This window comes from Haliaeetus leucocephalus, unplaced genomic scaffold (genome assembly GCF_000737465.1).
Source record: "Haliaeetus leucocephalus isolate CR32 unplaced genomic scaffold, Haliaeetus_leucocephalus-4.0 Scaffold495, whole genome shotgun sequence".
NCBI lineage: Eukaryota > Metazoa > Chordata > Aves > Accipitriformes > Accipitridae > Haliaeetus > Haliaeetus leucocephalus.
The window spans coordinates 863,155-986,284 of NW_010972931.1; the positions used below are offsets into that span (position 1 = coordinate 863,155).

The window sequence follows — 123,130 nt, forward strand, 5'->3', positions numbered from 1 at the left end:
AAACAATGGTATCATTGCATAGAAATTCTTTAGAAATATTTCTGAGGCCACTTTGAAGAATTTTTTTGGCACAATATTAACAAAATTAAGGCCTTGTATTTTTCAAAATCAAGTAATTCAGTGTGTGAGTAGTGTTTGAAACCCTGAAAAATATTAAATACAGAATAAAGACTATAAGCTCAAAGCAGGATTTACTATAATAAACACAAATAACTATTAACCTGGGTTCAGTCTCTGCAACTTCAGCATTGAAATGGCCTATGTAAAATGAACATTTCACATCATATTTTGGCATTTAACATCTAATTCATGACACTGAAAAGAAGAAAACTTTTGTAAGCTTCTTTTTGAAATGATAAACTCAGAGCTTGATTAGCCTAATGGTTGATATCTATATAAATTACTAAAATATTTATATATATATTTTTTCTTGACCATTGCTGGATCATTCTTTATTCCACAGGAAAGTTTGTTCTACTGCATAAAGAAGCTGCATAGTACCAACATAGCAGAAACACTTACTTGCCTATTTAGGAAACCAATTTGGCAATCTCTTCCAGATGTAGTCCTATTAAAACCAACAGCACTAAAGACTACAAACAGAAGCAAAGGTTTGCAGGATGGCACTCTATGTTGTGAAAAGATGGTTACACGTTGCTTATCCACAGTCTGTAATCCCAAAACTCTTTTTTACAATAGTATTGCTTTGTACAGGAACAATAAGTACATACCCAAGAGTTTGGGATTTTGAGACACCTAGATAACGGTAACAACAAACTTATCTGGGGAAGAAAAATGAATCTAAATATATAATACAAGAATGAGAAAGGGGGGTCAAACAGTATAAGGCAGAACTGCATACCTCCTAGCACCTTTGCATTTTTTCTGGATAAACGCTGACTTTTTATTCTATCAGTGCATTGCATTTATATAAAAAATACATATATTTTGATCAAAAGTGCCATTTGGCATGTCAACATTTGAAGCTTATCTTTGTTGTCTCTTTTCTTCTTCAGCAAGGACAGGGCCAGTAAAGCAGTGTGTGTTAGTTATGCAAGTTCCTAAAAGGCACTTTACTGTTTTCATATTGGACAACAATGAGGTACATATGATATATGTCTAGGCTTCATTGCTGTTAAACAAATAGCACCATATTGTGTGAAATTAGTTGAAATTCAAAAGTCATTATGTTTTTCTCATACAGACTTGACAACGGCTAACATTTGAGCGCAGATCCCCTGCTTTCAAAGTTGAGGGAGTCGGTTTCCTATTAAAAATAAATAAAGGAAAAGACCCATTAACAATTGTTGATACAAACTGTTTTCAGGTTTATAATTGACAACACAAACTTTGCCTGCAGCCAAGTGCCTCTTTAAGCTGTGCTGAATCAAGATGGTGTCCCTAAGTTCTCCAATGTATATTCACTTTCAAGTTTGGTCACAAACTATCTCAAGATTACTTTTAAATATTGTCCACTTCCAGTTACTTGAGAATTTGGTTCTGTCATGAGGCTGAACATTTTCTTAACCAGAAGACACTACCTGTTTAATCAGCAGTTTGAAAACATGCTGGAATTTGGGTAGTAAAAAAAAGATTGGGCAAAGAAACTGAAGACATTTGACTGTTCAGGAGTTTCTGCTAACTCTTGTGACTTTACAGAAAAATGAAAAGCCAGCAAAGGAAATTATGTGATGCTGTATAGAAAGACAACCCAAAATCTTCAGTCTCTAACCTATCATAAGGAGTTACTCCTAGCAACTGGAAATAAAGCACTTTCAGACAAAAGTGTGCTTACATTGAATTTATAGGAAACTGAAGAGTATTTGTGAATTATGATAGTAGGACGGGTCCCCTGATCTGGGAATATTTTATTAATTTCAGGTACAGTTTGCAGCCAGAAAAGGGTATGAAGTTGACAGATTTCTGGGTAGGACTCAATGAATACAAACAACTGTAGTGTTGACCCCTCTCAATTTTCCTCTGACCAGCTTGCTTCTTTCCTAGGGAGCCAGTGCTTACCCCAGTGTTGGCAAATGGGCTCTTTCAGTAGTAGCTTATCTGGCTGATGAGATTATTGCAGCCCCAGTGATCATCAGTCCCGGTGCTCAATTTTTATACCTACTCAGTTGACAACTATCTCGTAGACAAACAGCCAAAACTGGCTAAACAACCTGCTTCATTTTGACTGAGACAGGCTAAGGAGCAGTCACAGATCTAGAAGACATGAGGAGATGAAGGGTACCAGCAGTGGCAGCCTGGACTGCGGTGGAAGAGGATGCTTGCCTGCACTCCAGAGGAATGTCTGCTGATCAGGTAAGCTATCCAGACCTGGGAACTGGTCTATATGCTAGCATATTAATAAAATTTGTATGGAACAAATTAGACTCTGTTGAAAAATACTTATGTGCAGGAGACCAGAACAAAGCCTACTACCACTTAATTCCTGAAATTAGAACCTCAGCAGGACTGAAGAAATGCCTAAGGTCTCTGCCCTCAGCTGCATTTTATTCAGACATACTTCCTCCAACATCAGGGAAAGGTAAATAATTGTTCAGCTCACTTAGTTCAACACCTGCATTAATTTCAAGTGGTTCTACTATGTGTTAACATCTACTAGGAGGAATATTATATTCTAACTTAATTTCAGTCCGTATGTCAGCCTATCCCAGTTACAACTCTGTGAATACAGTCAAACTAGTGGAAATGCAAACATTGTTAGATTATTCTGAAAAGCAAAACACTAGGTACTAATGACACACTGTAAACACTAACAGAAGATACATTCATTGATTCCCCCAAAAGCTATTATAATTTTTTTCTTTTTGTTACGAAAATCATTAACGGGATATACTAACCAGGCTGGGGTATAGCCAATACTTGAACAAGGTATTACATTCAAACAATACTCCTCTTATTTGGTGACAAGGCTTCAGTGAGTCTCAAATACTGATAAATAAATCATGAACTTACTTGAACATCTCATTCCTCTCTATAGTAGCAAGCCAGAAGCTGTAAGCATTTGCATAATAATTGCAGGTGCCCCGGCCATGGCATTCAATGAAGGGAGCGCTGCGAAACTCCTCTAGGCAGGAACCAGGGGATGCCAGGGCCTGGCCAGAGCCCTCCGCACCAGCACTGGTGTGCTAGAAAAACACAAAAGCATCAGTCAGAGAGGGACTCTTTACCTCTTCTGCTACAACATCTATTAACTCTCTTGCACAAATATTTCTTCACATGCCTCTCCTTGTCCTCTGTTGTGTCCATCTGCTGTTTTGTCCCTCAGCTCAAGGAGGAGCAAGAAGGAGGAGCTGAAGGGCTCCAGAGGTGGCAATGGGTTCTCTCTCTTAACGGCAGCACAACACACCAGCAACATCAACTTCAGGGCAGCTGTACCCACAGAAATACTTCAGGACTGACAGTAGGACCCAAGCTATCCCTATGCCAGCAACAGGTCAGGGCCAGCTCTCCAGCCCGGCAGGCATACAGACTGGTATGGTTTATATTGAATAGCTTAACCAAATTCCTGCCCCACATCACAGTGGCTACTCTCCCACTGCCGAGTGCTAACAGCTCTGGATCCGTGCTGTTTCTCAGACCATGCCCAGACATTGCCTCAGAGAGTGGCTGTTGATACAGGCTGTGACCATGACAGAAAGCATGCTAACAACTAACCACTATGGAGGACTGCAGAGTGGCTCTTCCAGGCCACTCCTTAGCCCTATTTATTTTACTAGTACAGACAGAGCTGAAGAAACCGGATAAAAGGTCTAAAATGCCATTTGAAAACTGAAGGCTTATTCACCAAAAACCAGGAAGAGGACAGGCACTGATATGCTACCACTCTAGGAAGCTACTGCAACATAGATGTAGAAGGACAATGGAAAATTGTGCTTATTTCCTCATTTATTCAGCACTTGGATCCTGTGCTGGAGCTGCAAACAAGAGAGCAAGCTGTGTGCATTTCCCCAGAAGTGAACAACTAATTGCTGTTGCATTATTCTCATTTAGTAATTCGCCAGGATCTTTTTAAAGTCACCAGAAAAGGTAGAGGTCTAATGCCCTTTTAAGGCCTGAAGTGACATAGTCAGATATTAACTTTCCCAGAGCAGGAGCATAGATCAAATGCCTGACACAAATGCTTTTCTCAGCTCATAGTATGCCCCAGTGCACTTACCATGACAAAGGAGTAACCAATCCAAAGTGAACTCCAGCCTTCAGGACACTGTGGTATTTGAATTGTTTGGCTGTGAACGGCTATTACCATAGCAGGAGCTTCACACACAGAGCATCTGGAAAGACCAAGACATGAATGAGCTACATGCACTTGAGGATTAATAGTTTTTCTTTTTTCAGAGGTTACTTTCTTCAAGGAATCTTGAATTAGAAAATGTCACCTTCAAAAACAAAGGAAAATCAAAATGTCCCATTTAGAAAAACAACCAACTGGTTGTTTTTTTTTTCCTTATTTACTTACGGACAGCTTAACTATTAAGTCTCATTCCTATTAGCTTTCCTATGAGCAAAGAACAAGAGACCTCTTATCTGAATATTTAAATGTATTTATCTTTTTGTAGTCCCATTTGTACTGTAGTTTCTAAAAGCGCTCAATGTCCTGAACATGAGAGGCAAATAGCCATACATCGTAACTCAGCAACTATCACTTAAAAGTGGTCTACTGTGATCAGAGACAAGTAACAGCAATTCATCATCCTAAACATAGCCCTGAGTGACTTCCAGAGAGAAAGCCATCTCTCTGGAAAATGTCTTACAAAGGTAATCACTGCTAACCTAATATAATGCAGACTCTTCCCCATGCATTTTCCTTGAAAGTGGCTTTTATTTACATTTGTGGTCTTTATCTCCAGTAAGAGATTTCTAGCAAAGTAACTTGAACAATGAACTTGAAAGCAACTCTTCAGAAAGCTATGCAGCACCAGTTCTTTTACCTTTGATAAATTCATTGTGTCTCGGAACTGCTAGGTTACTGAATAATCCAACGACCAACTGTGCCTTCACAGGAGAACGATAAAAAAAGTGAGTTGGCCTGGAAATTTTAATATGGGAGCTGGTAATAAGGAATTTGGTAGATATAATTCATTTTTTCTTGTACAACTCCTGAATTGGCTGCTGCAGTTAGCAATTATGAAAATGATTCAAAACAGATCCTTAGAACTAAACAGTCTGATTGCTGTTATCAGAGCATTGAAAAGAATCATGTGCAAAATGGATTAAGTTGGATTCTGGAAAATGCACAGAAGCAAAGGAATTCACAATGAAAGCCTATTTCTGACTTGTGAAGACTGCTTTCATACCTATTGCCTTCATCTTTAGTGCAGAAGCAAGACAGTTATTTTAAGAAACACATCAGTGGAAGAGTAAGTTAAAAGAATGTAAAGCTGCCTCTATTCTTGGAGCTCTGCTTTGCTTCAAGAGATTTCAGTGGAAGGCCTTACATGAAAAGAAGTCCCATGACCCAAGGCAGCAAGTGACACTTCTACACCTTTTCAACTTTTGGACAGGGAAAACTGTTGCTTTAAAAGCCTCAACTAATAAAATAAATTGAAACAAAAGTCTTTTTGGATTCCTTGCTGGTTTAAAAAAATGTATATTACAATTGCCTCACTCTCTGCTATGGCTAAAAGAAGAAAAAGCCATATGCAAACATACATACACACACACACATACATTTTTATGTGCAAAAGCTACTCTATATGCATAAGATAAGGCAAAATGTTGGTGGGTACCTCCTTGAGCAAGAGTTTCAGAAGTGATTGTTAAAGGTTATGTTGGGTGCTTGATCATGGATGGCATAAAAGGAATATGAATTTCAGAAGCTGGTCATTTGAATCCTTCTGAAATTCAAGCCCTTTCCATTCATATCCAATGAACAACCAAAAAAGTAAGACCAAGAAAAACCATAGTCTCTCTTGAGAATCTCGCCCTCAGTCTGCCCGCTCATTTTCAAGGCATACCAATTTCTATGGCACTAAACCAAAAATAGAGTACAGAGCACAACTGCAGACACAAGATGGATGGTATTACGCAAAATAAATAAAAAATGTCTTGCAGAAGAGCCAAATAGTTTTCTGAATGTACCAAGCCGTCAAGACTACAACCCACTGATGATGTGAATTGTCCTTTCTCTTGGGTGGTATACACAGACCCGAGAAAACAATAACAGCAATCTCCACTCCCATTCACTTTATATGGCAGGAAGAGGGATCAACAAGAGCTGATACAGATTAGAAGCAATGATGGGAATTGTAGTAATGCCTATATCTAATGATTATCATTTATGTTCTAAGTGGTACAGTTCACCACACTCTTGCTCACACCTCTGCCTTCAGCACTGGGCATATTATGCCAGGATAGTTTTTGCTAGTGGCCTTAAAATTTAAAATGGACCAAAAGTTCAACAAGTTGGACTGATGCAGAACAGTGATATCTGATATAAGTGCCACACTTTATGCTAGCTGAGAATCTGGAATTATTAAAAAATAGATGATTGATTTTGCAACTGTTTCCTTTAATTCAGACAATAATGGCTGTATTCAAGCAGTATGTCCAAAACAATGGAAGAAGCCTGGCAGTCTACTGTATGATAAATAATGCTACCGTTTTCAAACAAAAGGAAATTGAGCCCTAAAAAGCTTCTTAGCTGTGGCTAGTCAAAAAAAGAAGAATTGTTTTGGATGAGAATTGTGAATAAATTCAAACCTTTTTCTCCTTCAAAGTACATCATAGCTTTTGCAAAACATCATTTCAAAGTAAATCTTTTCATTTCAATTAGATTCAAAATAGACTATTCTACTTCTTTGGGTTTCCCCCAAAATGGATTTATTTTTGATCAAAGTCTAAACTGAAAACATGAACACTTTGAAACATTTCATCAAAGGAACTCAAACTTTAAATTTAAAAGTAGGAAATAAAAATATACAGATTAAAAGCCTTTTCCAAAAAAATAAAGTACCATACGCACTTTTCACAGGCTTCTTCATTTTACAAACACAGCAGAACTGAAACCGTACCTGCTGATGAATGGTCTGATATTATCACCAGTGATAGGAGCCATACTCATTGGCATGGGTTCAGGAGTGGACAGCCAGTAAGAATAGTCATTCCTTGATGCAAAGTTACATACATTGTTGATATTGCAGAATAAGAAAGGCATGGTACTAAATTTACGAAGACAGCTTCCTGCTGTGCCTGAAATGTTAAGTGAAAGGTTACTTGTTAAGTCATTTTTGTTAAACCATTGCCAACTGCCAAACAAATATTCCCAGGACCAGCTAAAAAGCAGATGACACTTGCTCCAGAGGGCCCAGTTCTCTCAGAAGTGACTCCTCTTAGCTCCATAAGGAAGGAACAGGGCAAGGCAAGGAATAGCTCAGTCTTGGCTGTAGAATTATGGAATAACTTAGGTTGGAATAGACCTCTAAAGGTCATCTATCCTAAACCCCTGCCAGTTAGATCAGGTTGCTTGGGTCCACTGCCAGTTGAGCTTTGAATATCTCCGAAGACAGAGACTCAACAAACTCTCTGGGGTCCTGTTCCAATGTTAAAGCATCAGCATGGTAAAAAAAGCTTTTCTTTATGTTTCACTGGAATATCTCTCATACTTTGCATCCATTGCTTCTTCTGACACTGAGCCCCTCTGAGAAGAGTTTGGCTCCATCTTCTCTAACCTCCCTGTAGACAGCTGTAGACAGCAATAAAGGCCTCTCCCTAAATTTCTGTTAAGTCTGAGCAAACCCAGTTCCATCAGACTGTCCAGACCCCACTAGCCATCTTAGTAGCTAGCTGTTGTATTCACTGTGGTATATCAACATCTTCCTTGTTCTGGGACACCCAAGTCTGGGCACAATATACCAGATGTGGTCTCACAACTGCCAAACAGATGGGAAGAATCACCTCTCTCCATCTGCTGGTTGCACTTTTGCCAATAGAGCCCAGTAGCTTGGACAGTGGAGAATGGGGTAGTTGCTGCAAGGGCACACTGCTAACTCATGTTGCTCACCAGGGCTCCCAGGTCCTTTTCTGCAAAGCAGCTTTCTAGCAGTCTGTACAGCTGCTACTGGAAATAGCAGTCAGTCCCCAGTCTGTTCTGTTGCATGAGGTTATTTCATTCTAGGTGTACCCCTTTGCATTTGCCTTTACTGAGCTTCTTGAGGTTCTTCTCAGCCCTTTTCTCCAGCTTGGCTAGGTCCCTCTGAATGGCAGCTGTGTCCACTAGGGAATCAAGCATTCTTCCCAATCTGGCATTACCCACAAACTTGCTGAGTGCACTCTGTCCCATCACTCAAGTCATTAATAAATTCATTAAACAGTACTGGCCCAGTACTAATTCCTGAGGGACATCACTAATCAACAACCACCACTCAGACTTTGTACATCTGATCACATCCACCTGAGCTTGATGGACCCACTGATATTCCACTCAGCTTATCATACTGCTTAGCCAGCCTGTATTTCACTAATCTGACTACAAAGATACTATGGATGACCATGTCAAAGGCTGTGATAAAGACCTTCTTAAGTAAACTGACACTGTTTCCACTGTACACCAAACCATTATTTGTACCAACCTAGAAGGCATAATAAAGCACCAGCTAGCCAAGAATAATTACACAGGCTTGTTCAATACAGTTCTACAAATGAAAGAAACATTTGGTTTGTAATGAATTCTAAATTTGATCTCTACTTACCCAGATCTTGGCCATGTGCTCTTTCATTGCCTTGTACATAAAGCAAAGAGTAGCCATGGTAAATCAGCCTTGTTCCAAATGGACATGACGGTTCTTCAGTGGTTTGACTGTGTCTGGTAACGAGGAAGCCATGAGCAACAGATGGTGCACCTGGTGGGCCCATAGCCCCAGGCAAACCTTCAGGGCCAGGTGGACCAGGGAATCCTCTGGGCCCTACAATACAGAGAGTCTCCTTTTATCTCCACAGATAGCAGTACTCTGCCTGCATAACTAAAGAAGTGAAATTACATACATTCACACCTGATCTCCTATGTTATTTTTCTGTGAAGGAATCAAGTCTTTGAAGAACTCATGGTCTTACCTGGAGGACCATAAGGACCAAGTTCTCCTTTTTGCCCAGGTTTGCCATCAAACCCTGGACTACCAGGTGGTCCAGGTATACCTGAAGGTCCTGTCACCCCTGTTGAAAAACAAGGAGTAGTTATTATTGGATATTACTTCATGTTAGTTCTGACTTTTTGGCTTTTAATACAGTATGGCACAGGCACACCTCAGCATAAACTAAACTCATGCAGATCCAGTGCGTACATTTCAATACCTAGAGCACATATGTGGGTTACTGCAGGTGAAGTGATTATAGTAGAGAAGAACAGAGCCGTAAGCAGAGGGTGTGCTTCTAAAATAACTAGTATTTGCCTGGAATATGAAAAGGAAGGCCAGCAATCTCTTCGCTCTCTGCTTATCATATGACTCAATCAAAAATAGACCATAAAAATGTAGGGTCATGAACAGTGGGAAAATCAGTATTCGCTTAGCTTCTTCCCAAACAGGTTTTCAGACATATATCATGTCTTCCCTTTATCAATTTCTAGGGACGCTTTGAGTCCTACATAAACTCAGTAACTCTGACTTTGGGAAAAAGAAGTTAACACCATCAGCACCACACCAACATTTCTGTGGCACATCAGAAGCTTTAGGTAGTCATAGCTGTCCTTTTCCTGATCACTCAAAAAGAAATATTGTGTGCATGTATTGAACTGATTACTAGAGAACAGCGACAGATCCCATAAAAGCAAACCCATGCTGTGTTCAATCACTGAGATATTTCATGGCTATTTCCTAGCGGACAGCAGTTGCAGAGTTGTAACCCCACCTTCAAGAGCAAACTTCCATATCTATTATATTAAATAGAAAGAAGATATTCATTATATTCCACTGTAGTTCCCCATCACCTTCTTATAAAATAGTCAGGAACAAAGCTTTCCCTTAGAATCTTAACAGCTTAAGAACACCCCTGAGCTCCCACTCTCCGTGTCCTGTCATTCTGAAGGACATGTGTCCTTGTGACAGCATTTCATTTGCCTTACCCTTTGCTCCATTCTATTATTCCCTAATATGTTTAATTTTTGCAGTTCACCTTCTCTTTATAAAAATTGCAATGTCTGGACTAAGAGACAAAATCTAGGACTATGGAACAAGCTTCCTCAGGAAGCACTTTCCACTCCAAGATCAAGGTGTTTTTCCTCATGCTTGTCTTCTCCCAGAGACACACAGTAATTAAGTTTGAATTCAACTCTAAAGACAGAAGATATCCTAACAAATACACCCTGGGGTAAGGATGAGCAGTGTGTTGCAAGTCATTCTGCTTACTGCTGATCTCAGATACTGATGTGATGACTGCAGAGTGAGAGCCTATAAAAAAATCACTAGGAAGGCATCTGTTTCCGGGACTCCTTTGGATGAGCTTCAAAAAGAAGGACTCTCTTCCTCATCGCTGACACAAGTTAAGTGGCTTACAAAAAGCTGGATAGTATTATACCAAAATCTTCTAGTGTCTAGCCTACCATTCGTCTATTTTTACATTACTTAAAATTTTTTTCTACTGGCAAGTTAGATCCTCTCACCTTGCTGTCCTTTGGGACCTGGAAGTCCTGGGAATCCTTTGAGACCAACTGGTCCTACAGGGCCAGGTAAGCCAGGATCCCCTTTAACAAGCTGAAAAGCACCTGGTGGGCCTGGTGGGCCTTGTAAACCTGCCAAAGTTAACAGAGGAAATCAGCACGTATTTAGTATTGCACAATAAAAAATTGAGAAAATAATGTTACCTTGTATTGCCATTTATGTAGTCAAGAGAATAGACAGAGCCTACAAGATACCAATGTGTCCAAGACTTTATATGTGGATTGAGTAGGGTCATACCTGTTCAGAAGCCAAACTTGAAGTTGACTGAGGGTTCAAGGCACAGTGGGAGAAAAAGCCTGGGCTGGGCCTCTGCCACTGACAAGCCTCTGGTAAGACCTAAATAGCTGCACACGTTGCTGCTGGAAACCATATTGCTACCGCCTACATTACTATCTCCCACCAGACAGGGCAGAGCAGGCCCACAGATGTAGCTCTGATCAGAAGCACTGCAACCAGGGTGTGCAAACAAGGAGCGGCATCTGTTGAGGGCAGTACTGGCAGTTTGGCGGCAGTTTGCTCAGACAAGTTGCACTCTGCCAGTTATCAGGCTGCTGCCTGCTTCGCTCAACAGCAGGCTTAGGCTGCAGCCCCGACGGTCATGCCAACTGACTGATGGCTATGCAAGCGTACCCAGAAGCTTGTGGTCTCCAGGGAAATACAATTGGAAGGATGACATCTTTCAAAAGAATTACCATTTTTTAAGTGGACTCTTTTTCTAAGAGCTGCAAGGAGACTCTGACCTGCTGAAAGAAAATACTGTCCACCACCACAACTGCAAGGCTGTGGCTGAAACCCAAACAGAAGCACTACAGCCTATCTATGCTGACATCTCCACCCAAACAGACCTCCCAAGGACTGAAATAGCGGTCCAGACCTTAGGTTTCATGGAGTTCCCTCAGCAAGTTTGTGGATGACACAAAGCTGAGTGGTGTAGTCAATACACTAGAGGGAAGGGATGCCATCCAGAGGGACCTTGACATGCCTGAGAAGTGGGCCAATGTGAACCTCACAAAGTTCAACAAGGCCAAGTGCAAGGTCTTGCACCGGGGTCACGGCAATCCCCAATATCAGTACAGACTGGGGGATGAATGGATTGAGAGCAGCCCTGCAGAGAAGGACTTGAGGATACAGGTAGATGAAAAATTGGATATGAGACGGCAATGTGTGTTCACAGCCCAGAAAGCCGATCGTATTCTGGACTGCATCAAAAGAAGTGTGGCCAGCAGGTTGAGGGAGGTGAATCTCCCCCTCTACTCTGCTCTCATGAGACCCCACCTGCAGTACTGCCTTCAGCTCTGGGGTCCCCAGCACAAGACAGACATGGACCTGTTTGAGTGGGTCCACAGAAAGGCCATGAAAATGATCAGAGGGCTGGAACACCTCTCCTATGAGGACAGGCTGAGACAGTTGGAGTTGTTCAGCCTGGAGAAGAGAAGGCTCTGGGAAGACCTTATTGTGGCATTTCAATATCTAAAGGGAGCTTTTAAGAAAGACAGAGAGAGACTTTTTACTGGGGTCTAGAGTGACAGGACAAGAGGCAATGATTTTAAACAGAAAGAGGGTAGATTTAGATTGGACTTAGGGACGAATTTTTTTTACAAGGGTGTTGAAACACTGGAACAGGTTGCCCAGAGAAGTTGTGGATGCTCCATCATTGGAAATGTTCAAACTCAGGTTGGATGGGGCTTTGAGCAACCTGATCTAGTGAAAGATGTCCCTGTCCATGGCAGGGGGGTTGGACTAGATGATCTCTAAAGGTCCCTTCCAACCCAAACCATTCTATGATTCTATGGTTCTAGTATACCATTTAAAGGTTCTAATAATGACAAAACCTCAGTATTGATTTTTCAGAGCAGGAGACAAATACATTCACTCTCTACTCAATACTTAAATCTGACCATTCAGATGCTGATACCATGATATTTGGTTTCATATTCTACCTTTTCACACTGAATAAAAGGCGGAGGGATATATCCATTGATAGTCACAAATAATCATTTTAACAACATCTGGGCAAAAAGCAAGTCTTTATATTATACCTTTAGATCCAGGAAGACCTTGGTCACCTCGCTCACCCTTAAGGCCTGGGAAGCCAGGGGATCCTTTTGGACCTGAAGTCAAAGGAAATATTTACATGAAAATTCAATAATTTCTTGATTTGGAAGGATATGTGCACAATAATCATGTACAACCCCATAGTCATGTAAGGGCCATGACTTCATTTGCACAAGTACTTTTTAACTGTTTGCAAGAACAAGATACAAACAACAGTACTAAGTCACATAAGAAATGATGACTGAAAACAAGTTTCTCTTACTTTAATTAATAATATCTTTGTCTAAATTATGGGAATTACATTTTTTCTATTAATAACCGCATTTTTTTATACATGCAGTGTTTTCATGTATACGATGGTGACAGTAGCAGCAACATAATCAACAATGGAGACATACTGAGCCTGTGTTTCCTCAAATATAGCTATGACATTTGCCTCTCCAATTCTCAAGAAAATCGTGACTGGTAATGTCTAAACAATTGATTTTACATCCACCTTTTAAAGCAAGTACACACTTAAAATTGGCAAAGCCAGACAACAGGCAAAAGGCAAAAAACCTTGACAAAATCTTGATATTCTTGCATGCTTTTTGACACAGCTTTCAATGTCCTATTTCAATAATTTGTAACATAGAGTCGACATTCTTTGAGCATCTTTTTTTGAGAGAGGAAGGATATGAAAGAGACATCTTTGCATACTTTTTAGGAACATGGTAAATTTCCTTCTCACCTGGAACGCCTGGAACACCTGGAGGTCCCAGATCACCCTTTTGACCAATATCTCCTGGTAAACCAGGACTACCCTGTATAAAAGAAAAAGTGAAGTATAGTTATCCTACACCATTATGATATGACTTTCAAATAGGCTGTGTATTTTTGGAAATGTATTAAAAAATGTTAATATGAGAGAAAAGCCATTAAGTTTAAGGAATGGTTATTCTCTACCATGATTAGATGAGAAGCTTCTCTTACAGGAACAAGCATGACACCTTGTTCTTACTAAACTATTTTTTGCCTTACAAAGATACTAGATCAGAATAAGGTCTCATTAACACTACAGATAATAAAAAGGTGCTCAACCACAGACTATATTGCTATGAAAAACATCAGTAAGCACAAATCTCAGCAAATACTAATTTCAGTGCAGCCCCAGCAGGCAGTTGCTAGTTAGATAACTAAATGGGGTAATTCTAGACCACAGCAGACTTGAAAATGTCTACATTCACATGTGGAATGAAATTAAACACGCTCAACAATTTATAATCCTCTGAAGATTTTTACTTTTCAACAGGGCTAAAATACTCAAGGACTTAAACACTTCAAAACCAATGTGAACTCCTCCTTCTGCCTTCACTATTATAAACTGCTCCCCTGAAATTAATGATAACAAGTTCATTGTAGCCTCCCTTCAAGGAAAACCAAGCCCATATTTCAAAAGACACTGTAAATAGTAATTTAAATGACTGCCAATTTCCTTTTCTTCTTTTGCCTGTTGCAGATCATCTGCAAAAAGCTTGTAAGTATAGTTTAGAGTTTCTCCCTGGCTGCAATATGGCAGTGATAGTCCCCTATATAGTAAAATGTGGAACACAGGCAGAGGAAAGAAACAAAATCCCTTTGCTAAGTAACTTACCGATCAGAGGTTAAGAGATGTGAATTGAGTACTCAGTGAAAAATAATACCAATGGTAGGATTCATCTCATCATATTTAGAGAGCAATAGAATAGACACACACAGGAGTGATTTTTCATTTGATATAAGTTAGATGTTTATATTAAGGAGAGAAGAATGGCTCCCTACTAACGTCTAGTTCTTTCCACTGACTATAAAGGGAGAAGAGATGACTAGCTCAAAAACTGATGTCAACAGTGAGACTTCCAAAGTTAAACAAAAGAAATGCTACCCTCGGAGTGGTAAGGGAGGTATTAATGAAGTAAGGTTCCCTGTTTTCCTTCAGTCACATAGCCACAGCATGCAGGATTGTTTAAAGAAATGGCCCTCTCTTTGTATCATAACGTGAACTTCTGTAGCACAAAACAGGAGGGCTAACATTCATTCAGAAGACAGTCATGAGTCAGAAAATCTCATTAAAGAAGGGTTTTTTTAGTAACTTTTTTTTTAGATTATAATTATAAAATGGAATTATTTATAAAAGGAGTTTATTGGAAGCTTTCCATCAAAATACTTTTTCCACAACAGTATGCAGTTTCTTAAACTTTTTTTTTCCCCCATCAGATATAGCTTGGCAAACAACATTTTGTTTTGGGTCTGTTCCAAACAAAACAAAACTATTTCAGTTTGTGAAAATTATGAAAATGTTTCTTATCTCATTTCAGCATTAAAATACACAGAAAACCCCATGGGATTTGTATTTCACCATCTGATCTCCACATTCACTTTTTTTGGATAGGATTTTTGGACAGGCTGCGTCACCCATGTTGTAACAAAATCTCCTTTCTGATATAGGTTACCATGTACCTGGAGACCTGTATGAGCAGCTGAGCTGTAATCAGGGCAGGACCCTGTCACACTGCGGAGGATGAAGACATTAGAAACTTGGTATGTATCACCAGAGGAAATTTAATATTGAAATAACTCTCACTGGACCATTTCCCACTGAGTTAACAACCCAATACTATGCATTGTGACTCAAGGATAATAACAAATTTTCTTCTGACTGAAGGCATGGAATCAAAATCCTTTGGCACTTCCCATTCTTGATAAACAAACAGTCTTGGACTGGAATATCAACCTGTGAAAAGTTTTAGAATTTCCTGGGGTATAGAAATTTAGCTCTCTGCAGAAGTACTGCAAATTCTTAAAACACAGAAAATACACTGGAATGTTATTTTGAAGTTTACTACCTTCAAAGCTGGTATGGTATGGTATGGTATGACATGACATGACATGACATGGTCTGGTCTCACAGATAAAAAGGCATAGCCAAGATCTAGTGTTAGAACATGGAAGCAAATCCTTAATGTCTCTGTGAAGCTACTCCTGGATGCAGAAAAGGATGCAACAGATCTTTGCATTATCAAGAATAATGTGGACCTTTCAAGTCCACTATCAGTATCCTGCTTCTCACATCAGGACCTTATTCCTGAGTCTTCCTTCTTTTTGCACACTAGGAATTTTTGAGTCATACCTACCTACTTTCTTATTCCTTTTTCCATAAATTTTAGTATTAGTCTTAGTAGGAAAGAGGAAATGAAAAGTTAAAATATAGAGCATATTTTTAAGTGTGGAAAAAGGCAGCAGACACTCCAAGAGAAAGAGTATAGAAGACCAACTATTATAGGTGACTGTCCTATTCTACTTCATTCTCCCTAATATACAGAAAAGGGACTGGTTTATACCAGGGAAAATGAATAATATATGACAACAATGTATTAATAGCATTGCCTGTTTGTATTTCTAAATCAGCAGCTATATTTCACCACTGACAGTACTGAAAGTGCACCTTATTTGAAAGGTTTCATAACAAAACCAAACAGTTCAGGTATTTTCAGAAGGCAATTTATCGTGAAATATGCAACCTTTAAAATTAACTACTAATGCATTTGCAGGATTTATGGATGTGCTGCAGCCATCCTGTACTGTTAATACACTGTAAATTATATTCGGGGTGTTGTATGTTACCACTCACTATCTATAAATTTCTAACAAGATCATTAGCTCACTGGGACTTACTGGTAGGCAGCCTTTAAAAGGAGAGAATTGAAATGTTTTCAAACTGACTTTACATCATCAGCAGTGAGTCCAAAGGCACTTTGAGCATAAAGTATCATTATTTTGAACAAGAACCATCTATGATTAATATATCCATTAATTACAAGAACCAGCTTTCAGCAAATCTGGAGCGTACTGAAAGGAACTTACTGGCAGTCCCTGGAAACCCGGATCACCTTTGCCTCCTGGACTCCCAGGAGTCCCAGGCCAGCCATTGCTCCCTTGCTCTCCTTTGGCCCCTTTCAGACCTGGGGGTCCTGGTGGCCCTGTGGGACCTGGTAAACCTACAAACCAGAAGAAGGGAGTATTTAGTGGCAAAAGTTGTTCAGAGCAGTACCTGATGGAGGACAAGCTGGCTCAATCTACAGATGGGCAGAATCAAAGTAATTATCGTAACAACATTTCAAGAAAATAAGTAGGAGAATCTGTTGCAGGGAGGTCCATCTGACTCCCCATCTGACTGGACATCTATCATTGATCAGCCTGTGGCTGATGGAAAATAGTGGAGAGTTTTCTATATGTGCAGAACAAACAGATGGTATGTTCTCAGGTATGAACATGCTAGAGACATATTGCAGCTCTGCTCTCCTCTCCTCCTTAGCCTCTAGCACAGGGCCACTGCCAAGGTAAGGCCACGCTGGGCCATTTTTAAACACATTAACACTCCAGGAACATGTATGTATGGGAACGTACAGCCATGGCTGCCTCAAAACAGTAACTAAAGTCCAGAGGGAAACATGGAAATGGGAGGCAAACGTCTCAACGTCGGAAGGACTTCTGGACAAAACCAACTGCCTGAGGACATAAAATCAGCCTGTTCTAAGACATAATGCCAAACTGCCTGTGAAGGGGAGCTTTTCTCTGATCTGTGACAAGAGGATAAGCAAGCATATGCAATATTGATGCTATTATTAATTAATTAGGTGAGCTTTGATTAACAGCAGTACATTAATCCTACAGATAAAGAATTACCTGGAAGGCCAGGTTGGCCTTGGGGTCCTCTGTCTCCTTTAGGCCCCTCAATTGCACTTCCTGGTAGTCCAGGGAGACCTTGGCTGCCCTTAGGGCCAGGCGGACCAGCATATCCTGGTTCTCCTTTCAGGCCTGGGATCCCCGGACTTCCGGGGGATCCCGGGAAACCCACATCACCTTTCACACCTAAGATTTGAAACAACCCCCAAAACATGATTAGAGAAAGGGTCACAATCACTGAAACCTTCTGCCTTATTATCCACTCAGAGTAAGATTTATTCCTTAAGAAAATATTGACCTTGTCTTTATACATTTGTGTAAAAATGAAAAACTTTAGGAAAACTGCATTATTCTCCACATTATGACATAAAGTATGAGGAAAAGAGTAGTTTGACTGACATATCTTTCCTTAGCTAAACTGGGCTATTTTAATTCACTCTAAAAATAGATGAACATTCAGCATCTCTCTGTCAGTCCTTCCACAAGGAATGTGAAGTCCCCGAACCCTTACTCCATTGCAATTATTGTTGTCATAGCTGAGTAATGGATGTTTTGCTTGACTAAGCACAAAAGGAGTTGCTCCTGGAGAAAACTGGAATTTTTTTTTTACTAAGATCTAGATTTAGACACTTAGTACTTACTTTCAGGCTTGTACGAACAGTTAACATTTGCAATTCAGTTGAATTTTAGATCATGATTGAGCAAAAAGAATATAGATTAGCTGATATAAGTACAATAATAAGAGAAATAAGATGTGTAAAGAACACTATCGCTGGCTCTTTGCCTAAACAGAACAGGGTCTTTAAATCCTGGACTTGTTTCTTTGGAACTGCAATACATTTGGAACACAAACGATGTCAGTTAGATATCTATTTAGTCTAAACCCAGATATTTTTAAATGAGCTGTGCTGACAAAATGAGAGAGATGGGTAAAGTGAGAGAAGTGTTCTCATAATCTAGCATTCTACATGCCTTACTGAGCTATGATTAGAAAATTTATTAAAGTTATTTCTCTAACATTAGGGCTTTCTCAGCAGTTAATGACTGTTAATTACTCTGAGATTGTAAATAGAAGTTATTCTACAATTCTGGTTTATCACTTTTGATTGTCCACACAAGTTTCCTGTATTTATAGAATGAATGAGTGAGGTAGGGCATTGGTACTTCAAGCTATGCAAGTTCTTCAAAATCTGCCATGCTGTGTTAATTTCATAGATGGACTAGTTGAATCTTTTTTTGTTTTCTGGAAGTTTAAAATTGAAAATCCTTTAATTGTACACAATTTCCTTTATCAGCAGCAGCCTGATATTTCTTCACTACTGTATCTATTGCAGTCTAGTGTCTAGAACATACTTATTTCATAAAATGGAGCATGGTGCATTACAGACACCTTGAACAAGCACTGACTCAAGCCAATCAAGCCCTTCTCACAGCACAGTGTAGTGACACACTTTGTGAAGATCACAAGTGTGCTTGAAATTGTGATAGCTATGTGCCTGTACCCAAGTTACTAAGTCCTGAGTCCAGGTAATAACAATTTTCAGTAAGATCTCATCAGGTCTCTGCTGTGTTTTGCATCTCTGCACCATGCTCCTGTGCATAGCTTAGACATGCTCTACTGAGCTATAGAGAATAACTATTTTAGCAATAAATAAAATTGCACCTGGGCTGCACAACAGACTCAGGTGAAAAAAAATACTGCAGTAACCTGGCCATGAAACTGCTATCTTTAGCTGTCTGGTGCACAGAGCCTCACTAGACTTTGATTCTTGCAAAATTAGTAGGAAAACAGAAATACTTGGAGTCAAAAGCACAGCACACAAATACAGGAGTTATTTATATTACCTCATCACAGCACAGCTTGCAGTAAATTCCACACTACGAATAATTACCTATTTTAGGGCATATCTAACTCATGTCCAAGATGCTGCCACTGTAACAGAAATTAGTATTTGAGCCTCTCAGAGTTTCTGCCTGCTCTGAAAAGGTATAGCATGTAAAAGAATGAAGTAGAAAGTATGTCTGAATTCCAGAATTATGTTTATAGTATGTTGGGAGGGAGGTTTGCTGCTTGTTTAAACAAGTGTTTTACCTTTATCTCCCTTTGCACCAGGAAATCCTGGAAGTCCTCTACCTGGAATACCTGTAATATAAAGGCAGCAAAAAAGTAGAAGATTAGACCGCACTTAAATTTAACCTGTAATGAACAAAACTCTATTAAGCAAATACAAAATCTAAATAAATGGTTTATGCAAAAGTTCTTCATCAAGGCAGAGACTGTCTTTGTTATGTATTGGTATTGTATCTAGCATAATTGGTCTTGTATGACTGAAAATCCTACCCTAAGAAAAGGCAAGCCTGCTCCATTATTTCACAGCTAAGTGCAGACTGAAATTAATTCCAAAACATGCCAATTCTTTAAAGTATTGCCAGATCTTGTGAAAAAAGTTCTTTCAAGATTACACTGATTAAACACAGTTGCTCATCCAAATGATCAGCTTTGCAATGATGGATGATAGTAGTTTGCAAGACACTATACTAACTTTATTTTCTAGGGTTCCATCCAAAGTACCTCAAACCGAGCACACCCCTTTACCAGCTACTCTTGTGTAGCCTGTCTCTGTGCATTTTTGTACCCCATAAACTTAACATGACAATGACCATACCTTGTTCACCCTTTGCACCAGCTGCACCTGGAATCCCATCATAACCTGGTTCACCCTTCTGTCCAATGGAACCAGCAGGACCCGGAACGCCAGGTTCACCTGAAAAATCATTGCCATTTTCATGTCACCTATGAATCATCAGTCTTTTTTTTTACATGTTTTTTTCCTCTAAAGAAAAGCTTTACTTATTCTTTTGCTCCCACAGAGATCAAGCAGATACTGCATGATGACTTCAGTGTGACTTTTTGCTGAGGTTAGTTCTGAATTAAATCAGTGTGAGACAGGGCTCAAGTATCACAGATTTTGACATAGCTAATTATCATGAATCTTAGTGAGTTTAGAGTGCAGGAACTCCAGCAAAGGCTTGTGAATAGCACAGCCCATTGTCCAATGAGATGTGTCCTGCAGCCAGTAAACTAAGAACACAAGGCTCCAAGTTAAAAAATGTTGTTATACTCACAACAGCAAAATAGTTCCTCTTTAACATCTGTGTAATGATGCTAATGTGGTGATTCAGGTTTGGGCCCATGGATCACTTTATTGTTTTTAAATGAACTCAGAAACCACAGAACTAATGGCTGTAGCAACAACCAGTCTTGTGGAAGGTGGTAAAATCTCTTCCACAAACAGTGCAAAAGTAGTATTAGCCCCACACTACACTGACTCAGATTTACCTGGGAAACAGCACTGTCTGGTTTTGCTTATGAAATGAAGAAATGTACCAGTAAATATCTGAGCCAAAATGAATGCAGAATGCCACAGTATTTGTTTTAGCCACTGCCTGCAGGTGAATAATACTTTAAGTAGCATTTAGTGTTTTGTATTTCTTTTCTACCTGGTTCTCCTTTTAAACCTGGAATGCCACTTAAGCCAGGAAGTCCTTTTTCACCCTTTTCTCCCTGGCGGCCAGGGCTCCCTAAAGAAAAGAAGACAACATGGGTTTACATGCAGGATATTTGGTGTAAGTATCACATTCACTTTTCACTGCAATTTCTGTTTTATTTAAGCATAAACACTTGCCTGGAAATCCTGCCATGCCAGGGGATCCTTTGGGACCTGGGGCACCCGGCATTCCAGGAATTCCTGCACTACCCTTTTCACCCTTATCTCCAGATAAACCTGGAGTACCCGTTCTTCCTGGTTCTCCCTAGAAGAAGCAGCACACATTATAAAATCCACACGTTAATTCTGAAACAGCTTTTTCCATTTGCAATGCTAGATGTCACCCCTCTTATCCATCATACTTATAAAGAATTTCATTCTTCTTCCATTTAGAAACAAAGTAATTTAGGATTAAATTTGCCATTAAATTCCACTATCAGAATTACTGACTTTTCTAGGAATTGCTTAATACCTACATATGAAAATGAGTAGTTTTCTATGCATTTTTATAATGGTTTTTACAAAATCTTTTCCAAATTAGCCTCTTAAGTTACTTATTACACTTAATAATCTTCAAAAAAATCTTTTGTCAAGTCTTCAGCAAGTGTGCTACCAGATTAGTAAGTTTTATTTTTACAATTTTTACTCATAAATTCATGATTACTGTTATTGTATAGCTAGGAAAAGGAATGTGAAACAAATGAGAATCCTATTAGAGATTAAATTAACTTTACACACAGTATTAATACACTTCTTTTTTCAGTAATATCTGAGCATTTTATAGTTTTTTCCATCTTCCCAGTTTCTCTGTAAAAGCACAGTAACACTATTTCAGTGTGATTATTTGCTCTGTTTGTAACAAGCCCTTTTCACTTTATTTACTTAGTATTTTTAAAAGTTATTCCCTTACCTCGCATTTCTAGCACTGTAAATTAGCCTATTCTGAAGAGACAGAATAAATAAGAACCCTAGACATAATGGTCCCATCAAACAGAATGCATCTAAACCTGCCCATATGCACACCTTTCAAGTTTTTAATCAGGTATTTAAATGAGCATAATAGAAAATATAATAAAATAGCTTAAAAGGCCAACAGCATCTTTTCAAATGAGTTACTTGGTAGACAGACAATTAAATCCTTAGGGGTGTAAATACCTTCTCACCAGGAGACCCTGGAAAGCCAATTCCAGGAAAACCTGGTGCTCCTTTGTCTCCTTTTTCACCTTTTTGCCCAGGAAACCCTGGTGTGCCTGGTGAACCCGGTACTCCTGGCAGACCCTTTTCTCCAGGTGTTCCTAGCAAGTGAAAAGGAAAAATAGGTGTATCAGAACTAGTGTACCCTGGCAGTGTTGACAATGATTTTTCAGTGTTGCCTTAGCTATTCAGAGCTAGAAAAGTAACGTAACTCACTAAAATAGCCTGTAAATTAACTTTTGAGATTCACTCTCTAAATGGGACTTTTTATGCGAAGATAAGCTCTCCTCATAGAAGGTTGTAATCTTGGATTCAGAGCAAACAGAACTCTTGCTAAAAATATGATTTGAATAAAAGTTTATGTTGATTTGAATAATTTCTAACAGGACCACAGTGAGAAAGGAACTCTGCTGTAGCAAATTTTTCTGTCCCCCTTTATCATTTCAGTCTTTCACCTTTGATTTCCTAAATATGCTATGCACAAGGCCATCTGAATGGAGACAAAGTTTCTGTGTTGAGATATAGGTTCTTCTCCATTCTATTCTTTACCAATCCCCTCCACAACAACACTCTTCCCAGACCACTACAGTTTGTAATTAACATGCAGCACACAGCAACTCACCAAACTTTTTAGAAGGGGGAAAATACACAAGAACCTTAATGCAGTTCACACGCTAGCAGAGACAGACACAGACAGACAAAAGGTATCACTTGAAAAACTGCCTGTCTGCAACAAATACACAAATCCTACAGATCCAGCTAAAGGATTTGTATGTAGAAACTTAGGAAACCATCCTATTATTTGTATATCACAACAGGATTGAGAAAGCAATGTCCCAAAAGCCTGAAGTTCAGACACTGCAAATAGTGTAACCGTTCAGTAGATCTACACCAACAAATACTCCATACAGGTGTCTCATAATGTTCTACATTAACTTTAGGAAAAAATAATGAGGAATTTCCAGCAATCAGTACCTGGCAAACCCATTTCACCAACCGATCCTTTTTGTCCTGGAATTCCTGGATCCCCTGGGAACCCTGGGGGGCCCTGATCACCTTTTGGTCCTACAGACAGCAGAGAAATTAGGAGTCCCATTAGTCAATGAGGTTTAAAATACCCGCTGAACAGTCCCTCTGTTGCTAGCTTCAGACATACCTGGATGTCCTGGAGTACCAGGTTCACCATCCCTCCCTGGAATTCCTGGTTCTCCATATTCCCCACGTAACCCTTTTTCTCCTGTTGCTCCATGGTCCCCTGGACACCAAGAAAACAAACACAGTGAGATCAGTTTTATCAAAATTTACTGTAATGCCATATAATAATCCTTCTAGTTAATTTTTGATCACTGTTGCTTCTCTCTGCTGAACAACGAAATGGCTGAATTCAAGCTTCGTACATTGTACAGTAGAGTCACACTTGAGTAAAACACAACTCTCCAGTCAGTAAATCAGGGCTAGGGAAAGGCTGCAAACTATTACAATTTTACAGGTGTCTGTGCAAATTTCAAGGCAAGTTATATCTTTAAAAGAAATTGCAAATGAACATGTGTTTGAGTTAGATTAATGAGTTACTTCAGAAGTGCCAGACAATATCGGGTATAACAGAAATGATTGACTTGACTGTTCTGCTGTCTAAAAAGGTACATATGAACAACCAGTTCACAGCCAGAAATTCGCTGTTTCCTCAGTTCTATCTAATGTTAAAGCATCTTCATCATTCCAGAAGGCTCCACCTCTTATTCTGTGGTGTGCCTCTTCTCCAGCTTTAAGGTCCAAGCTTTTTGGTCATAACTCTTTCTGGTAGTGTTGCATATAGGTGCAGGACAACAAGTTACTGAAGATAGCTCGCTGAATGTTTTTAAGTAAGTGGATCTTATTAAAAACATCCCAAGATGTCCAATACCAAATTTTTTCATTAAACACCACTGACAATCTCCCAGAAAAACACTGTGTCTTCTCTGCAGTTTGTATTTTAGAAGCTTTTTAAAACATTACTGTGATATTCAAGTCTACAGAGATGAAGGCAGTTAACAGATCCGCAAAGTTATGGAGTATAATTAGGTTATTTTTCTCTGCTGGTACTAAGTATCTTTGAGTTGAAGAGGATGAGATGGGCAGAATAACAGCAGAAATCTGCAGGCGGGGGTCTGTTTGGAACCTACCTGTCCAGGCTGTGTGAGCCAGGCCAATCTGTAGCCTGTGTGTGGTCAGGAAAAGGTAGAGCATACAAGTTTGCAAGCATGCATTATTAGTGTTGGATTGATGAAGAAGTTAGAAACCAAAGAAATAAACCATTTGAATTTCTCAGCAAAGGCTTCTTTATATGCATGTAACCAGTGTGCCTAATTTGGATTTCTGGAAAGGAGATAAAACTAATTATCAGTCAGTCAACCCACAGGTGAAGAGTAGATAAGAAAGTAATGAAAAACAACCTATGTGGATTTGTTTTAAAGCTTTCCATGCCACCATATGTATCAAGATCAGAAACAAATGAGAAAAATTAATCTAGATTAAATCTTTATAGGCTGGGAGCCTCATCAAATACAAAAGTGCTCTCAGAAGCCGCTTCTCAGCTTAGAGGCAGATACACTCTACACTCGCTCCTCCCCTCCCCTGCAGGCCCTGTGTCCTGGTTTCAGCTGGGATAGAGTTAACTGTCTTCCTAGTAGCTGGTACAGTGCTGTGCTTTGAGTTCAGTATGCGAAGAATGTTGATAACACTGATGTTTTCAGCTGTTGCTCAGTAGTGTTTAGACTATAGTCAAGGATTTTTCAGCTTCTCATGCCCAGCCAGGGCACCTGACCCAAACTGGCCAACAGTGTATTCCACACCATGTGACGTCCCATCTAGTTTAGGAACTGGGAAGTGGGGGGCAGGGAATCGCCGCTCGGGGACTGGCTGGGTGTCGGTCTGCAGGTGGTGAGCAATTGCTCTGCGCATCATTTGTATGTTCCAATCCTTTTATTACTACTGTTGTCATTTTATTAGTGTTATCATTATCATTAGTAGTTTCTTCTTTTCTGTTCTATTAAACCGTTCTTATCTCAACCCAGGAGTTTTACTTCTTTTCCCGATTTTCTCCCCCATCCCACTGGATGGGGGGGGAGTGAGTGAGCGGCTGCGTGGTGCTTAGTTGCTGGCTGGGGTTAAACCACGACACCCTGGCTGTCCAAGCTGGGAGGCACTGCCTATCCACATGCCTAGGTTTCTCCGAGACCAACGAGGACACAGGAGCCCAGGTCTCATTCTGACAAGTAGTCAGGACATGGAGATAAGAGGTACCTAATCTGGGCAACTCTTCTGTTCCCACAGTTCAAATATAACATGGTACAGTTACTGGTGATTCACTGTCAAACTGGAAAGTAGTCGCACGTGCTCTGTCCTGGGCCCAACAGAGAATACACTGATGAAACGTACAGATGACACTAAACTGAAAAGGCTTGAAAAGAGGACAGGATTAGACCGCAGAAGGGTTTTGAAGAGTTGGAGTCAAGGTTGAAAATCAACATCATGAAATTCAAAAAGTGTAATACAGCACATATGTGGTAAGGAGAAGTCAAAAGCATGCATACGAAATGAAAAACAACGGCATAGGCAGCAGTCCAGAAGTGAAGGACTAAGGATTATAGCTAATCACAGAGTTGGCTGTTGTTTCAAGAAAGGGAAATTTCATTCTAGCATGGCCTGAGTTAAGTACTTCACTTGTTTCAGCAAAATGCACTCTAACAAGGATGCAGCCAAACTGGGGGGAAGTCAGAAAGGCTAACAAGAATGATAATTATTTCAGAAAATGTGATATCCAATGAAAGGCTGAAGGATTTGGTTCAGGGGAATGGAAAACTATGTGATCTCAGCAGCTCTCTTCTAAGCCCTACAATTCTATTTTAACTAAACCCATTATCATTTATTTAAAAACTCTTATGAGATTTTTTAATAAAAAGTAAATCTTAATAAAAAGACAAATAATAAAAATATATGAAACATACACTATGTTTTCTTTGAAAATAAAAACAGGAGAATGATCTTAAACAACGAAATTTTCATGTAGCAGTAAAAATAAAAATCCAAGAAGAATGCGTTGTCTAAAAAAACCTAATATCTCTACCACCATTAAGTTTCTAAGTAGAAAGCTGATTGCCTTTCTCCTGCATATTTCCAGATGTTTCTAAACTGACATAAGCTGATCTCTTGGTATCAGTGGCATACATGTGTGCCAAAAAAGGCTGCCTACTTTTTCTTACAGTATCCGTTGGTCTTCATGGCCACAACAGTGTTTCCACTATATGTTTTACAGGAAAGACAGCTATTCTCTTCTGGCAAGCCCTAGTTTCTACTTTTAAAATTCCTTTTCTTTTGAGAGTCTTCTGGTAAGAGGTAAAATGGATTTTATAAGGGCAAATTGAACCTCCTCCATCCAACCAAAACCCCTTCTGTCTGTGATTAATCTTTGTTTCTACGGAGTTGAAAGACACTGGAAAAATATCTGCATTTGCTGTGTGAAATTCTTTAATCTTATTTTAAAAACTGTTGTCTCAAACTAAGATACAACTGAACTCAAAAGCATTGCTGCTTAACAGTATATGAGTGTTAATTACACTTATCCACAGTTAGAGATTAAAGTTACCTTTTTCTCCTGGATCTCCCTTTTGGCCTTTGAGACTAACCATGTCCATGGTGTCCATTGTTCCAGGTTTTCCTGGGAGACCAGCTTCACCTTTATCTCCTTTGACACCAGGATCACCCTGAGGTCCAATTACACCTTTGAAACCTTGGCTACCTATAAAGGGATAGCACAGAATATTATGGTGGCATATAAAACTTCTCAAAAATATGTAGTAGACAATAACAAATGCAGTTAGCTATTTATTCAAATTTTGAGCACTGAATACCATGCTCTGGAACACTTCATTTATGTAATATGAAGTTTTTTTATACCAGGACTTCACAATAGCTCTGTCAAAAAAGTTGACATATTTTTCTTGCTTCACAGCCATTAATTTTAGACTCTCAAAACAATAGGGATAGGAGTTTGGCAGTAATACAGGGCATTATTTGAAGGATTTAATTAAGACCTTCCTGCTGGCTTTTTATAATTTCAAGCACAGGGTTTTTCTTGGAGTAATACCTATAGCATCCTCGCACCTAGCAAAACCGTATGTTGCTGAAGAACAGATCAAAAATCCTGGCTCAGTGCCCAAATACATGACTGGTCCTAGGATATGGCTTTCTAAATTACACTATTTCTAACTTACAGGGAAGTTACTTGACATAAAACATTCCTTAGGCCAAGCATACTCCTTGTATTTGGTTATTTCCAGACTTGTCTTCTGTTGGGAAAAAGATAGATTTTACAATTCTGATTTTGAGAAAATTTCTCTCTTACCTTTTTCACCAGGCAACCCTCGATCTCCAACTGGTCCAGGAGTTCCTGGCAATCCAGGAGTTCCCATAACTCCCATTTCTCCTTTGGCTCCTGAAACCAAAGTGAAAAAGTGAATAACAGAAATAAAGCAAGCAGTGTAAAGAAGTACAAGAAATGGAATTATTTACTCCCTATCATATTAGGAATTGCACTACTAAAGGACAAATGGGACAAAGAAGGTGATTAATCTAAAATAGCCTGACAGAGAAAACAACAGTAAAAACAGTGTTATGAAAACCAGAATAAAACACCCTTTGTAATGGGTTTTTGACAGATTCTTAAAACTTCCTATGACAGTAAACAGTGCTGTCACTAACAAAGGCATTATTAAAACCACATTCTGTCACTGAAACTGTGCAGAATAATCGCCTTTCATTATTACAGGCTAAAGGCTAGTTCCTGCAAGTCGCTGGATTTGATCTACCGAAGGACTTGAGTAGCAGTTCAGTTACACATGCACAGAGCTGCTTTACTGACATCAGCCCATGTGGTTTCCCAAGCTTGGACTCTTTGATGGATCAATTCCTAACCGAGTGAAAGGGCATGCTACCACAGCTTAATAAAACAGTTGTCAAAGATGCTGGTTTCCGAGGGAAAAGACGTTTACCTGCCGATCCTTTCTGTCCAATGGTCCCCTGCGGACCCGGCAGGCCGGGTAACCCCACAGACCCTGGTACTCCCGGCTGGCCCTGGCTACCTTTATCCCCTTTTGGTCCTGGCATATCTAGACCTGGGATACCAGGGAAGCCCCTTTCGCCTTTTATTCCAGGAAATCCTAGGAGAAACAGAAGACACAGGATTAGTCCTTAACGGAGCACGGGGAACACCATTAACAAGAATATCTGATAATGTCCATCTGCGGGTCAGAAATTACATGGCATGAAGAATGCTTAAAGCCAGACAGCAGAAACAGTCCTCATTTTCTAAGTGAGGCTTTGACCCTATATATACTACCCACCAACGACCTGAGGAGACGGAAGAAAATGGCTGGCGTTTCCTCAGGAGGCCTCGCCCTGCGTTTTGTCCCGGACGGAGGCGGCCCGCCGACATGTCTCCCCGTGCACCCCCACCGACCTTGCACCACAAAACGGTTCGCGAGCAACGCTGTTACCAACGCCGACATCCATTTATGCCAGAAGTCTGCTCTGAAGCACTGTGGTGGGAGTATTTTCCTCTCACCTGGTGGTCCCTGGGGTCCCGGCTGCCCGGCGGGTCCCGGCAATCCCTGGGGGCCCAGCCCCGGCGCGCCCGGAGGGCCCTGCGAGCCTTGCAGTCCTGGGAGGCCGGGGTCGCCTGCGGGGAGACAGAGACATGGGCCGAGCGTCCTCCGACGTTGGCTGAAGATGCTAGACAAGGCGTTTTGGAAGCACTTGGCCAACAAAGACCTCATTTCAGCCTCTAACACCGCCTGCCTGGGCTCGGAGGAAGGGCCGCTTTGCTGCTAGCATTTGCTTCTGGTGGTTGGTAGGAGAAAACGAGGGGAAGGAAAAAGGGCAATACCCTGAGGTATCAGTAGGGTATCTCAGTGGTGAATAGACTTTTTTTCTGCACCTACAGGGGAGCGACTTTAAAAAAGAAATAGAAATACAGAGCTGTCTTTTTCAGGCGACATTACCTCTGAATCCTTGCTGTCCCGGGACGCCCGGGAAGCCTTGCTCTCCACGTAAGCCCGGCAGTCCGGGATTTCCCTTTTCTCCAGGGATGCCAGCTGGGCCTGGGGGGCCTGGCAACCCCTTAGGGCCAGGGAGACCCACACCAGGTTCACCCTAGCCAAAGAAACACAACAGACTGGGAATCAACACATCAAACCCAAGAATTCATTCACTGACTGTATTAATTAAATCACTCAGAGGCAGAGTGCTATACGTGACTTCTGGGGAGAGCCATAAGCCCGTTAGCATTAATGTCAAGCATTCATCCTTCTACTCTGTTCCTTTGTGTGCATAGTGGGAAACATAAGATGAAAGATGGTTTGGCCAACTTTTTTGTTTTTAAAGAGCAGGATCTTTGCACACACTTCTGTTAAAATGGGCGGTCACAGATAACAGTATGAGCAGCTGACACCTACTTTTTGACCTTGTAAACCTGGTGCACCTGGCAAACCATCCAGGCCACGGCTTCCCGGAGTCCCCGGCAGACCAGGAGAGCCAGACTGACCTTGGAAACCTATAAAACAAAAAAAAACCTTACATCATTACTGTCTCTGCCTGCAAGAGTCCTTGCTGTTTCTTCAAGCCTCTAACTGAACTATTCACACCCTCACAGGGACGTGTTTAAAAAGGTCTGTGTAGTCTTTTATGTCAAACTTCTAAGGATGCCAGCGCCCAAATGCCTCAACAGAGATTCAAATGCTGAGCTTCGTGCAGCATTTGGCTTCTGATGAGAAACAACTATCCAGAAGAAATAAATGCTGAGTGTCTCCTCTTAAATAAATAGCCTTGTGGGTTCATGTCATTGAGAAACATCCTGTCTGCAAAACTGGGTTCCCAAAGTCTTCTTCAGAAAAGGCAACTTAATGTGTGGGGCATCAGACTGAGGGATGCACAAAATCCATCTCTGAATCAACACCTTTTGTTTAGTATATGTCATGTGGCATGTCCTGCTACACATCCTGCTGTGGGTTGCACACAGAAGGCTTCTATGCCACGGCTGGCCCATGCACTGCGCCTTGGGAATGCAGGAAGGAATACGTAAAACATTCTGCAAATTGCTTAAAGATAGCACTCACTCAACACATGCACATGCTCAATAAATTGAGATGAAGCTCCTCTCCCCAGCAAAGGTCTCAGGGATTGGGAAATCCACCTTTTAGACTAAGCCCCAGGGAAGTCATTGGGCAGAGCTGAATTCAAGGAACGGTCCTTGAAAGAAACGTATTTGATATGCCATTCCTTTCTTGCTGGCATCAAAGAGCATATAGCAATCCTCTTCCAGATGCAATGGGCCTCTTCTGTTCAAGCTCATCCCACACCAGTCTTGGAGGAACTAGAGGTGGTCACAGGTAAAGATTTGCCCCTTCTCCTTATTAAGTCTTTCTGACCCTCCCAGTTCACTGGTGTGTGGAATCATAATAAATGAAATAATGAAAACACGAAAGAATTTTGGGGATTGAGGTGGCTGCTGAAAGCTCAGTCATCTAGTTCTAAATGGGTAGCAGCACTATGAAATACATCTCCCCAAAATCCCAAACTAGAATATTAACATTTAGACTCCCTCTAAGCTCTGTGCATACCCTGACAATGGCCATGCAGGGAAGACTGAACTTATGCTGAGTAAGCTGGTGTTCTAACCAAACCACTCTCAGCTGCCTGGGACACAGCAGAGCTGCTAGCTCTGGCCCCAAAATTCTATAGTTACGTCAGCATGGTTTTTTGACCAACGACCCACAGTGCTTCATCTCTCAGAAAGGTCGCCTCATCTCTCAGCAACCTCAGTTGCTACCATGTGAGATGTACTGTATCCCTTTCTATTCTGGCAGTAGCTTTGACACTGTCTGTACCTGCGCCAGATCACTGCACAAAGCAAGTGTGCATTGAAAGTGTGCTTATGGTGGTGCCGGTGGACTTTCGCAAGGGACGTTCTTCAGCTGCATCTCCCAAATGTCATGCAGCCATGATGGATGATAGCGCTGGCCTCCATCCACACTCCAGTTACACCAGCTCTGTTAGATGGATAACTTTATCTTACCTTTGGGTCCTGGAGGTCCAGGGAACCCTATGCCTGGCTGCCCAACAGCACCTTTTTCTCCTGGCAGGCCGGGTCTACCTGGAAGCCCAGGATTCCCTTTGTCACCTTTGCAAGGCAAAACAAGACAAATATTAATACAAAGGCTAGCTTCTGGGGAACAGAGCCATTATGATCATCAGACAAAGATTAACAGGCTACTGTACTGTACCTTGGGGTCCAGGGAAACCAGGTGGCCCAGGAAGGCCATCCGCCCCAGGAGGTCCGGGGAGCGGTACAGTTCGTCCTGCTTCGCCTTTTGCTCCTGTGAAGGTAAAGATGTATTAAATACAGGAACTGATGAAATTAAACAAGGGAGTTTCACCTAGCCAGCAATACTAGTCCATCCGTACCATTACAACTGACTTGTTACGAAGTTTTTTTGTAGAAGTTTCATAGGATGAACCTAAACCACCCTGTTTGGCCTAACAAACTCTTCAAGAAAATCACCCTCAAAGATTTGCAATTATACTGTTGAAAGCAAACACTGATTTAAATTAGAAAGTCTTTTTATTTCAATCTTAAATTCCGGTGATCCTCTAAGTTGTACCACTTAAAGGGCACAATTTTTTAAAATTTTTTTTTTTTTTTTAAAGCATACGATAGCCTTACCTGGAAGGCCTGGTGAACCTGGGATTCCAGCTAAGCCTCTGTCTCCTTTATCACCAGGTAACCCTGCAGCGCCTATCCCAGGAGGGCCAGGAAAACCTCTTTCACCACGTACTCCAGGGAATCCAGGTTGGCCAGGGGGACCGCGTTCTCCTTTCAAGCCAGCCGTACCCTAATTTTTGGAAAGTATAAGCGTACTTCTTGCCTGATTGGCAAGATACAACATGTCATCCTTTCTCTTTGAATATTTTGTAACTTTGATTTAGCACATGTCTCTGTAAGGCTGAAGAATGTGGATTTTTCATCACTGAGTTCAGTGAAAATAGAACTGGGTTCCACATGGAATAGGACATGGAACTCATACCTAGTGTGCAATGCAGCTAACTGGACCATGTAGGCTATGTTCCCAGTGGTGGATCTGGGAGCAGATGTGAGCTCCACATTCAGCTCCACATGCATATCAGCTGAACTCTCTATCAATGCAAGACTTTGAAGCATTAGTTTCCACAAGAAGAGAAGTGTGCTAGAACAGAGCTGAATCTTGTCTTAACAATCTCTACTCAGATAATGGCATTCCTTCAGTCATATCCAGGTATCAGCTAAATCATCCACACTAGTTCTCACCATCAAGCTGTGAGAAAGGGAGAAAGGAACAAAACTATTGTCCATGCCCACAACTTTATGGGGCAAGTAACCTTGCTCTACAGTCCTAAAAGTCCTAAAAGCCATGCTGAATACATCTGAGTCAGATCACTTATTTGCATGACATGCAAAAAGAAAGGGTCAAAATCTAACTCTGAAATAGTCTGTTGTTGAAGGACCATCCTCCTCACTAGTTCCAGGGAAACTGGAGCCTTCCTCTAAGGAAGAATGAACTACTCAAGGTAATGACAAGAAGTGGAACAACGAATGAGGCCAATAAACATAAAGCATATACAGGGCATAAAAGCATGTGAATTCTGATCTGAAAGACAGAATATATAGGACAGTATGTAAACATAAATAAACACACAGTAGGACAATATGTAAACATAAAGAAACACACATACCGATGCTCCTTTTGGACCCTGGAGACCTGGCAATCCATCTTTTCCCGGTCTTCCTTCTCTTCCAGGAGCACCTGGTTGTCCTGGGAAACCAGGTTCTCCCTTTTCACCTTTCAGGATAGAATCATAAGAAAAATCTCCTGGTTCTCCTTTTGCCCCAGGGCTGCCCATAAGTCCTGGAGTGCCAGGGGGTCCCTGAAATTTCATAAATTCAGATGTCATCAGTTGCTCTACCAACCTTTCAACTGACACAAAAGAAAACAAATCTTCAGAAATTAAAGACTAGACCCAAATCAAGTAAACCATTAAGTTTTCAATTGAGGAGGTCAAATGAGAATATTTTCCAGGACACAGCAGTGTGAATAAGGAATTAATGCAAATCTTCTTGTCTCGACCATTTTGTTACTTATCATATCACGGGTATATCATTTTAGATGGTGCATATAAACTTACACCACTTACACGAGAACTGCAAGCCATGACACCAAAAAACTACTCTGAATTTTCAATAGACTTCCCACTGGATTTCAGTTATACATATTTATACAACATCAAGGTAAATGGGGCTTTTTAAAAAGGCATTTTCAGAGTTATAGTGTCTGCCCAAATCTTTAAATGATGAATTCTGTAACACTGTGGAACTTATTTCCCTGACGCAAACGCAACAAAAGTATCTCTACACTTCCATCATAATTTACAATACCAGCAGAAGTAGTACTAGCACAGGAAAATAACACACTTCCAGTATGCAAAGACAAACTCAGTCAAACTTATAGGTTTAAATTGCTTATTTAATTGATTACATTTAAATGAACTGTAATATTAATCAAATACATAGATTGTCTACAAAATTAAATTAATTATCTTACACAAAACTCAAATGTTATTTGCACAAGAGTTAAGGCTAACTGAAGGCTGAAAGCTTCTCCCTGGGTAGTTTATTTATGATATTTAGCTGACACAAATATATGTTTCCCTTCATTACTAACATTCACTGATTTTGTGCAATTAACAATCCCAGTCAGCTGGTACTACCAGAATACTATGCACATGCTCAGAAAAGAGTTTTGAAGCTCTCCTGGGAAGAAATTATCTACCTAATAATATACCCATAGGATTTCCAGAATTCCAATTTTTCCCTACACATTTTCTGGGACTCAGATGAACTTTTCTCATAGGAACAGTCTCTCTCATTTCCAGTGAATCAGAGCTACTCACTAGGGTAGAAAAGCACAAACTTCATGGGCAATGTCCACTGCTTATGTGTGCCCTCCACTTAAACCTGAACCAGAACACGGTCAAAGGTAGTCTTTCCATTAGCTTTGGTGGGTCCTGGCATGATGCTCTGGCATGGCTCTAAACAATGTGAGCTTGCGAGGCTGGCCTCTATGTAGTTTTTCCAAGCTAAATGGTATGCTGGATCACCATCTGGCTGAACTTTGTGGAGCAAAACAAGCTTAAAAGCATTCAGAACAGCAGCCAGTCCTTGTCTGATGAAAGACATGAACAGAACTTAAGATGCAATAAAAGGAAAATACAAAGGTGTGGCAAAACATGTCCTGAGAACAAATGCCAGACATGAAAAATGCTTAAATACACTATGATGTCTTTTATTTTTCTCCACTGTGTCTTTCATGGATCCCATTGATATTATAGTTAATTCAGTTGCTGAGTAATACCATCTTATTTATCACAGTGGAAATAGAGAATGCAGTCCGCATCCCAGCTAACTTTCACTGGCTGAATTCAGGTATTTAGCCTTTATTTATACTCAAGGGAGAGAAATAGATTCCTTGAGTAAGGAATTCATACAGGTGGGTTGGTTTAACTTCTGAAGGTGCCTCTCTCTCACCACTGGTGATAGAGGGAGCTTGCATAACTCCAGTGTGTGTTAAAGCTAGTGCACATGAATGTCACTGAGAAGTTATGTTGCCAAAAGTGATCAGCTGGAAGGAGAAAACAGCTTTGGGAAAAAAAGTCTGGAAAGACTCTGACAAACTCAGTCTGCTTACGTTAGGAATGGTGTCAAAATCCATGTTATACTACAGGAACATGCATGCTAAGGTAGGTCTTGACAGCATACCACAGTGTATGTAGGCACACTGAAGTCACCTCTGAAAAGATCAAATGTGCTAGTACACTGCTCATCGAGGAGTAATTTGTGTTACATTTTAGACAAGTGCTATGCTTACGGCTGTTCTGCTTCTGATATCCAGCCTTACTCACTGAGAGTCGTGTTGCGCTGGGTCAGCATAATTTGTTGTGATCATATTATCAGGATGCTATCCACTTTCACAGCCTTCCTTTATTTCTTCAAAACTACTTAGCTTTCCTGCTAACTAATTATGTTTTATGGAATATGCTGCACACATTTCCCAAAATTCAGACAAACTGCCAAAGTATATTGCATGCTAACATTAGATTGCTTACACTACACTAGATGGCACTGTCTCTCTCTCAATATACGTACACAACAGCAGAGTTTTTGGAACGATTCATGAGGAGGTCAGGGCAGACCTGCGTTTCCTGCAAAATCCTACTTTTTACCCAACTCCACTGCTTAGGTTGCTCAAGCCAGAAGGTCGTGTGTCCTGCTGAGTTCATATGATGGGCAAACACAGAAACAGAACCCATTTCTGACAGCTCCTTCTTCCTCTCATAGCTCTAGTTTATTTTGCTAAGCATAGTTCCTTAATTTTATCATATCACTGGGCTGGTCTGTTTTTAAACAGAACTATTACACAACCACACTGATCATCACATGCTTTTTGATCACATGCCCCACAGGACACATAGCATTTGGCAAGGCATTACTTACAGGTACGCCCGGAAGGCCATCAAGTCCAGGTAAGCCTCTGTCACCCTTGAAACCTGATTGTCCTGGAAAACCTTATGAGAGAGACAAAAATACAATTCTGTTTATTACATGCTTTTACAAATAGTTCATTGTATGTGAATTCTTTGTGATCCTTCTCAAAGTGTCTCATTCCATCCCCAGTTATATCAACATAATCCTGCTAAAGTCAGTGAAGTTGTCTGGATTCATGTGCTCATGTGCTATATGTGTCCGCACTCATAAACTCAGAAGTTGATGATTCATTTGACTTAGGAATGAGTTCACCTTACTATTTAGACCTATCATACAACCCACCGCAGTCTTGAAACTATCTAAACCGTATTCATTTTTCTTAACAGCCACTAGAACAAACATCCAGTACTATATCACTGTTCGCATGTGGCACTTCTCTCATATGGTAGCAGAAAAATAACTGGTTTTTTCGGCCTCATTATTTAATACTAGGATTGGGAAGATATATATATGGGCCACTGCCAAGCCTGGGCACATAAGGCAAATGCTTCCCACATTATTTTTCACTTTCACAATCTTCTGTGAAAATATTTGGGCCACAGTTTGCAAAGACCCTCCGCTGTGGGCAATTTCTGCTTCCTTGGTAATTCTTGTTGATTGCATCAGAAATTTGGAATCAGGCCAAAAATAGGAATATTGCATCCTCCTTTCATTAGTTTCACAAACAATTTGATTAGCGGGACAAAAAGTAATTTCATCATATATGCTGCATGTTTATATTTTAGCCTACGTAGCTAATTCTCAGGTAGTTAATGAGTTTTTACCTGCTGGACCTGGTGGCCCCTGTGGTCCTGGAAGTCCAGGAGGTCCTACTTTATCACATAAGGCACAGGATTCACCTTTGTCACCTGAAAAAAAACCCCAGCAGAAGTAACAAATAACAATGAAAAGATTTAAGACAACTGCAAGTAGGTGGATTCAGGGGCAAATGTCAATTTAATACACTTCATATTGAAAGAATAAAAATAAATGTGCTACTTCTAATTACATGCTTCAAAGAGAATTTATCAGCAAACTGATATTCAAAATTCTTTAAAATTTTTAAAGGAATGGCATGAAAATCAACTTAAGTCTTATCCTAGGGATAATGTTTAACAGAACAGTTAAAAGGGACCAGGCTGAAGAGGATCAAAAAGAAGAAAAGAAATATACACTGGGTATAGAAGAAATAAAAATATTAAAGCAGAAAAAGGAGAATCTCTATAGTCACTGCAACTCTGCAGTTTTCGAAAAGCAGTGAGCAGAATGAGATTAGGAAGGATCAACCATCATGTAAATGACTGCAGCTCATTTTTTTATGTCCATTTATTCAATGCTGCTATAACACACAGTTGACAGTCCTATTTATAGGTGTTACAATTTTAGCTTCAATTATAGTCATGGCAATGATTCATAAGCCATTTCCACTCCCAACTCATCTGCCCCTCTCTAATTCTTCATCTCAGAATTCACATCTTAAATTGCCATGAACAGCTCAATTTACACTTAATGGGGCTATCCTCAACCCTTTCTTTCTTCCCAACTCCTCTTTCAGCCCTGCACCGCCCCTTATCACTTCCCAGCAATGTGTAGGCTAAGTGAAATGTAAGTGAAGTTTGTCACACAACTCAATATCCAATATCCTTCTTTCACTCACCAGAGATTCAAGAAATCTTCAATGTCCATGAACTATTTGTTTAACTAACTGTAAGTACACTTTTCCTGGATCCAGCCTAACTTGCTCAGCCTCTTTACATAGCCAAGCTCGAGAGTATAGACCACTACAAAGCAATCACTTTAAAACAGTATTACCTTTCTCTCCCATCTCTCCTGGAAATCCATCTCTTCCTGGAAGTCCAGGACTACCTGGTGCACCAGGTTCTCCCTGCTGGCATTGATCAATTCCATCTGCAATGGAAATGCAATAAAGAACATTGTTTGACAAGTGCAAGTTTCCATTATAGGGATGCATTTATGAATGTCCCAGATCAATGTATCTATGAATAGCTATATCTATCTAGGAATGTATCTATTCCATATATACTGCTTAAGAAACCCTGAGAATTACAGACAAAAGACAGGTTCTGGCCATAATAAGGTTACAAACAACTTCACATAAAATCTATTTGTATTTTAAGCTTTGGTTAAGAAAGGTGCTATGGGTGAAAAATTGGTGGTTTGACCCTGAAAAGAATGGAGAATATTGACGTCCTGAAGAAATTAATTAAGTAGAGTTTTTTTACCCTGACTTTTGTTTCCAATGTTTTAGGAAACTTTCTAGGTCAAGAGCAGCTTGTTAACATCTATTTAACTTCTTCACACTGATCAAGCTTCCTGAAAACAAGAAACCTCATATGTTAGGAACTGAAATAGGTAACAAATGAGAATATTTAGCAGGCTTGATATGAGAATACAAATTGTGCTTGTTCTGACCCAATACTATATGACATCATTTTGGCCAAAGCCAGTACTCAAAACGTTAATGTGAAGTTTGGCAAACAACAGTTAAATGAAAACAAATTGTTTCCCATTATGCGCTTGAAGAAAGCTAAAGAAGTGTCTGGGGAAGGAGCAGAATTAAGCAAGGACAGAAACATGTTGTATGAAAAACAGGAATTGCTCTTATTTTTAGGGCAAGGTAAGATCTGGCTATTTAATTCCATGTTCTAGGTGCTGGATTTTGTACTGCTTCATCAGCAAACACAGCAACAACTAGGCATCTTCAATTGTTTTTGAACAGCATATTTTTGGTTAGGAATTCCATAGAGAATAATGCTCAATAGTTTAGTACCTAAAATACTGTAATAGGTATATCATTCTTTATGTTGAAATCACAATTTAACTCACAATATCAGTATCACCTATAGCAAAAGTTTTCCTTCAACAGAAGAGTTAAAACATCAGTGGTAAGGAGCTGTTAAGCATAGACCACTTTCATATGCACTTTTTTCATTGCTTCATTGCAGAGCAAAACCAAAACATTTTTCTCTTTAAAAATGCTTTATCAGAATCTGATTACACATAGCTGTATAATGTTGTTATCATTATGACCAATATTATTATGTATTTGTCACATCATTACTAGCTTTTCATTTACGTCTATGAAGCATGTGTTGACCCCATTCTGTAAGATAATTTCCTTTTACAATAAAAACTTTTGGCAGACTAGTATCTCAGTCTGCAGTGCTTACACCTGTTCAATCTGTTACATCGATTGGTACTGTGGACTTGTAAATTGTGATATTGAACAGCTACCTTTTATGCTAAGAACAATATTAGTATCTGTTATTTTTTTAATTGAAAATCTACAAATATCTCTAGGTTGGCACATTAGGACACAGAGGAAACTAATATGTGTTAAGGTCAGTTATTTGGTTATGTTGTAACAGTCCACAATGAACTTTTAAAGAAATTTTAAAAACATTTATTTAGCAAAGAATCCTTGTCCCAGTAAGGAAACAAGAGGGTTGCTGCATCACAGAACAGCTTTTACTCGGTCTCTTAACAACTCAGGTACGTTTCTTCCACAATGTAGATGCATTCTGATTATAGCTTTTATATTTTATAAAATAAAATAAAATAAAAAAATATATTTTATAAAATAAAATAAAATTTATATTTTATTTTTATATTTATATTTTATATATAGCTTCTGATTATAGCTTGTCTCTTTTTTCTTTTTTATGTGCATGCAATGTACATTATTGTGAAAAGCAACCCAGTGCTTTACCTACCTGTTTTGCCTGGAGGACCTGGTGGGCCCGGCAACCCTGGGGGACCCGGGAAACCATCTCTTCCAGGGGGTCCAGGTAAAGAGAATCCCGGAGAACCCTTTTCACCTTTTTCACCTCTCTCTCCAGGGACACCAGGCGATCCTACCCTGTCTGGAAGTGGTCGACCTTTGGACAGAGTAAAACATACATGAAAAGAGTGACAAGTGAAAAGACAGTAACATTATCAACACATTAGCTTCCATTAGGTTTCAGAGAGAAATGGAGAAATGTTAGTGCAAAATAAAAAAGGGACTGTATTTTTAGTATTGGTGATTTATACAAAATTGAGGTTATATATGCACTACAGCTCAGAGTAACTCACTTCAGTTAGGTCCCTAGACAAACACATTTAATCTGTACTAAGTATCTTTCTGAGATTTAGTGGAATCAACTTTTGCTGGGTAGTAAATAGTGGGGACACAGGAGTTAGTTTAGTTATTACACTTAGAAACTATTACACACTTCCTTATTTCATAATAAACCAAATCTTAAACACACCTAGAAAGGGACAGCATGTCTAAGAACTTCAGTAAATAAATATTCAACACTGCTAGCACATTTCAGGAATGCTAAAACCAAATCCGTTTGTAGGAATAATAAGCAAACAACAGCCAATAAAGAGAAGCAGTTAAACGGCTAGAAAAAAAGCTACTTAAGATATCCTTTTAGGTATTTGCACAGTCACACAGGTCTTCATACTTCAGTGAGTTATTTCAGTTCACAACTAATCACTAGACTTGATCGTTAAACCATTTTGAGCCTTCTGCAACATTGCAGGAACAATGAAAGTCACACAAATCTCAATTTCGGTAGGGTGATGACAGACTAAGAGCTACCATTCTTCTTGTCTTGTCACACAGAATTCTTTAGGGACTATTACAGCCTGCAGTATATAGTATCTCATCCCTAAACTGTGAAAAATTTCCTGGAAACTATCTGACACTGGCTTACATTAATTTCATGTTTAGCTCACTGTCAAGATAGAAAATGCAAGCAAAGGAGGTAATAGTAGTATCACTGCAGGATGTGCTAGAGTCAGGTTTCTACACATGATTTGCTTAATTTCTAAAAAGCAAGTATCGTGGTTTAGTTCAAACACACGTACGTGTACATATATACATAATAGCAGTGTTGTCATAGATGTGAAGATGTTAAGACTATGAAAAAGGCAACATCTGCAGGCAAAAGAAATAACTTTTATTAGATCAAGTTACAGTCAGGAAAAAGCAGGAAGCCTTCAGGAATTACTTTGATCTAATAAATGTTATTATTTCTCCCTGCAAACCTTGTTTTGTTATATTTATGCAAACACATATAGAGCTGAAGTGAGAGCAAAACAAATTATCTACATGCGCATATACATACATAGGTACATATGCACATACCCATGCACGTATTCACATTTTTCAACTCTTCTTGCCCAATGGAGCCGTACTCTCTGGGCTATCTCTGATGACCTGTGCACACTACTTCTTCAATTTAAGCAGAAAGCTATCAGGGCTCTACACAAAGAGCGAGGCTGGATCACATCAGAGACAGGAGAAAAGCAATCTACAGGAGGGGTCTAGGGGGATGATTAGACCCCCGGAGAGGTCACTGCCTGGGTGTTCCGTAAGTCAGGCAGTAACTGGCAGCAGCTTAAGGAGAACATCTCTCAGGACTCTTCACCCAAGAAGAACATAGGAAAAATGTGAACAAAATCAGTGGCCATAATAAATTCATACCTGGAGGTCCTGGCATTCCTTGTATACCCGGGAAACCTTTAGAAAGAGAGGTTTTCAATTAGACAATGAAGTCAGCAATGCCAACATCAGTGAACGTTTAGCACATATTATTTAAGTACATGTTACAAGCTAGTATGCCCTGAATCAAAGGTTAAGTTAAATAATCTATAGATATCTGCAAACAATACATATAGGGAAAAGTCCCTGCTGTGTGCCATCTTTTCCACTGATCTTTCTTCAATAGGGTAAAGTGTGTAATGGGGAAAATGGGAAAGGGAATGCTTGATTTTCTCTGTTTACTGAAGAATTTCATAAATTATGCAAGACAATTTTAAGATTAAAATTTAGCTACTGACTTTTTTAAAGGAGTCTCAAGATTCTCTGCATTATTACCCTCTTTATGCTTGTGTTATCTCCATCTTTCTTAAATAATCTCACTGGATTATTTAACTGCCATCAAAACAGATCCCAGTTTATCCTCTTCCAGTCTATAACTGAAAGGCAGTCTTATTTATGATGAGAAGAAGCATTGTACAAACTACAACAAAACGTAATAACCTGAAAGCAATGAAATAAATAACTGGAACATTTCACTGTCATATAATGAGTTCCTGAGCTCACAGATAATGCAATTTTAATTTCCTTTAATAAGAAAACTAAAAGCATGACTCAGTCAAAAAGACAAGACAAAATACATACCTTTTTCACCTTTTTGACCTTTCAGTCCAGGCAAACCTGAAACTCCAGGCTCTCCTTTTTGACCAAAGGTATCTACTGGTCCAGTATCTATAACCTGAATCACAGGACAAAGACTAGGACACTAGAAACACACACCTGTGCCCTCAACTGTATCTCCCCCATCTTGACCTGATGGTACAGAGGCCATCTTCTTTTGTAATAACAATTTTGAGCAGTTTTGGTTATACTTGCTATTTCAGCGATACGCAACAACTGCTGTGAGAGGGTTGTAGCTGCTGAGGAATTATCAGAGAAAATAAATTTTTCCTACTCTACCAAAATTCCTTCATATCACTAGTAGGATTAAGTGGAGAGCTTTATAGCACCTTTTTGAACAAGAATGATGCCAAGAAACCTCAGCATGGTCTAAGCATTGACCCATTAGGTTTGTACTACATTTAATTTTAATATATTCTGTTTGGGCAATTTCTGCTAACACTGATCTGAGCTTGACATATAGGATACTAACATTTACAATAAAATATTCAGGAATTATGCACAATTTTTCAAATCAAATTAGCAGGTGTTGAGAATTTTCCCCCATGTTGGGGAAGGAGCACCATCAATGATCTATTTGTTGCTGACTAATCCCATTTTTTATTTCAAGTGTTAAAAAAAATTACAGACTATAAAGCTGACAGACTTACTCTTTTTAAACTCTCTCGGATACTTTGTATTGATTAACAATGCCTATAATTTTCATGGTCCAAAACATTTGAAATTCATATTCTTTGAGAGCTCTTTTCCCAAATTTCAAAGATAATTAAAAGAACTGTATCCAACTTTTGTTTCCATTAAGAAAAAATGAGAACATGACTGATTAGAATGTGATCAGAACATGCATAGTCTCTCTTTTTTTCCTCATTGTTTGAGCAGTTCGACTTTCACAAATTTTGTATTTTCATTTAAGTTTAAAATAAAACACAAATTTATTTTACTTACTCTTCCTGGAGGTCCTGGAAAACCTCGTTCACCTTTGTCACCCTAAATCAAAATACAATTTACACTTTAAATCCAGATCAGATTTTCTTCCCCACAAAATAGGACTTCCTTAGCAAATGAACACTTTGATACAGATTCATACAACATTCAAATGGCAAGTACCTGGACCATTATAATAAGCAGTAAGTAGTTAGTTTGCAGGCCTGTACTGCTTTACACTATGTAAAAAGAAACTGGAATTTTTAGGAAAGTACATTTGCACATATGCTGGCTGGGCAAAGAGCTTGTGAAAATGAAGCCTGCATTAATCAATTCATATAAGAGATCTAAACCAGGGATACCTACGCTACCTTAATTTTGACTTTTCCTAGTCTCTGAGTGATGACTTTACGATTTAGTAACATTCATTCAATACTGCTTTATGTGCATTGATTGCTTTAATACACATCTATGAACATGCCATACAAGCTCTTAACTCCTCATTCTGTGTGATGGGAAGCAAAGGCTGCTACTACGCACCTTCGTACCAGGCTCCCCAGGTCGTCCTGGAATCCCAAACCCACCAGGCAAACCCTGTGTGTAGAAGACAGCAAAACCAGAAAAAACAAATATAGTTGCATCTTAGTCCTGCCAGCATTAAAGTTTCAAATTTTCAAACCAGTCACTAATTCACTGAAAGCAACAACTTTAAGTGAACAATTCGGAAGGCTAGAAAATGTCAACCTTTTACAATACACAGACAGTTCTTTGTTTGGAATGGAAGAAACAGTACTGGAAATTCAGTAAAATACATACGGGTTCTCCTTTTGGTCCTGGTTCACCATCTTTTCCAGGCTTTCCCTGTAAAACACCAAGTTCCACTCTGCTTAACAGATGGCCACATACATGCAATTTCCAAATACAGTGGGTAAAACACTAGAACAAAACAATCACTATTGTAATGCAATAATTGAAGTGTGCTAACACAGCTAACAGTGCCGACAGTACAAAGCAGGCAAATTGTGAATGCCTAGTGCTTATGTTACTCAACATCCCACAAGCTGCAGAATTAAATAAAATCCTGCAAATCTGTTCCCAGATCCAGGAATAACATGGATTTCCAAGTCAAGGAGGCTTCAGGACAAAATATATCAACAGCACAGGAAACTGGAACCAGACCCAGAAACTTTTCCCTTCATAGCAATCCCTGTCTCTATATATACTCTCCAGCCTCACAAAACCTTTATTCGTAAACACTCGGTAGCCCAGTTTCAGCAGAAGGCTTGGAGCATGGTCCTGTATCAGATCGCGTGATAATCTAGTGGTAAAAAACACTTCCTCTAAATTGAAAGCTGTAATTTCAAATCACAAGGCGGATGATAACCTAGAATCCAAAAGTCCCTCCTCCAGAGCAAAATGATTCACTATTAGACTGCTGTGTTAGCCTACAGAGGGGATTAGAGTCCTTGGAGGTAATCAACAGGTACATGATAAATGACCTAGATGGACTAACCTACTTTTCAGCATTCCCTTCGTCTTCCCATGGACTACGAAGGGACCAGCACGTAGGCTTGTAGCCTAATCCACTGGCTTTTAGTTGGTGTCACAGTACTTAGATTGGATGCATATCATAAACAATATGAGTATGTCCCATAAACCCAAGAAAATGTATATACTTAATACACAAAGTAACAGTGCATGCAATTCAGTCTAAAATATAATCCCATCAGTTTAGGTAAAAAAATTCCATCTAAAACAATGCAATTGAAGGATAAAAATGATACAGTAAACATGAACAGGCCACCACCACCGAAGTGTGCAGCTATGGTGTCTTACAAAGAAGGGCTACGAGTAATTTCTAATGATTAATTAAAAATATGATCTGTAAAGTCAGGAGAGTCTTCAAATATGCACTGTGATTGGAATTAATCATATGATTTCATTCCATGAAATGAAAACATCAGATCTTAACATCTGTTCATCTTTCCAACTTTATCTTAATTTCAGAAGTAGCTATGATTTCCTTCAACAGCAACAATTATATATAAAATATCTCAGAAACTTTGCTCAGGGAACTCTGCAGAAACGGAAAGCTATATTTTTGAACAATTCAAAGATGCTCTGGTTTCCTCATGCAGAAGTTGTATGGATGAGACTACAATATAGGTCAGACTAGGCAAATGTAACAGACCTTATGGCCTCAAGCATCTACAGTCAGGCTAGAAACCAGCAAGCAAACTGGTGCATCTAAATTTTTTGCTCCATTCATCATCTTTGTAAGAAACAGTACCTTTAGGCTAAGCAGGATTATTTTGTAGATTGCACCTAAGAGTATTTGAAATAAATTCAACACATTCCTTCTTCCATTCAGCTAAAGTCATTCTTACAGAGTGATTTGTTTTGCTTTGCTTTTCTTTCTGTTCTGGAATGACTTAATCTTGCTTCAGCTGGGATCAATGGGAGTCTTGCCTTTGCCTTTAGCACTGCAAGCTACTGTTGGGTGTCTTTAGTTATCTGAAAGCTTGTTACGTACTAATATTACTGTATGTTATTACTTCCTTGTCTTGTACACCTGTCCTACAGCAAAACTTGCTTGTTTGAAATATACCAAATTTGCATGGTTATTAAGTTTAATTAACTTATGGAAACAATACAATGACTGTAATTATGGTATTGATAAAGATAAGCATACTTACACGTGGACCAGGCTTTCCAGGTTCACCCTTCTCTCCTTTGAAACCTGAACCCGGCAGTCCCTGGAAAATAAATACACACCAGATTAAAAATACTGCCAAATTCTAAAGTAAATTTGCTTTTATCAAATAGCTATAAAGATATTCAGGGCCATTATCAGATTCTTCACAATTATTATCGTAAAAAAAAATAAATCTACACAATACTTACTGGGGCTCCCTGTTCACCCTTTTCACCTGGATCACCCTAATCAAATGATAAAAAAAATGTAGATTAGTAAGCAAAATCTTAACCATTATTCATTTAGGTTGTAAATCATTTAATTCTTCACGTCAGCAAAAGCACATTTAACCCTGTTCTCCACTTCAAGAACTATGCCTAATAGTATGGTGTGCAAGAAGTTAGATAAACACAAAATGTGAATCCATTAAGCTAGCTTTAGACTGCCTAATAACTGAAAAATTCATTAGCACTCAGATTCCATGAATGTGATTCTGTATATGAAAAGTTCAGTATAAGCTACTTAATTCAAATTTTTAGAATATTTGGTGTTTACAGGACTATGCTTATCAATCCTCCTTCCTCAGAAAGTCCTCTGCTGTATGTTACTTATTTATACAATTATTTATGCATTTATCATATATCTTCAGAGAAACTTCTAGAAAGACAATCAAAATTCATTCATGACGTAAAACAGGGAGAAATTTTTGAAAAATTGGCTGTAGCTGACTTAATATTTTCTTTTTCCTGTTTTACTTTTGTTTCCTAATTCCTATTGATCATATTTTAATGAAGAGTACAACAAGATTAATCGTTTAAGGTCTCACCTTTTCTCCCCTTATGATTTCACTCCCTTTTTCCTTCATATGTGGTGCTGGTCCTGGGGGGCCTGGGGGGCCCCTTACCCCTTGTTCTCCCTGTCAACACCGGGACAGTCCATTGAAAACAGTACTGACACTGAGAACAAACATAACTAAGACCAATAACGTTAAAGAGAACTACCACTCACTGTTAAAAATATAGCTAAATGGTTTTTTTAAATTCTTATTTCAGCAAAATCAGTCAGAGAAAGGGTTACATACACAGTTATAGGAGACACAACTGTGTAATGGGTGACAGCCAGAGACTGCCCTGAAGAAAGATCTCTGAGTCTCCTGTTGGGGTGAAGATTGATTAATACCGAGTATTGTAATGGTACAAAAGATTTTAGTGCCTCCTTTAGGAGGAAGGATGAGAAGAAAAGAGGTCAGGTGCAGAAAGTTGATGCCTAAAGGAAAACTTTAGTCAAAGCTTATAGTGTTTCATCAGCTTTGCAACTGTCCGTAAAGGCCAACTTCAAGATGGTAACTGGATCGTACTTTTTTAGTATGTATGTGTCCATAGTAGGGTCAGAACCTCATCTCCTTATATAATGCAAAAGCACTATCTTTTACAGTAAAACACCTCCAAAAAGGCTTGATACATTTCTGTCAAGCAGCAATGCATAGCAATACCATTAATTTTTTGCTGAAGACAAACCTGAGGAGTCCAAGAAATCCCACATACTTCTATGACCAACATTTTTCAAGAAATTTTATGATAACAAGTTAATTTCAACAACATGCCACGTCACAAAAAATTCTATCCATTAGGAACAGTGTGGCTCAAAATACATAAATAAGGTGGTGGATAACCCCCCCCCCCCAATACTCAAAAAGGCTTCTGTCGATGACACTCATGAGAAGCCTCTGGAGAAGGGCTCAAGACACACTATCAGTTTACCAAATAACCCATGACTGCATGCATTTCTTAGCTCCTGAAAACACAACATAAGGCACTTTAGCCCAGACTTCTCAGTGGGAGAGGTAACAGATTAAACCTAACATGTTTTACCTCCCATTTGATGCTGGTTAAGAGAATAAATGGGATCCTGGAGCACATCTTTTGGCTTAGTCTCATTCAAAAGTAAACCAGTCTGTGTGCTCTAAAAACTGCTCCTGGTCGAGTCGAAACACAGTAAAAGGGGACAACTGAAAGAACTGCTTCAAAAGTATACACTTCCAAACCAAACTAAGGCAGACAGGCCCTCAAGAGTCCTACCACAATTAATTCTGATCATTCTGAACAGCACATTACATCTCATTCCTCAGAACTAAATCTATTTCAGATAAATCTCATGATGAGTCCTAATATACAAAGTAAATGTTTCCAGATCTGCCTACTGCAAACTAAAGTAGTCGGTACTTGTCACAGCTGGAAAACAGGATGACGACCTAAATTAATGTCAGGTATAACATCATCATGAACAAAGTCTGTAATGGTTCATGATTTTTGTTCATTTATGTGTAAATTACAGATTTACTCAAGTCTTCCAAAAATTACAATGCTGATTTTCTCCACTGAGTGATTCCAACAGTTTACTTATTTAAAACAAACTATCAAGAATATTTCTGACAGTTTTCTCTAGGAGTTTTCAAGAGACTTACCTTTTCACCTTTGGGACCCTGAAAGCCCAAGCCCATGTAGCCCTGAAAATATAAATTACACATACTTAGTCAATATTTATCAGCAGTGCATTACATGCATACATACACATATATGAAGGTATTTTGTACGCGGCAAAAGTTAAGAGAGGATATAAGGACAGAATACGTCTTTTAAATGTATGTGTGAAATAAATAAATAATTATGTCCTAACCCTCCCTGTTTTTTTAAGCCCTGCATCACAGCAATTTGTGAAAAAAATTGATAGAATGAAATTTACCAGATAATTTAATGTTAGTGTGCTCTTTTTTCAACATTTTAGTGAAAATTTTGACATTTTAGATGAGTTCAAATACTCACAGAATGTTGTAATTACTACTGATTTGATCAAGTGAGATAACAGATCTAAACAAATTTGAAAAAAAACTAAAAAATGTGTTAAAAATCTCTCTTTATGATGCCCATTAAGACATAAAAATAGATCCCAAAATGTAAAAACCCCAATCATGTAGGACCATTAGTTTCCAGATTTTATCTTTTGTGCCAAATAAATAAACAAATAGACCTAATCTTTATAATAAAAAGAGTCTTACCTTCTCACCTGGGGGTCCTGGTGGCCCTGGGGGACCCTACAAGACAGTATATTTTAGCATATATAAGTATATAGTACACTAGATGGAATAATGCCTTATTCTATAAAGATAGCAAAAATGCAAATCTTCCATTAAACCAAGATGTAAAGTCTTTTTCTGCCACTGTGCATAACTCACAACTTAGAATAAATAATAAAACCAAACAGAATCTGTCTAAGATATCTCATCAGACCTTGTTTTGCAGTTAAGAGTGTTGGACCTAATCAGCATCTAGACAAGAGACAATCAAAAAGAAAATCTACGGTACCGCACTATAAAATAACTTTATTGCTGACTTGGGGTTTTTTTTTTGCAGTTTTGCGTGCTAAATATTAGTTCTCACCTTTCTTTCATTAAAATTGTTCCTTTTCAAACCAGCAAGTGCAAATGCTGACTAAACTGTACTACCATTTTCCTTTACATCACTTTCAGTTTTCTTCAGAAGGGTAAGAAATCTCACACAGCTCATTAATAGCCAGATACACTGTGTGGACTTTTACCAGATGGATATAACTGATCCCTGCTAGTGTTACCTGCATCCAATACAGGAAGAGAAGATATTAGGTATCTGTTAGACCTGTCAAAATGTCAAATAGCTGAAATGTGTTCAGCATTTGGCAATTACCATAATAACATACAGTTGATACCCCACTTTCCATAGTACTACTTACTGTGGCTGCCGTAAGAACCTTAGCAAACATTTTGATTCAGATTTTGATTTGCCTGGTAGGCTGGTGCTTTATTTTCTGTGAATTAAGTGGGGGAAGAGGGGAAAGGAGGAATAACTATTGCAACCCCTCCCACACAAAAAAACCCATCAAGCCTGCAAGAAGAGAAGAGGACTGTAGGAGCGGCTGCTATTAAAAACCTATGTTATGTAGTCATTCCTGCCTTGGTAGAGTCCAGGAGGCTAAACATGAAGTCTGGAACCACAGGTTGTCTTTCCCAAATCCCACCGGCTATACACACCTTCTAGAACTTTCCTACAATAAAGCTTTGTAAGTAAAGTGCAAATCACCATGAGAGGAAACTTACTGGATCTCCTGGAGGCCCTTGTGGACCCATTGGTCCCTGAAACCCTGGAGTTCCAGGTGGACCCTATGAAAAATTAAAATGGCATAATTAAAGAGTGATATTTATTTGGTAACTGCATGATACTGATATAAATTTAATTGAAGCTCACTGCTATTCAAATATCATTTAGACTTACAGGTAGTCCAGGTTGGCCAGGAAAGCCTTTATCACCTTTTAGCACACTAGGAGGTAAAAGACCAATCACTTCACCTGGATCTCCCTATAATAAGAAAAGAAAAAGAAGAATACTTGAACATGCATTCAAATACATTCAAAACCACTTATATTGAGATGAGAGGAAAGTTGGAGCTATGCAAAGTTCAGACTCATTTGGTAAGCTGACTTAAAAAAAGTCACCTTACTCCTTTTAATTCAGCTGAAACATAGCAGGAGATACTAAAAGTTAAGACCTTAATTGCCAAATGTCCTTTAAAGCCACCTGGAGAGATTCCAGTACCAAATCTTCCTTCATACCCTTATTTTCTATACTTAATGGGTAATTAGAAAGATTTTCCCACCAAATCTATCACTACTACAGTGTCACCACACAACTGGAGCATCTGACCTGGCTGCTGAGAGAAGTGGTAACCTCACAATCTCTTTTCCAGGCTGAGATCTTCAGTCTTACATCTAATTTTGACATAAAAGCCATTTATGGCATACTTTTTCTTAAAAAAAAGGAATCCACTTTGTCTTACTTTAGAAAACCATTCTGATCGTTATCCACTTCTTTATGTCCCTTTTTTTTTGATAGCAAAAGATCCCATTTTTCCTGCATTTTTGTACAAAGTTGCAATATGGTAAGTGACTTTATTTCAGGAGTTGTGTACCTCTGCATACATGCCTAGGGAAGAAACATTTGAGTCCTTGAGTGTTTATAGACTAGGTCAGTTCTTCCCGTGTGAGAGAAAGAGAAAAGGGCATTTTGCGATTCAGGTAGTCATGTCATTACAAAACTGAGACTACATTTAGGCTTACATTTAGCTTACAGTTCCAAATTATATCTGTTCATTTAAAAGAGCAAAATCTCTCTGTTGGCATTCAATATTTCATTCTCCAGTTCGCAAAACACACTCAGATACCTAGTTAGTTAGTTCAGTGTTTTTCTTTATGAAAACTGTTTACTATGTGTTGGATGCTTCTCATATTGTGGGCTATACGACCTTCTTCCACAAACATTATCTATGTGAAACTATTTAGATAAGTGAAATGTCAATATCAAAACAAATGTTTGAACCATAAAACCTATCTAAATCTTTATAGACAATTGGGTGGCCACCATACTGTTTATAGATAATTAATGGTATGTACTACTTTTTTCTGTTGTAATCCATGTAATACTTCACTTTTAAGACCTGCATGGAACAACACGTATGTTCAATTTTTATTGAGTGGAGGTCACCCCACTGTCTTTATTTAGTGGGACTGCAGAACAGAGTACAAAGTGAAACATGTCGGTACATTTTTTCACTCCTCAAGTCAGGACTGCTAGTCTTAGAGGGTGTAGAGTTCACCCTAATTCTTGTTGTTAGAAGCAGGATATGAACACACTCAGAGTAAAATGTACCTTCATTCCAGGAGGTCCTGGGGGTCCCTGTGAAAAAAGACATATTTGATGTTATTGTTCCTCAGTATTGTATATTTTACATCTTATACTCTATATCATTTCACATAGTTATATTTGCATTTCAAGAATCAGGGTTGAAACAAGTGAATCAAGCACGAAAGAATCTACTTACTATGCTCCCAGTCAGTCCTGGTAAACCTGGGGGACCTACTGGACCTCTTTCACCCTAAGGGGAACAGAGACATTTGTTTTGTTTAGGGAACATATGCTTGAGGGATGTTTTTATTTCAACACAGAGATACTGTTATAAACATATGTAAATGTCACCTTTGTGCCATTACATCCTGGAATGCCAGGTGGACCAGGAGGGCCATCTTGTCCAGGAATGCCCTACATGAAAAGAAAGTAAAGTAATTAGCAATATTAGCAATAAACCAGGTCAGATGTCATGATTAAAACTTTGATGTTCTTTGTAAAAACACATATACTTCATACATACAGGAAGGCCTGGGTTTCCTGGGAAGCCTGATGCTCCTGGGGGGCCCTGCAATTGATAAAAACATAAACTGAAATGACAAACCCACAAAACAGGAACGACAAGCTGCAGCCCAAGTCACATCTCCAGTGGTGACAGTCAAAACATAAGTAACAGTTTCTTTTAAACTTCCTTGACAAAATAGCTCTAATCTTCAAAACCTCTCAAACATGGCACCTTAGTAATCGATAATTGAAAGCAGCTTTTTATATTTTTTTAACTTTTTAGTCGGAATATGGATTTCCTTCAACAGGAACTGGACCAGAGCCTTATGTACAGGTATTATATATATATATATATATATATATAATATATATAATATATATATTCCAGTTGTACAGGAATGCAGAGGTGCTGTCTTCTCACAACCATCATTCCCAAAATGAAATTTACTGTAAGCACCTCTTCATAGCAGAAGAGGATGTTAATGTACTGTAAAGAAGCTTCTCTATCTTTCACAATTCCCATCAGTGTATCAATTCATCCTTATTATCAAAAAACCTACTGGGTTGAGATAATTCTTTCTTCTTGAACAGCTTTTCAGTGTAATGAATCACGAATTTGACTTGGCACATCATTTTCATCCTACCAGCTTATTTATTCATGCAGTATTTCCTAATACATGTATTACGAAGCAGAAAAGATGTATGGGAATCCTGTGCTCAGATAATATATTTGCATCTTCTAAAACTTTATAATTGCTAAAATACAGTCTACTTGCACTCTAGCACACAAACACATTTGCCAGGAGATGCCAATTTACATTAACACTCAGGATACCCCAGGGTATCATGAACATCATGGACTGAAATAAGGATTTCTTGATCTAGCAGAATACCCCTTCTGTAATAGCTCAGAAACTGCAGTTGATTCAGTAAACTCTATGTGCCGCAGCAACTGCAGGTAAATGGAGAACAAAACCGAGACCGCATTTTGAAAATCTGTGGACAAGAGGGTATAGCTGAAAATGTATGCATCATTACCGGTCAAGCCATTTGAATCCTCTTTCATCCTTACATTACGAAACATGAAAATGCTCAGAATGAGCTTGGCATCTCACCAAACCCCAAAAGACATGGCCCTGGCTCATATAATGTGATAAAATAAGTGTTACATAAGTGCCACACGAAACAGAAATTACAACAGGAAGGTTACAGGCATATTCAGAGCCTCTTCTAGCAAAGTCAAGAGACCTTTGTCCCTGGCTTTAATTTGGCTCTCCACCTTGTGCACATTTTCAACATGTATGTGCTCATGGGTGTGTCAGCTTCTCTGCTGGAGTGCTTCAAGGAGGTTAGATGGCAAACATAAAGGAGAATTTTGCATGAGGTAATAAGGTTGGTTCATATTCAAGCTGGAAAAAAGCTTCTTGGTATGTCAGAAGGATATCAAAGACATATTAAAACCAGTGCTGTTGATGCAGTGCTAAGTACCAGGTGAAAATGCAAATGGGCAAAGGCACTGACTGCCTAATGCAGAAAGAACTTCAAAGGCAAAAGCAAGAACTTTGAAATTATTGTGCAGCACAAAGGGATGCCACTGATTAACTCAAAGAAGAGACCAACCCCATCTTGCACTTGAAGGCAGCCATGGAGGGTTAAAGACATATAAACCCACAGACATCAGAATTGAAAAAAAATAAGTTAGAACTCACTCTTGTTCCCTTTGTTCCTGGCAGTCCCGGTTCTCCAGTATCACCCTGCAAAGGAAAAGAGATAGCTTTGTCTTTCCTAGGGACAACAATGTAGGGAAATCTGAGTGTTTTAAATACTACACCTTAAGTTCTTACCTTAAGCCCTGGTGGCCCAGGGGGACCTTCAGGTCCTTGCATTCCAGGAAACCCAATCACACCCTGTAGTCCCGGCAAGCCTCTTTCTCCCTGTGGAAGAAGAAAACTCATTAGCAACTAAACAACTGAAGCTGCTTCTTCAAGCAACCCACATATTCCCTGTTTCTGTGCTCAAGAAACATGTTAGATGGTAAGAAGCTATATGTGACAGCAAACATTTCATGTTGGTATTTGAAAGTAGGGTTATTATAAACAAAGAAATATTTCTGGTTCAATAATAGGTTGGCAGAGGCTGAGTGTGGCATAATAGAAAAGCATTCTTTGAATGTCAATGAAACCTTTTTCCCGTCTCCCTGGATAGCACTGTTCGTAGCATGTTTATACCCCTGGGATAAGGAAGGCCACTTTTCTTCTATCTGCATTCCTGTAGAGATACCCCTAAACCCTGGTAGAAAAACTAACGCCGCAAATCAGCAATTAAATTCCTGAAAATCGCAAATATGACTGTGCAGTCACTTCTGTATGAATGGCCAGTACCACTCCTCTTCTTATATATCATTCACAACAGCAGATTTTGGAGACCAGGCTTGTCATTTTGTCTTGAATTTCAGGGTGGTTCAGAGACAGAGTACTTTGAGATACAGGATCTTCCTAAGAAGCTGAACACACAGCTTCTATGTGTCATTATTTAGGTTCTTCTTTAATGCTGTAGGGGACACCTGTGTGTTCTGTGCTGTCCCTCTCCCTACAACCCCAAATGTATTTAAATCAGAAAAATGAAGAGGCAGAAAATCCATCCACACTCGAGATCGATATTGCAGCTATTCACCATACTCGGACTCCCAGTGAAACCAGGAGGAATACTGTCTGAATAAAGGCTGCAAAATCTATGCATAGGGGAGAGGGAAAAAAATTATATATGTCAAAGTCTGAAAACAACAAATCAAGCAAACCAAAAGCCAAACATTCCATGTAGGAGGAAGTAAGCAGAGTTGTCCTTTCAAGGTGTGGTGTGATACAGGGAGAAACACTTCATATTGTCCAAAAAATCTGGGAATATTGAACGAATAAAACATTAGTGAGCAACTGCAAAAAGGAAAAGGTATATAAGTTTGGACAACAGCTAAAAAACATGGTACCTGTTTTAGAAACTCAAAACACAGACCAATTTTGAAAGGATACCAACAAGAAAATAAAATCAACAAAGCTCAAAACACACAAAAGGAAGCTACGCAGAGATTTAACTATTTTCAGCAAAATGGTGAGAGATGAGATTGCGATTTGTAAATAACAAACAATTTAGTATTTGGATTTTAGGAGGGTGAATAGCAAGAAACTTTCCTCCTGTTTGCTCAGGACAAAGATTCCCAGCAATATGCTGGTAACTTGCAGGGGTCAGCTGAGGACTGAGCACACAAGAGAAGAACATCGGAGTCTTGGAGAGCTCACTCTTCAAGCAGGTGTAACAGGAGTCTTACAAAAAAAGGTTATGATATGCAAGGCAGAGGAAACTGAGTGATGACCCACGGACACGGTGCCAGTTACAGTTTCGGAAGATGAGAGGAATTGGAAGATTTGTGGAGTTACTGGGTTGATGTTGGTTTTTAGCTCCTTGACCAGGATTTTGTTAAGATGAAGAGACAAGGGAGAAGAAAGGTGACTGATGGGTAGGAAGAGCAGGGCCAAGGAGGGAGGAGGGGAGAAAACTATAACTGAGATGATAAGAGCATGACAAAATGAAATCAAAATAACACTCATTTATTAAAATTTCCTGCCAGGAAAAATTTTCCTGCTGCTTCTCTTCTCCTTCCTCCCACAAAATAATTTTTTCAATAAAAAGATACTTTCTGAGGCAAACAATCAGTTTTTCATGAAGTGCCGAAATGGCATGATCTCCTCTATTTACTCCCCAGTATCCTTTGTCATGGTTTGAGAATAAAGTTTGCTAGTAACCCGAATCTGAGGCTGTGTGTTAGACCACAAAACACAGCAAAACAAAGCAAACAGCAGAACAGCTGAAGAAATATATTTCTAGGTCAGCTGTAATAGGTACAAAGTCCAAGTTCTAAAGTAACTAAAATGGTTTTGAAAAATATTTTAAGGAAGAATGTATCAGGACCCAGGCCTCTGAATAAACATTGAAGAAAATATAAATCTGAAGGCTATCTGAAATGTTGTTAAACAGATTACTGAGGTTCTTAAACCCATACTTTGGCTGGCTAATTGGCACTGCAGGAGTAAGTGTATTTCTACAAAATCAGATGTTGTGTCACGTCAGACCAGGATTTCACATGGAACCCTGGGCACCTGCTCCCATGACCTGCTGGGAGATGGACTAAGGAGGGAGAAAACACTCAAGTACACAGAACTGGGTTTTCCATTGCTGAAGGAAAGCACAAAACGTGCAAATGAGAAGAAAACAAGATTATTTTGACACCTATGGAGAAATATGAGTCATGAGTAACACAACTAATAGTTTCTGCACTCCGGAGTTCTGTCCATCTGAGGATTTCAACACACTTTGAACCACTGCACCCTGCAACTCAGGGAAATAGTTTTCCCTCCATTCTTACAGAAGATAAAACTGAGGTTTACAGATCAGATTTTCACTTAGTCTAAGGCTCCCTTAAGACTGTTCTGGCACTGTAAAAGGGCCTTAACGTGCTTGTAAATCACTCACTAAGGTAATGACCACTTTAGCTTGCCAAGGAGGTTAACTCAAGGCTTGAAATAAATAAAAACTTGGGCTTCCAAGGCAACTATAGTCAATTCTCTTAAGGCTGTCTTCGACCTCCCAGGCTGCCCTGTCTGAGGGGTAAAACATAGCTGCAGCAGCAGAGCCGAGAGACCATACCGAGTCACTTTGAGTTAAGACACATCCAGGTTTCCCTAGAAACATTTTATTTTACTGACTTGAACTGTTAGGCCAACAAGAAAAATAACTGGCTATTTGTCCAGGACTTCTGGACATCCAGTCAAGCTACTGGATGTCCCAAGGCCTGGAGAGCGTAACTCCTGAGCATGTGGAGGGCTGCACCACCCCAAATACTGCAGACTCACGGTTTCTCATACTGGAACTGAGGTCATCTTTTTGCCTGTGATCTGTCCAAGGGAAGTAAGGAAACGTAAAGGTGACTGTGTGTCTGAGAGCTGTCGGATCCCTCTCTCCATGCAGCCTGCCACCTTGGCCACTTATTCTAACAGGGGAGCATGGACTTACACTCTGCTTACACCTCTCTCTCTCTCCTCTGCCTTCCCATTTGATTTTACTGCAAAGTTAGGGGTAAGCAGTCCAAAGTAAGTATTGGGTAAGTAGCTCAAATTTGTGCAGTGTCAGGCTACACAGTTAATGGGACCTTACTCCTCCGTGCCATCCATGGAACCTCAAGAGAAATTAGGACAACCTACTCCACCAAGACCCAGTAACAGACCTGTCTCCTGGGTTCCAGTCCCTTTCTTTAGTCCAGGTATCAGACTGCCTCTTTGCATAACAGTCTTAGAAAACTAGTGTGCCAAAACTTGTAAGGAAAGAAGCAGTGCTAATGAACAAAGGTCTTGCTTCAATACTCCTGCTCCAGTTAGTACCAGCTTCCACCATGAGATATTTTTTTGACATCAGTGAAACTACAGTAAAATTTTATCAGTGTTAAAGTATCTACACTGAACAAGAGAATACAGAAACTCTACCACCTAGAAGCTGTAAAATCATGTGAATGCAGAGCTCCACATGTCTTAATGTCACTGGTTAGATAGCCCCCAGAGATCACTGGGGTAGCAACACTTGTACTGCTGCTTTCCTACCCAAAGTGGCTTATTTGGAACTTCAAGGTCAGATTAAAATACTGCTTATTATGCTGTGCAGTACAGAGATAAGCATGTCCTGAAGATGCCTTGCATTGCAAGGAAATACTTGAGAAGCATCCTTTCCCTGCTTGCCTGCCCAGTTCCTTTCTTCACTCAATGTTCCAGCCAAACAGCCCAACAGCTAGTGTTTGCACTGCACTTATGCTGCAACTCATTAAGCACCCACACTACATAAATTGGCAAGCACCAAATCACCGCTGCTACCCCACTTATTTTTTGCTCAGCACTGAGATTTCTAGCTGTGATGCGTGAAGAGCATGAGACTTTTGACTGCAAGGGTTATGTATTGTTCAAGTTCCAATATTCACAGCTGCAAAATCTTGGCAAGTAATATTGAAAGAGCTTCTGCTTCTTACAAATCAATTCATGAGACTCAAAAATTCAAACAGATGTAACCAAGTCATCTGTACCTCTGCTGATTCAATACAAACTGTCAGAAAGCACAAAGGAGAATTCATTACTCAGCTCACAAAAATGAATATTCTGCCACTCAGCTGTTGAAAATGCGGAGGTGCTACGTAAAAAGACAGCAAGTGCTCAGTCGCTGTTGCACTCATTTAATAAGCAAGATGCCTGTGTTCGCCCAGCTTTTGTGAAATGCATCTAAATGCCTTTGCATTAGATAGTTCAAATTAAAAGCAACTGAATGGACTTCTAAACAGAGGTGAACCTGTTAGGAGCATAACTGCATGGGCTGATACTTTTTCTGGCACCTACCCTTCCAAATTAGCCATGAAATGCTGCTTGACACATGGAACAACTGCAGATTGCTAAGCAAGAGAGTCACATGAAGTAAGTAGTTTCAGAAGATTCAGCTGTAATAAATTAAGTGCTGAGGGGGAGGAAATAATCACCACCCCATTATAAATTATTTCCCCTATTATTTTGTCTAGGGACTGCTGGACTGGGAGATTTTAGACTTGAGAGACTGGTAACATGGATATAAATCAACTGTTTCCAGAAGCGTGGGCTCACAGGGTGTCTGGGCCCGTACAAATATAATGTTCTCAGGCTCTCCAGAGGCTCAGGCACGTGGTGAATAACAATGTGCAGATCTTCCCCAAGCCATCTGAAAGATGCTTCACTTGCCTCTGCCAGTGATCGCCCTGCAGCTGAGATGGCAGGACAGACACGAGCCTGCCCTTCAGCCAAAAAGGCATAAAACTCAGTCTTAGGGAGAGATGTCAAAAGGCAGCTGAGCTGATCTACCCAGCAAAGGTGGCTCTCCTCCTCCTCCTCCTCTTTTTAAAGGGATGGTGCCACCTCACCCTTCTTTACACCGGCTGGTACGATTCCCTCAGCTCCACCGCACCAGTTCAGCTCAGCAAACGGACTCATTTTCTTTAGTGAGCGAGCTTGCTCCAGCCTCAGTGAGCTGAGGAGCTCTTCAGGTGGCCAGCCAGCTGCCAAAGCCGATGCGAGGAGGACGCAGCAACGCAGGACGCCGGGCGGAAAGGCAGCGAGAGCCGCTTCTCCCAGCAGCGCGGTGGGGTTTGCTGGAGTTCATCCCCCAGAGCTCCTCAGCTGTGCCTTCACTGCAAGGGGAACGGAGCTGGGAGCCAACAAATGCTTGACCTTGCCGGAGCAGCTGCCTTCAGACCAGTGCTGCTGCTGACTCCAGCGTCGTCACAAGCTCAGACTTTCTCACAAGCACACATGCTTCCCTCTTCCCCAAAGCTAGCGTTCATTGAACTGAAATGCCACCAAGGGCGCGTGTGGCAAAGAAATCCAACTGCTTCAAGATGAAAATTGAGGATGCAGTTGCCAAAAAGAGAGAAATAGGGCCTGACAGTTCAGCATTCCTTCCTATTTTTCTCTTATCCTCAGTCTGATTTTAGAAACAGTCTCAAACACTGCTTTTGAAAGAGATTAGCTTGAGGCCTAGGTGCATCTGTTAACAAGAAAACCCATCGTCCAAAACATGCATCACACCTTGATGCTCCAGTGTGACCTTGTAGAATCTAGAGCAACGCACAACAGCCTTGCAATGCCCTAGGAGGTTTCTACCCAGACTATCCCAAGCCACACGAGAGGTGAATGCAGGGTCTGCATTTGTTCCTTCAGCTGATGTAATTGTGAGCATTCAAGCGAACTAGCTTCAAGGTGTTAGGCCAGTAATTACGCTCCACAGTGGGAAACACTATTGTGCGATCTGAGTAGCCCTCTCAAGTCACTCTGTTTCTCTCCACACTCTTTTAAACATGTGTTACAGAATTATAATTGCCTCAGTGTTACATTAGCGAACAAATGGAGGTGAGGAATATCCAATTCTTTATTAAAAGAGTATCTTTAACCACCAGAGGGAGCACTGGCCCTGAATATCTTTCAGGATTAAAATAAACACCTACAATAAATATCATCTGTTTGTCCTCAGCTGCACTTACCATTTTCAGTATTTTATTGAAAGTGTGAAGTGGACATCAGTCAAACAGAATTATTGCTATATGCTCACAGTGCAAGCGTCCTCAAATGCACTAAGGATGTTTAACATTACAAAATCCCCACTGCACATTCTTCAGCATTAGAATCTATTTGTGCCATAGCTATACAATTCTGGAGCCACACCAGTAACGAGTAATTAATTACACAAAGATAACTGTGAAGACATGCAAAGAATCTGTGTAGGAGCTCTGCAAAGATCTTGGCTCACCCAGAAGTTTGGGGACGGAGCCCCTGCCAGTATGCAGAATGGAACAGGGGGGTCAGAGGGGAGGGAGGGGCGGAAGAGTCAGCAAAGTCTGGGTTCGTGCACTGCCAGGAAGCATCTGAGAAAGCTCACTCGCGTGGAAACACGAGTCCGGCATTTCTGGCCTGGCTAACAGAAGGAGCAGCCATGAGAGTTTCGCATCACCTGCACAGCTCCGCCATCGGGCCGGCTGTGGGCTGGATGAGTCCCCTGCACAACTCCAAGCATTACCAGGACCGCTCTACGTTATACGCAGACACGTACATCGACCAAGACCCACGCCAGCAGCCGCTGGGAACGGCCGTCTCCAGCCGTGCCCGCTCTGCTGCGGTGCAGGTCCTGCCATCTCCTGCCCCGGTGACCCTCCCCGGCGGGACTCCTTCGGACCAGTTACACCAGCTCTCAGGCTGCACTTCGAGGTGGGAGCACCGAGAAGCACCCACTCACAGTGCAGAAGGCCGTGCCGTACAGGTTCATGCACGCAGGGGCAGAATCTGCACGCTGACCACCGAACGATGGCATCTCACCCCGCTCCGGCTTTCCGCTCCCTGAAAAGATTACTCTTCCCACCATGAAAGTATCCTTCCCCGAGCCTCGTGAATTTACAGCACTGGGGAACCTGTGCAGCTTGATACAAAGTGAACCCAAACCTCCAACGGGGAATCTATCAGCATAAACATTTAATTAGAGAGCTGTTTGGGTTTACAGTTCAGGGACTGAGCCTGTGCCTCTGCCTCCTAAACACGAAAGAATGCTCAGACCGAACGCATACTTCAGTGTCACCTCGTGGCTGCACAGAGCATTCCTCAGGAAGCTGCTAAGTGCTTCCCAGGAGTATAAAAATAGAAACAACAATCTTTGATCATCCTTTTCCCTACATATCAGTATGTATGTGCTTACTTGGTGTGCAAGTAAGTGGGTGGATATACAGTGTGGCTGAATTTGATTTAGAAGCTGAATAAGAAGTAAAATAAGCTGAGCGAAGTAAAATTAACATTCAAAAGTCAGTCATGGGTACAGACTCAGCCTCCATTTAATTTGTGTCAAGCATCTGGTTGCCCATCAGCATCGTACAATTTCAGTTAGACCAGCTGCAAGTAATGGCCCCTCCCTACATCATTTACCAGGCCTTCTTCATGTAATTCCCCTTCTTGCTCACCCCATAGTTATTCCTCATTTTCCAGCTGCGGTAGTCAGTTTTTTCAACAGAGGTGCCCAGATTTCAATTTTTAGGACTTCTTGAGCCACATATACTCTTAACTTAAGCTCTCAATGTTTCCTTACATTTGTGTGTCTTTAGCTGATGTACTTTGTGTGTGATATTTGACTACAGTGTAGATAAATATTACAGAACCAGAAGTAGCCAGGATGCTGAAGAGGAACATATTTGCACTTACAGCAAAATATCATTTTGCTTGTTTTCTCTCCATGACAAAATAGGAAAAAGAAGAAAAACTCACTGAAGTTCAGTGAGGTACATGCACCTTTCGTTCATTCGCAAAAGATAACATGCATGACCCCTAGTTTGAACATTTTATAAGCCAGGAGTAGTCTACCTCAAAGCATGATTGAGGGCATGGCATATGAAGGACAGGAATACGAAGACTAGCAAGATACTAGGAATAGGAAGACAAGATAGCAGAAGCCAATAGACAGCAAGTGAACTTCATTCGCAACTGTGGAAGTCTGCCTGCACAAAGCTTGGCAGTTTAACACCAAGGTATGGTTCATTGTCTTTATGTTTAAACTTCTCTTGATTTTTGGAAAAAAAAAAACAAACAAACCAAACAACCCCCAAAAACCACAGAGCTCACAATGTTTGGGGAGGAATTCACACAAACCTTTTACCAAAGGTACGCAGGGGTTTTTTCAAACCAAAAATCAGACGTGGGTCAAGGTGCCTCTTTCCATCAGTAAGAGTCACCCTGGGGAATAGAAGAACCTCAAAGAACCACAAGGGAAGAGGACATTTGAAGGACAAATGTGTTTGCACTGTAAGAAAAAGGAAATTCTATCACCTGGAGACAGGTTGATTCAAAAGGGTGCTATATTTCCCACCCCTTCTAATCATCTGTTGAACTCATTAGGTCTGAGTAACTCTTCCTTTGTTTTATTGCACATTGTGTTAAATCACTTCCAGTATTGAAGGTCCAAGAATATAAGGGGTAAAAATGCTCCACGCCCTTCCTTCTTCATTAGTGAAAATTACTTAGCATTTGTTTGCATTTGGCATTGTTTAAAGGCTCACAGTTGAAGATGAAACAGCAGAAAAAAAAAGGTCTTGAACTTTTCAGGTTTTTTTAATTTATTTTTGTTCAGATCCTAGACCTGGAATGAAATGTGACGTTACATGCAAGTTTTATTCTCTTGCCAAAGGTTTGTCATGGACATATTTACAGAAAATAATCTCTTCCATAAATAGTAAAAACATGGGCAGCTGGTCCTAGACAGGACAGACTGCAATAAAGTTCTCATAACGAAGTAGCTCCTCTCTGAGACAGTACATGACAGACAGTACTTTCGAGACAGTGCTATTCTAGCTGCTTTTTTGAGTTAGGTTGGAAATGGCATTTCTGAAGTTGTAAACATTTTGGAAGTTGCATAGGAGTAAAATATTTTTCCACAAAAGCTAATGGAAATATTCTGCCTTCTGACTATTATCATGAAAATACCACAAGGCAGGTAACATTGTGCCTTAAAAGTGTAAATCAGTCAGTTTAATCTCTAGAGTCCCTTGACTCAACTAGATCCACTGGAGAACACATAATACAATGTAATTTTTTTGTAGTACCTCCACGGTTGCTCAGCCTAAATCAATTAAGTTAACGAAGATGCAATAATCATTAATAATGATGAAAACAAATACTTTCCTTACTTTGACACTGTGGAGGATATCAGCATCATTGTCAGTGAAAGCCAACCAAAAGTTGGTCTACTGCTTAGTAGATGTCTTTAAGGTTTTGACAAAAAAAAAAAAAAAAAAAAAAAAAAAAAAAAAAAAAAAAGGCAAGGATGCATAAATGGGCCTGTCAGAATAAATGAAATCCGTGATGTGTGACTGGCAGCCAGAGGAGCCTGCGGGGACGTGGATGGTGTGAGTCACAGGGCACACACAGCTCTTCCCTCCTGTGCCACCCGCCCCAGCATCCACCAGCATCGCCGATCAACCCAGCCCGTCTGGGAAGCTGATTGTGCCCAAAGAGAGGTAGGGTGCAAAGACAGTTTTGCTATCAAAAGCTTGTACTTTGCCTACGTTTGGAGAGTTTCACTTTTACAAACACTATATTTTTCCTTTTTTTCTGAGGTAAACAGTGCCCCTCAGTTCAATGCCTTGGCATCGATGCAAATTCATTGCATTTAATACCTAGAACTTCCTAAAGAGATCCCTCTGGAGGAGTTTCACGAGGCTGCAGGTGTCCTTACTGGATTTCTAGCATCCATCTCCATGCATTCGGACAGAAATGAAGTTTGGAGTTGAAGATTTGCAATCGCATCCTTAACTCAAATCTCATTAAAAGTGATGCATACAGCTGGCAGCAACACTGGTTTCTCTGTTCACTGCTCCGCTATACAAGCCTTTGGTTTTCTTCCCTTTTTTTCACCTAACTCCTGATGTTGGAGTCAGAGGGCACTTTAGACTGCCCCTCTGTACTAGAGTCCCTTCCCCCCATTACTATTAAACCCATTTGTTTTGCAGTTCTGCAGCATCTTTCAGTCTCTGCTTAGCAGTCAAGCAAACTCTTCTAACAAAATTAAGGGTCACCAAACCCCCCCAAAGCTCTTAGTATCCCGCTAACTAGCCATTAAATACTTGCTGCATGCGTTTAGTCAGTAACAGCGTCAAATAAGAAAAGAGTGAGAGGACATCCAACTTGATGCCAGCATCTGTGTTCACTCACTCACTCAACTCAGTATTTACTTCAACTGTGCACACTGATCTTTGACACAAGCCTTGTGAGAATTATTTCTGTTGGCTATCAAAACATTTAGAAATGTTCCAGCTGAACTTCAGTGGAAGTTGCTACATGCTTTCATAGAAACACAGAATCACAGAATGGTTTGGGTTGGAAGGGACCTTAAAGACCATCTAGTTCTGATTCCCCTGCCACGGGCAGGGACACCTTCCACTAGACCAGGTTGCACAAAGCCCCATCCAACCTGGCCTTGAACCTTTCCTTAAGAGCTATGAAATTTATGGGTAGGTTTTGCCATTCTAGTTAGTCTTAAATATTCTAAGGGATAGAAACATGATGTTCCAGATGGGAGTCTATGTTGGGTTTCCCTTGGCTTTACCTTAATTTTGCTTTTCTTTTGTTGTTAAAGGTGATATAGCCGTTACTGACAGCTAATAATTATTTTCATCATTTAGGTTAACTTTCTTTGCTATGTTGTCTATAATTCAATTTACTTATTGTTCTGTAACACTTTCTCAGGTGTTATACTTACCTGAAAGGAAATGTAAATCCTTTTTAACATCTCTTAAAAATGCTTTCTCAGCTGTTCTTGCTCCTTCTGTGATATTAACCTTCTTTCTTAGCTAAACTAAAGAGGTTCTCTAGCTGGTTGGGAACTTGCTTGTGTGATAAAAGTACTCCACTATCACTTTTTTAGCAGCTCCTTCAGGTTTCCTCTTTAAAAATCTCACGTTCATGCTGCTGCTTACTGTTCTGTCTCCTTCCAGTCATACATGGTTACAAGTTTTGTTATTGCTTCTGCTGAAGTTGTTTTGAGAATTTTGTATGAAATTTGGCTTTTTACCCTTAATGAAATCCAAACTTTAAGAGAATTCAGATCTGCTTTTCTGAAAGCCAACATCATATGGCTGAATGTTTTCAATGACTAATGTAAGTTACGACCTTTCACTGAAAACATAGGTCTAAAATCTGAAATAGGAGGTAGCTGAGCAAAGAGAAACAAACAACTAACTACCACTAGTGTGAGATAAAAAAACAAAACCAAAAACAAATCCCCAAAACACTTTTTGTTCTTGGCTAGAAAGACTAGAAAGTGACTTAAGGAGATTTCCATATTACTGTGGTTCCCTAGTAATAACTATGTATGCCCAAGCTGCTTTTTGTGAATATTGCTACAGAAAAAATGTAGGCAGAGACTGATTATTAAGTGCATCAAGTATTAAATTCTTGTGTGGGAACTGACATATCACAGAACTGTCAATTATAATGGCTGGCTTGGTCTGGGATCCCCAGCAAACACAATACAAATTGAATGGCAGAATGATGTAAAGAAGCCTAAGAGGTAAACTACAAAATGTAGCTACTGCTGTACCCCAGACATTTGCTGTCCCAGGCCTGTAATCTAAACCCACAAAACCCTGTCAGCATCATTAGTGCGCAATAGGATGAAGACACAGAAAGCAGAAGCAGACTACAGGTGCTGTCACGCATATGATCAGGTACTAGAAACCTGCACGCCAGGACGTAAGTTTTAAAATCACTGTGTAGTGAGCAGATACCGGAAGCGTGACTCTGTTTGCATGGACAAAATTTGAAATTTGGGAAGATTCCAAACTACACAAGGGTATTGCACGGGCACTGGGTAGCTCCACTTCCCAAGCATGCAGATTTCAGAGAAGTGGAGATCTTACAGGTCTTTTCTCATCTTACTTTGATCTCACATTTGGGAAACTTTACTGACTTCACTGGAGGCTCACATGCTTCACATCAAAATAAGGCCCTGTAATCCTTTGAGAAATCATAATGAAGACATACACTAACAGCAGTTGTACAAATGTAAAATCAAACTCTGTGAGGCTAGAAAGCATGCTTTATTCCATGAAGAAATGCCTGAGATTATTATACCGACACCTTTCCAAGCAAAGATATGCATCTGGCAACAGCTGCTTAAAAGGTCATTTTATGTCAACTGAAACACTACTGTGTGAAAACCTTTAAAAGTCAGCTCTGAAAACTAAATATGAGCATACGTCATCACATAATATTACTGGGATATCTGCTTTTATAGCAGTCTTTCCATAGAGATAAATTCATCAGTGTAATCCACTAATTTGTGTTAATCAAAGATACATACCGTACTGAGTGCAAAACTACATCTTAATACAGAAAATGTTGCCAGAGACGTTCGGTTCCATTTGGGCAAACAGGACAAATGGTTCAAATAACTATTTAAAATGAAGAAAATCTAATGGCTCCAGATGACACTTAGCAGTTTGGTCTGCCAGTTGGGAAACTGTAGAAAACTTTCAATACTTAGCATATCCCACTCAATATTATTCAGAGTCTTCTGACACCTTGTTCAAGAACAGTAGCTTTGTTGGTGTGCTCTCGTTATGAAACACAGATGTTCTTTTTCCCTGATTTGAATCAGAAGGATTATTTTACTGAGTGACATAAAGAAAGGGTAAATCAATAAAAATACACTAGTGTCACTGCAGAATTGACACAAACATTGTGACAACAGCCTGATTTTTGAAACTTCATAAACCACAGGTCTTCTCGAAGAATATCAGATCTGCAGCTGATGAGTATCTTTGCTTATTTTATTATGGTCTTCTGATTTCCCCCTTTCAGGAAGGATTAGGTGGTTTCATGTTATCTATTAGCCCTTTCCAGGCTGCAAACACAATCTTTCCTCCCACATTGCCCATCAGCCCTCTTGTCAACTTTATGTCCCTCTCTGGGATGTATAATTTAGCTGTACTTTCCTTGGTGTCCTCAGTTCATGGTCTTTCCAACTCAGGCATGAACAGCTGCTGTACACAAGCAAAGTTCCTACAGCAGCCACTGACACAGAAACACTGAGCAAAACTATGGAAGAACTGATTAAAACCAAATAGTAAACATTGAGATGAAATAGTGCCAATGGGAAGTGTAAAATCGAACATTTCTGATTAAAAAAAGTCTTGATGTTGCTAATACAGGTTGAACATGAAAAGCATAGACCTAGTGATTACTGATTTGCTCCACTAGAGGAACTGATTTGTTGCCCTCTGCTATATCGTAAAGGAAACTCAGAAGTACTTAATAGTGATTTTCCCACTGACTGCCGGAGCTTCTCTCCAACAAGGGGTTTTATATTGTTTTAACTCAGCAATATCACAAATATTTTTGCTCTATCTTTTGATACCTAAAATGACAGCAAAAGCCTTGAAGGCCCTCCCAATCTGATATACCTCAAAAAACCCAAACCAAACCAAACATACAGGGACACAGCCGACTGGAACAGTCAACTCTTCATTACACAGAGGAAATGGAGAAGCACAGTCACCTGCAGACAGCAGAACCATGCATGACTCTAAGACTGTATGAGAGAAAAGACTGGTCACTGCTCCTCTTGATGGGGGACCACAGAGGTGTCCCAGTGACTGTCAGCCTAAGCCAGTAACAGAGCTAGCTGGCTTCCAGACCCACAGTGGCTCAAGCAAAGCCAGTTTGCGTACTTCTGCAGCATGGTCAATGCACACAGGGATGGATGCATCCATCAAGGGAAACACAGAAGTGATTTTTATGTAGGTATAATAATACAGATACAGTCCCAGAATCAGGCAAACAAAAATATGCCAATATAAAGTGAATTGCTCAACTTTTCTTACATCTCAAACAAAAAAAACCTGAAAAGCAGCGGTTATGCAACAGTTCATTCTACTCTTATTTTCTATTTTCTTTCAGAATTTCCTAGTAGAGTTTGTTTTTTTTTTTTAAAGTGCAATACTTCATGTGCAATGACAAAATCACATCTGATATACTCTTGTGACTAACTTTTAATGGGTAATCCTGAGGCAGGGCAACCAGCATATGGTATCTATACTAAAGAATGAGAATTTATACCTTAATGCATTCTAACTGAAAAGTGTTAGAAGGTTAATCATTCTGTATTAGTTACAGCAAAGTTCCAGTGTTACCTCCATTTATACACATTTCTGATATGGAGTAAAAGGAGCGTAAATGGTCATGAATGAGAGAATGAACATTCTTGGAAAAAGTCAGTGCATGGAGAATTTTACTCAGCTCTATACAGTCTTTGTTCTAAATGGTAATTAAATGCTTAACTTGCTTTTTCTACACACATTAATGGCTAGCACTTCTTATCTCCCCAGCTGCTTGAAATTGTTCTCAGAATCTAGGTAGGCATAAATGAGAAAACATAGCTTCTGTCTGCTTCTGAGTAACCCAATACAATGTAGGCAAGCATTCAAAACTCTGATCAGTTTGAACAGATCTCACACTTCAACAAGGTTAGAAAGAACAGTCAGTTATTATGCAGAAAACCCAATAAAAAGTGTAAGAGGAAACAAATGAAGATGTTTTAGGCTAATCTATCTAATGGAAAACAGTAAGGTATTATTTATTATTGTATTATTTTAGCAATATTATGTTTTTCTAAAATTTATGCACCTTTTGTTTGGCAAATACTTGATACTTGACATTATATAGCTTAAAATAACAGCCTGATGTTCAGTGTAATAACAAAGGCTTTATAGGATAAGAGCCATCTGGTGCAATTACACTCACTTTCTGAAATTTTCTGAAAGGGATGAAAACCCTTAGACTTTGTCAATTATATGCCCTTGATAAAGTATGAGTCATCTTAAAAGAGTTTGGCATAGAAATGCAATTTTCATGGAAGCAGTCTAATGAGAGAACGTATTGAATGTATTCTCAATATGACCATCCAAATGGTCATACTGATGGAAAGATTCTCAAATAAGAGAGAAAAATACAGCAATGTAATTTACTCTTCCATGTCTGAAATGCTGTTGGGTAATATTTCTTGGGCATTTCACAGCCTGTAAGTCAAATACTATCTTCAAACCTTTTTCTGGTGAGATCATTAATATGATTATTTGGCCAAATGTATTTTAATTAAAGCCCACCCCCAAATCATAGGCTCTGGAACTTCTTCCCACACTACGGTAGGAAATATATCTCCAGATGTTAATAATTAAGGCATTAAAGGGTAAACCCAGCACCCACTTCCGCAGCTGCCGAAGCTCCCACGGCAGTAAACTGGTGTGGTTACGTTGCTGAAGAGCGTGGGTGGATTGGAAAAGGCCCTTCAGCGTTTGTGCACTTCTGCGCAACATGGAAGCCAGATCAAAAGGGTTTCCAGTGTAGGCAACATGTTGGCTGTGGATGGTGCCAGGCAGAAGGGCTGTGTGCTTCCCACGCAAGTGGCTACGTGAGAAGTGGAGAGCAGATGTTCTCTGACGTGGTCTCCTGGGGTACCACAAGAGATGGCCCTCCTCTGGCCTGGATCCTGGCTACAATCAAATCTTTCTAATGAGTCCTTCTCCGAGTAAACCACATTCACGTAGATCTCTGAGGTACCAGGTACCACTACTGATGTGCGCATTAATGGGAACTGTGTTCAGCAGAGACATACTTCAAATCCAAATGTGTTGGTTGGAAAGACCATTTCTAGAAATATTACCGAGGCAAGCGGGAAGGATGCTTCCCTCGTTTTCCCTCACCAACTTCTGTCTTCAGGCCTGGGACTGGGTAGCAGGCTGTCCTTATTCTAGACAGGCATTAAATGTAAAGAATTGGGACGAAAAGCTGCACTAGGCTAAAACAAGGGTGGGGGGCAGATGTTTTTAAATAAAACTCAGTTTTCTGTTCAAAATCCTAAGTACACGTTTGAAAGCCTCAGAGTGTTAACATAACGAGCAAGCATTGATACATATTGATCTGAATCAAGTTACTTCGAAATGCATTCCAAAACATCTCCAAATGCCTTTCCTGAATATTCTTTTCTAGGTGTAACTATTCATTCACCTGTCTAGATGTCTCTAATGTCAATAATTAAATTCCTACATAGTCTAAAACTATGTAAATACTTCACTATACACGTTTAAAGTCAGAGAAGTTTGTGATAGAAACCATTAGGAAGAGCGTGGAGTACACTGACTTGCGCGACAAGTTTGCATGAGATCTGGAATTTACTATGACTTCTCTTCCTATGGACTGGTAATTTTTCTCTCTTCTACATTTTTAAATAACTTACATTAATTTGGGGTAGTCTTGGCTTCTACAGTGTCAGACAAGCATCTATTTCTTTCAAAGACAACTTTTTGAGACTCGACTATGCAAATGAAAAATGCCAGCAAGAGCTCTAGCAAAGAGAGTCAGGATTGCAGCCAGAAATAAATGAAGCATAAGCTTTAATACAATTTATTTCCCCAAACTATCATTTTTTAAAATGATCTAGTTACAAGATGCTAGCATACTCTGTGAACTGAAAACTAATGGCTTTCAACAAGAGAGTTATAACATAGTATATCTCTCATTCTACAATGACTCATTTGTACTTGTTACTGGAAAATAAGATCAAGATATCAAGGAATAAGTTCAGAGTTCCGAACCTTTCCCAAATCTTTGCTTTTTTTTTTTTCTTTATATATATAGCTGACTTTTATTAAATAGATATTAATGGGTCATTAAAAAAAAGGAGACTCCATCTAAAAGATGTTTTGAACCTCGACACTTTTCATCTGTCTCACAAATTAATCTATGTTCTGTTACAAAGAAAACAATCTTTGCTTGGGTCTCCAATTAAGTAATTTACATTCCTTGTTCTGGCAAACACTGAAGAAAAGCCACCAACAAACATTCTTAAAGCCCTCATCCGTAAATACGTAGCTATCGCATGTGAGACAATGTAGAATACCAGCTACATATTTATTTAAAAAAAACCAAAACAACCCCCCCTAACAAAAAACAAACAAACCCCCCACCTCTTCTAAGCACTCCTTCGGTTGGCCTAAACAACTTACCTCAAAAAATGTTCCCAGTGCAATCACAGAATGGTAAAACCTTTGGTTTACACTCATATAATGGTAGATATACAGTACATGTGCATGCACAACAGAACACACTGTAGATTAAAATCTCTACAGCAAAATTGGAAGAGATAAGGAGAGCGATTGAATGTCTACAATATTTACAAAAGCAAGTAATTTACAGGGGGAATTCATGGAATGCTTAAGTACGCTATAATTTTTCTTCGCTGTTACTGCTTTAGAAGAAGCCTTTAAAGTGCCTTTTCTGTTTCATACACAGAAAGTTTAGATAGCCGAATGGGAACTTCAAAACTCATTTGCGAGGTTCTGTCACAAAGCTTTAAATATTGGGGTTTTTTTCTTGACCTCCAACACTTTTCTGTATTTAAGCTGATTACTAAATCTCCTTTTTCCTACTGCAGGTCATTGCCTCCCAGGGCTAACCCTGGTCAAGGTACATTGCTTACGACGCACCACAGCCTTCTTGGGGAGTGACCTGCACAGCGGGCTGCGGGGAGCGTTTCCGAACCGAACCGAATCACTCGCGGCGCTTCCAGCGGTGGCCAGCTGCCGAGCCGGGGGGCGAGGTGTAGGAAGGGAGAGCGTGCCGCGTCAGCATCCCACGCGATGGGGAAAGAGGGAGGCCACGGCCAAGCGCCGGGCTAGGGGCTTCAGCCCGCGGGGGGGGCGTTCGGCCCCTTCCCACCCCCGGCCCTCCTGCCCTCCGCTGCTGCGGACACCGAGGTGGCTGTCGTTGGGAAACCCTGCTGAAGGGCGGGCGGCTGGGCCGCGGCGATGCCCCGCGGCGGTGCAAGTGTTCCTGAAACCAACAGCTCGCCCGCCTCCCAAGAGATTGTACACCGTGTGGTTTAAGTAAGCAAGGTACCGAAGCAGAGAGAGCTGACCTACTCACCTTTTGCCCCTTTACGCCACTGCAGTCACATTTTCCACAACCGGAACAACCCTGAAAATGAAAGAGAAATTGAGAATTAATTGTCTGAACTGGGTGACAGGAGAACATACCGCAACGAGCCAGGGGCGTCAGCACTACCACCCTGACTGCAAGGCTGGTCAGTCTGGGGAACGTTCACTTCAGTCCAATGCAATACTTTGTTATCTTTATATAGGCGTACACCTCTGGTCTCAGTCACAGTCCAATAAAAGATGCCTTTGTAAAAGAAGAAAAAAACCTGCTATAGTTTTTAACCATAGAAAACTGTTGTATTACTTCTAAATTGTTGTCTTTTGGCCACCATTTAAAAAATAACTCATTTTTATAGAATACACACATACTCTGCCTCTAGCAATATGAATGCCTCAATTTAAAACAAGTGGATTCTCTGCTAGGATTCTATTCATTCAAAGCCCAACAGAATATTTAAAACAAAATCAATTCAGTCATAGAAGCATCTCTTTAATACTGTTTTTTTATTAAATGGCTTGCATTCTGCATAAATACCTAACCTCTATAAATATGTGCCATTGCTTTGAGGAGAAGGAAAGGGATGGTGAAACTGCAGTTCATGATTTATCTTCTGTGCTTAAGGAGAAAAATACCAGACCTGAAGAATACTTTTTTTGTTTCTTCTCTGTAGACAAAAAATGTTGTCTACACCCTTTGGTGTTTACCATGAGATCTCTTAATATTGATTTACTAAATTTTTTTTATCAGTAAGTGGCAATCTTCAGATAGGAGGAAAATAGTTTTTAAAGGAAGTTAAATATTGGTATAATTACCACAGGAAACTATATCAAGAAGTACATCTGGACATACTTTATGAAATCGAGTCAAACCACAGTCCCTCAGAGAGCAAACTGCTCCTAATGTTAGATATTAGATATGGAGGCAATTGTTAATGTTTACTGGCCAAGCAATGTCTAGCTCCAGGGTTCTGGTCCTGTTTCTTTTATCTACCACATTTTAAGTCATCTTCTTTCCTCCTTGCCCCCCTATAATGCCCAAATGCAATTGTCATTACAATGGGAAACCTTCCACTCAGTAAAAGCACATTTGTTGCAGCAGGAGAATGCATAGAAAACATGAATAAAAACATAACCAGTCTGAATTATTCTCCAGTAGATACCAGAGATCCTTGTTTTCTGAAAGGCACCACCTCATGGGGTTGCTACACTAGGGAAACTGAAGTCAAAATACAGCCAGCTTGTACCTCCAGAAGATGATGGTACTTTAGCGTGGAAGCTGACAGACTCCCAAGTCTATCTGGATTCTGTGATGCGAAATTCTGGAGGGCAGGCGGACAGGAGGGTGCGGGAGAGGGGCTTTTTCCCCTCGGGGCAAAGGAAGGTGGACTGCACAGCTGGCCTTGCCAGCCCCCACAGCTGATCCCATCACACGAAATACTCCCAAGTGCCACTTCCCTCAGAAGTGAGGGAGAGAAGATCTTGATGTAGGCGTTTGAGGAAGGGACCTTTATCTTAATAAATGCTACTAAAAGCTTTCATGCAAGTCTTAAGACGGAGACTTGAGAGATTTGGGTGTTGGTTTGTCTGGATCAAGTCACAGCAATCACAAGATTGGGATTTCTATGACATAATCATAAAGAGCCATTCATTTTTTTTTTGCGAAACGTGAAAGGTGATAACATATCAGAGAGGTCAGATTAACTGATGCACAGGTAAAAGCTTACAGTCGCTTTGTGTTACCAGAGTATTTCCGTGCACTTAAGTGCATCTGGGCTGCTCCTCACTTTTCCTCCTCACAGTCATGAAGCAACCAGTGAGTAACTCCACAGCCTAGTGCTTTTACTGTTGTCGTGCCCCTCAGAAACAAACTAGGAGGAAAACAAGCAAAGCATTTGTGTCACTGAATATTCCACCACTGCAGACGAGATCCTTCAGCAGCCCTGTTAAGCCGTTATCCAGAAGCAGTCAGGGACGGCACCTCTCCAGAGCCAGCTCTCAGCACGGGCACTGGGCACCGGTCCCTCCACACCTGTGGGCTCCACAGCCTACTGGGACCTCGGTACTTCTGGGAAATCGAGAGCAAATGTACCTAACCCATTTTGAATTTGGAAAACCTCCAATGAGACCACTAAACATCATCACTCTGGAAAGTTAAATAATACAGAAACATTTTTACTTGGTAAATACATTTTCTTTTAAAGTAAAGCGTTAAAGAGAAATGGGGCTTTAATACTGAAAATAAAGTTATTAAAGGCTGTCCAATAAAACTAAAGTACCAGCTCCTGAAAAATTTGTTGCTTCTATTGAGATCCTTTTTTTATATGTAGATCCACTGAATTTGTTGTTTGAAGCCAAACTTTCTCCATATTCACATAAAGCAAAAATAATCACATTTTTTCTCTTACATTATTACAGCATTTAACCATGTTATAAATGCACAGAAAGATGAAAATTCACACTGATTAGAATGAGTATTTATCATATACTGCAGAAAGAGAATTAGATCTGAAAATGACACCAACACATGCTGCAATGCCAACTCAGTACTGACCAGGAGAGAAAGTGCCACCCACTGAATAATCCGCTTTACTCCTTGCAGCACATGGCTATGCCTGGAAAAACATTGGGCCTCCCATTTCAAGAAGTGACCCAGTGTGACCTCTCTTGGTTTTTCAGACCTGATGAGATCACAGCTGGAGGACGCATGCTTGCAGCTCATACTTCCTCCTTCAGCATCATGTAGAATGTTATCAGTTTTATCAAGACATCCCTTAAATTCAGAAGTCTGTTTTATTTGCATCTGGGAATGTAATTAAAATACGTCATTGAATCATTATAAACATCTGTTTAAGTTAATCTCCGCATATTTCCTTCAGCCTGTTATTTAACATACACCATTTTAGAAAAAAAGTATGTTGTTATTTATTTTTAAGTTGGTTTTTGTTCTTAAATTTAGCACGGCCAGAAGAATGGACTTGTGCTTTCAGGTCTCTCTTTGTGCTCCCCAAATGATGCAATTATATTAAATTTTTCCTGTTTCTTAAGCCTCAAATTAGAATAACCAAAGGCAAGGAAGGTGAGAAAATACTGAGCATCAGGGAGCACAGCTGCATAAGGTCCTATCTGCAGTCAAGTGCTGCAGCCTGCTTTGCCAGAACAGGCCACCTGTGCTACAGAACTCGGCCTTTATTTTACAGTAGCATCGTCTCCTACTATCACTGAGTGTAACCTTTGCAGGTTGATGGAAGGTTGGCCAACCATGACAGCCACTACTGGACAGCATTATCCTCAGCTACTAAAATGTATTTTTGAATCCGAGGGATGTGATCACATTCTGCACATACTAGGAGGAAGTATGAGCTTCTTCCTCTCAGTCCTCTGAAAAAATGTGAGAGCCAGACTGGAAACTTTGATCCTTTATGGATCAAAGGTCAATTTAAGGAGCACAAACTTAAGTACAAATTTAAGGTACAAACATCTTTACTAGTCACTGCGGTCCCCCTCTATTCTATGGCAAGAAACAGGCACTTCCAGGCTGGGATCCATCTCCCCTATTTTGGATGTTTGCTTTCAATGGAGATGAAGCACACCTTGGAGGACTAAGCAGAAGAGAATGAAATGGGCAGAAAGGAGTATGGGCTACGTATGAGAACAAGGGGTAAAAGGGACAGAATAGTGGATACGCAGGATCAAACAGAGGGCTAGAAGTTACAGACGGAATGGGACAGAGAATAACAATAGCTCTTCCTTCCTTGTAAAGCGTTAGAAATTTAGTTGAGTATCTTTTGAACAGCGAACAAGGAGATCTGCATTTCTGGTACTCATTTAGGAATGACTTAAGAACCTTACACAACCAACTCCTAAGTGGGAAACTTCCCCCTGAAGGAATAAAGATAATCATCACAAGGTAAGTAAGCTGAAATTGTGCAAATTCTTATTTCTAAACTTTTATGATTTTAAATTGGTCTCATGATACAAAGAATCCAGTTCATGATTTCTCACAACACATGACTAGAGATAATGAGACAAATGAAGAGAAATAATTCTGTTCTATCTCCCAGACATCCTCTGTGAAACAACGCCTTCCCCAGGAACTGCATGGAGCTTGGAGCACTCACTGCTGTCCTCCAAGTGCCAAAACAGAGAAGGAATGGTGCTGGGCAGGAAGTATAATCCACGTGGAGGGATGAAAAGGCAGACTCTTTATCCCTTGTCTAGGAGCCAATTACAGACTAATCCAAAGACTTTGGCCAGGTGCACTGCGATACCTCACCTACTTTGCATGGTAGGCTAGCAGTTTTCAAAAAGCCATAGCGCTCTCGCACCACAGGCCAGCCCCTCATATAACATTTGATTACATTTATTTTATATTACTCCTCCCACAAAATATCAGTCAGCCCAGAAGCAGAAGGTCATTTTAGCAATACAAATTGCTTCATTTTTTGACAAGCATTTCCGTTCCATTTCATTCTCCCAGACTGTCTGCAACTGATAAGTTTAATGAATCACGCTAGCAAATCAGTATAAAACTATAAAAAGATTACATCCCTTTAACAGCGTGCATATTAACATGCTACATGCAGACTGAGCATTTGCCTAAAGGAGAGCGATTCATTTACTATCATATTAACATATAATTCTGAAAAAGTGCTGCTAATGAATGGGCGTCCCAACCTGGACATCTAACTTCCATGAATCACGTACTGAGCCATGTACTAAGCCCTGTGACTGACAGAGCTGGAAAGGCTGCTAAAAGTTCCTGCAGTGGATGGAAGAAACTCTGCTCTGCAATTCAGCCTGTAAGACACCTGTCAGATTGTGGCTACAGACTTTTGTTGCATTTTGCCCCATTTTCCCACGTCCAGCTACTTTCCTGGCCTTTGAAGACTATTACTTGGAACTCGCACAGGAACGATGCAAACAGCCAGATGAACAACCTAGCAGGGGAGACAACTGCTGTATTTGGAAATGCACCATTTCTGGAGGCTACAGAGATCAAAAAAGTACGAAGGCCAAGTCAGTTCTTGGGCGCTCCACTCTCTTACAGAAGTGCATTTTTCAAGACAAAACGTAGTTCTCTTTCCCACAACATCAGCTCTGACTCTGCTTGCTGAGTTTCAGTTGCTGAGCTGACTACCAGCTTAGGCTAATTGCATAGGTATCAGTCAAGTTCATATCTTACCCTGCAAAGCAGACACAGGTAAAATTCTCACTGTTTATTTAACTCTGTTCATGTTAAAGTTTTCATTCCAGGGAATGTAGTCACTTCTCCTACCCAAAATACAATGCCTTTCAAATGACTGAAAATCCTGTGAACAGGTGACTGGTGAGACTAGCACAGGTATCAAAATTCTCTGAGTATTTACAATGTTTCTAATTCATAGCTGAAATGCTTCAAAAAGTAAAAATAATCATAATCATTTCATCTCATGATTCATTCATTATAAAATGACATTTTCTGTTTAGACATGACACTTAAACTGGTGAAGTTTTGTCATGAAACAGTGTAGATTTTGCACTCTATATTGCTTTAGTTCAAACCCCAATTTGAGCTGAATTTCAATACCAGTTTCAAGTTGAAACACCAAGACTGGTTATGCCAATGGGATGGCTGCTTGACAGTGACAGCTTTAAGTCTGAATCTCCTCCCTCCATAAAACCCACCCCCTTCCATCCTTACGCTAACCTAGTCACAACAGGAATGGCCAAGGGAGATTTATCCCTACGTAGCAGACACTGCACTTCTTCCTAAGCACACATATGTACAAATCACGTAGCGGATGAGAGCTGGATCAATAATGTCTTCAGTTTCACATCCCACTAAATACAGGAACAGGGAGGTGATGCCAGCTGCAGGACACTTATCTCGCATTCCTCTCATACTTCCGTCTCTCTTCAGAATGTCAAAATAGCTCTCTAGCTGTATTACTATTCTTGTCCTTACCCTTTAGATATAACTGTACTGAATGAGCTGAACTGCTCTTTTGTATGTAAAGAACCATTAGAGGAAATCACTGCTATATTTCAGTTAACATCAATATTTTTATTAACTGATTTTGCAGTCGAATAACTTTAAAAACAATCATGTTGCTAAAACTTCTGATTTACACTTAGCTAGAACAAAGAGGATAACAAAAAAATCCAGACTGTCTTAGCAAGTTAGCAAAATTTAGTTATTTGCCTTTGTACTATTAGATTTACTTTAGATTATGGAAACAGATCGCTTCACTTTAACAGTATAAAATCCTTTTTTTTTTTTTTTTCTTAAATAAACATATCAGGATGAAAAGCTTCATTGTTTCTTTATCTGACCATACTGTATTTAAACAAAAGGATAAAAATTGTGATTTGCAAGAAACAAACTGTCACCTATTAAAAAAACTCCAAATGACAGACTTACAAACTTCTAGTTCTGCTTAGCCTACAGTAACAAGGTATGGATTAGTATTAACATACGTATTTTGAAACATTATTTTTGAAAGGTTAAGTTATGTATTGATACACTGGTTGACAGGAACTCTGTGGGGGAAAAGTAAATGTGTCCTGCCTAAACTAGGGTTTAAAAACATATTTGTAAAAATGTTGGCAAAGGAAACTGATTGCTCGGTGCAAGTACATCATTCTTCTTTGCCATGATTTTAAAAAAAAAAACAAAAAAACAAAAAAACACCACCACCACCAAAACCTCAAAGTCACCCTCCTTCAGAACACATTAACTTTGCATTAAGTGTTTGACCTGGACTTAAGAGTTGTTCTACCATACGCTATCTTCTGCCTCAGAGGGTCCGCGCTCACTGCTCTTAGAAGTGGAAACCTGCTGTGCTGTGGAACGTTTCAAAGGCAAGACTGACCCCCTCTCTCCCACTGAAATGATTTCATTTCACATGGCACACTGAAACCTTATTAGATCAGAGAGGCGAACCTGGGCATCTTCCTTCCTTAAGGACAATCCAAAGCACTGGAGTACAAAGGCATTTCCACTCGCGCTCATCCTGCATCCACAAGAGCTGGGTAGCTGGGCATGGAACTGCACTGCCTGTGCGTGACAGCAGATCTCCCAAGCACTGGCTGGTAAACGGGCACTCATCCACCAGCTGAAGGAGTGGATTCAAAGCCCCTCACTGCGCTGAACATGGGCATCTTTAAAATTCAAGGAAGCAGCCATCAGGAAAAAGCAACTCCTTTGTGAGCCCAGGTTTTTATTTCCTTTGCTTGTAACAAATGAAGAAAAATCAGAAAACTCAAACCGTACTATTTAAAAATTCCTGAAAAATGCCTCTCAAATTGTTTTTTTCTTAGTAATTTTATTATTCTTAATATTTTATCTTTCTCATCCAAAACCACGATCAATTTAAGTGCGGTGCCTGAAAAGAAAACATCACTTCAAAATGAATAAACTACTAAGGCTAGCTTGAATCATAAAGACTATTACATTTTATGACGAGTAGTACTAATTGGTAATTAGAGAGGAAACCTCAGCGTAAGCACTCGCACAAGTACTGCGGGAAGCACCAGAAGGCTAGCTGTATGCAGACAGGCTTCAGCAGGCTGCCGGCTTCTCGATGGTCAGAAAGGAAAAGAGAGCGACTTGGTGCACTATCTCTCACCTTCGGTCACTCCTGCACCCTCTGCGGGGACAAGGGTGACTGCGGCTTGGTGATCTCTGTGCTAAAGGACTGGCCTTGGTCAAATGCCTGAAGAGTGGGGAGGGAGTCTGTCCCTTGCAGGAGTTGACACAAAGCCAACTGTCCTGGACTGACGATTTGAACTTCAACCCTCAAAATGGTTCAGGAAAAGGAATGTCACCATGCCGTCATTTTCAGGACTTAAAGCAGAGAACAGAAATTGGACAGAGTTCTCTTTCATTTGTAAACCCATCCATTTCAGATGTCTATGGATAGATAAGTAATAGACAAAAGGGAATATTTTATGATTTTATAATGTCAGCAAGCTCTAGTCTTTCCTCCTTTCCCAACTCCTTTTCCTCCCCCATTAAAAAAAAAAAGTTGGCAGCTTATCTTCATGTCCTTTTTTTTTTTTTTTCCCCAGCAAATCATGGGTAAACTTCAACTATGACTGCTCAGGGAATTCCCTGAACCAAGGGACAGCTTATTGGTTTTACAGCTTTCACCTTCTAGGTCACCAAATTAAGTCCAGCTCTAGTCAGCAATCACTGGAAGCTTCTGTCATGTAGTAGGCTATTTAAAGTCCTTGGTTGTGTCATTTCCATTTTCTGTAGATCCGGTATTCACACAGCACAGAAGAACAGTGCCATTCAAGATGTCCTGTGGGATCCCACCTGCCTCCAGCTGCCAGGCCAGGTGGGAACAGCTCTCCCCGAGGTCCTGGGTCACATCTGCCAGGTCTGTGTAAATATCTCAAATGGCACCAAATGCCTATGTTTAAGCAGCGGAAGTAAGTGTGACCTAATAATCAGTAAAGGCTCCCTAAACCTTGCATGGATAAGGAGAATTAAAATACTAATTCTCCTGAAGACCTCCTTTGGCTGTAGGTTGGTGTACATGAGTAGGACAGAAGGAACCAGAAGAGTTCCCCACTCATTTCTCTGCCAATGCAGAGCTGTTCTCCTAATAAACCTTCTATGGATAGCTTTAGACCAGATGAAAAAACTCCTGGAACAAACTTACACAGTGGAAAACCATGGCACTTCACGGTTACTAGTACGTCAGTGTATCAGTTAAGTATCCCTGTTAGTCTGAGGAAAACTTTAAGCGAATCCCAAATTAAGTTATAAATAATATCTGAAAGGAATGGCAAGTTACTGTCTGAAATATCACTCTGCATGATGAAACTTGAACTAATCACTCCAGTTTTATTTAAAAGCCTTGTACAGTTTTCAGAAAATCAACTGATTTTAAGAAAAGCTCTATAGAATACAATCAGAAGAAAATTCATTATGGCTCTTGGGACATAGGGGCTGATTGTAGTTTTTGGCAGTGTATTTTGTTCGCCTGAGGGGAGGGTTGTTTTATTGTTGTTGTTTTTAGTATTACCAGAATCCTACAGGATGTTCATACAAAAATTGCAGACAGACTGCAGATTCTTATCGGAGATCTCCAGTATATTTTAGCCACTCAAAGGAATATTAGTTAATTTTTAAATGCTTAATATTAATTATTTCTGAAAATATTTATTTTGTAAATTAGCATCGTTTGGAAGTACTTCACTAAAAAGATGTTTAAAAAAAGAGTTACATCCTCTTAGTCAAAAGAATACCAGATTGTTGGAGCTGAAATGTTTTGTTGCTGGGACCTCATTTTTGACATTCTTTTCCAAATTCCCCAGGGGTCCGTCCTGGAGGTAGGGTCATGGGAGTCCCCTGAAAGCTGCTCTGTGAACATGACTTTCCTGTTGGTGATGTGAACACCATTTTCACAAAGCACTGCAAATCCAGGGGGCTTCCAGTTAGTTCACAGGAAATATAAAGTTATTCTTGTTGTTCCATATTTGGACAAAAGTTACATTTAAAGCAACTGTTTCCTCTAACGACATTCTTTTACAGGAAGTTCTGGCAACAATCAAGGTATTTGCTTACTTAGTGAAATTTTCAGAATATCACATTATACCACTCAGCTCCGCAGAGCTCAAAGCAGATAACTGGTTTGTGAATACTAACTAATGGCGTTATCATTAAAATATAAAGCCTCCCATCAGCATTATCTACTAGCAAGTTGATTTCCACAGACTGCCAAATCCTGCTTAGCCTCCAGCAAGCAGAGAATACTCTTATCTACCAAGTGACTATCAGCCCATTCGGTTTTGTACCCTTTTCCTATTTAAGAACTTTACTTTCAGTTATATTTTCAAAGAGGTGAAAAAAATTCCAGTAGGATCCTCTGGTGTTACAGTCACTGGTGTTCCTTGGCCGACAGCTGAGGATTAGAGCATACTCCAGGACTTTCTGACATCCAGCGACAAGTGCTTTCAGGAATACATTTCAAAGGGTACAACCCTTCCTAAATTCAATTATGGTAAACATCGCCAGTAATCCCCATCCTACTCTTCCAGTTCGTGAATGGGCAAACTGGAGCCAGGCAATACAGGTGAGAAGCTCCCATTCCTCCTCATCTTGCTAACTTAAAAAACATCAGAGGGGAGGACAGGAAAACTTGCTGCAGCACCACCATGGCTGTTGCAGAACTTACCATCCGCTTCATTCGCAACTGCTCTGGAGCGTACAAAGCAAACTGCTCCTTGTCCTGCACAACTCAGACCCAAACACCCTGCCTTCTCACCCGCCTTTTTAGTGTAACTACCATTAGCAGTTCCTAGGCATGTAACCTGAAGGGAAACCAAACATCAAACTTCATTCTCGTCCACGAGGCAGAGTGATTGCAGTCTCTGAAACAAAGCATGTGAGTTTGTTTTTCTTGCTGCCTTCCAGGCTGGATCTGCACAGCCACTTCCAGCCCCTGCTGGAGGTACGAGGCTGGATCCAGCCATAACCTGGCAAGATGGAAACGGTGTCATTACAATGGAGTCCCACAACTGCTGCCTCCGCCCGCGGTGGCCAGCGATGCCAGGGCAGGGGACAGGCGGCCATCTCCTTGCCGTCCTCTCAGTAAACCCACGCCCGCAGGGCTGAACTCTATCTAGAAATGCTTCGTCGCTTCTCTGGCCTCGGTGCCTTCTGGTGTTCAGCGCACACCCCCGTTTTCACAGGCACGAGGGTACCCGTAGGAAGCCCGAGAATGGGTGCTCGGTGCGGTTGAAAGCCTGCCCCAAAATGGCTCCAGCAGGCAGGCAAAACGCAACGCCACCGAAACTAGGCAGAGGCTGAGGGAGAGGCAGCGGTGGCCGCCAGCCCGTCAGGCGGTGCAGCCCCTCACGGCCACCCTCCACCTCCCAACGCTGCCCCGACCCAGGCCGGGGGCAGAACCAGGCCGAGAGGAAACCGCCATGGAGGACTCCCTCCCGCCTTCCCTCCTCTCACACGCAGCGGCCCTCTCTCAGCAGCACCGGGGAGCGCAGTGAAGGAGTGAGTCTGCCGGGGGGATGCAGTCCTACAGCACCCCAACCCTCCAAAGGGCTTTTTTGTAAACCCGAAGGCAAAGGAGATGCCTCGGGAGGGATACGCAGGAAGCCGGTGAAGCCATTTTGCAAATGTTTACAGCAGGTCCCCGAGTGGTGCTTTCCCTTCCGTTAGCTGATAAACACGAACATCAACATAAACAAATACATTTAAAAGTAACAGCTTTAAAACAACACAGCGCTAGGAAGCGGAGGGCTTCTTCCTTGGCCATCCTTGCCTAGACTAAATAAACGGAGAGGCGAAATCCTCTTAGTTGGGATGCACACCAAAGAATGTGAGAAAAGCACAAGAAGATAAACCGGACTTCTAGGCTTGGGGCCAGAGAAGAAACCCAGGTGACATACAATCCAGCACTGATACAGACTGCTGTGTCTGGAACTCACACTGCCTGAGCGCGGCATTCCTCCGGGTGGGCTCCGAGCACTGCATTTTCGCTTACGTGACTCCTAATTTCCCGTTAACACCCTCCCGCAGCGGGGTTCACCACCAGCGGAGGAGGTTGCCTGCGCGTGCAGGTAACACCGTCACCCCGGGCCGGATCTTGCCCGGAGGCCTCCTGCCTCCATGTCACATACGCGGCATGAACAGTGTCCATCTGTCCTTCCTTAGTCCTCTGCTCCCCATCACCGGTTCCTTCAGCCCTGCCCGAGTCGGACTTCGCATGGCTTAGGAAACGGCGTAGCTTTATGCGGGTGTGCAGTACCTGCAGCAAGGGCTCTGCAGGAGAGCCGGCAGCAGTTTGTCAGCGCAGGCAGCCTGCAGGCGCAGAGTCGCTCCCTGAAGCTGCGGCGGTACCTGCACGGCACGAACATCCCCAACACGCAGCCCCGTCTGACCAGAGGGTGCAGCAGCCTGTTGCCCCGAAGATTTGCCCCTATGTGTCAAATGCCGCAGTTTCCACAAGGGAAACCTTAAGGTACGTCCCCACTGACCTCCACGGCATATTGCAGGTATATATGACTTGTCATTAAAATCCTTCCAGGAGGACTCTGTCAGATGGTCTATTTAAAGACTATCAAATTTTACTAGACTGTATGCAATTTTTATTGCACGAATTTATCAGAACTGTCTAAATGATTTCTTGATTAAAACAACGCTCACATGTGAAGTTGTCTTTTCTTATAAAAGGAACCTCAACCTTTTCAAAAATTCTGACAATGAAATAATATATTAATAATGATTAACATAAACAATTTTAAATACATTGTTTGTACTTCGCAACACTAGATAGGAGGTTAGCTCAACTCATCTCCTCAATTAACACTGGGAGGAGGACACAGCTAAGGTAGTGATAGCCTTACTCTGGCCAGCAGACTCAACATAGAGTCCTACGATTGTTAATGAGCAATTAATTGGTACATTTTAAGAACCTGTCATATTCTGGAAACAACAGTAGTAACCACAGCAGTTCAACATCCTTGTCAAACAGGGGATTTAAAAAGCATGTAGCGTGTTTAGTCTACTTAGCAGCCAGTCAGCCAAAACACACAACGAAATTTCATTTTATAAACCTACTTTTCTTCCCCACAGATCTCAAAGCTCTTCCAAACAGGTTCATCCTATGACAATACCACTGCTACAGTAAAAAAAGCTGCATTTAATTGCTCTAGCGAAAGATTTCAGCCAGTTGTTGCAGACAGCCAGTTCTAAAAACTGCAGCATCACAGGGCAGGCCTAAAATTGGAAGAGTATTCCCTAAAGTGAAATCTGTTTTAGGAGTATTAGCATTATAACCCTAGCAAAATTTTTGGATTGGAAGCAGTACCAGAAGTTTACCCTATGCATTTTTCTCAAATATTTTAACAAATCGCCAGTCACCAATCTACCTGGGCATCTTCTCTTAAGCTCCAGTTTCAGTTCAGTTAAACTAATAATCTTTGCAACAAATTGTCAGTCATTTTTCTGCTTGGACACCTAAAAAGCCATAAGGGGGAAGCATTGTTTTCTCTGCTTCTTAACAGGCCACTGAATTCTGTCTTTTGCTCCTGTCAAGGATGCCATTGACTATGAGCTGCTTTCTCTTCAGGACGGTATTCAGTATCTTTTATCCTAAAGACTCTGCACACTTCAGAAACACTTCACTCGGTTCTAGTTACATTTCAAAGGACATTACTCCATATTTAAAGACCCCAGATGGATATGGCCCTGGCTGTTGAAGAGTCCCAATTTGCAAGAAATATATATCTTAAATGCAGAGCTCATGGTTTTACAAAAGCCCTTGCTCAGTAAAGAAGCGAAGACTCAACTACTGCTGAGAAGCAGAAAGAAGACTAACCAAAGGGCAAAAAAGCCTTTTCCTTTCCTTTGCTGTTGCAAACAAATGATCCCAAAGGCCTCTTTATTCCTCTCTGAGAAGCACCAGCTAAGTGGTAATAATCAGGGGCTTGTCCAAGTGGTGTTGTCCTTTAAGAAAGGCTCTAGAGATAAGAAAACAAGCAGAGGAAAAAAAAAAACCAAACCGAAACCCCAACCCTCAAACCACCTGTAAATTTCAGCAACCCGACAGATAATTGAGAAGCAACCCCCAAATCACTGTTTCAGTTCACAAGTCCACTTTGCAAGAACTTTACAATGCCCCATGCTGAGGCAGCACCTCCCATCTGGACCAAGGCGCTGGCTCTACATCCTGCAGAGGCAATGCCAGAAGCAGGGATGTATCTCCCTCTGTGAGCAACAGCCTCTCTCCTTCACAAACACACTTGGGCACCCACAGTTTATGATGGTTTATGACTCCCTTGTACCTGACTTCAACAAAAAGAATGAAGATGAGCTTTACCACAGCCTAATCTATGGATTGCAACACTCCTCTGAGAATTAGGAGCTATGGAGAGGAGTCCACGTCTTCTGCTACCTGATGAGCAGCATTATCACCACACTGGGATGTAAAAGCTAACCTTGACCTGTGTGACTTGACTTGCAAGAACTCAGAGCACTTGTGTGCGTGAGGCTTACAGGGAGTGGACGGATCGGATCCCTTTCGGGATGTTGCTGCCTCATTCACCTGATGAACATCAGACTTACATGGGAAGGAAGGGGGACATAGGTGCAAATTAGATGGTCTAAATCTCACACTTCGTCCCATTAAATCCACACTTGAGGTGGTTACACCTCCTGTTGGATCCATTTCTTAGTTAAGAGCCCTACAGCATAAAGGAGTTCAGAGAAAGGCAATGGAAATCATCAGTGTAGCATTTATTGCCCTGAAGTCCTGGAGCCCTAATCCTGTAATTTGCTCTGAATTCAACCCTTACATAAACACACCAGGATATTCATACTGGCAGAAACTATAATGTCAGCTCTTCCTATACAAATCAGCTCTTTAGTCCAGAAAACATTTTCACTTGCAATTGGATTGTGACATTCTAGATGCATGTTGCACTGCAAATAAGCATACCTATTATAGAACAACTTTGTCCCAAAATCAGTAACTAAAGACTAACCTAGACTGATTGTCAAAAGCTTATTTTCTTCTTTTTCAGCTGTGGAACTCACTTTTAGTAACAGGGCTGGTCAGTTGGATTCTTTTGGTATTTTTAAAACCTAGTCACAAGGAAAAATCAGTACTATCCACACGTATTCTAATTTACTTGTCTGGCCCAAATGAAAAACAGACACAATTTTCTCAAACCCATATTTTTCAAAATCAACATTTGAAAATCCAGTTTTAATAAAAATTTGAATGTTGGAACATTAGAGCAAAATAGCAGCAGGAAATATTATTTTAGTGTGCAACATTTGCCAGACGCAAAAGGAAACAAACTTGTCAGTCCTCTCTTTTATGTTTCTTTGTTGACTAGACAGGAAGCTGACAAAAATTGATTTTTTCCTCTTCTAAAGCATACAGTGTAATTTTTATTGTACCACTTCAGTTGCTGACTGCGTTTGGTAAATAAAAATATACTTCATGAGCATCCAGGGAAGTGTTCAATATCTGTCAGTTTACAAAAATGCCGTACTAATTAAGTACAAAAAGAAAAGTAAATAGCTTTCATTGCAGAAACGGAAATAGCGTGATTTAGAAGAGAAGCTGAAAATCCATTCTTTTCTATAGCAACTTCCTGAGCAATGGAAAAGCTATAGCTGAGTGAAAATTAAACATTTGCCTAACCTGCATTCCACATGTAGAGGTCAGAAGTGCAAATATTGATGAACATTGAGATATAGCTGTAAATATTTTGTGAACAGTTTAAAAATAGTAAGAAGGAGACAGATAACGTTCACCTATAAGATTTCTTCTATTTATTAATAACAAGCAAGCAGACACAAACAGGCTTCAACGTCCTTGCTTGCTATTTAGAATTAAAAACACTAAGCTCATCCATCCAGTAAAAGCTCAATACTAAAGATCTCATTCTTTGTCAAAAAATTAATCAAAATTTTCTGAAATCAATAAACATGCGTTATTACAGAAGAGTGCCGAGTACCAACTTCAGAGCTCTTCCAGAAAAGATCCTGCCAGTAAGAGGCTCGAGGTACCCAAAGGGCAAGACAGAGGACACAAGGAAGGCCATTCCTCCTGCGACTCACTGAAGGGCTGGTTCACGACAGCCGAAGAAGCCACAGAGCCCAGTCTTGGTGGGACCTGCCACAGGTTTGTCCTCTCCCTTCTGCAGCCCTAGCCCTACTCTTGTGCTGCCACTGGCACACATCAGACCCAACCTGGGACTAAACTACATGAGGACTAAACACAGTGACTTGTTTTCCCCAGTGTTTTTAATGGCCTATTTTAGCTTATCGAACTACCGCCATGCTGGGATCAATCAAAAAAATGCTGCCACAGTGGAGGGACAAGACGATGCAAGCAGGACCACAGGTCGAGCTGCCTAGGAACAGTGTGATGCGCAGAGTTTAAGACTGACATAGGCTTCACAAGTACTTTAATTATCAAAGGCACTTATCATTTTATCAAGCACTGAGATAAATTGGTAAGCTGATATATTTATGAGCTACTTCATGCTATTGTGACAGAAAAGGATGGAGATCCCCAGAGTTTATCTTTAAAATGAAGTATTACTGATTATATTTCTTTCTCCAATAGTGTAACTTCCATTTAGTAACAAAGATACTTCCATTTTCATTGGTATTGGTGAAAGGAAGTTCAAAGTATCTCCAAAGTTATGCTGGTCTAAATTCTTCTTGAATAAATTCGATAGTCACTTTCCATTTTCTATACCTGTATGACTTCTGTTTAATAACCTCATTCCATATTGGTTTGTAAGATACTGTGTCCTGGTTTTTTTCAAAATAGATTGACCAACTTCATATCATTATGGATATTAGCTGAATTCACAATAGTAGTTAGTTGTAATGTGACTGCCAGCTTAGCCAGGCTTCCTATTTGTCAAAAAAGATCATACATCATGGCGCTACCAACATGGCTTCATGCCATAATTTGCAAATTTCAGGGAACTCAGACAGCTATTGGAAAAGAGCTTCCCAATGCTCTTTCCTAGAGCCTTCCCAGCCTGTAAACACCTCTGGAAGACGTGTCATCCAGAGTACATCTAGCAGTACACACAGCTTGTAACTTTGCTAAACAAATTCTAATTATCCTTAAGTATACATCCTTGCGATCTGCAGTATGTTCCCAACACTAACATATAAGCATAAATCCAAGAAAATTATCCTCAGGTGATGAAAAATTACCTCAAATCATGTACAAGAGAAATGTGAAGACTCGCACAGTCCTAACTGACAAGCATTTTGCTTGAATTAAAGCTGTCGGTGAACTCTAAATTAGTCTAGCTGTTCCAGAACATTCTGAGTAGATTCATGAATGAAAAAAATGTTCAGTTTAACAATTTCACTACAGCAAGAAATGCAAATATTGACAATTTTGAGTAACAAGTGCCCTCAAAAAAACAGGAATAAAAGTGATAAATGTAAGCAAAACCACCCAAAGTCACATCACGAGACCGCCTTTCAATGCCAGCACATCTGCAAAAGTCATATTAAAACTCAAAGTTCAGAACATGTCATTCTCATGGCAACATCCTTACTGCACCAGATGTATTCCCAAATCACTCCCTAGAACAGACCACACTTTTAACCACACATCTAAATAACACTTAAAAAAAAAAAATCTCCTATTTACACTGCATGAAAAGTTAAAGAAAACCTGAAGTCATCAAAATCACTACATCTGCTTATTAAAAGTGGCTCATTAATCAAAAGGGCATCAATGCTGCCTATACATAACCTTAAACTTATCATTACCACCTTACAGATGTGTTGCAAGTATTCATGACTATCAGGGGTCCTTTCATTTTTGGCATTGTTCTTAAGACTGGAGTTATACGAGTTTATAGATATCTTCTAGGATTTTTTTTATTTAAAAAGTGTCATCCCCTTGACTGTCTCACAGATCAGAAATCTGCAAACTAAAGATAAAAAACATCAGATAAATTTCAAAGAAACTGAAGGGTAATTATTAAAAAACATTCTTTGTAAGCCAAAATCACACTTGCTTTGGGCCCAGCTCACATTTCTTGCACAGGGATAATGGTAACTCCAATTGGATTTGCTCATGGATCATTTTTCTAGCTGATGTAATTCAGGAGTTGAAACAGAAAAAAAAGTCAAATATTAAATAATTCAAGCTTTTAGGGCAGACTGAGTCTGTTTGATAAAGTTATCATTAGCATATTTTAACCAGACTTAATGTAAGCAAAAGTTTTAGAAGGGAATTAGTCCCTTAATTTCACTGGTGCTCACTTTAAAGGAGATATTTATTTATATTACGTTTTTACAATATTTATTGTTCCTTGTCTCTAACAGTTTATTTGATCATCAAGCAAAATAATTCGGGTTTGAAAAGTACCCTATTAAGATAAAGATAAAACATTTCACTGAAGTCATATATAGTGCTAGAAAGAAACAGAAGTTACTTTATTTAAAAGGATTTTAATAATCAAACTGTGCAACTTTCAGTAGTTCTCCGAGTCATCAGAAATGGAAGAGTTTACATCCCTATTGTCACACATGAACAAAAACGGAAGCCCAGGAAACCTGTAGAGCAAATGTGCTCTCACCTACAAAAACCAGTCAGGTAAGCTCAGCCTATTTCCCCAGCAGCCCACATCCCCAACCACCTTGACAGACTCTTGTATTTAACCCTTCCTTCACTTCTTCGTGAAGCATGACCTCTATGAGCATCACCCGAGGCTGGCACTACTCAAGAGCACTCAAGAGTGGAGAAAGGAAAGCAGAGAAAGGCACAGAGATGTGGGATTAGGAGTTCTGGTTGACAAATACAGTGGCATGAAGAACAGCAGCAGATTGTCCCAAGGGGGAGAAGGAGGAGGAGAAGCACACTCAGATTCCAGAACCTGCAGGCATCTCCACAGGAGCACAGTTAAGGTCATACATTGCAATTTTATTCTACCTGCCTTTCCTTTCAACTCCAACTAAGAAAAAATAGAACTAATTTCTAATCAATGGACTTCAACAGAATTCAGAATCCAAGTGTCTGTAGTCACAAACGTGCTCGTGCCACAGCATCTCCCAGAAGGAACATACCCCACAGCGATTTACGAAGTGTACACAGCACTACTCAAATCAAGGCCTGATGAACAGTAACTCGTATCACTTTTTAGATCACGGAATCACCATTTCATCCCTTGGAAAAACTCTATACAAAAATAGCATCTGTGGGAAGATGGAAACATTAGGCAATTAGTACCACAGAAGATTCTGCTATACTCATTAGGACAGCAGCCTTCTTCCTTTGGTCTTATTTTTCACATCCTTCCTTCCTTTTAGATGGCTGTGTCTCACCATTTTGTAAAGAAGCAAGCATCTGAATTTTATCTTCACAAAACCTCAAATGTATTACTTCCAGAATTTTTAAATCATTGTGGAGGAGTAATGGAACATAAAAAAATTATAGGTGCTGCAATATTTCATTCTTATCCAGAAGAACGTGTATTCGTTTAACAAAAACCAAAACACTTAACATAAATTGAAAATGCTTTGTTTTCTCTTAACAATGGTGACTAATTTCAAATACCGCATGAAAGTGTTCATTCTAATGTACAAGTCAGAAGGAACCTTGACTTACATACTTTTTTCCCCCTCCTCGTAAACTCTTTTTGTCTTTTCCATTTTGAGTGCTACTTCTAATACATGTACAACCTGCCCTGAAACATCTTAAATACTTGAATCACAAGCAAACTTCAATCACAGGCAAACTTCAAATAGGCTCTAACAAACAAGTGTTAAAGCACAGAAAGCTTTTGATTATTTCTGAGCAGAAGATACCTCTGGCAGTAAAAAGTTGACCTAAAGGTACTGTTGGCAGTGAAAAGCTCAAGGACAAACCAAACTGCTCTCCAAATGCTCAAGTTGTTCTTTTCTGAAGAATCCTTGGGTTGGCTTCTTTTACACACACGCAGTGCTGGACAAGCGCGCACCCAGTCCAACAGACACACTGCCAGCTCACATCCTAACCCGGCCCTCAGCTGTTTGTGGGGTGCCCCGACTAAGCATGTCCTATGTGGGGACTCTCACACCAGAGACAAGTCCCTGGAGACTTTATCTGAGTTTATAGCTTACTTGTACAGTAATACGACAGATGTCTTACACCTTGTAAAGGCATGCAGCATCACTAACGTTTGGTTCTTGGTCTACTCTACCAATTCACATTCTTTAACTGTGTGCCACAACAAGGTTTGGACTTGGATGACCATGAAGTGGCAAGAGCTGGTCTAGCAGTGCAAATGCAAGGCTGGTAACCTGGATAATGCAAGGGGAATTATGAGCCTACTACTTAGTTGGCACGACCATTCTCAAAGCAAAGTAACTTGCAGTATGAACTGTAACGTATAAATGCCTCTCTCATACGGGATTTATAAGTCAGTGGATTAGTTGCACAATCATAAGATTTCAGACAGCGGAGTTGCCACATCATAAATCCCAGTTTCAAAAACTGCCTTTCAAAAAAAGAAGTGGAGGAAAATCCTTGTGTGGAAACTATTCCTGAAGAAAAAAAAAAGTGTTTCACATGTATCTTACAGTGCCTGAAGAAGCCACTAAGGCTGCCCCAACAGTTCCTTCCCCAGGCAGGCTTTTGCAGGAGCAACATTTCAAACCACAGCACCTTCTCAGGCAAAAAATACTTTGGTCTTCAAGATTGGCCACCTTTAAAATGCAAGATGTAGTAAACTAATTTCAAATGCCTGTCAAGTAGAGCAGAGGTACCCTTTGACAGAAATATGATGAGGTATAAAAAGCAGAGTAAGAATAAGTTAGAATAGCAGCTTCACAGATATTTAAGAGTCATATGTAGGTCTAATGAAGGATTATCAGATCCAATTTTTAATGTTATCTGTTTATTCTAAATAAAAGGTGGCAGTAACAAAATAACATTTGAGAGGTGTATGTTGAACAACTGCTTTTCAGTGACTATCCTGAATACTGTATTATCTGTCATCCTATTTTCACTTCAAAATAGAGGCCTAGTCTACTTCACTTTATATTTTCACTTTCAAGCAAAACCAGCTGACTTTTCATGTACTTTCAGTTTTTGAAAATTAGCCTCTAGCAATGATTTAATCTCCCCTCCAAACCAAAAGAGATTAGATTACAATTACAAAGCACTGAAAACAGGAAATGTTGTAAACTCTGACATAGCATTAACTATGCTGGTTCAAATGACACTGAAATTTTCTTAAACGTGGTCAGTCACCACTTGTCTACATAGCTTTTTGACCCTTGACTTCTAGGAGAGTTGCGTGAGAAACAGCTTCTTTTAACGGTGAAGTCATCACCAGGCCATATGGATCAAGTAGAGATATTTAGGATACTTCCAAACCATGGCATACTTGTATTTCATTACTGAAGGAATTCCAGTAACAAATCTAGAAATAAAAAATAGAGAAATAATTCTTCACTGTGCTCTCTTTGTTGACAGTGCTGGAACTCCAGTTGGCCAGCTGGATATTCATACCAACAGAGGCAAAAATTTTTACTTACTGTGCGGATCCTCACAATACATACATTTCAATGAATTCCCCCAAAGACACAAATCAGATAGGCTCCCACCACCACCACTCAATAGACAAATGGACTATCTGGCTGTCTTGTCACCAATTTACCGAAACAGTACTCAGAGTAGACCACTCTCCATGAAGTTTCTTTTACACAGTTTACTAAGAGAAGAGAGAAAATATTTCGCAGAAAAAGTCAGCGTCCTTTAGAACAGCACCTTCAGCAGCAGGTTTGGGATGAGCTACTTCACCAACTGGGATGAGCTTTGCTCTCAGCCTAGCATCATGCATTCAGGCTTTAACCAGGCAATTAATTTTAAAAAAGAAAATACTAAATTTATTTTAAATATACATACATTGCAAGTACCAACATAATTCAATGACACGCAAATTAGCTGGGAAAATAAATAAATAAATAAAAAAGACAGCCCTTTAAAACCATGATTAAGTGGATCAGCAGATGAAATGAAGCATCCTCCCAGGAGCAGCATACATTGGGCAGCATGGCAAAGGAGGCTGCAGGGGCAGCTTCAGAACCGGGCAGGACTGATGGAGAAGAGCAGCAGCAACCAAAACCCTGGGGAGGCTCTCCATACTGGGAGACTGGGAGGACGGAAATTGGACAAAGTCAGAGGGAAACAGTTTTGTTTCTGTGAAAAAAGGGCCAGATAAGAGGACAGACTGGAGAAGCCTCCAGGACGAGGGCTTTAGGCCATGGTACCTAGGGAAAGGTGGAGGTGTCGTCATTTGCTGTGATGCAGGGCAGACGGAGCAAGGCTGGTCTCAGCAAGGGAACCGGGAGAGACTCCTGGTGCTGAGGCAGCAGAGGTGTGAGACCAGATATGGGGAACTGGAGAATATGAAGGAGTTTGATTCGTAGGGCAAGAGTGGTGAGCAGGAGATGTCAGGAGGAAAGAAGAGCTGGGAAAAAAAGAGGAGTCTCCCCAGAGGTGAGCAGAAAATTGAGACTGGGTCAAGACTGTGGATGGAAAGGAGAGGGGACAGATATCATAGGGAGGTCTCCCTTGCCACCCCTGGCCCTTCTAGTCTGAGTGTCCAGACACACACATAGGGCTGCCACCCAACCCTAACCCTCGGCTGATTTTTTGTTCTGCTATCCAAAATCCTTCTCAGCTTGGCTTATTCTCATGAATCAGCATCTCAAATTTCTGTAAATCACAAGTACAGGGGGAATACAGGCTAAGGTTTTCATCTTTTTTTTGGCTTCCAAATAATGAGGAAAACAACTTAAAAAATAAAATAATTGTTTGCACCCCTCTATTGAACTGTGCTTGCCTGCAGTTTAGAATACCAGAGATCTGGTTTTATACTGTTATAATTACACAAAGTCTAAGCTCTGAAAAGAAATGTCATCTCAAATTACAAAGACATGTCACTGTAACAATACGGTCTTCCTTTTCCCACTAGGGGAAGCATTATCTTTGTAACAAACACATCACTTAAAAAAACGCCTCGAAATACTAAATCCATGGCTCATGTAATTTAATGTAAGCCGCAGATACGTGCAAGGTCATATGCTAAGTAAATTAAGAGAACAATATATTGGCTCGGTCTTCTTGCTTAACCGCCCCAATACGTATGTTTTGTGTAAAACGTAGGCAGTGGTGAGAAGCTGCGCTACGTGGGAGGGCAAGCAAGAGGGGTGAGGAAAGAGCCTTTCAAAAGACACTGGAGTTTTCTTTGACATTGACTGCCATGTTGGCAACACACATCCCTTGCCCCGAGCAACATTAAAACTCCTCTCCGCTCCTAAACAGGTCCTCGCTCAGTCCAGCCACATTCAGTGAAGTTTTGACAAAATGCCTCATAACTCCCATGCGCATTCAGTCACAAAGATGATTAAAAGTTCACAGTTATGGGCAATATGAAGAATCTGGGAGAATGGTAAATTTAGATACAACAAAACGACAGCATCGAACAGACATAAGGCCCTTCTGTGAAGCGCTTTTTCAAAACTTCCTGTTTCTCTGATGAAAGAAAATCTTCGCTAATGTTTCTTCCTTAATTAAAAATCTTTTTTTTGTTTTCACTTTTCTTTGCTGAGATTTGAAAAAAATGTAAACCAAGGGTCAGGAGGAACAGGCAGCTGGGCTCTCCATCTGGTACACAACCCTAAAAGAAGAGCTAAAGGTCCTCTAAGCCTTTTGTACATTTATTTTTTACTCAGTTTGAGATGCACTCAAACAAAGCCATTTTGCTTATAACAATCTCCCATAGCCTCCTTCTTTAAACAAAAAAATGAATTTTTGAAAAGGACTTCCCTCTTGCATCCTACAAAGGGGGAGATGGGTAGCAAAGAAACATATCAATATAACACATGAATAGGTTTGATTAGTTTTCCAAGTGTTCACTGATGCACACCGTAACTGAGTTTAATTGCCAATGTTTGAGACAACTGTAGGACATCATAAATTGCCTAGCAGTCCTTCAGCTCCTCTGAAGCAAAATAAATTTCTCTAAGGGTATCTTGTAGCTCAGTGTCTACACACTGAATTTCTGCTGGTGTGTATTAGTAGTTAAGCACCATGTTTCCTCCTTAAGTTAAAAAGCTAGAAAATAGTATCTGAAAAGAAAACCCAAGAAGCTACTAAGCCTGCTGTCTCCAGGAAGGATCAACTACACCTGTTCCTCATAGCGCTTGGCTGGTCTGTCTTTAAACTTACCAATCTAATGACTAACCCGAATCCTTCTCCTAGCAATTTAATGATTCTTTTCTTACCTGCAGAACAGAGAGAATTTATTCTAATCCACTTCTCAACAACTTGTTATATAGCTCAAGACCTGTGCTTTTTCTCTTTCGTTGCAGACGAGCGATGCCCATCCTTTTTTCCAGAGAGGATACGCAAGCCTCCCATGAAGGACTATATGCTACTGTCTCCCTCTGTCATTTGACCAGACATTTGCATATGACATTTTCATCACGAAGTAGGTGAGACATGTAAAAATCATTACTGAATTCACTGTTATCCTCTGCTTCACCACTCACCACTTGTCATTGTGTTACAGAGCCGCTGAACTGATTTAATACCGCCGGTGCCAGCATGAGCCATGTGGGTGTTTGTTTACATGGGTGCTTCCACTCTGTTTAGTTGGCCAGGGATCATTTTGGGGAGCTTGAGAAAAACTGATTAGTCTGTATTAGTTCACGGGTATTCCTTCCCCACCTTTTAAAGAAAAGCAAGCCAAAGCAGGTATTACAGCTGCTCTATCCAGACTCCTACCTCACATCACTTCTCAAAGGCAACTGCTGATGACAGTAAGATTGCAGCAGCCTACTTGCCAAAGGTGAAGCTGAGTCCATCTCAGTCAATCTCAGCCAAATGGTCACTGCCACCACAAGGAATCGCTTTGTTCCTCACAAAAAAAAGACTATTTTAAAAAGAATAATTCTTTTTTTCACAAGTTAGTGAGCTGAACTGGCTCAGAGTAGGACAAACAATTACAGCAACAAGAGAAGTAATGAGAGTACAGTGCCAGCAGTAAGAAGATAGAGCCAAACGGATGAGGTGTAACATACAACTATGCTTCGGTAGCTCTTACAGGCTGGAAGTTCACGCTTAAGTCCATGGGGCAATGCTGTAGGTCCACCAACACTTGATATTAGCACAGCCACCAGAAGTAGAGCCCTCACTGATCCCCTCCCACCAGCAGCACAAGCATGCAGTGGACTGGGTTGGTGAAAGTCATTTTCCAAAACCTAACATAGCAAAGGATATTTAAAAGTCAAAATTTTTGAGCCAAATCAACTCCCTGCCCTGCTTCACCACGTAACTGGATGAATTCCCATGGCAGCCCAAGAGGAGGCAGAGTTCAGGAGTGGGAGTAAGCTCCTGGGAGTGGGCAGGGGCAGGAGAGAGAGACTGCTTCGTCTGATGGCTCTGCAGCTTAAAAAAACTAGACTGTGAGCACTGCCATGAGTCTGAGTCATGAGGGTCAAATGATTTTTAAATATCCATCTAATTTAAGCAGGTTCTAGCCTGCTCCTTCCCCAAGATGGTTCAGACTTCTGATGATGCATGCGTTAACCACCTGAACATGTAAGCCTCACTCATCATGAGGTTTTCATCTCCAATTACTAAGGCGCAACTTCTTTCCTTTGGTTTTCTCTTACCGTCTCCAAACACAAGGAGCATTCTCTCCTTATTATGCCCCTGGTTCATTTTATCTCATTCTGCCCTTTCCAAGTTTGTCCCTACATGCCGGTGGTACTTATTTATAACGGTTCCTAGTAATTTGCCCTCACTGCCATTTTCTGTATAGTGTGCTCCAACTCACTCAACCTCTTCAGTGAAGCTCTCAATTAGTTTCCTATTATGCTTTCTGTTTTTCCCATTGCGGTTATATAGTTTATGCTGCTTAAAGATACAACACTAATTGTTTAGTCTTGCTTCCAACAGGATCCTACCAAAGCATCCCTGAGTCTATTGGAGAGATCTATGTCAACTTCATTCTTCCAACTATTTTCTACTCCTTCCCCTTCCAGAAATTATGAGAACTGTAATTCACAATCATCACCAACCATAATTCACAATTCATCATCATTTTCATAATCTCTAAAAGTTCCTCTCACCAGGTGAAAATCAGATCTAGAAGACCAATACTCCTAAAGTACTTCCTAGATGTTTATTCCCTTTTCAAATTAAAAAGTTCCTCTGAATTTCCCATTTTCCTATGACAAATGCTACACCAGGCAATTGCTGTATCTTTATGTTAGGGCTCATTTTTGTAGGATGTATGTTAATAAACAGGATATGAAATAATAAAAGCTTTAAGACAAGAACACAAACTAGGAAAATATGCAGTCACAAAAAACAGCATTATGAAACTTCACGAAAATTGTGGCACGAATGAAAGAGCATTTTATTGTCTGCCCATTCTGATTTCTCTGCCACCCCCACAAATATCCCTGGACAGCAGACACATTATCCGTCTTATTCTAAGGACGTGTATCTAATCCATTACAAGGCATGCTTGGTTCCACAGCGCAAGCTGTAGTAAGCTGTTAGGTTAGCACCAAGCAAACATTAACTCTCAGCAAAAAGAATCGGACATGCTGGGCGGGGAAAGGGGGCGGATGAGAAATGCTTGCTGCATTACACAGAGCACTGGGTAAGAACACCACTTGAAGCATGTGAGGGAAAGAACCTGGGAGATATACCTTATCCTAGATGTTGTCGCTGCACTTCAGGTCTAGGTGTAGAGTTGTTTTGATTTTTCCCTACCATCTTTCACCCATTTCAGTACAGCACCAAACGAACAGGGCCTAGCTACAAGCACCACTTGCAATAAACGCATTATCCATATTAACCAGTAAATAAAAATATAAATAACTCTTTAGATTCAAAACATAGAAGCAGATACATTTGCTCCAGACTCAGTTTGCCAACCAAAAAAAGCCCCATTCCTTCAACGTAAGATCAGAGAATGCTGGTTAGTCAAGGAGGCTGTATGATCTTACAAGCTAAATAAGCTTTGAATTCTCAGTAAGTCATCATCATTTGTTCCACAGTAAGGACCCATTTAGTGAAGGGGAAAAAAAAAAAAAAAAAAAAGAGGACCCAATGGGAACTTACTTGCCTGTTTTTGGTTATTGAGAAGACTTTCATTGATATTCCTGGCTTGGCATATTTTTTCCACTGTACACAAAGATGACAAAGGTCACGCAATACAGCATTTAAAATTTCTCATAGAAAATAAATGAACCATGACTCATACATGGGTACAGCACGTTCTTTACTTTTTCCCTAAAGTAAGAGATAGTACCAAGTTTTTGTTTGCAGCTGCAAAAATGGAATATGAAAGTTATATATTCCTGAACATATGTTTCTAAAATTCACAGTGGAACAATTGTGCCGAAGTCTTCAAAACCGAGCATACACAAGGCAGTCTGGAAGAACATCAGTAACCTTCAACAGTAAACATCTAGTGACGCACATCTCCAACATGTTGCAATGTAGGAGATTAAGACAAAAGCCATCTTCAATTAACAGATCAAGGATGGCATCTGACCATTAGTCTTCCAAGTATCAGTCACATTTGGTCAGCACAACAAGGCTGCAAATATTAGGGCTCCCATATGTTACGTCTTCACTTTCCTCTTATGCTGCTGTCTAGGTAGATCTCTGATAATCACAGATTATTTTTTAAAAGCCTCTAGAAACAAGAAGTGGGCTTGGGAAGAAGGAGAGGAGGCGGGGTGAGCCTTGGCCAGCACAGCAACTGTCGGAGGATAGGGGAGCTGGTGAGGAGGAGGAGGAGGGCTAGCTCTCAGGTGGGAGGGTTTGGGGACAGGAAGGTTTGAGGGACATCTCTGTGTTGTAGAGATGTGCAGAAAGCGTGTTTCTGGGTGTACAAAGGTAGGAAAGATAACGGAGGGGTTGAACCTGGAGCAGAAGGGCTAAAAGCAGAGTTATGGGACCAGCGCCATCACAGTCACCTTCCTCCCCGCTGCAGCGCGAGGGTCCTCTCTCAGGGAACAAAGGGACGCAACAGAGGCTTACTGCTGTCCCCTGCTGCACTGCGTTTGATGTCAGAAAGACGGCAGCCCCTCTGAATAGAAACGGGTTTATCCTGTGCAGACAGAGGCCCCATGCCTCCCACTTGCCTAAATCTAAAGCAACACAGGGGAGGGAGAGCACAGCACCGCGCAGCAAGGGCGCCCAGACTCCCAGGTGAGCTCCATCACCGCGGCCGTCAGCCACCTGGGCACGGCTACTTCCTCTCTAATCTCTGTCTCAAGATAAGATTTCTTACACATGAAGTTCTCTGCTGTCAAATCCATCAGCCTTAAACTTTAGGGGTAACGATGGCCCACCTGATTTTGATGCTCCTGCCTCACCGAACATACTCAGATGCACAGAATTTAATTTACTGCACCTCGTATTAAGTTCAGTAACTAATACACTAACTTATTAACTGAAGAAAAAAAAAATCAGGGCAATGAAATATCCTCCATCTACAGGCTTAGGTAGCTTTCATTTGCTGAAGCAATTTTGTGCTTCATAAATCAAGTTGTATATTTAACCAATTTAGGTTAATATGTATCGGGGAGCACAGCAGAAGCAGGGCATGGGCATTTTGGCCAAATTCTAATCAACTCCTGAGCTTCTCCTGCCTTTCAACCCACACTGAGGATGATCCTGCTGTCCTCAGGCTAGCAGAAAGTTACAGTATTATGGAAAAGCTGAGGCAACAAGGCAGAAACACCAGCTCATTTCTGTTATATCATGTAAAGTTTTGTTTAGTACAGACAGGAATTAAATTGGCAGATTAACTTAATAGAGCAGAACACAAGAGTAAAACGCACAACAGCTTGCGTTCCATTTCTGTGCAACACAGCACTGCCCCTATTAACTTCAAATTATCTCCTTTTATGGACTCCAAGCTTTTTGTATTTTTCACAACTGCAACTGGATGACGGGTTAAATACTCGGAAGAGCGCAAGAATGTTTTTTTTCTGCAGCCAACACAGAGAGGGGAATCGCTGAATTCACTAGTTCTATAAAACAGGAAACTGTATTTTGGGTGCATCTGATTCACGCTGCTTCCCACCGTCGCCCTTACGTAGCCATGGTTTGGCCCCCCCCCGTCCCCCACCATGGAGGGAACAGGAAGCTCTGCCAATGCTTTTGCTTCCAATTTTCCACCTGGTTATTCTAGCACAGGCACGCTTTGTTAAAAGCGAAGAACCTTCCCCAAATTCATATGCCTATAGTTCGAAGCAGGTTGGTGAGAATTTTATTTTACAACTATACTCCCCCTTCCACTTTCCCATAAGCAAAACCGGACTGAAAATCTGCACAGAAGTATTTCCACAGCTTTTCAAAATTAAAATACCACTGACCATCAGACGAAAACAAGCATCTTAGTTCAAGCCCACAGGACAAACACCTCTTTCCGCATCCTTACCAGCAAAGAGTGGAACCGGTCCCTAGCCCAGCTGGCTTAGCTTAAAGAGCGGCCATGCTTGACGCTCTCTCCATCCACCACTTTCATTGCTGAGAAGGATACTGGGAAGGGGAATGCCTCTCCCTCTCTTGTTTCTACCTTTGATAAAAAAATCAAAGGTGAGGAGAGAGCTGAGAATCCATTCTCTTCACAACACCAGGGCCCAGCGCTGGGAGCAAGCAGTATAGAAAGCTCATTAAAGCTCAAGAGTGCATCTACAAAACAAATCGTCAGAGGAAAGCCTACACAAAGGCATCTTCTTTTCTCTCCGCATCTGCTGGAGCCATCTCTCACCTACAAAAGCAACTCCGCAGGCACTATTGCAGCCTGTAAGTTTTAACTTTCTGTGCAATTCTTTCATCTAAACATAAAGAGGGGCTCAAACTACAGAGGTGAGGAGGTTCAGTGAAACAAAGAAATCATTTGCACTTAACTCAGACTGTTCGGAGCTCAGGCCCCTCAAACAGTTTTAGAAGCGGCTGCTCTTCAGAAGACCTTGGTTCTGTGAAACCCCTTTCAGGCCCAAATGTCCTGTTTCTCAGTGAAATTAGGCCTGTGCAAGATTCAGATTTTGACCTAAATTTGTAAAAATTTTTCACTAAGCGATGATCCATTTAAACACTGAAACTCATTTATAACTTTCCTGAAAAAGCAAATGCACTGCACTTTAGTACTGAGGTGCCCTACTCTGCCCTTGGGATACACTATACCCCATACTATACCACTTGGGATTCGAAATGACAATTTACGGGAGACCGATTAACACTTGCTCTGTATACTACTTTTTCCTGACTTTTCCCCCAAACCATGAGGGTCCAGCAGAGGGGAAGGGAAGGAGGGGAAGGGGGTTGGCAAGTTTCATCATCGTTGTTGGCACATCTAAACGAACTGCCTGAAAATGGAAGTTGATCTTCCAACGCCACGCTGACCCGCTTTGCAAGCACAGTAAATAACTGGAAACAACATTTGCATTTCCTCCTTGCGGCACACGTTGTTCAAGCAAAACGAAACCGGGCCGGCCGCAGCCCCAGCCGGAGAGGGGTCTGCACGGGGCAGCACTCGCGGCTGCCGACCGGAACCGCGCTCGCCCCTCATGGCGTGGTCCACGTCCCATTGCTGGAAAGCTGGGCAAACTGCCTGGCCAGAGTCCGCAGCCAGCCTGCTCCCTCTGGTCGGTTCTGCGCTTCAGAAAAGTTGGTTCGCAGCCAGGAATGAATTTCTACAGATTACAGAGCATCACGATAAATCTCTCCATCTTCTGCTTCCAGTGAATGGCATTTTTTAAATTTTGCCTTCTCTAACTTATAAAATCCATTCACAGCACATGTACTTTATTTAAAAAATTAAAGCCACACAAAACCATTGCACATACAGTCCCCTGCGGAACAGCTGAAAGAATTAACGTTACAAACATCGTAATAATAGGAAGACACAGTTTAAGATGTATGTACTGTGGAAGTCGCAATCTAGGCATCTATCTATTTCCTATTAGCTACAATCAAACTGTTCTACTGTGAAAACTAGACATACCTGTTAACAAATGTATGTACTAACTCAGGTGGCAGGCACCCCAGACTTCAGAATAAATAAAGCCTGGCCCTCACCGCACATGTACACACACAGGCATCTCTATTACTATGAAATTATGAATGGAAAACTAGAAGCAAAGGAGCTAAAGGCAGAGCTAATAACACAAATGTGCATTAGCAGTTTGAGTGTAGGGATGTAAACTTATTTAGGGCGAGAACAAGATTGGCATTATATTGGCATTACTTCATTGTCGTACTGTTGCTTAATCTGTATATCTAATTCTCCACATAAAGCTTGACTTTGTGCTAAATAAGAAGTGCCTTTACACTCCACCAGCAGGCTCTGTCCATTCTACAAAAAGTGAACATCCATTTATTTCATCTAAAGGTCAAAAGTGAAATGCCTTTGGGAGATCCCATGCAACCTTAAAATAAAAGTCGCATTCCTAAACTCCTAACTATCTAGAATGCAACACAATGTCATTATTATTCCTTTGAAAATGTAAAACAATTACTCACTCATATTAAAAGCAAAACTGTTTAAAAGAAACGGTCCTAAAACCAATGAAATACCAAGGGTGAGAATTTTAAATCTTACTGTTCAAAAAGCACAACTTTTTCTCCTTGCAGTTTTATGCATTATGGAAGTCATGACACCCATTAACGTTTAAAAGACATGTGATGTACTTCTAATATTTGTTCACTTTGAATTAAAAGAAAACTTCTTATTCAAACACCAACAGTAGCCAAAGCAGCTACCTCCTTCATTCCTCAGACTTTTTAGTCATTCTTACTAAACTGTATGTTTATGCCATGATACCTACCAGCAATTATTTGTCAATATTTACCAATCCTGTTTAGCAAAATCAGAACATGGAACTCCAATGGAGCATAAACTTTTGGCTGTCAGGTTTCTTCTGGTTTCCTTCATTTCTTAGTCTTAGCACAGCCCTGAGTCCAACGTTCAAGATCCAAACTTAAGCTCACTGAAACCGTGGGGAGCTTTCTAGTCTTTACAAGCTTTGAAATTGTTGCATGTACAAGCTATAAAACACCTGCTATAATACTACACTCAAACCTCCTAATTTTCCCCTTCTACTGTATTTCCGCTCAGCCTATTAGTAGATTGAAAGCTACATATTTCTTCTAGTCCTAAGGGCTATATAAAATTACATCACACTGCTTATCCAGCTTCACAGTGTCAAATTACTTTATTCAGGAAAGGCATATAATCTTTTTGGACAACTAAGACCTTTTTTTTTTTTTTTAATTAATTATTACTTTAAACAGATAATTAGAAAAATCTCACAATATACTCTATGTGTTTAATACATCTATAATGCAGACCAGCTTTACAATTAGTTTTGCGGTGCCTCACTGCTGTCAGTAGACAGCTGGGGCTACCTGCTACCAACAGTGCATAGAAGGCACCACGTGTAGACGGACATGGCTTGTCACAGTGCCAATGCTGATCTTCTGAAAGATACTCTCCAAGGAGAAATGTGCCTAGGAGAACTTCAGGTTTTACCCATTTAATAGCAATATACAGTCTTCTATTACCACCGATAATTCAAAACAGGTTGCAAAAACCTGCATCTGTCTACATAAAGCCTAAAAATACCTGTGTTGCAGTTTTACCATTGCTTCAGCTGAATTCATCGATTTTATCATTCTCCAGTTTCTTCAACAAAGCTTTTAGCTAGTTTTAAAAGCTTCATATTTGTGAGATGGAAAGCAGGTTCACAAGGAAGTGCTGCAGCATCTGACATTTCCATTTTCTCACAGCAATTTTAAGCATTGGACGGGACAGCGATAAACACAACACAGAACCCCGCTGAAGCAAAAACCCACTGAACAATTTCCAGGGAAAAGGAAAGACAATTGTTCCATCAACTCTTCCGTGATTTCAGACATACGAGTTGTATCTGGCAATAGTTCAACAGAAAGACAGGAACACCAAAAGCGGGGCACAGTCCAAGCTTTGATGTTGCAATGGGTACATCAAACAGATTAAGTGGCTTGTGAACTGGGAACTGCCTGCTCATCAGCAGTTAAAAGGCAAAATACTCAAGTACATGCAATGCTAACGTCAAAACCTGTGGACTGCTGCATACGCCTTTCTTGCTTATTACAGGGCAAAGCCAGTAGCCCTGCCAATATATGTAAGGTCAACTGGCTTCGCATGAAGAGAGAAGGGTAAGACTAAAATGATAGTCAAACACCCTGGGACCGGGCAAAGGAGTGAGGAGAAAAGGGATGACAGGTAAGATAAATGGGCAATGTAAAAGGCAAATAACCAATACAGTCAGGGGAAAGATACTGGGCTGAGAAACTGAGAAGAAAATGCAAAGAGTGCAGTCTCTTTACTGGAGCAAAACAAGAGTCTGGATGAGACACGGAAAAATGAATTTCCATTTCACCACTGCTTTCAGAAACCTTTGAGACACACCTTCCTCCAGTGCCGAGAAAATGATGGGATAACTGAGAGCAGCTGGGAACTGGTCCCTCCCATCACGATTTCTGTGGCAGAGCTACACTTCACAACCTTCCTTTCTTGAAAGAGTCAGAATGGAAACACGATGACATTTTTCTTTTCTTGCTCAATTCACTTTGTTCTTTCAATTATTTTTGAAGGCTTGAAGATCTACAACCTTCTGCTTCCATGCTAAGGCAAGCTAGGCAACGCAAAATTAAGGTGCTCCGTGAGAGCTCCACATAAGCCCCGCACTGAGCAGAGGGTTACTTTCTTCCTGAGCAGCTCTCGCTTTCCTGGCACAGGCTGAACTCCTTGAATTACTATTGCTCTGAGGCAACCCAAGTCCTCCACGCCAGCCTGGCCTGGCCAAGCTGGCACAACCCTACCTGCCTCGCACTTTTGCTGCCCAGCAAGCCGCAGCAAGCAACTGTCTGGTGGAAAATGCTTTTCCTTTCTGAAAACAGGCACGAGCTCTGAGAGAGCGTGGCCATCCCCGCTCAGATCCATTTAAAGAGAACGTGAAATGTCAGTGTCAGGCTTTGCTGCCTGTCACAAGGCAGGCTGCCTGAGTGATTGCTGCTCGGTTGCTGCAGGGACTGGGAGATGCATGGAGAGCTGGGGCAGACAACTGGTTAAGGCAGTTGAGTGGTGCCCTGGAGAACGGGATCCCATCCCTGCTTCCACCATGAAATCCCTTGAAGACGCTGCACGAATTATTTCCACGCTTTTCACAGGCGGTTGCTAATAACACATTCTGCATTTTCTATGCGTTTGTTGTTGGATCTTTTCTCAGACCAAAAGACCTCACAGACCTGGTTTCAGCTGAAGTTACTGTGTTAAAAGCAAACTATGAAATGCTACTGAATGCTAATTAGGAGGTACTTTTGACATTACCTTCTCCATGCTTCCTCTCCCAAAGAGTCAGCAAATAGCTATGAAATCTTTAGGGAAGGTTCAAGCACCACTCTAGCTCACACAGACAGAACGGGTTGAAACAGCCGAGTGCAGCAATGCGCTGCCGCCTTCCATCCAGGGGGTTTGCTTCTAAAAATCAGTGCATGCTTTTTTGAAGCATTCAGGTATTATTGTGATAAAAGCCACAGGAAGCTCATAAGAAGCTGAAGGCAGCTATTCTGCCTTCAAAGCATGACTTGATTATGAGATCTTGAATAAGAAACAAGTCCAAGAAGTGAAGAGTAAGGCAAAAAAAGCCCTGCATCCTCCCTCCCTCAGCAAGCACAGTGTGTTCTGTGTATCAAATGAGATGGGAGCCTGGGAAATCCATCAAGCAATTAAAGGCTAGTAGGATGCGAAAGGGGCCTGTATTTAGGTTGCACAGAGCTTGACTATGAAAACAGAATATCCTTTAAGCGTTTTCTCTGTCTGAAGATGCGTCAGTAATATGTCAGCATATGGACAGCAGTAAGAGGGAAGCGCGTTTGGCTGCACATCACGCAAACCTACGCGACGGCCACTGCCGCTCCAAAGGCGAACGGACAAGAGAGGGAGCAGGGCTGGAGCTCGGGAAGCCAGCTCACCGCTGGTGCGACCAGAAGGTCAGCCCCACTCACCCTGCACCCCTCCTCTCGGTCAGTCCAGCCCCGATGCGAAGCCGCACCTCGAAGCTGCGGTTAGCGCGGTTCCTGCAGCACAGCCCAAATCCCTGCTGCTGCTAACAGCTGTGGTCTGGCCCCGCTCCCGCTCCCTCTCCTGCGCTAATGCCGACCGTCACACAGCCAGCTCCACCAGCAGCCGACACTGGGAACCAGCCGGGCTGAAACGGGCTCCGGCTCACAGCAAAACCAACGCTGACGCTAACGTACACAAGGAAAAGGAGGGGAGACGTCTCTCCTGGCAGCCCTGCGGGATGCAGCCGCCGTAGCATCAGCCATTAAGTCAGTCCAGCCTGCCTCCCTATCCTGTCCAACCAGTTAAATTAATCATAAAGCATTTACAAAGAGATCAAGTCTCTTGACTCCCAGCATCTTGCCAGTGTGGTCAATCTATTCTCCTAAGCCGACTACGACAGCTGAATGAAGGTTTGCTCAGAAGGCTACCTTTTCTTATTACTCTTTTAGGAAAAGCAGCAAATCTCTTTCCCCAGCAGTTAGTTCTGCAATACCTACTTCACTGCTACCTGATAGTACTGCGGCAGGGAGCTGACAGCAGCTAGGAGCTCTTACCTGAACTCAACAAAGAAAATTGCCTACAAGCAAAACATAGTACTTACAGAGGTAAGATTACATCCACCCCTCACTCTATTGCCACGTTTAAATTTCAGTGTTTCTTCTGAATATCTCAAATACATTGCACTTTCAAGGGGAAAAGAGAGCAAAGCAAACCGATAGGATTCTTGCTTTGCATTTCCATCTCCATTTCTGTATTTCAGCACCTGAATACAGAAAAATTTACTTTTGTAATGATGCTAGAGTGATTTACACTGTGTAAGTATATTTAAGACAGGTAAAGTATTTAGGTGCCCACCAGAAACTAAAAGTAGTGAGGAGAATGAAGAACAGAGCTGTCTGCTATACCTCCTAAAATAGACTGACAAATCTATTTGCTTTTCTAAACAAAAAACATGTAGTGGTGCCTATAACTTTTGGGATGAGGTGTAGTTTCATGCCTTTTATTCTGGAACTCTACATTTATCTCACCCGTACTTCAACTGGTAAAGCATACATCAAGTATCCCTGAGAGACAAAGTACTACAGTATACAGATGTGCCTGTTTTGGAAGTGGTTGGATCACTTTTCCCTAAGAGGTCAGGGTTTTCAGGCCAAAAGAATAGCTCTACTGTTTGCTATCCAGCTGAGAACAGCTTGGATCCCCTATCTTGTTCAATGCTGTAAAATTAATCATAAAGAATTAAATCACTCCCCCCCCTATTTTCAATGAGCAGTGGGGGAAGAGGAGAGCAGGTAATGTACTCTCATATTATGACACTGAACTTTCTACAGTTATTTATTAACAATCCAAAGCTTATCATCTGTTGGCAATACTTTCCTTTATTCATTTACTTCATCTCCCCTTCTTTCACTGAAAAGGAATTTCACACTAAAGAAACTGAAAAAATTTTATAAAGTTAAGATTTCCATTTCCAAAAGACTTTTTTAATCAGTAAAATAAATTTAATATGGAGATCTTGGCTGTTTTTTCTTCAGAAAAACTGGCAGCCATCATAAGGTATGTGGGTTTAAAGCTATTCTGTCTGTTTGCTTTTATTTTCCTCCTCTACACTGGATATCAAAATTCAAATCCATTACCTTTACTTGTCCAAATACTGCTGTGAATACTTGCCTTTTCTTGTAGGAAAATGAAAGATTTTTCTGTTTTGGGGTCCTAAGCAGAAACAATTTAGAAGATATGCCTTTAAATATACTGTAATTAAAGTTAGAAACAATTTTGTTCTCCAAGGGGGTCACAAAGAAGAAGCCAAAATAAAACCTTCAGATGGAAATCCCCAGCTAATCCAGTGTGCTATCCTGAACTCTCTGACAAAATTCCCCTTTATCATCCGTCTTTTTTCCCATTCTGATATTTAGCCTCTTTAAATAAAGTTTTTGTCTCTGTGGTTACTGTAGAAACAGCTAAAAATGAGAACAGCAAGGGCCAGTATAGGAAAAAGCTAGACAACCCAGAGTTACATGTTAAGTGATGGGTGCGAGCACACGCTGCCAACTTTTGGGACGCATGCACTCCTTTGATTCCTGAAGCTGGTGACACTGAAAAATTAATCTTCAAACTCACTCAGATGAGTCAGGCTCTGTATAATGCCCATCACAGAATATCACACAAACGACTTAAATCCTACTTCGAAGATCAGTAAGTTTTCTTATCCTTCCTCCACCTTTGGGAAAGGGAGACACAGGGAAGCTAAAAATACTTCCTGGGGCTGCCCAAGCAGCTTGCGGCAAAACAGGGAATGGATTTCTGCTCCCACACGTGCAGCCAGCCTCGCTGGCAGCTGATGTGGATGCTGCCTGCGACCCTCCCTCAGCCCACCCCACCAGCCACGGACGGACCCCATCCGAGGGCAGCGACCAGCGAAGCGGCTGACGAGCTTTCCAGAGGCAGAGAGCCGGGCTATCTGCTCGAACCGGGTATCCAAGCAATTCTGCTCGTAGCTGAGGGAGCAGGCGGATGTGCGATGGGAGGGGAACCGCTGGAGATGCAACGACCGCCTTGGATTCTTCAGGCAAAATGCGATGGCCCTCGAGGGCTTTGTGGCAGGGCAGCGTATGTCCAGAGGCAACATTATAGATTTATTGCTGAAACGGACACTCTCCCTTTGGACTGGATGCAATGTCCATAGCTTCATATCTAAAAAGGTTTGGTGAACACGCCACAGAACAAAGCAAACTGGCAAAATAAAACCCTAGACTGCACAGTGTGAAAGTTCATAATCTAAGCTGAAAGAAGAGGAAAAAAAAAAAAACCAAACCACTTTATTTTTTACCACAGAGTCAGAATCTAGGCTCTGCCAACTTTTATTGGCAAGGGAAAAGAAATTCGTTGGAACCTATCACTCTTCCTTGATTATTCATCTAGATCCATGGTCCTGACTTAAGAGGTGAGAAGTTCCCACAGGTTTTAAAGGCTTTTGGGAGGGGGTAGGGTTTAATCACATTTTTCTTGAAGAAAAATAAAAGGGAGTGATGGGAGGGAAAAAAAAAGTATCTGTAACAGAGACTTGCTTACCAAAATGAGGTTTTATCTACATCATGCATAATGCATCTCTTAGTCTTAAAAGGAGCAAGCAGTGCTAGGTATGTTTGAACAAAATGAATTATAAAATAATTTTGAATATGGCATGTAATATTGAGGGGGGTCTATTAACAGATACTTCTGTGAGTAGGCACCAAGGGTGTATGTCTAGAATAGAGAAAAAGAAAAAGCTGAAATAGATAAAGTGTCAGTATCATTAACTTGTAAACAAAAACGAAAATTTCAGAAACAAATATGTGCACAGGTACTTCATTCTACAATAAAAACAAAGGAAATGCTTCTGGTGAAAAAATCTTAAGTTGAGACATCATATGCCAATGTATAGACATGAAAGTGTACTTAGCACAGTATTGAAGACAGTACAGACTGCAGTGCACAGGCATTGGGTTTGGCTGATACTGCAGGTTCCAAAATGAAGTTGCTTATTCAGTCTATTCATGATTTTAGACAGAATTCTAATAAATAAAACTACAGTGGTAATATTTTTTATCATTACCCTAGCAATTATTTTCCTGCCTATTCTGAGACAAAGATACATAATGTACATTTCTTTTGAATTTTTCCTCCAAAATTTTACTTTCCAGTATTTCTTGATAAGGCCTGGAAAAAAGAAACAAATCCAAAAAAACCCCAAAAGTCACCTTTTATACCTAAACATTTTAGGCTGCTTTTTCCTCAAAACACATGTATTCCTGCATTTCACACAGGGGTTCTAGATGTTGTGATCTGTACCGACTGTCAGTAGTCCTTAAAAAAGGAAACAATACACCAGCTGGGCACAGCCACAAAACTTCATGAGTTTCAGTCAACCTCTCATTCTTAGTCTCTCTTCCCTGAAAAACAGCCCTGGACTAAAAGACCACCAGAAGATCCCACCCAGTAGTCTGTCTCCTTTGCATTGCTAGAGTTGCAATGAGGAGAAAAACAGGTACCAAGGAACGCATCCACAGTCTTTGAAGCTAGTTTGAAGTGTTCACTTAACAGTGGGAAATATTAAACCAAACCCTATAGAAAAAGTTGCCTTGTACTCCACTGATAACAATTTGGAAGATGTCTCTTTGTTAGTGTCTTTATTATTTCAAAAAAATCTCTCTTTGATGACTCAGCCTAGAGCCTCAGGAGATATTTTTCCCTCGCTAATTTACCTTGATCACTACACCCAGGTAGCTCCTCACCTGTCAACACACCCAGAAGCTGTTAATGGCTTCCTGACATTAGACAATAGCCTATATTTTCATGTGTTCTGTTATATCTTAATTGACTAAGTTTTTAGGAAGCTATCAGCCCATCATCACTAAGTCCCAACAGCGAAACAAACATTTATGAAAAAAATAAAGTGGTTACAGACATGACATTGGACTTTCCATCTAGGAAGTAGGGTAATGCTGGTTGAAAAGGAGGAAAACAGCCAGAGGACATCTCACCGGCCTCTTTTTTTCTCTCTGTAGATCTGTTAGTATCAAACGACCCTCAGACAACCAAGCTGACGAAACCCATTTTTACTCCGCTGATCGAGACCGCCAACCTGCTTCTCCGCACATCACAATTCTTCAGTGACAGAAGTAATTTCTCACATCATAAACAAGGGTCGCTAAAACCACCCTAAGAGTAAGAAAAGACACACCAACATTTTCCGGCCTTGTTACAGCTTGTTTCCCCACTTTCTCGCTGCCTGTAGGTTTTGGAGGGGATGCAACAGGCCTCGCTCTCGCTCCCTCCTGCCGCCAGCCGGAGAGTTTGTCTTTGAAGGGGCAGCACTACCACCCCGGGACCCACTGGAGACCAAGCCTCTGCCATCCCGGCGGCACAGGCCACGGACGCGGGATCCCCGCGGGAACCCTCGGGCTCAGGGGAGCGTCGGACTCGGGGCGCACAGATCAGCGCTCCTCCGCCTCTCCCGCGGGATGAAGGGCAGCGGGCGCTGCTGAACAGAGAGCCTTGACTCTTTTCACAGTCCCATCCCTTTCCCAGCCCCCCAAACGGAGGCATGCAAATAACCAGTCTAAAGAAGCGGACACCTGCTCAAACTCACACTTTTCCATGACAGACCCAGCTTTACACTTAGCTAAATTCCTGCACTAGTCAGACCTTGAAGCACCAGTACCAAAATTCAGTCAAATGGCTAATTCCTATAAATTATCTCATTTGATATTGGGCTATCAGATTAATAATTGGTACCGAGGGAAACACACAGATTGCTGCCCACCACCAGCAACAACTATGAGATTGGTTAATTACGAAGGTACATCATAATTCTGCCTTTAGCACGGTGTGATTCAGATTTTAAAAATGCTTTCTTGGCAGCTTCCACCTAATACTATAAATCTAAGCCCAGGGATTCTGCACTTCTCGCTTTCTAACGCAGCAAATAACAGTGACAAGAAACAGATCACTTTACATGCAATATTATAAATTCAATTTTAACCTGTGGTGTTGTACCCAAGCTTTATGTTTTACCTAACATTCCAGAAATTCATTAATTGTCTTCAGGTACAAACTCCTACAAGAGGGTCACGTTTTCAGTACGTCACAATCTTCAATTCTCTTCAGCAATCCTTAGAATCATTTAGGTTGGAAAAGACCTTTAAGATCATCGAGTCCAAGCATAGACCTAACACTGCCAAGTCCACCGCTAAACCACATCCCTAAGTGCCACATCTACACGCCTTTCAAATACCTCCAAGAATGGTGACTCAACCACTTCCCTGGGCAGTCTGTTCCAACGCTTGATCCAAGAATATGTGCAGCTTCGCAGAGAACTCATTCTCCATCTTCATGACTGATTTGATATGATTTATATAACTTTGGATTTAGAACTGTGAAATAATTTTCTAGACAGCTGAACCACATTTATCAGAAGTGTAGGGGCATTATCAAAAACAATACAAGACATGACATAATCACATATGCACCTTCCCATATCAATCAATTTCATACATTTCTCTTGCACAATATAGATACACACTGCACCATGTGCAAACGCATTCCATGTAATTGCCCATTACCATTGCGATGATGGCATGCGTCTGAGCGAGCATGGGGAGGGAAAGGCAGAACTTTTCACGTTTTGGTCATGAAATGTTCAGACTTTAATCTATGATAATGAATGGGGATTTACAAAAACAAAGAATTGCTTATGAGCCCTGTGGTACAGCGTAACAGTTCAGCTAAAATAAACCTGAGCTCAACAGAAGACAGATACTCAGTACATGGCCTGTTTTGGCACTGCATTAAGTTCTGCATGCTGTTCTCTTTTATAAGCTAAAATTATTCTATTTAATTTTAACCAACACGAGACTATTTATTAAAATAAATGATACCAATATATTGACATTAAACAAATATAAAACGTCTTCTGCTGAAATGCAGTCCAGCCTTACGTGTCTGTCAATACACAGATGTGCCTCGTATCGTGTGAGTGACTAAAATTGTGCACAGAATTGGTAATTTGCAAACTCTGGACCAAAATCATAACATGCTGCCTTTCATTTCAAGCTGCACAGGGACCGTGTAGATGCCAGCTCAGGCCTTAACATAGGTCCAGTTAGTCCTGATAGGATCCTACATGTGTTTTGTGCAGTTGTACTTTCTGTGGGCCTGGCAGCATCCAGGAATAGTGTATCTACAGGATGGCACAGCCCTTCTCCCCTTGCTCTCACACTGCCAAGCCCATTCCAGCACCAGCAGCACCTGGGGTATCGGTGAGAAAGTGTTTCTGAATGCAAGGAAGGTGTTTAGAACCAACACCTTTTAGTAGGGGTGTATGTGACCTTTGCAAAGACTGTGGTGACACAACGGGTATAAGGCAATCGCTTGCTAGGCTTGCTCCTTCGAGGATTTTATTTGAAGGCACTAAGAAGAAAACGATTCTTACAATGACAGCACACAGAAGCATCCTCACAAAACAGTCTTCCTCATTTTTGACCTATGCAATTTTCTGGCTTTGCCCTGTCACCATCATCTCCTTTGGTCTCCTTGACCCTCTAGGAAAAATCCTTCCACATCCTTAGCACCTTCAACTACTCTAAAAATTAATTAAATGGAAGCTGAAATCATTAGCAACTTTGAGGAAATTACTCCGCACCTGAGAGGACAGAGGGCATAGAGCTGGCATCGCTGCGAGGATGGCAGTTGCCTGCCTGCACATCTCAGGGGCCACCGTTCAAAGCTCTTCTGTGCTCATGATACACATCATGGGTGTCAAAGCAGGACTACAGTTCTCACTGGAACCCAAAAGGACAAGTTTTCAGTCGCTTGATGACTTGACAAATCAGAGGTGAAAAGGGGTGTTTCCTACCACCACCACACATTCACCTAAGCTAAGAAGAGCTAATAGGACCTTAAGGCTCACAATGTTTTTTGCCCATCAAGATCACAAGCTCTGTCCCAACCAAGCACACCGAGCCTGGAAAATGCATCAAAAATCAGCATCCACTGCTTGTCTGACCAGTGTGAATCAGAGCACACTTTCAAAGGCATGTCCCCAGTGAGAGGGATTTGTTTTTCTGCATGATTTGAACTATTATTTTAGCATTCCCAAGGGCATGAGCCAAGACATTATTTAACCCAAAGACTTTAGGCACTGGTACAACACTTGCTATATCGCCGAGGTCCATAACGGGAAGTGAGTTTTAAAATAGTAATAGAAAGTCACAGAGACAGCAGGATTACATTGCATAAGAATTAACATCACCAGAACCCACGTCTGAGCCTTCCCCCAGCTGGGATTTACCAGTAAAGATCAGAGGCACAACCCCTTCCAGGCTGGGACTGCCAACTGGGGGGGTCCTCGCAACTGGTGGCAGGGGCCAGAGCCAGCTCCCACCGTTGTTCGACCACTGGGCAAAACGGTAAGTGCAGGGCTGTAGCACTTAGTCCTTTCCCTCTTTCCTGACTTTTTCTTTTTGTAACACCAGTTTTTGACAATCTCTTCTAATCCCTGGCTTCTGGGATGCTTCTTGCCCTGGTTTCTACTCCGGCCCCTTGGGATCAGTCACACAGCCTTGACTCCTCAGGATCACCGTACCATTTGAAAAAATAAAGGTTAAAAACATAGACTTCCTAGGATACTTTAAAGCTTTTTACTTTCTTCTCACTTTCATTTGTATCTCTTGCTATTCCCCATTTTTCTCTAAATATTTCCATGTTGATTCCAAAAATGCAGCTGTTCTTAACAAAGATACAGCCCCAGTCAATTGACCTCAGCTAAAAAAAAAATTTTAAAAAATTGTAAGTTTCAGTAAAAAACCTCATAATTTGCTCAAGCAAAGCTGTAATATTAAAAGCATTTACGTAGTTTCAGTCTTCCTTGCCTGTTCTTACAAACTTAAAAACACACGTGTATTTACAGCTAAAAACTCTTCTGAGTTTTGGCCTGAATACTGCTTGCACATGCATCTTGGCTTATGGCAGCCTGAATTTATCCTTTTTTATTCTACCAGCAGATAACTGACTTACCATTGCCATAAAAGGGACAGAGCTTCAAGCACAATACAAAAATTCCTGGAATGTTTGAGTCTACCCTCACTTAGCTGATTTTTCCCTTAATATGTGCACTATGAATACAAACCATTAATGTACTAATTTTTCTTCAAACTTTTGTTCTAATTCTTTACAGCTCCGTAAGTCCATACCAGTGTAATTTTTCAGCCTTATTTGGGTTTCATTACAATCTTAGGATTTGTTTCAATGCTTTTAGATTATCAAATATTTCAACAGAAGTCTTCAGTAGACTAGAAAACGAGTTTTCTTCCACTAGATAAACAACTGGACTAATAAGACCAAAAGACTTACAATATCCAGTCAGCACATAGCTATCCAGTGAAAATGGGCTAATTTTTTTCACCCCTTAGCTACAACTGAAACATTTGTCATGACAAAAAAAAAAAAAAGAAAAAGCCTTTCTCATTCTGTTATCTGTATACTAAACTAAGGACCCCATAAATGACCTATTAAAATAGAACCAGCTAATAAAACAATACATTTTCCCCTAAGCTAGTGATTATTTGAATGAAAGATTACATACTTCGCTATGAATTTCCAAAAAGAATATCTATAGAAATAATCCTCATGTAAGAATGGCATCAACTATATTGATGAATTAGAACACTTTCATCCACTAAACCATTTAGAAATGCTCTACCAGGTTCGTGCCCCAGTGTTAAGACAACATCCTCAGGTAGAGAAGACATATGAGAGGGCTAGAAGGAAGGTGGAGCGTCTGGGTGAAACCACAGACCTCCCATGTAGCCAGAGCCATTATAAATCCCACAGCAGCTGAGACAAACATGGGCAGAGAAAAGGCTGGACACTGTTTTTTCAAAGGTGGTAGAGGAGGTGCAATGTTAGTTGCCTCAAGTAATTTTCTAGCAAATGCTAAGGAATACCACCAGACTTCTGGCAGCTTTTAAAAAAGTTTAACACCTAGAACTGATCTGTGGCTTTCACCGAATCGCAATTCAGAGATGAAGCACAGAGTCTGCAAACTCAAGCTCTTAAGCGCATCTCCTCTGCTCCCACTTTTAACAGCTGGACAGGGTTCTCCGCTGGGCTGACAAACTTTACCTAAAAACTTATTTCTGCTTCCCAGCTGTAGCATTTGAAGTGTTCTTTAAGGTATACATTGTCACCTACAGACAGGATAATGGATAGTTTGTACCATGCTTAATCTATAAAAGGCTATATCTCTTCCAAATGCAAAAGACCTAACTCACCAGCTTTTTAATTAAAATATTCTGGTTCTTCCTACTAATCCCTGTGTATGAAAGTAATTCTTGTATTTGTTTTATAACCTTGATAATTTCTTCTGCCAGGTCCCTCTCAGTCATCTTGAAAACCTTCATCTCAAAACGCTGTTTCTGTCACTGCTACCAGCAGATGAAAGCCACAAAAAGATGAAAGAAAATGAATTATTACTTTGCAATTTGTTTACTCTGCACACTTGACAGCACTTTGTGTTTTGTCCTTTACATTGTTCTGTTGAAGATGCACACCCTTCCTCAGACCCTGCAAGAGGCTGTTTGCCAGCAGCTGTAAAGGTGAAGGCAGCGGGAGCGCACACAGAGAGAAAAGGCAGAGGAAAAGAGGAAAGGAGGGGGACAGAGGATGTTTAGTAGTTCTTCTCTTGGATCCACCCCAAAACAACCCCAACGAAAGCCAACCTACATAAAATTCCATAAAAGCAGCTCAATAACTTTGCTAAAAACACAGTTACACTTTCTACTAATTAGGTTGGCACAATGTTGGAAAATCTTACAGCTTTTATTTCAGAACACGTGTGAGGACAGCATCCTTTTGAGACACTACATGAAGGTAACATAAGAAAAAAAAAAAAAGAAACCCCATCTTTTCCCAATTTTTCTCTGACTTCCTTCATTTCATCTTTGGCCATGTCTTTTTTAATATGTTACTGGAAGGCAGTCCAAGCCAAAAAAAAAAGGAAGGTTTTTTTTGCAGGCTGTGAGGCGAGGCTGACTCATCTCCACCCGAGCGGATGCCCAGGCTGCCGGCTCCCACGGCAGCACCTTGCACCAGACCTGCACCAACATCACCAAAACACCCCAGCACGGGTCTCAAAGCAGGACTACAGTTCTCACTGGAACCCAAAAGGACAAGTTTTCAGTCGCTTGATGACTTGACAAATCAGAGGTGAAAAGGGGTGTTTCCTACCACCACCACACATTCACCTAAGCTAAGAAGAGCTAATAGGACCTTAAGGCTCACAATGTTTTTTGCCCATATTGGAAATGAGATAGAAACAGGCACAATTTAAGAGGTTTCCTAAAAAATACATATTTGAGATATTAGATCAAAGTGGTAATAAGTGAGTCCAGATTATTATTATAATCCTTACTATCCCTGTAATAAGTACAAGGGACTGGACGCTAAAGTGTTTTTAAATATATACTATTATACCTTTTTTTTTTCTCTCATTTTAGAAAGTTTACCCAAGCTCCTCCTTCTGTAAAACAGTATGTCAGAGATAAAGGAAGATTAAACAGTCAGTTTTATGGTCTTTGAAACATTTACTCAGACCTGCTTACTTAGATACATGTATCTTTCTCAATACTAAATAGAAACTTAAAGCTAAAATGGACACAATTTTTTTCCTGATTAAATCTTTGATCATCCCTTATCTGTTTATATGTGCCAGAAAACAACAACAGACAGTGGTTTTTTGCACTACTTACGCTCTTTATGAAGAACACATTTGCCTTTTTCTTTACTGCAAGTCACTTCAGATTAGAATTGCATCATCATAGTAATTGACATATTGACAATGTTTTAACTTGTTCTGTATTTTACTTCCACATTGTCCAAGATGCTGCTATATAAAGACTCTTGGAAGGCTAATGCCACATACTTTTCTGATGTATTAAATCACCAAGAATAATTCCAGCCAGTCACAACCCAGAGAAATAAAAAATTTATCTTCCCACAAACACTGTTAAATTGCAGCAGTACTTCACAACGTCAGCTACTCACTAAAGGCGCAGGTTGCTCTTCCAGTCAGGCCATAGCCCATGTCCAAATTCTTCCCTATGCCCAAATTTTGCAAGGTGTTAAGGGCCTTTGTGATGGGAATGTCAACGGAAATTCTGGGAAGGGAGCACTATGTAACTTTTAAACACTTATGAAGTAAGTCAATTTATTCTCATGTTGAGGTTGTTGAATCTTCCTTTGTTTAGTCTAGTTCTATAAAAAGAACAATATTCATAAGCCTATCCTTGGAGATGGTTTCTGACATTTTTAAACAATTGTCTTAGCTGCCTGCAGCAGCTATCCTACATTTCTCTATGTGATCAAGGCAACCAACTGACAGTATATACATCCAGCATAACCTCAGGCATTATATAACCTAGTTATATCCCAGGATTATATACACCCAGCGGACAAGTTGCAATGAAACACTGCAGTAGTCCTTCCTGCAGGCATCTGATACACACAAACGCTCAGAAGCGAAAACGGTGCTACTTGGGATGACGGTCCAGGAACGTGTTTGTGCGTGCTGACGCTCAACAGCCGGCTCCAGGAACGAAGCTCAGGGGTTGAGTCAGGACTGAGGGTTCAGGGACCGCGCTCTCCAACACAGCTGGCAGCGAATGGGTTACGTGTTCCCCAAACAGCCTGCCCTTCTCTCCTGGCTCTGGCACCCTCTGCCGTGATGCTGCAGAAGAGGTGGCCGGAGGGAGAGGGGAAGCAGGCAGGAAGGACAGCAGGGACAAAGACATTCTCCTGGGAGCAAGAGGTCACCAGGCGCACCCCCTCGCTCCTAGAAGCACCCACGCGCTTTGTTCTGTATATATATATATTGATCAAATGACTCTCCACTGGTGGGGGCGAACGGATGCACCCATGACTGCCAATTCCCCGGCCAGCACTCCTTGCCTTGGGCTGGGAGGCCACCTTCCCACCCACACCCCCACGGCCCACTGGGGTGCACCCTCGGTGCTCCCTCCGGGTCCCATACCCCTTCCGCCCAGGCCACCTCGCTCCAACAGGACAAAAAGGGAGTGCCGTACTTTTCTTCAGACCCTCCCGCGCCCCACCATCGCCTGGCAGGGGGAACTGAACCCCGTTTCCCATCTCCCTGTGAAGCCTTCTAGCCCGAGAGGTGCTTAACTTACTGGAGGACATTTGGGTCTCTCCTCTTGGACACATTTTCTGAATTGAAGTGACCATATCTCCATCCTGAACTAAAACCCGCCAGGGTTTGTTAGACGTGCTTTTGGTATTGACAAGTCCTTGAGGACATGCAGGGACAAGGATGTCAAATGGCCTTAGGGGACAGGTCTCTCAACATCGAAGACAGCAGCAGCCCTAGAAGCGAATGGCTGCAGAAGGCAGGTGCCCAACCCAGCCTTATTTCACTAGTAAAAGCACACCCAAGTGAAGTGCTGTCAGTCATACGACTTCTCGTCAGCCACACGCCAAAACCCAATGTCATTTCTTTTATCTGCTCTCGGTTTATCTGCCTTGTACTACTTCACCTCAATAAACCATGTTTTTAACAAAAAAAGGAACAGAAAAACCGTTCGGACTAGTTTTTTTTCGCTTTTAGCCTCGAACTGCGCATGTCAGACTGCAGCCCCAAATGCAATCTAGAAATAGGAGGAGTGACGCGAGGAAGGCGCGAGGCCAACAGAGCAGAGCCGCCTCTGTCCGGCCACGGACGGGGCACCGCTCCCCAGATGGGGACAGGGACCTCCTGGCCTCCCACCAGCGCATCCCCAGCTGCCTCCACACGCTCGGCTCAAACAGCGCTGGGGGAATCAGCGCTGCCCGTGTGGAAAAAATTATGCATGCTTTTATCACTGCTTTGGCCCGCCTTCTCCCAGTAGCCGGGTAGAGCTTGCTCGCAGCTCTGGCCCGGCTCCCATTTCACCAACACTAAAAGTGGAAAGGGAGACGGGTTGGGAACTCAGAGAGACCGCCAAGCCCACTGCCGAGCAGCAGCGGGTAAGGCATCTCCTCCATTCCCGCAGCATGACACGGCAGCCAACCCACTCATGTTGAAGGCGGCTCACCCCAGGGCTCAAGCGCAGCCAGAAGATCTTGCTCCACTGCAGAAAGCGCAAGGACCAGCGATGCAGCGGCATCGACGAGGTACCGAAACATGAAACTGGGATTTCCATGGCATTGTCATCTCTCAACCAAGCAGTACTAATGTTAGGAAACGGGCTTTCTTCAAAGGAAATGGCAGCCTGAAGAGTGTCAGAAATGAGAGCCCCTGCAGAGATCCGTCAAAACAAGCTTCTCCTGTAACCGTCTCGTGGGAGCACTCTCTCAGCCTGACCTGGAAACATCTTAATCTACTGCCCTCTCTCCCACTCTGCTCTCCTTATAACGTGAAAACGAATCTCCTGAGAAGAACGCAGAACAGTATAAAAGCCCAGATTAGCTATAATTAATATTTTAATTACAATTGGTCGGCATAAAAAACACTGAGGTCCCAGTGCCACATCTGGATGCATTTTGTAGTGCCACATTACAACCTGTGGGAGCTGCGACGGAGCAGCTCCCTCTTCTGTGCTCAGGCACGTGATCCTGACGGTAGCTGGCTCAAGGCTGGCTCTGCTACATCAAATGCCTCTGTGAGAGCAGTCCTTCCAAATCTCCTTGTATGTATTTAATCACAGAGACGTCAGTGATAAAAACAGTTTTTCACTCTGCCAGCCCTGTTGCACTGCAGAATCACCACCAACAACATAGCAGGAGCTGCTTCTGGTACATTTGCACTCACAGGCACAGTCCCAAACTTTAGTTAGCTACTCCTGCACAACCACGATGCACAAATGAAGAAACATTTTTACGGCAAGGGTGACCGAGCACTGGCACAGGTTGGCCAGAGAGGCTGTGGAGTCTCCATCCTCGGAGATCCTCAAAACTCGGCTGGACACAGCCCTGAGCAGCCTGCTGTAACTGGCCCTGCTCTGAGCAGGGGGTTGGACCAGACGATCTCCAAGGTTCCCTCCAGCCTGAGCAATTCTGCGATGAAGGCCACAGGGCAATTAAGAGCATGGCAAGACCGTGGCTTTTTTTTTTTTTTTTTTTTTTTTTTAAATTAACTAAAACCAACTTTTTGGGGGCAGAAAAGAACCAGCATCTTTTTTTTTTTGCAGGAGAAAAGCGGTTGCTCCATTCAGGTTATCGCAAACATTACTGCATACAACCTTACCTACCACGCAGCCCTCTGCTAACCCAACTACTCTTTAAATGTAAACAGTGGGAACGTGTTCGTCTGAGGACAACAGGAGCACTGGGCCAGCTCTGCCAGCAGTCCAAAAGCAGAAGCAAGAGGTCCTGCCCAGGTGTACAGGCCACCCAGCCACAATCCCTCAGAGGCATCAGCCTGGCTCAAAGACCTCCAGAGAGAAGCCCCTCGACCACCGCCCACGCCTGGTCTGCTGCCGGCCAACAGCACTCTCCATCGCCTTTCGGGTAGCTGCTAGTGACAGGCAACAGCGTGGAGCTGGGGACAATGCCAACAGAACTGAATTGATTGAAAGGCCACCCATGTACGGCTGAAAGTTTATCTAAGGCGACAAAACTGCAAGGAGCTCAACTTTCACAGCATACTTGTGTTTCCTGGTGGTGCTGATGAGGAACTGTGAATCTGCAGTCAGCATAGCACAGAAAGAACAGTTAACTATGGGGATAACTTCATAATGTAATTAACAGCTCCAGATTACATTTTAAGGAATCTTGATTTTAATAAAACAATTCAGCCAGCACATAGAGGACACTTCTAAAACAGAGCCTCTCCAGAGCTGCTACAGAAGGCCTGAAATTGTACAATTGATATTAAAGTTTGTATCTTCTTCTAATAAGCACCTTTTCCCTATGTAGTTTTCCATCTTTGATTGACAGTCATGGTTTACCCAATGACTTCACTTTACGGGACAAAATGGGAACGTATCTCACAAACAGATACTTATACCTCTAGGAATACCAAATTCAGAACTCAAAAGTGAATCATTTACTTCAAAAGATTTTAATGAATTAAAATTAATTATATCCTGAAAGGAATACAGTTTAATGAGCTTAATGCCAAGTGATGGGTGAATCGCCTAAGAGGTGCATCACAGAGTGATTTACTGCAATCACAGTAAGCCTGATACTATCAGCCCAGGAGCAACAGGTAAGACGTCAGGAGTTCAGCGCATTTCTTGCTTCGGCTGACTCAAGGCATACATACCATCCCCATGGTCACACAGAGATAATCACAATTCATTACAGAACTTCATTTCACCTGAAACTGCAGAAAAAGTTTAAAATAACCCTTTCCCATACGTCTTTACTGATTAAAATGCTAATACAAGCTCCTACATTTATAGCAAGAAGCACGACAAAAATCCATCTGCCCATGCCTCCTGATGAGTTTCCTGCACCCCTGAATTTCACCACTACAGTATCAACCTAACCAAACGCAAGAAAGCAAGGAGGCACGAAAAGATGACCTATTTCAAATTATTATGTCAACTGCCCTCTGCTCAGAGGGACAGAAGGAACAGCACAAAAACTTCAGGAGTGCCAGAAAAGAGAGTCCTTTAACTTAAGGACAGCAGATAGCTAATATCTCAGTGATAAAATTAGCTCCCTGAGCAAAACTTTCAGACTACTTGCATACTTTCGATTTTAAATGTCTGTGGCTCAATCTGGCTCCATCGGGAAAGGTGCCAAAAACTCAACTTCAACCATTAACATCGGGAGCCTTCCTGGTCTCCGGCCTCCTGCCCGTCGCGGGGGTCAAAGGCAGCGAGCACGGCACTTGCAGTCCAAGCAACCAACCGCTTTTTTTTTTCTTCCCCCTTTCCTTTCCACCCCCCACCCCAAAATCTCACCTTTTTGGTTTTGGTGTTTTTTGGTTTTTTTTTTTTTTCTTCCCGCGGAGACACAACTTGCTGCTTTCACGCCGCGGGTGGGTGCGCGCTC

General features: G+C 40.9%; 1 protein-coding gene across 1 annotated transcript; it reads right to left on the reverse strand.

The window, feature by feature from the left end:
* Positions 1-686: 686 nt before the first annotated feature.
* COL4A1 (collagen, type IV, alpha 1) lies at positions 687-120,294 on the reverse strand. The gene is made up of 52 exons (XM_010575789.1): positions 120,223-120,294; positions 71,946-71,996; positions 53,727-53,816; positions 53,592-53,636; positions 51,902-51,946; positions 51,730-51,792; positions 51,575-51,628; positions 51,403-51,429; positions 49,972-50,055; positions 49,797-49,859; positions 48,723-48,758; positions 48,132-48,173; positions 46,494-46,583; positions 45,877-45,912; positions 45,669-45,728; positions 43,789-43,833; positions 43,513-43,566; positions 42,994-43,035; positions 42,013-42,106; positions 41,314-41,349; positions 39,551-39,715; positions 37,629-37,724; positions 36,602-36,685; positions 35,787-35,857; positions 32,972-33,163; positions 31,926-32,094; positions 31,486-31,578; positions 31,278-31,382; positions 29,659-29,756; positions 29,206-29,356; positions 28,770-28,883; positions 28,198-28,365; positions 27,552-27,641; positions 26,793-26,945; positions 23,325-23,423; positions 23,144-23,233; positions 22,130-22,269; positions 21,109-21,239; positions 20,928-21,004; positions 20,093-20,191; positions 19,519-19,569; positions 17,427-17,612; positions 16,605-16,738; positions 13,453-13,525; positions 12,707-12,778; positions 10,610-10,738; positions 9,067-9,165; positions 8,706-8,918; positions 7,029-7,206; positions 4,175-4,289; positions 2,971-3,143; positions 687-1,267 (listed from the first exon to the last, which is right to left on the reverse strand). Exons 1-52 carry the CDS (start codon positions 120,292-120,294, stop codon positions 1,186-1,188), a joined length of 5,019 nt encoding a protein of 1,672 aa, XP_010574091.1. The 3' UTR covers positions 687-1,185.
* Positions 120,295-123,130: the final 2,836 nt, after the last annotated feature.

Bases quoted from the DNA above. Each gene is read 5' to 3' on its own strand.
- COL4A1 (XM_010575789.1), bottom strand. From the start codon at position 120,294: ATGCCGCTGCATCGCTGGTCCTTGCGCTTTCTGCAGTGGAGCAAGATC. The intron at 31,383-31,485 runs GTACAGTACAGT...TGCCTTGCAAAG, and splicing joins TGGTTTCCCTGGACCCCAAG to GTGACAAAGGGAATCCTGGG. The intron at 21,240-22,129 runs GTATTTACACCC...TGCTTCTTCTAG, and splicing joins CAGGGTCTCCTGGTGAGAAG to GGAGAACCAGGAAGAACGGG.